This window comes from Ascaphus truei, chromosome 2, assembly GCF_040206685.1.
Source record: "Ascaphus truei isolate aAscTru1 chromosome 2, aAscTru1.hap1, whole genome shotgun sequence".
Taxonomy (NCBI): Eukaryota; Metazoa; Chordata; class Amphibia; order Anura; family Ascaphidae; genus Ascaphus; species Ascaphus truei.
In genome coordinates this window covers 372,102,871-372,247,049 of record NC_134484.1, presented here as the reverse complement: position 1 = coordinate 372,247,049, position 144,179 = coordinate 372,102,871, and the positions used below count along the sequence as shown (strand labels likewise).

The following is a 144,179-nucleotide window of genomic DNA, read 5'->3' as shown; positions in this document are numbered from 1 at the left end:
AGTTCACCACCCCCACCCACCTCGCACGCAAAGTCTTACTAACAAGACAACGGTAATGCAACCGCTTATCAACACCCCCTTTGAGCACAGCCCGGCTCTCTGTGGGTGGGATGTCTGTGCATCTTAACCCTGGCTGTGCTCAAAGCTGTGACCATGCAGCAAGCTAAAGCCTATAGGGAACCATGTTGAATGGCTTTGAAGCAAAAGGTGGTACTGTGTGCTCATTTGCATGTCATTTCCCAGAATCCCTTGCTGCAGTGGAAGCGCTGTGTGCTGGGTGATAATGGTGGAAGGCGGGGTTGCAGACCTGTCTAAGACATGCAAATGAGCATACAGTAATATTTCCATTTGCTATATGCTTTGCTGTGGAGGGTTTTTGTCACACTGTTTTACCCACCATAACTTAAAGCTGCAGTTCAGTCAATATCCTGCATGTGTGTTTTTTTTAATAAATCAGTTCTGTAGTAAGAAAAAATACTTTTAGCATTTTCTGTTTATAAAAAAACAACTTTGAAAGACCAATTTTCTTGTATTCTATTTTAACAGCCATTTGCTAAGGCACTGCCCCTTCATGTCCTGTCACAAGCCCTGGCACACCCCTTTGTCAGCCCTGCCCTCCCTCTAGCACGTCAGTGCAGGAGTGCTCATGAATATTCATGAGCTTCCACTGAGTGACAGAGGCAGAATATAAACATATGCCAGCTCTAATTATGTCACCAAATTTCGCCTATCAATACATGGAGAACGAATTGACCTGCAGCCATACAGTTCTATAGGTAATTAGAGATTGCACACATGAAACTATTGAAGTAAAAAAAAAAAAAAAAAAGACTGAACTGCAGCTTTAACTAAGTGTGTGTGTGTAAATATATATATATATATATATATATATATATATATATATATATATATATATATATATATATATATATATATATATATATATGTAGCCCCGAGGTGAATTTTCACTTTCTGGCCCCCCTCCGTGAAGGCCGTGTGGTAGCGGGTGCCGCCGGAGGCTGCGACGGACCCGCCGGCACTTCGCGAGGGTGGGGGCCAGAGCAGGGAGCAGCGCGAGTTGTTGCGGCGCAGGCCGGTTGCCGGGGACGCGATCGGGCCGTCGCTAAGGCCGCGATCGCGTTGCCACCGGCTGGGCGGCTTAAGCAGAGGGCGCTGCCATTGCGCGTTAGCTCGCGCATGCGCAGTAGGCGCAAAGTGCAGGGAAGGCCCAGAGAGATCGCGCGAGGGCAGGACAGGGAAGAGAGAGCTTGCGGCGGCCATTGAGAGTTCGCGCATGCGTGGGAGAAGCGCGCACGCGGCCCCAATGCTTAGACAGCCCCCTGGGAACTACAATTCCCAGGAGGCTTAGGGAGACAGGCATCAGGTGCCTGAGTGTGGCCAATAGGGCTGGAGGAAGCTCAGCCCGGGAATATAGATACATTTCCCGGGCTTTGCATGCGTCAGTCAGGCAGAGGAGAAGGAAGGAGTAGGAAGGGTGCAGGGAGCGCATGGCTCCTGCATCAGGTAAGGGTTCTCCCTAGATCCCCAGGCAGGCCCCAATTCCCGGGAAGGGCAGGGGGTAACTGAAGAGGGACAGCCATAGCTAGGGAGGTGACCCTTAGGTGCGGAAGGTGCAGGTTTGGCAGTGCCACAGCGGATAGGGCTGTGGGCACTGGCAAAGAGGCACAGTGTGCAAGCAGTGGATTTGCTGCGGGATCCAGCTGTCTGTGTGTGTTGTCGCTGCATGTGCTGGGCGCAGTGCGTGCAGTGTGTGTGAAGCGTGTGTGGATCCCTGCAGGCTGACAGTGTGAGCAGTGTGTCAGCTGCAGGTGCTTTAGGAGTAGCTAGTTAATAGCTAGTTGTTAGTTACAGATAGGACTGGGTAGCTAGGGGAAGGGGGGCAGGTTATGTTCCACAGGCCCTAGGAGTTTTCCCCAAGCCATCCCAGGTTGCGGTTCATCAGGGACAGGCCCTAGGTTAGGGTTGCTGTCACTCTAGGAGTAGTTAGTGATAGGAAGGGATAGCGGCGGTTGCTGTTCCCATGCGGTTGGTGTTGCCGTGATCGGTTGCAGTTCCCGTGGAGCGGTGGGACCCTCGTTGGGGTCCACCGGCAGGAGTACCTGGAAAGGATCAGACGGACGTCTGACCCTTTGAGAAGTGTGTTGCGGTCCCGAGCATCGGAGTGCTCGGAAGGTACCTCTGGAGTATTCTAAGTGCACCAACTGGGCCCTAGCTTAATATAGTGACTGCACAGTCACCCACGACCTTTCGTAGGAGTACGAGACATTGGGTGTGGGGGATCACAGGACACTGGGTGGGGAACACCAGACATTGGGCTGAGGTGATGCGGGTAGAGCATCAGGTGATGTCATGCTATGTTATGTTATGTAATGAGGTTATGTGTGTGTGTTAAGTAAAGTGTTAGTTTGGTTTATCATCTACGTGTGTTATTGTTTTTCTTACCCAGGGCTATCTTTCCTAACGGGGGATCCTGGGTAAGTGGAGGCGCTGCACCAGGTATGGTAAGGGTTTCCCCAGGCTCCCAGCTAGCGGAGGTTCAGATCTCCTGGAGCCACAGGTGTTATGCAGTTACCAGTAATCCCTTAGAGCAGGTGTGTTGCAGGGAAAGGGACCGGTTAGACCACGAGGGGCCAATGTGAGATTGGGTGGGTCGGCCGGTTCACAAAAAGGGCTACATTTGGAGGCGCTGCTGAGATATATCAGACCTGGGTTGCCCTGTACATGTTTTTCTAAATTGTCATATTTTTGTTTCGCCATGGGGAAGCCCTCAAGGCGGAGGAAGCCACGTGCTAAGTTCCCGGCCGCGCGGGAAAATGTTGCCAACAGTTCTCCAGGACTGGCGGGAAAACCCGAGCCCCGCCCCCACACTGTGAGTGACTCAGTACCGAGTTTGCAACATTCCTCAAAAGACTGTGCTGCCCCTCCTCTAGAGTCCACCAGGGGGAGGGAGTGTCTTGAGCAGAAATCAGAAATTTCTGTTCCCCCTCTGGAAAGCAAGGGATGCCAAGAAAAACACCCTTGGCTGTATAGGATCATACGGGCCCCCCATTTAGACTTGTCCATGGTGGTGTGCCCGTGTGCATTAAGAGACTGGAAAGCGACTGGTGGCTGGGCGGACGGGTCCACTGAGTTAGCCGTCGCCCTCACGATGACCGTAGTAGACGGGGGAGAATGCTTGCACGGCCGTCTGCATGACTGTGAGTGTGCCGTTGGTGAGCTGACCCAAGGGCCTAAGTGTCCTGACTGTGCGGCGCAGTTCCTGCAACCCAAACCGCCAGCGGCAAAGGACTCTGTTGTAGAAATGGAGTGTTCCCTCCCCGAGGATGAGAGAGACTGCCAGGGGTTACACCCTGATGTGTATGAGCCCTGGAATTTGCCAGGAATGGAGGTCACGATGCTAATGTGCCCCTGCCTGAGCGGAGCCCTTAAGGATGAAGTCGAACCATCTCAGTTACAACTAGGTTTCAGGTCAACTGAGGTGGACGGAGAAACGTTTACCCAGTGTTGGAACCTCAAATGTGGCTGTTCCTGGAGGGAGGCACTGGCGTGGGAGCCCCAATGTGAGTGTTGCGGGGCCTGGTTCCTAAAGCCTATCCTGCCCCAGGCGGCGGAACCAGCCGAGAAAGAAGAGGAGGAGTCGGACCCCCCCCTACAGTAAATGATGCTTGTCCTCAGTTTGTTTTAATTCCAGAGGCCTCCGGGGACCCGTGTGTCCAGACCACTGTTGCAGACCCTCTCAAAGGGGACGTGCAAATGGAGGAGCAGGAACCTCTGATGGCGGAACCTGCGGAGAAAGAGGCGCCTGATGGTGCTACCGAGGTGGGTGAAGCCGCTACTAATGCTTCTACTTCAGCCATGGAGGTGGTGGAGGGCCCGTGTGCCCACATGAACTTACCAGACGCTGAGGCGGAGCCGCTGAAGGCGGAGCTCCAGATGGCGGAACCCCCGATGTCGGTTCCAGATCCGGTTCCCGAGCAAGAACCACCGAGACCAGAACCACAGATCCTGGAAGGCCAGGGTAAGGTGTTTATACCCCCGCCCTTGTGTGATGAGTCCAGCGACCAACCGAGCGTGGTGATGCGCCTGCCGGCGGACCACTCCAGTGAGGTCACCGAGGCAACCACCTCAACTGATGCAGACCATGATGTGGGCCCGTGGGCCCAGCAATGGCCAGTCCGGCCTACCACCGAGGTACCAGCGGTCCCAGGCTTGGGATCAGTACCTGCCAACACCAACAGGGGTAAGTTGACTGCCCCAGGGGTGTCGGGTGTGAGCTCCCTGGTGATCGTGGAGCCTGGTGACTCCAGAGGTAGGGTCACCCGGGTGATGGGCTCACCCTGTCATCGCGTCCTGGTGGAGGTGTCTCCCCCAGAAGATTTCTGCGGATCATGGAACGAATCCGACCTCATCCAGGTATCCAGTGTAGCGGACCGGAGTCTCCAAGCTTGGCCTTCTCAAGACCCAGGCCTACCCGGAGAAGTGGTGCCGTCCGCGGAAGAAGTCACCGTTAAAGGGATTGCTGACAAAGACAAAGACAAGGACAAAGACTCTGTTGAGACCGCTCTGGTAGTTGTGGCCTCCCCCAGGTGCGCGATGGAGCGCTATGTTCGCCATGTGGTGGTTCGAGGCAAGAGGCTGAACCTTCCTGTCTCCCGTGAGACGAGACCGGAGGATCCGGCAAGGGTTAACACCCAGGACCCCTTACTATTTTTTCTGCGAGGGGGAGAAGGTGGGTTGGTGCAAGGGACCAGTTTTGAACTCCAAAAGACTCACAGGAGTCAAGGTGGGATACCCTCACCCAGTCTGTTAGGGGCACTCCAATCTGAAACTCAGCTGGCCTCGGGTATCCATGCGGGGATGTTGGGTACCAATGGGAAATTGCTTGTGTATGATGTACTGTTTACAATGCATTTTCCATTATATAAACCACTGCATGGCTGCTACCCAAGCGAGGGCGTTGGGATTCTGCGAGGGGGAGAATGTAGCCCCGAGGTGAATTTTCACTTTCTGGCCCCCCTCCGTGAAGGCCGTGTGGTAGCGGGTGCCGCCGGAGGCTGCGACGGACCCGCCGGCACTTCGCGAGGGTGGGGGCCAGAGCAGGGAGCAGCGCGAGTTGTTGCGGTGCAGGCCGGTTGCCGGGGACGCGATCGGGCCGTCGCTAAGGCCGCGATCGCGTTGCCACCGGCTGGGCGGCTTAAGCAGAGGGCGCCGCCATTGCGCGTTAGCTCGCGCATGCGCAGTAGGCGCAAAGTGCAGGGAAGGCCCCAGAGAGATCGCGCGAGGGCAGGACAGGGAAGAGAGAGCTTGCGGCGGCCATTGAGAGTTCGCGCATGCGTGGGAGAAGCGCGCACGCGGCCCCAATGCTTAGACAGCCCCCTGGGAACTACAATTCCCAGGAGGCTTAGGGAGACAGGCATCAGGTGCCTGAGTGTGGCCAATAGGGCTGGAGGAAGCTCAGCCCGGGAATATAGATACATTTCCCGGGCTTTGCATGCGTCAGTCAGGCAGAGGAGAAGGAAGGAGTAGGAAGGGTGCAGGGAGCGCGTGGCTCCTGCATCAGGTAAGGGTTCTCCCTAGATCCCCAGGCAGGCCCCAATTCCCGGGAAGGGCAGGGGGTAACTGAAGAGGGACGGCCATAGCTAGGGAGGTGACCCTTAGGTGCGGAAGGTGCAGGTTTGGCAGTGCCACAGCGGATAGGGCTGTGGGCACTGGCAAAGAGGCACAGTGTGCAAGCAGTGGATTTGCTGCGGGATCCAGCTGTCTGTGTGTGTTGTCGCTGCATGTGCTGGGCGCAGTGCGTGCAGTGTGTGTGAAGCGTGTGTGGATCCCTGCAGGCTGACAGTGTGAGCGGTGTGTCAGCTGCAGGTGCTTTAGGAGTAGCTAGTTAATAGCTAGTTGTTAGTTACAGATAGGACTGGGTAGCTAGGGGAAGGGGGGCAGGTTATGTTCCACAGGCCCTAGGAGTTTTCCCCAAGCCATCCCAGGTTGCGGTTCATCAGGGACAGGCCCTAGGTTAGGGTTGCTGTCACTCTAGGAGTAGTTAGTGATAGGAAGGGATAGCGGCGGTTGCTGTTCCCATGCGGTTGGTGTTGCCGTGATCGGTTGCAGTTCCCGTGGAGCGGTGGGACCCTCGTTGGGGTCCACCGGCAGGAGTACCTGGAAAGGATCAGACGGACGTCTGACCCTTTGAGAAGTGTGTTGCGGTCCCGAGCATCGGAGTGCTCGGAAGGTACCTCTGGAGTATTCTAAGTGCACCAACTGGGCCCTAGCTTAATATAGTGACTGCGCAGTCACCCACGACCTTTCGTAGGAGTACGAGACATTGGGTGTGGGGGATCACAGGACACTGGGTGGGGAACACCAGACATTGGGCTGAGGTGATGCGGGTAGAGCATCAGGTGATGTCATGCTATGTTATGTTATGTAATGAGGTTATGTGTGTGTGTTAAGTAAAGTGTTAGTTTGGTTTATCATCTACGTGTGTTATTGTATTTCTTACCCAGGGCTATCTTTCCTAACGGGGGATCCTGGGTAAGTGGAGGCGCTGCACCAGGTATGGTAAGGGTTTCCCCAGGCTCCCAGCTAGCGGAGGTTCAGATCTCCTGGAGCCACAGGTGTTATGCAGTTACCAGTAATCCCTTAGAGCAGGTGTGTTGCAGGGAAAGGGACCGGTTAGACCACGAGGGGCCAATGTGAGATTGGGTGGGTCGGCCGGTTCACAAAAAGGGCTACATATATATATATAGTGAATAAATGAGAACAAGGCACTCCGTCAGGTAGATATAGGTGGGTGCTAATCCTATATAAATCAAATAGGCTATACGATACCGTGTAAGCAGATATCAGAGGCAGCACTCCAGTAGATAGTCAAAAAAAGGTATTTAATGTGACATATAAACCAACGTTTCGGTCCTCCACACGGGACCTTTCTCAAGGTGATGAACAAACAGAGTGAGTCATAACACATATATATACCCTAAACCCCCAAAGCAAACAGGTGCAACACATGATGTAAAGTAATAATTGCTTACATGCTGTATGTAGGAGCTGCACAGTAGCACCAGACTGTCAGATGACAGTGAAAACGCTTTAACACTCCTGCCACGTCTGCAGTGTTAACTGCGCATGTGTGTATGGGAAGTTGAAGTGTCAGAGTGCTTAGACTCCTGTCACATGATAACGGGCCAGTGGAGGGCGCATCTAGGCAATGTGAATGGTTACTGCGCATGTGTGAGCTTTAATGCTGTAGCAGGGAAAGATAGGATCTTAAAGACCTGTAGAATCGCTATTGCGCATGCGCGAACCGCCGATAAATAAATAAATAATGCGGAACTGTGCGCGATCGCCAGCTGATGTGTTTGGGCTTAGCTGCCACGAAAATGTGTTGTGGGAGAACCTAGTACACATCTGTACTGTGTAGAGCCAATCTATGCCCCAAAATGAGTGCTGATACTCATGTGTATGGCCCCAAAGCGAATTCAATGGGAACAGTAGGGAGCTAATGCGCATGTGCAAACTGACAAGCATAATTCAATAAAATATAATGACTGGATAAACTCAATGTTTGCTCTCTGCTAATATAAAGAATGACTGTGGGACCAGGCAAAGCACACCCATACTGATGTCCCATAGTGGATATATCTGCTGTGTGGCAGCAGGACTGTGTACCCGAAGGTAGAGTCTGATGCTCTGCATCATGTAATGTTGACTATCTACTGGAGTGCTGCCTCTGATATCTGCTTACACGGTATCGTATAGCCTATATATATATATATATATATATATATATATACTAGAGATGACCTAGGCGCAGAGATAAGGGAAAAAAATAGGAGAGGGGGGGAAGAAACAATAACATAGAGCGGTACGTCTTAAATTGGGTCTTAAACACAAGATGAGAGTTACACTTACAAGAGGTAGAATGATTCAAGCGTTTCTTCACTATATAGTGGAACTGGATCTGTAATCTGTAATCTCCTATAGCCCTGATTGCTTTGTGCTGCAGGATCAGCAGGGTAAAGATGTGAAGCGTGACAAGAAGCGGAAGTGGTGAGAGAGGGGGGAGAAAACGGTTGTTTACCGAGAAGCAGGATAACACGCTACTCAACCCCACCACCAGCGACACACCAGATTGGAGAAGAAAGACAAGCCAGTACAGTACTGTGGATATATATCACAATTGAGGCAAAGTATTCCCGTTTGTTATATTCCGGAGACACAGTTACTAGGCAGAGAGCTATAAACTCGATAAGAGACTGTGATACAGCTATATAGCTATACAGGACTATTGCTGATTTGATTTCATAGATCCAGGAGTTAAGTGTGAGAGACTTGACTCACACAATTCTTCTATTTTTTATGCTATTTTTTACGCTTTTTATGTGTTATACAGTACCTTATGGTTAAGGTTTCTATATTTTTTAATAAATAGCATTATTTACACTCCTTTGAATACCTCACCTATTTGACTACACCCCTTAGTTGATGGTCTAATTGATCCCATATGTATCCTGTTCTACTACAGGCAGTCCTCGTTTTACAACGCTTTGTTTTACAACGAATGGCTTATCCAACGCTATGCAATGCATACCTATGTTCATTTTTACAACGCCAAAACGGCTTATCCAACGCTCTTACGACGCTTTGAAAAGTTGTTTGTGTATATAATATATATATTATACTATATAATATATTATATTTTTATATTATATATTATGTTATATTATATATATATATAATAAAGTATATACACTATATAATATATGTGTGTGCTGCATATCTTATTGCCTGCATGAAATATTTTGTGTATTTTAGCATGAAAAATGCCTTCAGGAACGGAACCTTTCATTTAAACAGTGTTCCTATGGGAAAACGTGTTTCACTTTACAACGTTTCGCTATCCAACGCCATTTTGAGTAACGCATTGTGTATGATAACCGAGGACTGTCTGTACTACCATTCCTGTTAAGGACACCTGGGGTTTAATTACCCTATTTGAAAGATCCAGTTCCAGCGTTATTGGGGTTACCTGGAAGTCTTTACCCTGCTTATCCTGCAGCACGATGCAATCAAAGCTATAGGAGATTCCAGATCCAGTTCCACTACATAGTGGAGAAACGCTTGAATCATTCTACGCGTTGTAAGTGCATCTCTCACCTTGTGTTTAAGACGCAATTTAAGACGTACTACTCTATGTTCTTTTTTCTCCTCCCCTATTTTTCTTCCCTTGTCTCTGCGCCTAGGTCATATCCAGCATCCATGGGGTCGAGGACCTAACTGGCAGCACTGAAATAGGGTTAGTATTCACTCTGGTAGCACCTCCTCCAGGTTGTTTATTTTTGTTATTGATTATTATCGAAGTGTATAATTTAATTGTGGTATTTTTTAGTATTGATATTAGTTATTTGTAGTGCTTATTGTCTTTACACACACACACACACACACACACACACACACACCAGAAAATAGCCGTGTTAGTCCAGTTGCGATAGTGCAGAATAAATAAGTTCTTCAGTATTCGGTGATACCTTTTTTATTGGACTAACAATTTATGTCATAGGACAAGCTTTCGAGAGTTCTCCTCTCTTCTTAATGTCAAGTAATACTGATATACACAGGAATCTATGGCTAAAACAGTGTAGAAAAACAAACAAACCGATATGTACTGTAGATAAGGTAGGGTGTTAAAAGTGTTTGAAGCCAGGGGAGGGTGACAAGGAAAGGTATGGAGGGGGAGGGATGCTGGGGGGGATGGGGGAGAGAAAGTGTGGATAAGAGCACCACCATAATGACAGAGAACAACGCAACGCAAGTGCGGGACGTGTTCAGCGTGCAAATATATGTATCAAACAGCATCATTTGCCAATACTGCCAAATCACGCATATAAAATACACTCCTTCCTTAACTGCAAGAGTAAGGGAGTAGTTTACCATTTGTCTTGCCCTTGTGGTTCTTGTCTATGTGGGCATGACCACAATGGAAGTACGTTTCCGTGTGCTTGAACACACACGCAATATTAAGAATGCACAACGTGATTTAGATTCATTCAAAAAAATCACTTCAGTAGCCCGTCCTTTTCTGCGCTATCATGGATCCGACTGTGCGGTCCTTACTGCGTTTGCCTTTGACAGAGACTCCCTTGGTGCCCGTGGTGGTGACCTTGAGAGGGCTCTGTTGAGGAGGGAATGCAGGTGGATCGTGCAGTTGGGTACCATGATCCCGCAGGGGCTCAAGGATTACCTGGGCTTTGCCATGTTTTTATAGCATGATTCCCCTGTCATACTTTGTACTCCTCTGCCCGTATTTGAGATGCTCTAATATATGTCTCTCTTTGTTTTTTTTCCTATGTCATATATTATGGACCAGTACCCTATTCTGGAACAGATTTGAGATTATGGATACAGTGATGGAAGCTCTACATGTCTGTTACAACACGGAGTTTTCTTAAAACAACTTGTCATAAGAAGGATGATGTGATACCATGTCCTGCGCTCCTGTTTATCCTGTATCCCTATGACACCTTGATGTGCGACCTACACAAGACTGCAACAAGGATCAAGATTTGTGACAATTGATTTTGCGAAGTTATTTTCCTATGCTCCCAACTATATGGTGTATCTCCAGGACACTATTCATCAAGGGAGATAAAACTTCGGACATCTGGAATTTATCATTTAATCCGCATTGTATGGATTATGTTACCCTCAATATATTATTCATCAGCATGATATTGCTTTACCATATAATTTGGTGACATTATCTGGGACTATATAGCTTCCATATACCACCTTAGAAATAAGAAGACACTTCGAACTCAGATACTGTTCTTTTATGACAGTTCTTTGCAACATTATAATTATTCAGATTTGGACATTTAGTACTCCTATTAATGTTTGTGTTCTTTTGTTATCCTTTTTGTGTTTTTTGCATATGAATTATCACATTTATCCATAGTCTCAACGATCAAACATGCCATGGCTGCCTTTCCTTGACTTGTTTCAGGTCTATGTCTGTTCCATTTAACAGTTTGCTGCTACTATGACAGTAACACATTATTGTGTCCTGTGTGAAGATCGCGATTTCTCTACTCTATGCATCAATGTATATCTTTGAATGATCCTTTTAGTTCTTGCACTTATGATGGTGTTTACAGTCTTACCACTGTTTAGCAGCCTTTATGGTGGCCCCCTGTGATTCTCCCCGTATCTGCAGCCGTCTTTGCAATGCTCTTGCGGTTGCTATGACTACCGCATGTTATTACTCGTAATTGCGTGATGACGTCACACGCGTCATCCCCCGATTTATACACGGGATGAGGCAGCTTGTGCTATTCGCCTGCAGCCTCTCTGTATTCCCTCTTCATGCGTAGCCGCTTTGAGGAGGTTTATTGAGTTACCAGGACAACAGCACGCAATGACTAGCATTGCGCAATGACAGAGCATACGTTAACCCTAGATTTGCATATCGGATCACACAGTATATACCATCTGACAGTGCTAGACCAATTAGAAGCCTATAATGTTATTTCAGACTCCATGATGCCAGTATGCGTCCTGCACTGCTTTTTCTGTTACAGCTGTATTTAATTTAAATGTGTTTGGCGCGAATTCAGCTGTTATACTCTGCCTATATATACTAGCTCATTCCTCCCCTCACCACTCCCAGAAGAAGACTGTTTTAGTCGAAACGCGTTGGAATGGGAGTCTGTGGAGTGGGACCCCTACCTTTTTCCCTGATTAGAGGCTTTGGTCATTATTTGCTTGACCTTAGACACCTATGCTTCAAATGGTGATGTATTTACATTTTTGACACTTGTGCAAATATTGCCCTCACCCTATTGCAGCTGTTATTATACCACAAACAGATATCTCCGTTTGGTATGCGCACAAATCTGCAGTTTGTGCCTATGATATATATGCATGCCTGATCTAGAGCTGTTCCTGTTTGTTGTATATTTTTGGTGTTTATTTGCCTCAATTTTGTACCTTTGCCTCTAGGGATATATGTTTGGTAGATGTGAGTCCCCCTCCTCTTTTAATCTTCTCACCTTCTTTTTAACCCACAATAATAAATCCTTGTTATCCTTCCCTTGGTATGCCCGTGTGCTTTCTCATAAGGTTGCTTTTCTTGTTGTTTCATATTTAATTATCCTTTAGCACCACTGTCTAATGTTATTATACTATAAATTAAGACAGTTTGGGGGCACCAGTAATACACTGTGTTGATGCAGTATACTTTTGTGTTTTCCATATATAAATGTACAGTATATAGTATGTATCACAGGGCCCACTACGATTAAAATAGTAGTAAACACTGTATTACAAGTCACTCACTGTGCATTGCATTTACAATGCTTTGCGGTTACCACATTTTTATTTTAGTGAAACTCCCTTAGTATAATTTTTTTAATGTACAGTACTGTATACAGTACTGTTTGTCTCTATGTACCATGAAAAAGTGAAGAAACCGGGCGCTCTTGAAATATATCAAAGATGCACAGTGATAGGGTGAAAAATCAGTGATATATACATATAAAGTGAATACAAGTATATCAAAACCATAAATACGCTGCTCAAAACCCCCCAAAAAGAATGTCCTCGTGGTCCTTGCAAAGTTTGTCTTCTCGGAGATGGGGAGAGCAGAATCAATGGATAGGTGAAAAAATAATGAGAACATACATAGTGCAATACTGTGGATAAAGCATATTTTATTTAGATTTTCTGGAAATGCTATGATACTAAAACTCACATGGTGTAACAGTTAAACAATATATTCAAGTATAATGCTGCACACCATGAAGTAAATATATATACTTGCTGTTACCGGTGCTCCTGGCTAATAGTGTATATGAGATAATAAATGTATTTTCTGAGCAAATCCGTAGTGCCCTGGTACTTCCTATTTTTGTAACAGTTAAACAGGCATTGGTGTAATAAACTTGGGATCTCAGATCAGAAAGGAGACCTCAGTCTCTCTCAATAGGCAAGATAAGGCACAGGAACAATAGTTAAAAAAACTATTTTATATAAGCAAAAAAAATGCAATATCAACACTTACAATTAGAACATCTCTTATGTACCCACTATGATTAAAATATAAAAATAAGTAGAAAATATTACACCAAGTCACTTTGCCTATATTTTCAGAAATAAAGTCTACATGGGGTGTGCGTATTCTTTGTCTATGTGCATGCACGTCTATGGAACACATAGGATATGAGTGTAATTAAATTTGAATTTCAGAGGAGGCAAAGGGGAGTGAGTTTCTTTACAAATGAGGGAAAGGCAGATAAGTGAGAAGGGACCTTGGCCCCTGGTATTTTTCCTGGGTGGCTGGGGGGGTGAAGGGATTGTCGTTGCTATAATCTAAGCGGTGGCGGGGAGACTGCTTTGTCTATGCATCCACCTAGTCGATAGTGTGGCCAAATCCTACATCCCTAATGTTAATACATGTAAATATTACAGAAGAAATTAGTCACTTTGCATTTACAATCTTTTGCAGTTACAATGTTTTTATTTCAGTGAGACTCCCATACCGTAGTATAAAACTAAAGCAATGTACAATATACAGTATGTCTCACAGTGATGCAAATAAGTTTTTAAGAAAATTAACTATTCAGAGACATTTGTTAAATGAAGAATTAGAGAGAAGAAATTTAGCAGATATGGATGCCAAATTACTGTTGAATAGAAATAGTGCAGAATTTGTTCATACTAAACTGAAGCCTAGAGCCACATTCTATCCAAGCCATGATAAAGGCAATTTTTAGAAGTTTTTTTTTTATCAAATGGTTAATAATTATCTTAATAACAAAAGTAAACACAAATATAAGCACAACCTCTCAAAAAAAAGAGAAGCTCTAGATAGCCTCACTGAAAATGAAGACATTATCATAAAGCAAGCTGATAAAGGCAGGGGGTGGTAATAATGGACAAAAGTTATTATGTGGGGGAAGCCCTTAGAATTTTGGGAGATGCCACCACTTATTCTATATTAGATAGAAACCCCCTAAAAGATTTCTACCAGGATTTAAAAAATATATTACTTAAGGGCAAATCATTAGGGATTTTAAATGAGGATGAATTCAAATACCTATACAGAGAAAAAGCAAAACTACCGCTTTTTCATTTCCTCTCAAAGATCCGTAAAAGTTTAAAAAATCCGCCAGGAAGACAGATAATATCGGGCATAGAGTCGCTTACTACCAAATTTATCCGAATACATAGACCGTTTCTTTCAAAAATGTCACTTCATTAAAATCATACATTAAAGATACAATTTACATCATAAACTCTAGAATCAATTATATGGCAGGAAAACAATATATTAGTTACTGCAGATGTCACATCATTGTATACGTCAATTGCACACAAAGATGGTATTGAGGCCATAGAACACAAACTGAGAGGAGATCAAGAACTAAAGGAAGGCCAGATAAGAGTCCATAATGTTTATCCTCGAAAATAACTATTTCTGGTTTGATGACAAATTCTATGTGCAGGAGTGCGGCATGGCCATGGGGACCAGTTTCACACCGATTTATGCCCATTTATTTATGGGCACTTGGGAGGAGGATTCCATCTGGTCCAACCAAGTACTCGGTGCGAGCCTGGTTTTATGGCTTAGGTTTATAGATGATGTAGTATTCATATGGCAGAGTAACACTGAGACTTTAGATGTTTTCCTAGAATATTTAAACAGTAACAATTTAAATTTGACATTTACGTCCAATAGAAGTAGGACAGAACTGGAATTTTTAGATCTCGTTTTATATGTTGAACAGAATCAAATTAAAACCAAAACCTTTTTCAAGAAAGTTGACTGCAATAATTTTATTATTGAATCCAGCTGCCATAATCTGGATTGATTAAAAATATACCATATGGTCAGCTGAGAAGAATAAAAAGAAACTGTACAGAAGATTTGGTATATACTCAACAGTCAGAAGTTCTCATTAGTAAATTTAGAGAGAGAAAATAGAGTAAATCTACCATCGATGTAGCAATTGACAAAATCGGAAACATCCAGAGAAGTGAACTCATTAAAGCAAAGGATAAAACAGCAAATAGTCAAAATGTTGATATGTCTTCTATTACACAATATAAGAGAGGCTCCAAACATTAAGAAGATTATTGGAAAGCATTGGAACATCCTGAAGAATGATCCTCTTTTGAAGGATCATCTACATGACAAACACAATGTTATTTTCAGCAGAGCCCCACATTTAAAAAGCAGATTGGCTCCCACTGCATTCAAAAAGAAGAAAGAGGAAAATAAAATATGGCTTAAAAAAACAAAAGGTTTCTAAGGATCCATAATAGGCAAGGCGTGTGTACAGTACATAGAGACAAGGAAAAATTACAAATTTCCTCAAAGGTTACCTGAAAGACATTTAATATGGAGAGTTATATTAATTGTAAATCTGAATTTGTGGTTTACTTGCTGGAGTGCCCTTGCGGCTTCCAATTTGTGGGTCGCACATCAAGACCCTTAAGACTGCGCATTTTGAAACATTTGGGCCATATTAAGAAAGGTATCTTGACCCATAATGTTTCCAAACATTTCAGCATTTATCATCAGTCAGAACCAACATTTTTAACATATAAAGGGATAGAACATGTGTCCTCAAATTGGAACGGGGGGAACCGTTTGAATCATTTAGCTAAAAGAGAAATCTTTTGGATTCACCAATTAAACACAGTACCCAAAGGTCACAATGTGGACATAGACATTGGGGCTTTCTTGAGATAGTTCTGCCAACCGCTTCTAATGAGGTCATTGTGCATACTATGGACACAAGATACCTTTGTATGTATATGTTGGAAATTTTGCTAATTATATGCATAGTATTAAGGAATTATTTATGGCATGAATTAATATTCTTCACTTTCATTTTAGTGCAGCATCATTTTATTATGTTTTAGTGATTTTATATTAGGGAAGACGTCGACATTTAGTCTGTCTTAATAAATGTATTGATATGTCTCTTTCTGTTGTATACATTGAGAATCTTTATTTACTCTCATTTGTGAATGTATAATTGATGTGTCATTCCATCGACCTTACACACTTTCTATGTACTATGTTAGTCAATTTTTCAATTAGGGATCTCTTGGTAATATGGTATAATACGAGTGTGGGTAAGGAGGCTATATTCCTGACGAAGCCTCGGCGAAACGCGTTGAATCAAGCACCTATTCCGTGGAGGACTGAAGTTGGAGCCTTGGTAGCTAAGCGCTCCTATTCCTGCATCTTCCGCCCATAGCTGTGATGTTACAGGAAGTGACTAATACGAAAGAGAGCGGGCAGAGACAGGCAAAGAGATTTTTTTAATACAACTGTTGCAGACATACTGTACCATTGGATTTTCGTCTCTCTTCTTTCATCACATACACTGGGAAGTGGACACATCCTATTAGGGAAATCACCAACCTTGCTCCCCTCAGAGAGAGAATGTATCTCTGATATGCCTGATTACTGAACAAAATTTGTGAGTGGGACTACACATACCTCCTTTATTTCAAAACTTTGTCACAATATACTACACTATCATTGTTTTATTGTATTTCCACATATAAATGCTGTGACAAGCTGCACGGTTACTACTGGACTGAACTGTAGAATTCAGAGTATCATAGTTGAAGATATTCAGTGCGACACCTGGCGGGCGTATCCTGAACTGCAATAACATAAATAACGGCACAAATAATAATTCCAGCTGACCACCGACGAGGTCCGCGAGGCTCAGCTCGGCTGTGCACGAAGTGCTCATGCCACACCTCGGCGCCCCCGGCAAAAGTAAACAACACTATATCTGTACAGTATGTGGTTTTTTTTCTATCGTGCTGCAATTTTGGGGGTTATTTTTTGTTTTGCTTCCATTTTTCATCTTGAGTGTGGTGTGTGTGTGTTTGTGTATGTATATATATATATATATATATATATATATATATATATATATATATATATATATTACTATATATATATAACTATATATATATATTACTATATACAGTGGTTGACAAATCACCAAAAAATCTACTCGCCACACAAAAAAATCTACTCGCCACCTAGTACCAAACGTGTGCTGCTTGGGCCAATATTTACTCGCCCGGGGGTTAAATCCACTCGCCCGGGGCGAGCAAATGTATAGGTTTGTCGAACACTGACTATATATATATATATATATATTACTATATATTTATATATATAACTATAAGTGAGTGGGAATATTTGTATGTAGAGTCACCGAGAATCCCCATTTTCTATTATTTACCGAAGCTTCATAAGGATCCCACCCGTCCACCTGGCCACACAATTGTATCCGGGATTAAGGCCCTTACCTCCAATCTCTCAGGGTATATAGATCAGTTATTAAAAGAACCTATTGGGAAACTAAGATCTTATTTAAAGGACACCATACAAGTGCTGAATATCTTACGAGACATTGAATGGAAGGAGACCTATATACTAGTAACATGTGATGTGTGTTCGCTTTATACAGTGATTGATCACACACAGGGCTGTAATGCTGTGAAAGACAATTTGATTAAGAACGGCATTTTAGAATTAGCCCAAATAGATTTCATAGTAGACTGCATCAAACATATTCTGGGCCACAATTACTTTTGGTATAACGAGCAATACTTTCTCCAGATTAGGGGTACCGCTATGGGTACCAGGTTTGCGCCAAATTATGCAAATATCTTTATGGGTATGTGGGAGGACCAGTTTATCTGGTCCGATCACCAGTTTGGCGCAAACCTGTTATCATGGTATCGCTATATAGATGACGTCTTCCTGATTTGGGAGGGTAGTGTGGATCTTTTAGAGTCATTTTTGGTGGGATTAAATAACAATCCCTACAATTTACAGTTCACTACAAAATATAGCAAAGAACAGATTGAGTTTCTTGATCTACTCATATATATTGAGGAAGGTCAAATTGAGACAAAGACATTTATTAAAAGTGTGGATACAAATAATTTTTGCTGGGAGATAGTGGACACAATAAGAACAGTGGATTAATACCATTCCACTGGGTCAAATGCAGAGACTAAAACGAAATTGTACTAAGAAACGTGTCTTTGATAAATAGGCCCAGGATCTAATGGGGAAATTCCAAGAAAGACACTATAAACAAGAAGTAATAGAGAATGCATATCGAAAGGTTTCACTTATGGACAGGGCAGATTTAATTCAATATAAAGTAAAAGAGAATCATAGGGCAGAAGAGGGTAAAGTATCAGTACCATTTATAACTAGGTACAGTAACTCAGCAGGAGATATTAGGAAAATCATCTATAAGCATTGGGGCATTCTGCATAAGGACCCAATGCTTCAGCAGATACTTCCCTCTAAACCAGAAATCATTTTCAGGAGGGCTGCAAACCAAAAACAAAGGCTAGCACAAAGTTGTTTAAAACAAGATAATAAAAAAACGGTTATAATAACAAAAGGTTTTTTTAAATGTCAGACATGCAAAGGCTGTAAATTCCATCCGAATTCCCAAAAAAGTTTTACAAATATACAATCAGAAGTGTCACAAGTTAGCTATGAAATGCAAGATATGATAGACTGTAATTCAAGCTATGTTGTCTATTTGTTGCAATGTCCTTGCAACAAACAATACATTGGAAGAACCACTAGGAAACTCAAAGTACGGATTGCAGAACATATAAGGAACATAGAAAAGGGTTTATTACAACATAGTGTTTCAAAACATTTCAAAGAATTTCATTGCCAAGACCCTAGAGGTCTCAAATTTATTGGCATTGATAAGATTAGACCCAGTTGGAGAGGAAGGAATCCAGTAACTAAAATATCTAGACAAGAAACATATTGGATCTATGACCTAAAAACATTAGCACCACTGGGTCTAAATATTGATATAGATTTGGGATCCTTTCTTAGGGATTAAACCAAATCTATAAAAACTATGAATCAACCTGTGTTCTGTGCATTATTTCATTTGTAATATGATGATAATGTTGATATCCTTATATTGTAGGATTGTTTCTTTTCTGTGAATTGTTGATATAATATATAAGGATACTTCAGTTGTAATAACTTTATTGATAGGAAATGATTTGATAGATTTCTGGGTGATACATACTTTGTGATGTTATAATTAAAATATAAGTGTTTAGGTGTGTATCTGCATGTCCTCTTTCTCTCTATATAAGTGTCCAAGTATATTCATTAGATCAATGGATTATATAAATGTGCATGTTAATTTCATGGGATTTATGGAATCATATGAACTAGAACTAAATTTGGTTTCTATCTAAGTGTCAGGAATATTTTTGGTAAAATCCACTTTAGGTTGGCATTAAAATATATGTATGTCTTCAACATAAGAAGTATAATCAAAATGTAGGTGAAGTATGTTTGGAGGTAGCTTAATTATGTAATTGGTTCTTTATAAATATTTGCTGGAATTATTAATTTTCAAATGATTAAAAGTCATGATGTATGAAATAATTATTATGTATATAATTGGATTTATCCATCCTAATATGAATTGCGTGGTTCAATATTTTGATTGTGTTGGTTATATGAATCCCCTAATGGGTGAATAGTTATAATGTGACTAAATGTGACATCACAGCAATTTACTCATAACTAGAGTTCAATGTAATTAAAACCCTAACTCTGAGATTATAATTATATTGTCCATTGTCATTCAACAAATAGGAGCTGTTAAATTTAATTACCCTTTCTTGATAGAGTATTATACATGTATGTATAGCATATTGTGTACAAAATTAATTTATCAATTATCTAATGGTGGTATAGGAACTCTGTGTAGATGTGGATGGTTAATATACTATCTGATTTGAAATGTTCCATATAATAGGGTCAAAATAATAACCAATATAAATAAACATTCAGACATATTGTATAATTATTAGTATATCAATTAGACAATCTAATATGCAAATTTTTGAATTTACTGAATAACCAATCATGTAAGGGAGGAGGGTATTTAACCTGAGATGAGGGACAGAGAGGGAGATCAGCCCCTGATGAAGCCGTAAAGGATAAACGCGTAGGGCGTGGATTATCTTTTGTCTAGACTACACAGGAATACCAGGTAGCTGTTAAGCTACATGTTTTAATGTGGAGGACTCAATATTTCGGCAAACAGTGCAGCGATCAGAAGAACGGGACTCTCGCGAGATTACGTGACTAAGTGACGTCATCACGTCATCACGTCATCACGCACGGCGGAGGTGACGGACGAACGCAGAGGACGGGAGATACCAGCGTTGGAGAGGAGTTTAATCGGAAGCCTCTGAAACCTTGATTATCCGAAGCCGAATACACCATAAGATCCTTTGGGACCCCGAAAAGTACCGTGAGTACTAGGAGCATGTTAGGTGCAGTGAGAGACTCAATCAGGGCTCACTTAAACGGGAAGTAATCCGGTCCTAGGAGACTGTGGGCACTATTTAAAGTGCTGGTGTAAAGTGTGACGTCACTGGAACTCAAGGTTACTTGAACTATGTGTATATATCACCATATACCTAAATAACATCAGAGGTGTATTTGGATCGTTAGAGACTGTCAGAAGACCAGCTGAATACTATGAGTGTGAGATACTCTGAATTCTCAACTGTTTTATGAAAACTCACAAAGTGTGAGTTTTTTTACTTATTGTTATCATATTATCTTTTTATTAAAACTGTGTTACACTATTTGTACGTTTTTTACCTTCCTTTCTATATGCAACGCTACGTATGAGATAATACCTGGCTGTGGAATACGTGCTGTTGGACGCTCCAGACTGTCTATACTGTTCCAGATCCCAGAGTGGATACAAGGCTTGAATTAATTACAACACTGTGAGTGCATATCGTACCAATCAGGGGCTAAATTGTTAGAACATACTACCCTATGTTTTCTTTTCTTGTCTCCACTTGCGCCTAGGTCAATCTTTTGGAATCTCTTCGTTACCAGCCTGTGGAGCGGTAGACCTACTGGCAGCAGACTGAGTCAGGGAAAGTTAGATTGTTAGGGTTTATACCCTCCGATATATGTGGTAATTGAATAATTTAATAATCTCTGTGTAATTGCACTGTGTGTATTTGTTTTTTGTATATATATATTACTATACTATACTAACCGTCTCTCTTTCAGTGTGTGTATATATATATATATATATATACACACACCGAAAGAGTATTTAACATTACACAAATTACATTTGAGCCCCTGAAATAAGGGGACTGTGTATGAAAATGGTTGCAATTCCTAAAAGTTTCATACGATATTTTTGTTTAACCCCTTTAATTAAAGCTTAAAGTCTGCACTTCTATTGCATCTCGGTTGTTTCATTTCAAATCCATTGTGGTGGCGTACAGAGCCAAAATTGTGAAAATTGTGTCGGTGTCCAATTATTTCCGGGTGGCTGTTATTGGTTACTTGCTCTGACGGTACATGTTTTGATATGCTAATACATCCTCCCTTCCTTTTCCCCCTATTGGCTCCTGACCGGAGTGGTAACCAATAACAGCCATCCTTACTGAGATGACATCAGTGAAGAATCGTGGTTCCTATCCCCATACAAATGTGTTTATAGCTGCTACCCGAACTCTCGTGGGATTTTGAAGCTCCGCAATTTCAATTGGTCAGACGGTGTTCAGGGAACCATTCCGACGCCTTGTTACGCAATTACGGTCATCAGACGTCATGATACCCACCCACTGCACCACGATGTAGCGTTCATTGGATACAAACTATCAGCTGCTTTGCTGCTCGCAGCTCTATTGGATTATACTTACTTTAGGTGTCCTTTTTAAGCCTGACTGGACGCCATTAATTTAAGCCCCCGGCAGAGGTAGCGAAACGTACGTCGGGGCTGTTGTTTGTACTCCCCTGGAACCCCTCAACCAGACTCAGGACTTTCAGTGGACACTGACCTCTACAGATTCCATTTAACACTCCATCCTCTTCACAGGATTTCTACACTTACCATTCAGTGGTGACTATTGTATCTATACAGAATGATTCCTGTATTGTGTTTATTTTATACACAATTTTATCTTGGTTGTTGAGTGGTACTATTTATATATAGATTCAGGGTCCAATTTTTACTAACCCTCCTTTTTTGACCGTCCGATCTTGGGTTATATGAGCAGGTTATTCTAATTTTCTGGTATCAATCTAGTATGCACTCAAATGCAGGGTGCATTTACCAGGAAATCATATTTTCTTTTTCTGGGTTCTGAGGGGACTGTTTTAATTTTCTATTGTGTAATTCATGTATTTTTCTATTGAATAAATTCCATTATCATTAATTGTTGCTAGAGTGCTTTTCATGGGATTCTTTTTCTTTCTTTTTTTCAGATATATATATATATATATATATATATATATATATATAGTTCTTAGGGATTTACAGGGATCCCATTTGTTCCACTAGCACCATTATATATGATATTATATTGATTTGCAGGGATCCCATTTGTTCCACGAGCACCATTATATGTCATATTATATTGATTAGCTTGGATTCATCAGTGGTGCCGTCTGTTACTTTGTATATCCAGTGCATTAAACATTGCACTAACATATTCAAATTAATTCAATTAAAAACAATACCTCAATAAACACACTGCTGAATAGTGATAATGATCTCATTAAAAGATCAGGGAACGGCGTTTCCAGCACCGAAAAATGTTAAACACTGCAACTGAAAAACGTCTTTCCATGTGGTTAAGCGATAGTTTCCATTACAGTCATTCCGATACCTCGAGTATATTGTAAGGGGAGAATGTTAATCTTGCTGACATTTCACACGTACATACTATTTTTTTCTTTATTGCACCCGGCACGATTTCTCTTTCAGATTTTTCCATTTACTGTACCATGTCAATTGTTAATGAGAAAGCGAGATTACAAAATACAGCTGCATGCTTCATCTGCGTTACCATGGAGACTGGCAATCCCAATGTACAATACCGCTAAAAAGGAAATTGGCATTTTAGACTGTTCAGTGGCACACCATCTTCCTTAAAACTAATTGCAAATAAAATAAGATAGGAAGAGTACAATCTTTGGATATTATTATACTGTGTGATATACAGTATATCTTCATACAAATGATGTAGATTTTAAAAGACTGGGCACCTCATTCTACTATTTATAACCCTACACATCAATCACTAGACAGCTTGATAATGTTAATAGTTTAGATTGATGCAGGCCCGTCAAATAATAGGCATTCAGACAAAACTTGTTTTTTTTCTTCTTCTTGTTATTGTCCGGTTGAAAAAGAAATCGCACGGTGTGGGCAAAAAGAAAAAATATAAACAGGCAGATGTAGCAGGCGTTACTGCTCCCAGTAACGCCATCTGGCACGTTATTCAACAGTGGCGCTATTGAAAACAATGGTTATTGCACTTTATTAAAATGGAATAATATCATCTGATATATCGGTAGGTTTAATTGGCTGCCTTAGATTCAATAATCTCCCCCTGGGTGAGTTAGATGCCTCAGCCTGGAAGAAGGATTACCCTGATATTACAGATGCTAAGGAGATTGTTAAAGGTTTTAGTTTGATTAGAAATGTCAATCTCTTCCTTTCAAGGAATGCAATTCCCAATATGTCATATAGCCAATTAATTTCCATCAGCAGAGTCCATTTTGAAATAACTTTAATGACTCCTGCCCTAAATACAAGACACAGGATATCAATTTGTTTCACTCTTTTTGGCCATCGCATACAATGAGGAAATTCAAGTATAAGACTTTACAGATTGTACACGCTAGCATTAGGATCAGACTCCTCATAAAAGGCAAAGCTTTCTTTTCTGGAGATACAGTACCAAGTTGGGGACAGAGGATTCCCTACATTTATCCGCAATAGTATATCTAATAGTATTGGCAGCATGAAAAGCGGTCATGACGAGCTGGATTAATCCTTCCCACGGTTTCTCAGGTGTACAGGTTGGAACATGTAAGACTATGGAACAGTCAAGGAGAGACTGACTAAACTCCGATCCAGAATATTGCACAATGATCCCGTGTTAAATGCCATTTAAAGCTGCAGTTCAGTCAATATCCTGCATGTGTGGGTTTTTTTTAATAAATCAGTTCTGTAGTAAGAAAAAATAATTTTAGCATTTTCTGTTTTAAAAAAAACAACTTTGAAAGACCAATTTTCTTGTATTCTATTTTAACAAGCATGCTGTACCTATAGCAACGATTTACATTCACCATATTTAAAGATGTCGCCAAACTTTGCCGATCAATAGACGGAGAACAAATTGACCGGCAGCTATGCAGTTCTTTAGGTAATTAGAGATTGCCCACATGAAACTATTGAATTAAATAAATAAATAAATAAATAAATAAAGACTGAACTGCAGCTTTAAATCAATAGCAGCTAATGCGGGATCGCAGTCCAATAACCCACATAGAAACTTGTTCTAATTCACCATTAGACTTTTGTGTTTGGATTTAGAAAAAGGACAAACTTTTTTTTGGTTTGTAGGCCTATATATTTAAATACTGGACCCTTGGTCCAGGTTGAAATCATTGAGCCTTTCTGCCGCTCTACATGGTTTTCAGAATTACAATAAATGTTGTCTACTCTTTTTGTTTCTTAACCTTATTCAAAATTGTGGTATAATTCTTTCCTTTTACTTCCATCTCTCTTAACACACCGTGATGGAAAATACACAACCTAGCGCTAAGTCCGACAGGAAAAAATGTGATGGCAAACAAATGTCCAAATTCAAATACAGACACCTTAAGTGACGGAAGTCCTGCAGCCGGGATGACTCGCGGATTGTCCAAAATCCTTCTTAGAATTGTGCTAAAGAAAGTGTCCTCCTTGGCGCTTGCCCTCATTGTTTTATGTATTATGCAGTGATGTGGAAAACAACCCAAAAATACATCAGTGTAAATCTATTTTTTCTACTGTGACAAAATCACCACTTGTGCATGGATAATGATATCATATATTTAAGGCACTAGTATTGACTGTGATAACAAACAATCCCTTTAAATCCCCTCCAGGACTAGTGATGGGAATGATGTTGAATTCTACACACACTGGTGTGGATAGTTAAATGCAGCATTCATATAGGTACATGACATTCCAAACAAAAGTGATGAAAAAAGACCAGAAGGAAATAGGTGATGAATTATTAATACTTGGCTCAAAGGTGAATATGGAGATAGTCTAATCTCTTCCACAGCCTTTGTTATTGGTTGCTATTATGTCCATTACCAGTCATATGTGCATAGCACACAGGAGAGGAACCTGCCACGGGGCAGTATGAATGTGTTGCTTGCATCACACAGGATGTTGCAAACATATTACACTATTAGTGTTTTGTTTTGTTTTTATTTCTCTTATCTCTTCTCTGTTATGGTGAGCTGACTCAAGAAGCAGTGGGCATTGTATCATTATTTTTTTATATATTTTTTCTTTATTAAGATTGGGCACTATATGGATCATACACCTTTTTTAATGTTTCTTTCATTATCTTCCCTTTTATTGTAGAAAGCTCACCAATTGGTTTTACATCTTTTCACTGTAAGATTATATTTATAACCACTATTTTTAATTCAAATTTTATGAATAGATATATAAAAAATATATATTATATATATTTTTAAGATGAATTTATTGATCTCTTCTTTCATCTTTCCTTAATTGCGCTGTATTATATATATTTCCGTTTTTTACTAAAACTATTCTGTTGATGATTTATTTATTCCCCCCTTTCCTCTCTGGCCATTACATCACCTCATTTGCCCTCTCTCTCACTCTCATTTTCCTCTCTCCTATTTGCCCCTCTATTGCTCTTCTACTGACTCTGACATCCTTGTAAAAAACTGCAGCTCTGCCCTAACCTCCTTTCTTGATGTTCATGCCGGTCTTCTACTCTGGCACTCTCGCCCCCGAGACCCTGGCTAAACTATCATACACGCATGCGTCGCTCCTGTACTTGCTCCTCTGAACACCTCTGGAGGAAATCTAATAGTTTCGCTGACTTTATATATTACAAATTCCTCCTATCTTGTTTCAACTGTGCTCTTTCGTGCTAAACAAAGCTACTTTTTCTCACTCAAGACTTATAAATCTAGCCAATGCTTCCTCTTCTCTGTCTTCGACTCATTCATTAGACCTCCATCTGCGAGCTACCTTTTCTCTTACACTACCCCTCAAGACTTTGACTTTTTCAAGGGTAAGATGGTTTCCATTCACCAAGGCTTCCTCCTCAATCTACACTTCATCTTTCGAACTCTCCTCCTGCCTTCCCTAACTTTTTATTCTGCCACAGAGGAGGAAGCATCCCTGTTACTCTCCTCCTTGACACTTTCAACACATACATTAATTCCAGTAATAACAAAGTTTAATACAGAAGTAGGTGGAGAGCCTGTGGTCAACTTTTTAGATGTGATCCTCTTTTGGGATAATCCCCCAATGTATTCACCCTTGCATATGCACTTACTATAACCCCTTGCATACACACCTTCTTGCTGTCACTGTAAATTCTCCCAACATACCACTTAGATGGCAAGCTTTTGGGGACAGGGACTCATTTTCCTAATACTTCTGTGTTTGAAACGCTTATTCCCATTAACCTACCAGTTTTTGATTTCTCTTTATGCTCCTCCCTCTCCTCTCTCAGTTCTGCTTCAGACCCTGACAACCTGGTCAGGAACTACAACTCTGCCTTATCCTCCTCTCTTGATCTACATACCCAGCTTTCTCTCTGCCATCCTCGCCCTTCTAACCCCAGACCCTGGCTAAATTCCCACATGTGCATGCTGCGTTCCTCCACTCGTTCCTCTGAACGCCTCTGGAGGAAATGTCATACACTTGCAGACTTCCTTCACTACAAATGTATGCTGTCCTGTTTCAACTCTGCCCACTCCCAGGCTAAACAAACCTACTTTTCATCACTAATCAACACGCACAAGTCTAACCCATGTCGACTCTTCTCTGTCTTTGACTCTCTACCCAGGCCACCCTCGGCTGCCTCCTCTTCTTCCTCCATGTCACCTCAGGACTTTGCTGACTTTTTAAAGGAAAAGGTGGAATCCATATGTCAGAACATCCCCTTGTTGCCTCCTCCCATCCCACACGGCTTCCTAACTCTCCTCCTGCCTTCCTTGACTCTTTTTCTGCTGTCTCGGAGGAGGATGTGTCACTGCTGATCTCCTCTTCTCCCTGTACCACCTGCCCTCTTGATCCCATTCCCTTCCACCTCCTAAAACCTCTTGCTCCTTCTATAATCCCTACGCTCACACACATTTTTAACTCTTCCCTCTACTCTGGTATCTTTCCATCCTCCTTCAAGCATGCAATCGTTATACCATTACTCAAAAACAGCAAGCTTGACCCTACCTGTCCTAACTATCCTCCTGCCATTTGCCTCCAAACTCCTTGAACGTCTTGTATTCTCTCGATTTGCTACATTTTCTCAACACTTATTCTCTCCTAGACACTCTACAATCTGGCTTCCACACTGCTCACACCACTGAAACAGCCCTCACTAAAATAACTAATGACCTCCAGGCTGCCAAAGACAGAGGTCATTACACTCTGCTCATATTACTCGACCTCTCTGCAGCACTTGACTCCGTGGACCACCCTCTTCTCCTTCACATTCTCCATACTCTTGGTATTCGGAACAAAGCTCTATCCTGGATCTCCTCTTACCTCTCCCATCATACTTTCAGTGTCTCTTTTGCTAGCACCTCCTCTATCGATCTCTCCGTACGGGTTCCCCAGGGCTCTGTCCTGGGACCTCTTCTCTTTTCTCTGTACACACTTTCTCTAGGTGACCTAATCAAATCTCTTGGGTTTAAATATCACCTTTATGCTGATGACACACAAATTTGCCTTTCAACCCCTGACCTTACACCTGCTGTACAGACCAAAGTTTCTGTATGTCTCTCTGGAATATCATCCTGGATGGCCACCCGCCGACTGAAACTTAACATGGCAAAAACAGAGCTCCTTATACTTCCTCCCAGACCTGGCCCTACTACCTCCTTCCACATTACTGTTGGAAGTACTATCATTCACCCAGTATCCCAAGCACGCTGCCTAGGGGTCACACTTGACTCCTCTCACATTCGCAACGTATCTAAAACTTGTCGCTTTTTCCTCTGCAATATAACAAAGATATGCCCTTTCCTCTGTTGCTCGACTGCTAAAACTCCGACCCAGGCCCTCATTCTCTCTCGTCTCGATTACTGTAACCTCCTGCTGTCCGGCCTTCCTGCCTCTCACCTATCTCTACAATCTATCCTAAACGTTACTGCCAGAATCACTCAACTCTTTCTGAAATCTGTCTCAGCGTCTCACCTGCTGAAATCCCTCTTCTGGGTTCCTATCAAATCTTGCATCTCGCACTCAATTCTCCTCCTCACTGTTAAAGCTTTACACTCTTCTGCTCCTACTTACATCTCAGCCCTAATTTCTAGCTATGCACCATCCCGAGTCTTGCATTCTGCTCAAGGATGTCTTCTCTCTACCCCCTTTGTATCTAAAGCCCTCTCCCGCCTTAAACCTTTCTCAATGACTGCCCCCACCTCTGGAATGCCCTTCCCCTCAATACCAGACTAGCACCCTCTCTATCCACCTTTAAGACCCACCTTTAGAACCACCTGCATAATGAAGCATATGAGTAGCACTGCGGCTAATACTATACACGTTACATAAAGCTTGGCCCCCTGCAGACGCACTTACCTGAATGCCCTCATATTGTCTCTGAATGTTCTCCCTACCAATAAGATTGTAAGCTCCTCGGAGCAGGGACTCCTCTTCCGAAATGTTACTTTTATGTCTGAAGCGCTTATTCGCATGATCTGTTATTTGTATTATTTGTTATTTATATGATTGTCACTGTGAAGTGCTATGTACACTAATGGCGCTATATAAATAAAGACATACATACATACATACCAGAAGAATGATCCAGGCGCATGGGGAGACAAGAAAGAGAAACAACATACAGTAGGGTAGTATGTCTGGAAATGTAACCCCTTAATTGGTAAGATATGCACTCACAGCGTTTCTTGTAATTCAGGCCTTTTATCCACCCTGGGATCTGGAACTGTGTAGATACTCTGGGAACGTTTCCTGGATTTGTATCTTCGGATATTCTGCAACAATTCTTCACTGCCAAGCTTCCATCTCATAGGTTGGGGTATATATATATATATATATATAAGGGGAGGTAAAGAACACACAGAATAGTGTAACACTGTTTATTAATAAAAACTTAATAGATCATAGTAGGTAAAAAACTCACACTTTGTGAGCTCTTTAAAAACAATTGAGAATGTCAGAGTATCTCACATACATACATACATTATGTATTACATCCCATGTGTAACCCCTCAACCTATAACCCAACATACTTGTAACGGCTGGACCCCCCTTGTCTGACCCACCCAATCTCACATTGGCCCGTGTGGTCTAACCGGTCCCCATTACAAGGTCGTGTGTGGTGGTGCACCTGCAAGTAACAGGACTCCTGAGTCTCCCGCTTGGTGTTATAAGAGGATATCATCAGGACAGGTATCTGAGGTAGTGGTTACGAGTCCAACTTACTTCATGTGCAGCGCCTCCACCTCATCAGGATCTATGCTTCTGCAGGGAGATTGTCCTGGTGAGGAACTCCTTCTCGGTGGTGACTGCCACTGCAGAGTAATCTCACACTCACACAGCGGGAATATCTTTGAACACGACATCTTTATTGTAGGTTGGGATGTAGCAGACTGCCCCATGCAGCTGCCGGCTCTAGCCGCACATCTCTCCGTGCTGTCCCTTTGCCAGGTACGCCCTCCCGTATTGAAGTGGGATTTCCTTTCTCCTAGGGAGATCACCACTGCGCCAGGTCCCTGGACACAGTGTGGCTTAGACAGACTTGATTGGTCACTCTGCTACAGCTAGTTACAGCACTAGGGTCACAAAAGTATTCCTCCAATCCCTTATGCAGGAGCATACATTTTACCAGCTGCTTCACACAACTGCTGGTTAACACAAACTAACTGACAGTGTTGTGCCCTTTATACCTCAGGGGGCAGGCGCATCCCTGATGTCACTATCCAGGGACTCAGAGCATACAGCCACTCCCTTCCTTACACAGGGCACCACACCAGGGTGTGAGGGAAAACCTCCATAACTACTGTTGGCAGGCCTGTACTTACCAGGACTTACTGCCAACAGGGAAGATGTATGCAGTCATTATTATGCATGGCTACATACTCCCCCTGGTTAATACCCACCGTCCCGGCTGGGACCTAAATTTGGTGTACCTTGCGCCAGGAAACACTGCAAAAGAACACACAAATAACATGGCAAACATCATCACATTGACATAATAATGCAAGCCCATCTCACTCACTGACCAGCAGGGAGCGCTAAAGAAAAAGCAGACCACTCTAATTTGGCACTCAATAATAATGTCGAGGATCTGGCTTCTTCACCTCCCGCCCCGCGGCATCATGCACAGTCACGCTGTATTCCCGTGGTACCCCTCGCTCATTGCAATACACCACTTTGTGCATGTACACACTGCGTCCTATCTTCCAGACCCGCATAAGTTGGGACACCCTCTGCTCGGCCTGAATTCCTTTAATGGCTCCCCCTTTATCTACGATATAGTGCTGGATATCGTTTTTAAGCCATCTCTCCCTATTGTCCTCTATCTCTCTCATTAGAGGTTCTGGGACATACGGGTAATCAAGCCCATGTGACTTTCTGTATTTTGCCGCAACAGCCCGTTCAGCTCGGCAAGCCCTAGTCAACTTACTGTCGCCAGCCACCCCGGGCAGCACCCATGACAGGGGCTCATCAGTCTCTACCGGGTCATCCAACCCTGCGGACCCCTTTGGGATAATAAGGCCTGCCTGGATGCGATCCCACCTTACCCTTAGGGCCCTAAGGTATGCCTCGTCATCAAAGTCACCGGCAGCCCACCAGTGATCAACCACCCCCTCCCTTTCTAGGATAAATCTGGTGCGGTTGAACCAAGCAACATACCCCTCGTACAACGGGGCCCACCACCTAGTCTCCTTCCGTTCTTCGGAGCTAGGTTCTATAGACTCCTCTATTGACTCCTCATCAGGCCCACCCGAAGATATCCTGGACGTACCCTCAGATCACCCCACTTGGCTCTTACTCTGTGACCAGTGTCCGCCCTCAATACCCAGCGCGCTATAACTCTCGCTGGCCATCGACCCATGTCGAGTAATCCTCCCTCCACCCTCCGATCCACTATCGGACGTTCCCCAGTCCAGGCTTCCAGTCCGTTCCTGGATAGGACCCCGGGAATCCCTTGACACCCCCAAACTAGAAGTGGACCCACCTGACGAAGTGACAGGGACAGGAGCTTTAACTAGGGCCTTGGGACTAACTTTGGGAGTGGCCGGGGTTGGGGGACGGGACCGGACAGTAGGCATTGACAGGGTTACGACCTGCTCTCCAGCAATACCTGCCTTAACTTCGCCACAAAGTCCTTTCTTGACTCCAGCAGCTGGGCTTCTTGTTCTGCAACTGGAACGCCCGCTCCCCCTGGTAGTAGGGGATCGGCTTCCGCTGCTCGACCGCAGAGGCGCTGTCATCTCCCACTCGATGCCGCTCTGCTCGTCCGGACTCTCCTCCGCACACGCACGTGCTGCGACGCCATCTTGGGTTGGATCCCCAATCGGGATCTCTTCCTCCACGAGGACATCTGGCAACGCCCGTCTGCTGCGCGATCCAGTCTGGCTCTGGACTCGCTCTTCCTTCTCCTCCACCCCCTGGGTCTGCGACAGGCACGGTGTCATCTTAGTACCTCGCAGGGTCGGGGTGGATTGACCTCCTTCCGATCCACTAGTCACCATGGCAGTGGGACTCCGGCGATCGGGTGGTCGCGGTACTGGAGACACTCGACTCTGTGTCTCCACACCACGGGGAATGGCATCTCTCCAGGGCGTACCAATAGTATGGCAGTCCCTCTTTATGACCATCTTACTCGACAGCCTAGCACACTCCTCGTCCGAGGATTCCACTTGGCAATTCGGCCGAGGCATCCCAGTAGAAGACCGGCGATGGGCTCCTCGGTGATCACCTCTCCGATGGCTGGGTTTCTCCGTCGGGAGCACCGAACCTGACTCCGACTCCGCGGGACCTGCACTCTCATTCCATAGTGCTCCCGGCTGCTCATCGATCGGCATCGGGAAATTTCCTGCTACTCCCATCGCTTGTACCGGTACAAAAATGGTCATGGGCCACATGTACTGCAGTCCACAGTGGGGGCATCGGGCCTCGCTGCCCACGGCTCCGCCCGGCAGTCTGCACTGCAGGCAAAGACATGCCACAGTCTCCACACCCTCTACCCGGATGATCAGGAAGCCTCCTGGAGCCGAGTAGGGATGAGTAGAGATCAACGGACTCTGGTCCACTTTACTAGCAAATTCAGCCATATTCACCAGCGGAGGCACTCGTTTCAGAGGTCTGTACTGGTCAAGGGCTCTTCACAACTGAAGGGCATGGGCTGATTTAGCAACCCCTCCTCCTACTTTCTCTGTCGACATCCGGTGGAACTGCAAACCACTCCCCCTGGTTGAAACTAGGGGGATGTCTCGTAGACTTGTAGGCTGACCCAGCACTGGGGCAGAGTGAGTCATAGTCCATGAGGGCGCGGCTCCAGCTTTCGCGCCAAACTCCCCATCAGGGTGGAGTTTTCTCGTTGGCGCCAATCCTGGCCAACAATTAGCAAACTGCAAAGTTGCAAGACTTTCTGCAGCATGCCCACGCGGTGTCCCGGGAACGCGGGAACCGCCATCTTGGTAAGTATTGTCCTTTTTCCCATTGAAGGTAGCGTCTGGCTGTTTGTTAATTGGGGTATAACAAAGTCCATTTCGTTCCTCCCATCGGATAACACTGTCATGCTCATTATTCTCAGGGGTATCATCCCGAGAACAAAAACATGATAAACACGGCGCAGCCACGGCTTTCACGCCATTCCACAACAAGCTCACAAAAGTCTCTTCTGTAGCTTGTTCTTCGTCCACGCACAGTTCATATGCGTGTTCTTCTTCTGACCGCAATCCTGGACCTTCTGCTCTGTGCAGATCCTCCATTCTTGCGGTTCTCTCTCCCCGCCATCCTGGACCTTCTACTCTGTGCAGATCCTCCATTCTGACGGGTCTCTCTCCCTGCCATTCTGGACCTTCTGCTCTGTGCAGATCCTCCATTTTGACAGGTCTCTCTTGATCGTTGAACACTGATTTCCTGTACGTGGAGCTCCGCTCTGCGGGGCAGCTACCACATCCGTACAATAAACATGCCTTGTGCACCACCTTGTGTACCTAACGTAGATCTGACTCGTGTTGGCACTACCTCAGGCTAGGCTCACTCTTTCTGTGTCTACTGTAACACGTTCCTCCAGTCTGTGCTCCTTGGTAAGTGGTCTGGAATGGAGACTAGAGTACTCTGGCTCTTCCATGCAGTACTTTGGGCGTCGACCTACTTTTGGCTAGCCTAGTGCGGAGCCTTCCAGAATTCCTGCCCTAAGTTACCAGTTTACCCCTTCAGGCGTCCCCCGCTAGCGCTACCTCAAGGCGACTAGAACAGCAATAGCCCCCTGCTCCAGACTCACTAACCCCTAACGGATCCCAAGGCGTCTGTGCGGCCTGCAGCTCCAGCAGCTCCCCGACTACCCCTGGTTCCGTCCCACGCAGCACAAAGTGGCAGCAGACACTTTCCCTGTTTCCTAGCGTGTGCCTAGCAAAAGCCTATCCTGTTAACAGGTATCTCAGCAGCGCCTCCAAATGTAACGGCTGGACCCCCCTTGTCTGACCCACCCAATCTCACATTGGCCCGTGTGGTCTAACCGGTCCCCATTACAAGGTCATGTGTGGTGGTGCACCTGCAAGTAACAGGACTCCTGAGTCTCCCGCTTGGTGTTATAAGAGGATATCATCAGGACAGGTATCTGAGGTAGTGGTTACGAGTCCAACTTACTTCATGTGCAGCGCCTCCACCTCATCAGGATCTATGCTTCCGCAGGGAGATTGTCCTGGTGAGGAACTCCTTCTCGGTGGTGACTGCCACTGCAGAGTAATCTCACACTCACACAGCGGGAATATCTTTGAACACGACATCTTTATTGTAGGTTGGGATGTAGCAGACTGCCCCATGCAGCTGCCGGCTCTAGCCGCACATCTCTCCGTGCTGTCCCTTTGCCAGGTACGCCCTCCCGTATTGAAGTGGGATTTCCTTTCTCCTAGGGAGATCACCACTGCGCCAGGTCCCTGGACACAGTGTGGCTTAGACAGACTTGATTGGTCACTCTGCTACCGCTAGTTACAGCACTAGGGTCACAAAAGTATTCCTCCAATCCCTTATGCAGGAGCATACATTTTACCAGCTGCTTCACACAACTGCTGGTTAACACAAACTAACTGACAGTGTTGTGCCCTTTATACCTCTGGGGGCAGGCGCATCCCTGATGTCACTATCCAGGGACTCAGAGCATACAGCCACTCCCTTCCTTACACAGGGCACCACACCAGGGTGTGAGGGAAAACCTCCATAACTACTGTTGGCAGGCATGTACTTACCAGGACTTACTGCCAACAGGGAAGATGTATGCAGTCATTATTATGCATGGCTACATACTTATTTCTGATGCTGAGGTGGAAGCTTGAGTCCCTTCACAGCTACTTAAGGTGACACACTCGGACTACGGTCAAATGGCAGGAAATAAAGACACAGGGTATGTGTAATATAATAGGTTTTTTTTATCCACCCTGTCTACTCTCAATAACCTTGGGATCCTCAGCAAAGGATCACCAAACACCTTATACAACAGACATGTAATATCACAATTAACACGAACGCTGAGCGTGTAAATATCAGTGTCAGAGGATATTGAGCTACCCTATCCTGGGTATATTGGCTTAGTGTTAGTTCCGGCACACCGGGGGAGCTCTTTGTGTATGAACTGTAGCAGGCCTGTACTTCGAAAAGGGTGCTTCGGTACCGCTGTGCCTTATAGCCATTGAGGGACCCTCCGACGATGACCGGGTGATTGCATGCCTCTCAAGGTCTTTTTTACTGATCCATAATAACGTGCCATTAGTTTGTAATGAGATTTCTGCAGATTCGATCTCTACCTATTTTATTACATTCGGGGGTCTTTGCAAAGGCAGGAAGGTGACTCAAGTGAGCTGTGGCATCATATTTCCTTAGAGACAGCAAAGTCAAACCTCCATCTGTCTTCAATGCAGTGAGCACACTCTTCTTAACCCTGTTTTTTTTTCCTGCTCCCAAATAAAGGTTGAGATTTTATTTCCATATCATTTCGGGCCTTAGATGGAATATGAACTGGTAGTGTGTGGAACGTATAAAGTAGCTTGGAAGAGCGTTCATCTTCACAGATGTTATCCTGCCAACCTATGAAATGCAATATCTGTTCCACTCCTCCAAGTCTTTTTTTAATTAAAGCGAATATATCTGGATAATTTGCTTTATAGAATTCAGAATATCTGGGTGTCAGGTGCACCCCTAAATACTTAATACGGTCCTTCTTCCATATAAAGTTAAAGTTTAGTTTGAGTAGTTTCAGCATTGCTGTATCCACGCCTAATGCCAAGGCCTCAGAATTTGAATTGTTTAACTTATCATTTGACAAATTATTAAAAGTGGAAATTTCTTCAAATTAATTAGGGAAAGATGTGAGACAGAATAAAATGTCATCCGCATATAATCATATACAGCTGCAGCGGCCGTTGTTCTAAAACTTCACCCGGTGTACCGCTCAGAATACCCATGTCATGACGCATGATGTTTTTCAACCTTACCGCCTTAAGACGCGAGTGCAGAAAATGGCATTTTAGAGTTCTGGTTTTTAAACACCTTAAATTGACACAGTAGCACAGTACTGTACACATTGCAATTCATTCATTTCATTGCACCCAAAGAAACAGAATCCATGAAATTCAACAAAGCAACCGCGATAAGAGGGGGTTCCTGGGGCGATTGGCCGCGTTCATGCTGCGTGGAGTACAGCAGAGCACACGAAATTGGCTCTGTCAAGTTTTACAATAACGGCCGCTGCAGCTGTAGCAAATTTTGTTAGCCAGCGGTTCCAAGCTGAGAGCAAACAAAAGAGGTGATAGCGGGCTGAGGCTGATTAGACTATAGCCTAGAGCAGCAATTTCTGCGTGGATGTTGAGAGGGCGATTTACTTTCTCTGGAGCAGCCCCCCTTCTCCAGGGTCGCATTGTCAAGGCGACCCGGCATTATGACACCGCCACACTGCAGCAGCAGGGCCGACCCCGCTGCCAGCGTGAGTCTCTGGGCGGCAAATAGTGAAATCCGCCACGATAACGGGCATCCGTGTCTAGTGGCAATATTGATGTTAATTACATTAGGAGTACTTCCTGCTATTTTCAGTGTGGCGCAATGCTGGTTATGTAATTCCCATTAGAATAGGATCCCAAATACCAAACCTTTTTAAAGTAGTGAACATGTACCCCCATTCTACCTGGTCAAAGATCTTTTCAGCATCTAACGAAAGGTGTTTTTTTTTTTTTTTTAAAAAGAAACATTTGCCAGATGTCTGAGTTGATGAGGGAGGCGGGACGGCAATTGCTGCAATAGTTATGATCCCTGTCTGGCTTTGGGATTACTGATATTTGGGCCCACAGCACTGAGGGTTGGATCTCTTTCCCTTTCGTGAAGGAATTGAAGAGCCTAGTGAGAAATTGAATTAGTTTTAAATGTCTACAATAAGCATCCATCAGAGGCATGTGTGAGCTTTTAAGTTCTTTCATTACCGAGGCTATTTTCTCCTGTGATATTTCTTTATTTAGAAGTACCCTGTCCTCAGAACTGAAAGCCGGTAAATGGTATGAATTTAAATATACTTCAAGTGTCCTGATTGTGTTTGTGTTTGCTCTGGAGATTATACAGGGAGGAATAGAAGTGTACAACATTTTCCTCAATCATTTTTGCATCAAATGAGATCTCACCATTCCTTAATCTAATAGACTTAATAGTGGCTGAAGATTAGATTTTTCTCAGTTCATAACATAGCAATATATCAGCCTTGTTGCTTTTTTGATAGAACATTTTTTTGGTCCATTTTAATGCGTTCTCAGCTTTAACTATTTGGAGTATTCTCAAGTCCCCTCTAAATTTAAGCTACTTTTGGTAATTTGTGTAATGGTAAACACAACCTTAGCGCTCAAAAGTAAATTCCTTGCAGTATATCACAATATTGGATACAATACCAACTATATATATTGTCCAGAGTCCTTTGGTAATTTGTGTTTGTGGGGCGTTTTTTGTGTGAAGACTCGGCTTCTGTAAGTTTGGATAAACACCTTGAGATTTGATGTTCTTTTTGGATCTTTTTCAAAGAGTGAATAGCAATAATCTTACCTCGAGTGCGTGCGTAGTGGGCCTCCCATACTGTTGCCATTAAAAACAAAAATCTCGAGGCACATGCGCGACGGCAAGGAGTATGGTCGCCTAATCCAAATGCTCCCTGCCCCGCTCTAAATAAAACTAAATAAAAACCACAAAAATAGCAGCCAAAGTATACCCAAACACCACCAGCATATCCAACTAGATCCAGGATGTCAAAGAAAGGCTCGAAATCGACCAAAAAGAAGTGTTTACCGGAGTACTTCGGTAGAGCTCGGCCGAGCGGTGCAGGCTCAGAAATGGCGCCCGCTTCAAATGCTGGATCGGAAACAGAGCCCGACGGTGATGAAGAGGATCTGGACAGCCAAGCGCTAATGCCGGTCAGGCAGTGCGACTTCACGAGGCTATATACTGACCTCAAGTCACTGCTGCAAGCGGAGATCAGAGAATTAAAGAAAGAGGTGACCGGACTGGGTGAAAGAACATGCGTCCTGGAAACTACAGTGGATCAATCTATCAGGGCAATTAGGAGGCAGGACAAAAAATCTGCAGACCTACAGGATCAAATCAACGATATTAGGGAGCATCAGGAGGATTCCGAGAATAGGGATAGACGGAATAACCTTAGGATCAGAGGGATCCCGGAGAGTGTGCTGGACTGCGATGATTACATCTCAAGATGGCTGGAAACACTGCTCCCTGACACCCCAAAGGAATGCCTAGCTATGGATAGATGTCACAGGGCCCTGCGGGCTAAACCGCTCCAAAATGAGCAACTTAGGGACATTGTGCTTCGTATGCACTATTACCGGACGAAAGAAGCAGTCCTGCACAAAACAAGACCCCTAACGGTAGTGGAGTTTGAGGGATCAAAGCTGACAATCTTTCAGGATCTGTCCCCAGTAACGCTTGCCTGCAGGAGAAACCTGATGCCAATCACCAAGGTCCTGAGGGAGAAGGGGGTCAGGTATAGGTGGACCTTCCCCTTCGGCCTTTTGGTCGCCCGCAGAGGCAAGGCTCTCACCGTGAGAGAAATAGAGGAAGGACCCTCCTTCCTACACAAGCTAGGCCTGGGAGAAGCCCCTGCTGAGGCAGAGCCTGCGCACTCACCCCCATCTGGTCACAAAGCTCTAAATCCCCCAGAGCACAAAGAGAGAGGGTCTAAGAGACGCATCCCCAGTTTCAAGTTACGCAGAAGTTCGGTTAGGCTGCTATCAATGTTCAACCTAATCCCAAAGTTTGCATACAGAAGGGGACCCACGTGGCTACATCCTCACGACCCGATGGACACTGTAATAATTGAATAAAATGCAGATGCTTACCTGTTGTGGAAAAAGGGAAGAAAACACTGGACACGGCTGGAGATCGAAGTTCTCTCTTCGTCCTGTGCCCAAGGGTTGGACTCCATTGCTCAAGATGGCGCTGTCGATACACGAGGTGGCTGGAGCCCAAGCTGAAACGCAGGAGCCGGAAGGTAGGAGATGGCGGGAAGCGGGAGAGCGCGCACATACCTCCGCTCAGGCGAGACACAGAATCCAAAATGGCGGTGGCCCGGAAGGACATCATCAAGCGGAAGCGAACTCGACAGCACGGGCGCCATCTTGGAGGGGGAAAGTAGTGGGAACGCAGAAGGCACACAAAGATGACATCAGCCGGCAAGATGGACACAACTGAAAGACCCAAGAGGCGGCGGCGGCGCGCCGGTTTTGCTCGCAGCTTCGGACTCTATCTGGCAAAAAATAGACAGCTTAAGGTAGCGGCGGGAGACTTGAAAAGGGCTATGGATCCTGGAGGCTAAACGACTCCCTTCTGAATCACCCTGAGATAGAGAGGGAGGTTAGAATCTCACTTAAGGACTACTTCTTCTTTAACTCAGGATCAGTCTCCTCCCCATCAATCCTATGGGAGGCCCATAAGGCAGCAATTAGGGGTAAATTCATCTCTATTGCGTCCCATAGGAAAAAAGTCAGACAGAAGCTGATCAAAGAGCTTACAGACAATATTAGTACGCTGGAACAAGCCCACAAAACTAACCCCTCAAAGAGAATTTACAAAGCTTTAACCACAGCCAGAATAAAACTTAAACAAGCCCAGTTAGAAGATGTTGAGAAGGCCCTCAAATGGACTAATCAACAGTACTATGATAAGGGTAACAAGGCCGACAGACTTTGCTAGCATTATGGAAAATAGTTGAAGCGCTCAAATGCAGGTATTTGCAGACTTTTGCAGATTAATTTGCAGATTAAAATTTACCTACCCCTAGGGAGCAATAGATGAGGCACGAGAGAAACCCATAATTGGAAACTGAGGAGGACGGAACCCCCCCCCCTCTTTCCCCCCTCTCTCTTTCTGTTTCCACCCTCACGCTAACCCTGTCGACCCAATGAGAAGGGTCGGGAGAGCGTTAAGACTTTCCCTGTTAACAACAAAAAGAAAAACCCTGTATTAGGCCAAGATATTTTTTGTAACAATGTGTTATCAATGCCTAATAAAAAAAATTGAAACAAAAAAAAAGGGCTATGGAGATGACGAGATAGGATCTGGCAGTGCAAGAAGGTTAAGCGGAATAAGCATAAGGGGGAAAGGTAGGAAATAGAAGGTAGGATAGATACTAAAAGAGGAGTCCTAAAATACGATCACAGGGAGCAGGAAAGGGCGAAAGGTAGGGGGGAGATAGGATTCTAGAAAGACGCCGTATGTTTGATTCCAGGACATGAGGATAGGGTGAGCCGTGAATAGGAATAGAAAGGAATAACAGGGGTAGGGAGCGGGGAAAATGAGTAAGGTAAGGGAGGGGGGGTATGAGTTGAAGGAGATAAGGAAGTGACAGGGGGAGATTAAGAAGGTGAGTGAGGAGGGTCAGAGACTAGGGTTGATATGGTAGAGCGAAGAGGGAAATGGAATGTAAAGGTAGAGAGGAAAGGGTAGGCGGCCATAGGGGAAAGAAGTAGCAGAAAGGTAGTAGATGGAGGCCAGGGAAGTGAAAAGGAAAGAAGGGAAAGTTACTTATAGATACGTTGTTGGTCGGGGGATGTAGTATGAGGAAGCAAGGAGAGGGGTAGGAGAGGGACCACAGGTTGAGAGCGACAGGGATGTGATGGAGAGGATATAGGGTTGTGAGATAGGAGAGCTGAAGAAATGGAAGCACTATTTTCAGAATGTGGGGAAGGTAGAAGCAAAGTGAGGTACAGAAGGTAAAGCAGGTGGAGCCATAAGCAGAGAAATACATGAAGGTGACAGAAAGAGAGCAGGAAGGAAAGAGAGGTCAGAAGGAAATAGAGGAGGGAAGGAGGATGGCAACAGATAGGAGGCAGACAGTTACGCCTACTAGCCCGGACGGAGGGGGAAGATAAACTCAGCAAAGGTTACAGTTCATACCGCGATAGCAGGAGAGGGTTAAGGGGAGTAACCGAAAGACAGCACACGGGAAAACAGTGGGAGCCACATTGTGAGGGATCCCGGAAGAAATGGGAGTTAGGTTATCTTCAATTAGGTCAGTTGGTTTTATTTTTAGTAAGGTTAGTTATGGAGCGGGACGGGAGTAGGGGAGGGAGACCTGCTCTGAAGTCGGCATGGGCCACGCGCTGGGGATGAAGAGAAGAGGTCTTCAGGGCCCTAGCGAAGCCCTTTGGGTCGGAACTCTTGGTGGGGGAGTCATACACCTAACCCAAGACTGGACATCTTGTGCAAGGAACAAGGACCCAAAGGCGGTGGTCTCGGCGAGAAGAGGGACTCGAGAGGACGTCGAGAAATGTTGAAAGATGTTAAATGTTGTGTTGTGTTTATGAATACCCCGGTTTTCCCCTTTGTGTCCCCCCCCCCCCTTGTCTCTACAGGCGGGTGCAGAGAGACCTGGGACGTAAGAGTGAGCCGTAAATCCAGCCGTAGAATTGCTCTTCAAGATTCAAACAGAGTGAGGAAGATTGTCCGATATACCGCTTCCAATGAGTAAGGAAATTCTGTTAATATCCCATAATGTTAAGGGTTTCAATAGCCCGGCAAAAAGAAGGGTCGCATTCAGAGACTACAAACGCAAAGGGGCAGAGATTTTATTTCTACAAGAGACACACTTTTCTAAAACTAATTGTCCCAAATACTTTGACAAAAACTTCAGGGTGCACTTTCTATCCTCTGCACGGGTTAAAAAAAGAGGGGTAGCCATCTTATTACATAACCGTATACCGTTCATTAAGGATAAAACATATAGTGATAAGGAAGGTAGATACCTCATAGTGACAGGATCCATACGCGAGAACCCTATAACCCTTGCAGCAATATATGCCCCTAATGATAATGCGACAGACTTCTTCCAAAAATTCTTTGACAAGCTCCGTATAGTGGCGAAAGGAAACACCATAGCGGCCGGAGACCTGAACAGGGCCCTAAATACAGACCTAGACAGATGCACGACTATTAACAAAACCCATAGACAGGACGTACTAACAATAACAAAGGGATTAAAAGACTGTCAGCTTCTCGACATATGGCGAGAACAACACCAGGGAGTAAGAGAATACACGTTCTTCTCCCATCCCCATAACAGCTACAGCAGGATAGATTACTTCCTTGTGTCCAATAGATTGGTCCCCGGGGTCTCTCGTTCAGAGATCCATGATATTTCATGGTCCGACCATGCATCTATAGAGCTGCGGTGCACACTCATTCCGCTAGACAGACCTAGAGCGAACTGGAGGCTAAATGAGATCCTCCTGAAAATACCAGACCCGGAGAAGGAGGTAGAGGGTAAAATCAAGGAATATTTCGAGGAGAATGAGGGGAGTGGGCGTCGCACTCCACGCCGTGGGAGGCCCATAAGGCAACCCTCAGAGGAGTATTAATGAATTTGGCCGCCAAGCGTAAAATGGAACGTGAAAAAAAGATTAAGGATCTAGAATCACAACTAGTGGAGCTCTCTTCTCTGCATAAAACAAACAAACAGGACCACACGCTGAAACAGCTATTAGACACCAAAACAAAACTCAATCTCCTCCTCTTCTCCCAGGCCGAGAAGGAAATGGCATTGTCTAGGCGGAAATTTTATGAAAAGGCTAACAAACCTGATACCCTACTTGCCAATAAGCTAAAAAATAAGCTTCCAAATTACCACATTCACGCTATTCGGAATCAACAGGGCGACCTCACTTCCATACCTGGGAAAATCGTAGAGGAATTTAAAATTTACTACGAAAAACTCTACAATGGAGATAAGGTCATAATACTAAAATGGGGGATTTATTGAACTCCTTCCTGAAAGAGGCAAAATTACCTACCTTGGGAAGGGCCGAGAGAGAGGCGCTCCAGGCTGACTTCACACTTGAGGAGCTATCGGAAGTCATCAAAGCATTAAAACCGGCCAAAGCGCCGGGGCCAGATGGCTTCTAAAATTTATATTATAAGAAGTATGCCAAAATGTTAGCCCCACATATGCTAAAACTATTTAATGGCATTCTAGAAGGGGCCTCCTTCCCAGCACAGATGCTCCAAGCATCAATCTCTGTGGTCCACAAACCTGGAAAGGACCCGGCAGACTGCATGAGCTACCGGCCTATTTCCCTGATTAATTCAGACATAAAAATCGACTCTAAACTTATAGCGAACAGGGTGGGTAGTGTTCTTCCCAGGTTAATCCATGCAGATCAAGTGGGGTTTATCGGAGGTAGACAAGCGGCAGATAACACCAGGAGAATCATTAATTTGATTGATCTGGCCCAAAAGAAAAACATACATTCTATGGTGCTTAGTCTGGACGCTGAGAAAGCCTTCGATAGGATTGATTGGCCCTACTTAACAGAAACATTGGGAGCGTTTGGCTTTGGGGGACGCCTCTTGAGAGCCATCCTGGCGCTGTATGAGGGTCCGACGGCGAGGGTGCGGCATCAGAGCTTCTCCTCTGATCAATTTCACATAAGAAGCGGAACGAGGCAGGGGTGCCCGCTGTCGCCGTTGTTGTTTGCCCTTTGTATAGAACCGCTAGCGGCGTACATCCAAAACAGCCCAGATATATCAGGGATCTCCATTAGAGATCAGGAGCACAAAGCAGCATTATATGCGGACGATGTCATCCTAACATTATCCAAACCTGTCACGTCCCTTCCCAACTTGTTCGGAATCCTAAGCAAATTTAACCAAATCTCGGGCTTTAAGATCAATCAGTCCAAATCTGAAGCCCTCAACATAAACCTAACCAAAGACGTAGAAAAACTGATTGACCTCAACTTTAACTTTAAATGGCAAGCCTCCGCTATCAAATATTTAGGGGTATATCTCACAAGGGACTACAAAACATTATACAAAGCAAATTTTCCCAGGTTGATTAAGACATTGGGGGAAGATCTCAGAATATGGATGAAAGGGGGCATCTCATGGATTGGTAGGATACACAGCGTGAAGATGAACCTCCTCCCAAAGATGTTATATCTTTTCCAGAGTTTGCCTATTCCTATAATATATTCAGACATCCTCTCCCTACAGTCACTAATCATGAAATTTATTTGGAATAAGAAAAACCCAAGAATCGCACAGGGTATCCTAAAGAGACCCACCGTACGAGGGGGTCAGGCAGTACTACAAAGCGGCTCAATTGGCTCAAATTCTCCAATGGCACACGGACCCAAGCTTAAGGAGATTGGTGGAGTTGGAGAAAACATGTTGTGCACCGATTGAACTCCAAAATCTGATCTGGCTACCCAAAAGAGGGGTAAGCAAGATAGGAATACCGCTCCAGACCATTGCCAGCTCACTACGAGTTTGGGAGGCCACTAAATTTAGCTGTAACTTGACTACTAAAGCATCACTCATGACACCAATCACCGGGAATCCAGATTTCGCTCCAGGGTTGAATAGTAATAACCTATTAAATTGGACACAGTCGGGGATTACCCGCCTCAAAGATCTGGAGGGTAGGAAATATATACAAACATTTGAGCAAATTAAGTCTACAAAGGCTATCCTTTGGAACTGCATTAGGCAGTGAGGCATTTAAAGTGAGCTTTTTAAGTGATAAAAACAGTTAGACTACAGTTAATATATATATAGTTAATATACTCACTTTCTTCATGCAAGACCAATAACCAATAACCTCAGCTGATATGACATGGATCTAATTGCATTCTCTTCACAGGTATGTTCCTGATGTTGAAACCCTCTGTATAAGACTGAATCTGGCCTTGTTGAATTGATATATAAGTATGTTCCTGATGTTGAAACCCTGTGTATAAGACTGAATCTGGCCTTGTTGAATTGATATATAAGTATGTTCCTGATGTTGAAACCCTCTGTATAAGACTGAATCTGGCCTTGTTGAATTGATATATAATTATGTTCCTGATGTTGAAACCCTCTGTATAAGACTGAATCTGGCCTTGTTGAATTGATATATAATTATGTTCCTGATGTTGAAACCCTCTGTATAAGACTGAATCTGGCCTTGTTGAATTGATATATAAGTATGTTCCTGATGTTGAAACTCTCTGTATAAGACTGAATCTGGCCTTGTTGAATTGATATATAAGTATGTTCCTGATGTTGAAACCCTCTGTATAAGACTGAATCTGGCCTTGTTGAATTGATATATAATTATGTTCCTGATGTTGAAACCCTCTGTATAAGACTGAATCTGGCCTTGTTGAATTGATATATAATTATGTTCCTGATGTTGAAACCCTCTGTATAAGACTGAATCTGGCCTTGTTGAATTGATATATAAGTATGTTCCTGATGTTGAAACTCTCTGTATAAGACTGAATCTGGCCTTGTTGAATTGATATATAAGTATGTTCCTGATGTGGAAACCCTCTGTATAAGACTGAATCTGGCCTTGTTGAATTGATATATAAGTATGTTCCTGATGTTGAAACCCTCTGTATAAGACTGAATCTGGCCTTGTTGAATTGATATATAATTATGTTCCTGATGTTGAAACCCTCTGTATAAGACTGAATCTGGCCTTGTTGAATTGATATATAAGTATGTTCCTGATGTTGAAACCCTGTGTATAAGACTAAATCTGGCCTTGTTGAATTGATATATAAGTATGTTCCTGATGTTGAAACCCTGTGTATAAGACTGAATCTGGCCTTGTTGAATTGATATATAAGTTAGTATGTTTGAATGTAAAAAGTTTTTTATTTTTTTTCCCTCTTAACTCTGTGCTGTTAATTGACCAAATGGAACAAGCTGACTGATTGGGGAGGGGGAGGATCATGTGACTTTTTTTGTGTATAATACTAACACCTTCGCTGCATTGGGCAGGAACTGCATTAGGCAGTGAGGCATTTAAAGTGAGCTTTTTAAGTGATAAAAACAGTTAGACTACAGTTTGACTAGAGGGGACTGGATCTACTGCACACACTTTTACTCAAGACAACAAACGGTAAGCTATTCAGATCACACTATGATCCCATGCTTGTTAGCCTGCATAGTTTAACCCCCACCCCTTTACAACTTCTTTCACTGCAGCCTCTCCCAAAACTGACTGCACAAAACGCTGAAACCCTGAATTGACCCTAGCATTGCAATGCAGCAAAACACTTGAAAAGATACAGGCCCACCCCTGCTGTTTAGTCTGCACACACTCACTCTGCTCACAACAGCTCCTTGCAGCACTGCCTACCTTTGGCATCATGAACCTGCTATGTCTTCTAACTTTTTTCTTTCTCCTGGCCTCATGGAGATGTTACTCCCTCTATCCACTACAAACTCCTCCATCCTGGCCCACACCCAACATCACCATACACCCTGGACTACTCAAAAGCCTTGCACTATCTACTGAATGTTGGTGGAGAACTCTAAAAACCAGCACACCAACCACTGCTCACTCTAATGGAAAACACCACAAATTTACAACTTGCAAACAACTACCCAAATTTCTACTCATACTATTACTCTCTCTAGCAGGTGATGTTGAAACTAACCCAGGTCCTCCCATTTCAGCTCTGTCCCATGCCCCTGAGGATTCCACCTTTAAATTCCAAAAAGGGCTATCTGTCGCCCATATAAACATCCGGAGCCTGCTGCCCAAACTGGATGAACTAAGGGCATGGTGCCTTATGCATAAACCCAAAGCCATCGTTCTTACAGAAACATGGCTATCCTCTAAAACCCCTGATGCAAATATCGCCATTCAGGGATACTCCATTTTTAGGAGAGATAGGTCAAAGAGAGGAGGAGGGGTGTTATTTTATATTGCAGACACCTTACAATTTACACTGTTACATTGCCCACCAAGTCCACCCTCTTTTGAAACTCTAGTTGGCAAAATCTGCCACCCCTTTTCTAAGCCCATCTTGCTTGCTGGCATCTACCGCCCCCTAAAGCCCCTCTACAATCCTTGACTGATATCACCCAATTTCTTGGCTCCATTTCCTCTCTGAATGAGAAGAGTGAGCTGCTAGTTCTAGGGGATTTCAACTTCAATTGGCTTGACCCTAAAAACCACAAAATCCAGACACAACTCAAGTCACTTAACCTATCGCAACTCATTTCCCAACCCACACGGATAAACCTGAAATCGCATAACCATTCCTTGCTAGACTGGATTCTCTCCTCAAACCCCAGCAGAATCCAATCCTCTGGCATCCTTCCTGATATTTTCAGTGACCATGCAATAGTGTACTGTGTAAGGAAAATTAAACCGCCCCATTCAAGCCCTAAAGTTCTCCTCACTAGAACATTTAAAAACTTTAACCCACAACAGTTTCTGGATGACCTTACCAACTGCCCATGGCACAGAATCGATTTAATTCCCGACCCTGATTCTGCGCTCGACTATTTCCAATCCGAGTTCTTAAAACTCTGCGATACCCATGCTCCACTACGCAAAATAAGGGTACGGGGGGCCCACCTTCCATGGGTTACACCTGACCTTATAGCACTCTACCAGTTCAGGGATGCCTTGTGGAAAAGCTACAAAGTAACTGGCACTACCAAGGATCTCAATCACTACAGATGCCTGCGGAACGTGTGCACAAGGCAAACAAGGTATGCAAAAGCACAATATTACTCTGACAATCTCCACCAAAATACATCAAACCCAGCTAACTTCTGGAAGGTTATCAACAATATATTCCAGCCTCCTAACCATCAACAACCAAGTAATATCACTAAGGGGGATATTACTCTGACAAACCCCACTGACATTGCAAATGCATTCAATGATTACTTTGTGGGGTGTGCCACTAACTTATTAGCGAAACGCAGCACAAACCCCAAACCTGAATCTCATCCTGGGAGTACCCCTATAGTCCCACCCCCTCCCAACACTGCCCACAATTTTCAATTTAGCCCAGTATCTGAAGAGGAGATTACTCAAGCGCTCCTCAAACTAAAACTAAGCAGCCAATGTGGACCCGACTTACTACAATCTAGGTTCCTACGACTTGGTGCCCCAGCCATTGCCAAACCAATTGCGTCCATAGTCAACTCTATCCTGTCTGCAGGCCATATCCCTAAGACCTGGAAAACTGCCAGAGTTGTCCCTATCTTCAAAAGTGGGGACAAAAACACTGTCTCAAACTACAGACCAATCTCACTTCTCCCAATTCTATTCAAAGTCATGGAAAAATGTGTCCACTCCCAATTAAGCGATTTCTATACCAAGACAAATTTCCATAGCCAATTCCAATCTGGGTTTCGTCCCAAACACTCCACCGTAACTACCCTGCTAAAAGTTTGCAATGAAATCCAGTGTGGAATGGAACGGGGACAACTCACTGGTGCAGTATTCCTGGATTTTGCAAAGGCTTTTGATACAGTTGATCATGCTATCCTGCTTAACAAACTCCAGAGCTCTGGAATAGGGAAACATGCTTTAAACTGGTTTCAGTCCTACCTATCAGGAAGATCCCAACATGTGTCCATCTCAGGCTCTAACTCCAACCCCCTGGATATCACCTGTGGTGTCCCGCAAGGCTCTGTTCTGGGGCCCCTACTCTTCTCAGTGTTCATTAATGATCTTCCCACAGCTTGTAAGGAAGCCTCAATACACATGTATGCAGATGACACAATCCTGTATGCACACAGCCATAGCCTCTCTGACCTTCAACACATACTTCAGTCTGACTTTTTGAGACTCAAAAACTGGATTTCCCAAAACAAACTGTTTTTAAACACTGACAAGACGGTAACAATGGTATTTGGGACCAAGACTAAATTTGTAAATCTTCCAGTGACTGAGCTCCTGATTAGAACCAACGCTAAAACCACCCTAACACCTGTCACTAGTTTTAAATACCTGGGCTTATGGTTTGACTCCCACTTAACATTCGGGATGCACATTGATACCCTGACAACCAAGACCTATGCCAAACTAGGGGTACTTTACAGGAACAAATCCTCCCTAAGTCTCCTGGTCAGAAAGCGTATTGCACAGCAGATGCTAATGCCAATTATTGACTATGGAGACATAGTATATGGCTTGGCTCCTCAAACCCACCTTAGCAAACTTGACACCCTCTACAATTCAATTTGTCGTTTTGTTCTCCAATGCAACTACAACACACATCACTGCGAAATGCTCAAAGAACTAGATTGGTCATCACTAGAGTCTAGGCGCAAAGTTCACTTTTCCTGTCTCACCCTCAAATACTTTCTGGGCAAGCTACCCAGCTACCTGAACAAGCTCCTCACACCACCACATGCAGTACCTATCACCTGAGATCAGACTCCAAAAGACTATTCATGGTCCCAAGACTCAACAAAGTATCCGGACGTTCCTCCTTCTCCTTCCGTGCACCCCAAAACTGGAACAACCTACCAGAGACTCTCATATCCACCACCAGCTTAAGTTCTTTCAAATCTAAGGCTGTCTCACACTTTAATCTGGTCTGTAACTGTTTCATACGCTCATAATATATATTTTCTTTAACTGTGCATGCAATGTCTTGTATATAATGTATACCTTGTTCATTTATGTAACTGTATTTGTAACCATGTATTATTTTGTTTTACTCTGTGCCCAGGACATACTTGAAAACGAGAGGTAACTCTCAATGTATTACTTCCTGGTAAAATATTTTTATAAATAAAAAAAATAAAAAATCCCAAATAAAGAATTCTTTAGATACCTCCAGATCAGAGACTTCTACAACAAAACCCCAATCAGGCCAGCGAGAACAAATTTCGAGCAGCTGTGTTCCAGAGGTACGGACACGAGGGGACTTACATCTAGAATGTACAGGGAAGTGATCTGTCCAGAGACGCCTAATGAGAACAGACTGAGTTACTGTACATCAGACAGTGGGAGACAGACCTAGGGGAAACGTTAGAAGACAAAGACTGGGACAGGATTATCCAAGCAGTAGCAAAAAGTTCAATCTGCACCACACTAAAGGAGAGCGCATATAAGGTCCTTATTCGGTGGTACTACACTCTAGCTCGTTTGGCTAAATTTGTTAGGGGCTACTCTCCGCTTTGCCCAAAGCAGTGCGGGGAGGTGGCAGACTTGCGACACATGCTGTGGTCTTGCTCAAAGGTGGTCCCGATTTGGGAACAGATTAGAGACTGGTTACAGCGGATTCTCGGTTGGGAGATCCCCCTGGACCCGTGGGTGTTCCTTTTGGGCAGACGGATCCAGGGTCTGTCAAATGCGACGCATAAATTGATCGCGCATTTTGCAACCGCTACAAGATGCGAGATCGCAGCATTATGGAAGCAACCAGAAGTTCCAATTATCCCCAAGATCAGAAACAGAATTTGGCACGTATGTCGGATGGAACAGTTAACAAGTCTAGTTAATGACACCGGCACAAATTTCCTAAAAGTCTGGGCGCCTTGGTTGGCACAGACAGATATCCCAGGGGTAGATGCAACGGCAATTTTTCTTTAATAGCTATAGATGCGTTCTCCTTTGGGGGTCAGAGATCTGACAAAAATTAGAGACGCACAGGTAGACGACAGCCCCAACTAAAGACAGCCCCCCAACCACTAGGAAAGTATCGAGCGATCCGAGGAGGAAGCAAGGAATGTACGGTTACAGGACGGTCGGAGGTTTCTAAAGCACAAGCGATCACGGCGATCTGGAGCCGTTCAGTCCTCCCCACCTCCCCCCTGTCAGGAATCGACGTTCTCCTCGCTTCCCACACAGAGCACTCCCTCCCCGCAAGGAGTCCCTGGACACACTAAACAATCCTGCCTTACCGGTCTCCACGGCTCCTCGCCCCTGCCGCCGTCGCGGGATCACTCCCCTCGGCGATTCCTCTGCTCAGCGCCGGTCGCGTTCACGCCCTCCTACACGCACGCCTACACGTACGCCAGCCCCAGACGTTATGTGCATGCATTCTCAGTTTACAGAGCACACGCCTAACAGAGCACTTTTAACCACTGCTGCTACAGTGAGGCATCGCCCCCAAGCATCACACAGTTCAAGGCAAATCAATGATTACACTCAGCTGGGCTGTAACACCTCCCTCCTATCAGGGAGGACTCCTTGCAGTCCTCCAGGCCTGCCCCCTTTTCCCATTGGCCTGCCCAGCTTTATTATGCCTGTGCTTCCCATCACTCGTCGCTCGACATAGTTCTGTATGGAAGCATTTGACTTTTCTATCAGTGACTCCTCAGGTATTGACGCGGATTGGACGACTACCCCCTCTGGCTCTCGACTTTGGCTCTACTTGGAATTCGTGACTTCTGGCATCCCTGATCTTGGCAACGGCAATAACTACTCTTTCTCTACTACCGGTACCGGCAAGTATTGTCTTCACTACTATACCTGGCCTGGCAACAATAACACCACACTCCGGACACGCTCCCTTTGCTGCGGGTGCGTGTATCCCTACGTCCCACCTCAGCACAGGGAACGGGACTGGTCTGCGGGCAGCACCGGCGTAACATTATGTCGAGCCCACAAGACGCAGACCAGACTGAACTACAGCAGTTTCTCTCTAATCTGCTTCAGGTAAACCAGGCCATGGCGGATCAAATTGTGACACTTACACGCCAGGTCGCAGTACTCTCAGACAGGGTACCGACCGCGACCCCGCCAGATGTAAGCCCCCACTCCGCAAGCACAGTTAGCAGCTCAGATGTAAGGATTCCTCCTCCCAAGCCTTATGCAGGTGAACCGCAAGATTGCAGGGGTTTCCTAAACCAGTGTGAGGTGCAGTTTGAAATGGCTCCCCATCTCTACAATACTGATCGCAAGAAAGTAGCCTACATTTATATCCTCCTCACTGGCAGCGCCCTGGCTTGGGCTTCCCCGGTTTGGGAACGACGTTCTGACCTTACCCAAGATTACCCAGCATTTAAAGCCGAGTTTCAACGGGTATTCGATTCCCCCGCACGTCGGGAGAGGGCATCTGTTTCTCTCCTCCAGATCACGCAGGGACGGCGAACGGTGACGCAGTATGCTGTGGAATTCCAGACTCTTGCAGCCGAGACTAACTGGGGACAAGAGGCTCTTGTCTCCGTATTCTGGCAAGGCCTGGCAGATCCCATCAAGGATGAACTCTCTCGCCAATCCAGGCCGGATCAACTGGAGGTCCTGATTGATTTGGCCATCCGACTGGATCAACGTATCCAGGTACGCCGCTCAGAGCGTCAGCGCGCTCGCTTCCATAACTTTCAAGTTCCGTTCTCCAGTACTCTCAGCAGCACTCCTGCTCCCTCAAGTGCTACCACACCTCTTCGTCCTGCACTGAAGTTGCCAGAGCCAATGCAATTGGGGGTACAACGCATCTGCACACCGATACGGCAGTTCTGCCACGCCGGGGGATTGTGTTTCTACTGCGGATCCATGGAACATCGGGTTCGGGAGTGTCCATTGTGTCCGGGAAAACGGGAACACCCAGTGAGTACAGAGGAGGGGCTCTCTCTGGGTGTAATGTCTCCACGTCCCCTTCTTAAAGTTGAACTCCCTAAGAAACTTACATTTCCAGTCTTCCTTTCAGGCGATAAGTTCAAGACTTCTACCGCCGCTTTCATTGACTCAGGAGCTGGAGGAAACTTCGTGGATCTAGAATTCGCCAGGGTTAACCGCATACCACTAGTGAGAAAGAAGGTTCCCATCGCACTTGTCGGTATCGATGGACGTCCTCTTACCCCGGCCCACATCTCCTTAGAGACGGCTCCCTTGCTTCTGTCTTCACATCTACACAAGGAGACCTTAGTTCTCGATGCCATTCACGCTCCTGGGATACCCATCACCCTAGGTCTTCCTTGGCTACAGCTTAACAATCCTCTTATTGACTGGACTTCCTCCGCTCCCATTTCCTGGAGGCCGAGGTCAGACGAGACTCATCAACTGCTGGCCAATACCTCTGTTCCCGAAGTTATTCTACCTTCCGTTTACCATCAATTCCGGGACGTTTTCAATAAGGTACAGTCAGACCCCTTGCTGCCACACAGGACTTACGATTGTCCAATCGATTTAGTTCCTGGTTACTCCCTACCCAAGACCAAGACCTTCCCCTTGTCGTTACCAGAATCTCACGCTATGGATGAATATATCCAGGAGAATCTCAAGAAAGGCTTTATTCGTCACTCCAATTCCCCAGCAGGGGCTGGGTTTTTCTTCGTCAAGAAAAAGGATGGGTCGTTGAGGCCTTGCATCGACTACAGGGGTTTAAACCACATCACTATTAAAAATCGTTACCCCCTTCCCCTTATTACCAAACTGTTCGATAAATTACAGGGGGCCAAGATTTTTTCCAAGTTGGATCTACGTGGTGCCTATAACCTGGTGCGCATCAGGAAGGGGGATGAATGGAAGACGGCCTTCAACACGCGTAGTGGACACTACGAATATCTGGTAATGCCTTTCGGCTTATGTAATGCTCCCGCTGTCTTCCAGGATTTCATCAACGACGTCTTTCGTAAGGTACTCAATATTTTTGTTATTGTATACTTGGATGATATCCTGATTTTTTCCAAAGATCTCCAGGACCATATACGCCACACCTCCTACGTCCTTTCCCGTCTCCGTGAACATCATTTATACGCTAAACTGGAGAAGTGTACCTTTCATACGACCTCTACTCCGTTCCTGGGGTATATCATTTCCGATGAGGGGTTTATGATGGACTCCGGTAAACTTCAAGCAGTCACTGAATGGCCAAGACCCAATTCTCTCAAGGCCATACAACGTTTTTTAGGCTTCGCTAATTATTATCGTAAGTTTATACGGAGTTTTTCCACCATTGTGGCACCCCTTACTGCGCTCACCAAAAAAGGAGCTGATCCTTCTGCTTGGTCATCCGAGGCCATCTCCGCCTTCGAGACACTCAAGGAAGCCTTTACATCCGCACCTATTCTCCGTCATCCCGACATTGAACTTCCCTTTGTACTGGAGGTCGACGCTTCTGATTGCGGCGCTGGTGCCGTTCTCTCTCAGAGACCCACGCCCCAAGATAAGTTACATCCCTGTGCATATTTTTCCAAGAAATTCTCGTCTGCCGAGAGGAACTATGACGTGGGTAACAGGGAACTTCTGGCCGTGAAGATGGCTCTTCAAGAGTGGAGACACCTGCTGGAGGGGTCGAAAGAGCCGTTTACTATTCTCACGGACCACAAGAACCTCCTTTACATAGAGAATGCTCAACGCCTTGGTCCACGACAGGCTCGTTGGGCTCTTTTTTTTCCTCGATTCGATTTTCACCTATCCTATATCCCCGGGACCAAGAACGTAAAGGCAGACGCACTCTCCCGAATACATTCTTCTGAGGAGAGGCCAGAGGAATCGTTGGAGACTATCCTTCCACATGAGAGGATTCTCGCCACGTCTACTTTCAAGAATCTTGACAAGAGTTTGCACTCCCAGAGACGCATTCCCAAGGACTTGGTCGTTCCCGACAACAAACTCTTTGTACCATCCAAATTTGTTCCAGAGGTCCTGTCTTGGGGTCACTCCTCTAAATCTGCAGGTCATCCAGGTTTTAAGAAGACTACTGATCTCATTCGTCGGAATTTCTGGTGGCCAAGGATGTCTCAAGATATTCTGGAATTTACCCGCGCATGCCCCACGTGCGCTCAAAGCAAGACTCTCCATCTCTCTCTCCAGGGTTTTCTGTTACCCCTTCCAGTTCCCGACCGCCCCTGGTCCCACATTTCTATGGACTTCATCGTGGAGTTGCCCAGGTCCAGAGGAATGAACACTATCTTGGTGGTCGTGGACAGGTTCTCGAAGATGTCCCATTTCATTCCACTTAAAGGACTACCCACCTCCCCCGCCCTTGCTGATATCTTTACGGAGCAGATTTTCCGGATTCATGGGATCCCTTCGTCCATTGTTTCTGACAGAGGTTCTCAGTTCGTATCCAAATTTTGGAGAGCTTTCACGAACAGATTGGGCATCTCTTCTTCCTTCTCCTCCGCCTATCATCCTCAGTCCAATGGACAAACGGAGAGAATCAATCAATCCCTGGAGAAGTACCTGAGATGTTTTATATCCGATTTCCAGGATGATTGGGCTCAACTCCTCTCTTGGGCAGAGTATGCCGTCAATTCTGCAAAAAACGAGTCCACCCGGGAGTCTCCCTTCTTTATAAATTATGGGTTCCACCCTCCCTGTCTTCCCATCCCCAACATTCCTTCTGGAGTACCAGCCGTAGATGAACGCATTTCTTCCCTCCAAACCGCATGGTCCAGGATTCAGTCTACCCTTCTCAACTCCTCCCGCAGATCGAAACTACAGGCCGATCGTCGTCGTCGTTCGGCGCCCAGTTACAAACCAGGGGATTTGGTATGGCTCTCCTCTAGGAATATCCACCTCAAGGTACCATCTCCTAAACTGGCACCTAAGTTCCTGGGTCCCTTCCCTATTTGTGAACAAATCAATCCTGTGGCATTCCGGCTCCAACTACCACCCAGTATGAAGATTCCCAATGTCTTCCATGTGTCCCTCTTAAAACCATTTATCTCCAATCACTTCTTTCCGGATCAGACTCGTAAACCGGATCCCATTACTGTACAAAATAACGAGGAATACGAAGTTCACTCTCTTTTGGATTCTCGCCTATCCAGGGGTCAGCTTCAGTTCTTGGTGCAGTGGAAGAGCTTTGGCCCTGAAGAGAGATCCTGGGTACCTTCAAAGGACATTCATGCCCCGGCCCTTCTTAAGTCCTTCAGGAAAAAGTTTCCAGAGAAACTGTTCTTGGACCGTCCTGAGGCCGTTCCTGAAGAGGGGGGTACTACTGTCAGGAATCGGCGTTCTCCTCGCTTCTCACACAAAGCACTCCCTCCCCGCAAGGAGTACCTGGACACACTAAACAATCCTGCCTTACCGGTCTCCACGGCTCCTCGCCCCTGCCGCCGTCGCGGGATCACTCCCCTCAGTGATTCCTCTGCTCAGTGCCGGTCGCGTTCACGCCCTCCTACACGCACACCAGCCCCAAACGTTATGTGCATGCATTCTCAGTTTACAGAGCACTTTTAACCACTGCTGCTACAGTGAGGCGTCGCCCCCAAGCATCACACAGTTCAAGGCAAATCAATGATTACACTCAGCTGGGCTGTAACACCTCTCTCCTATCAGGGAGGACTCCTTGCAGTCCTCCAGGCCTGCCCCCTTTTCCCATTGGCCTGCGAAGCTTTATTATGCCTGTGCTTCCCATCACTCGTCGCTCGACATAGTTCTGTATGGAAGCATTTGACTTTTCTATCAGTGACTCCTCAGGTATTGACGCGGATTGGACGACTACCCCCTCTGGCTCTCGACTTTGGCTCTACTTGGACTTCGTGACTTCTGGCATCCCTGATCTTGGCAACGGCAATAACTACTCTTTCTCTACTACCGGTACCGGCAAGTATTGTCTTCACTACTATACCTGGCCTGGCAACAATAACACCACACTCCGGACACGCTCCCTTTGCTGCGGGTGCGCGTATCCCTACGTCCCACCTCAGCACAGGGGACGGGTCTGGTCTGCGGGCAGCACCGGCGTAACACCCCCCCCTCTCCGTGCCTACCCCCCCCCCCCTGTCCGCCATCTTGTCTGTATTGTCATTGTATGTGGTAGCAACTAGTATTGGTGTAGTTGAATTGTTGCATATGTCTGTCAGAGCAAAAAAGATTGGAGGTTGAATACAATGGGCTGTGATATATTGTACGAATCTGTAACCCCAATAAAAATTTGAAGTTGAAAAAAAAAAAAACTCTTTAACTCATCAATTATTGAGGACATATCCCCCACAAAGTTTTCACCAGAGTGGGGAATGTGTGTCTAAGGGAGCATGTTAATAATGCGTGGTCGAACCAGGTAATCGCGTTTATCATTGTGTTGACCACTGCCGGTACTAAAGAGTGGTCAACACAATGATAATCGCTTCTGGAGTAAGCCAGGTGTGGTGCTGAATAAAATGTGTAGTTCCTTGCATTTGGGTGCTTCAATTTTCAAATGTAGCACAACGATAAATCCTATATGCACTTGGACAGGTGAGTAGGAGTGTGTGAGTGTTGCATCTGATGGGTCCCTCGTAAAGAGCTTGATCGGTCTAGGTTTGTGTCACACAATGCAATAAAAATTTCCCACCAGAAACATTTTCCCCTCAGCAAATTCTGCTAGTAGTGGGAAAATCCAAAGAATAGAACAGGAGTTCTATATCTGGGCTTCAGGGATCATACAGTAAACATTTCAATTTTTTTCTTCAGGTAAATATGAAGTTATTTTGGTGTTTTTAATATTTTCTTTGGGGTGGGTATAATAGATATGCAGTCCCTGGATTCAATGTTGCCTGATCAATGCCAGATGCCTCCCAAATTTAGGAGTCTATGAATACGTATGTCGGGGGGCGGGGGGAGAGGTCACCCTGGTCAGCGGACATCTGTCAGCCCTGGTAGATGCCCCTTATAATGCAGAACACCTGGGAGTATTATAATAGTTCCCCATCACTGTTCATGACAAACCCACCCCGTTATGGTGAAAAAATTTCAATTTGCAGTACTCGCAACTCCGCTGAATTAGACTCCGTTTGTGTGCTCCTGCCGATATCAGTACAACGAAAAGGAGGAATCCCACGATGAATTGAGAAAAAGATGGCTTTATTAAGCGCCGAATGGTGTGAAAGTTTTTTTTATGCCATATTCTCTATGTTTACTTTTATGCTGTTATGAGCGAAATAAATGTTTTTTATTTTTAAATTGCATGCTCTAGCCCTCATTCTATTGCAGCAGTGCACCGCCATCTTTTTCTCATTTCACCGTGGGATTCCTCCTTTCCGTAGTAGTGGAAAAAACCTCTGGAAGAACTGGTTTTGCCTCTGATTGGGTGCGTAAATGTTAGCTACTGTAATTGGTGTGGATTCAATTTTACCTTTGAGAAGCAAAAAGGGCCCTCTTTATCCGACTCACTCATTTCTACGAAGAAAAATAGTTCTCTTTTCTTGTATAGCGCTCTCAGTATACGCAGCGCGGAACATACAGTATAATATTTGCAGGCACGAGTCCCTGCCCAGTAGAGCATGGAGATAAAGTCACTTGCCCAAAGTCACAAAGAGCAGACACTGGGATTGGAACCAGGCTGATAAGTGTCATTGTTCTCAGAGTCAGTGTCTTTACTCAATGAGCCACACCCTTGTTGTGAAGTGGCCCCCATGGGAAAGGTAGAGGTATTTATTCTTGGGAACCCCCTTGGCATTGAGGTTCCATTATTGAGTGTAAGTAGTCTCTTCTGAATGGGTCCGGCAGGAATTGACGGTGGTCTCCATCCTAGCTAGTGTAATTGTGGAATAAAAATAATCTTTGCTCAGCTCTGTTTAAATACTAAGTCATGGTGGTGTTTGCACATAGGCCAGCCAGTTACAGACCGTCTTTTAGGTATGTGCATCTACTTTTGGGGAAGGGCTATTTACTGCAGCTATTGCGCCGGTATTTTAGGGATTTGCACGTAAGTGATTAGGTTGCGCTACAAAAATGGGGTTTGACTGGTAGCCTGATCTGCCCGGTTATGAGATTAGAGGAGTACCGGAGGCTGAACATCCTATTCCAGCCTTGTGTTGGTACATGGTGGAGATTTATTTAACATCACGATTTAGGAGGGGCTAGAAAGATGGTCTTCAGTTGGCCGAGTGCAGAGTGGACTTATAGGTGAGAGGGGCTTGCATTTGTGTGGACTGGGAGGGTCCACCATGGTTGGGTTGGCATAAATTACTGTGGTGGGGTATTCTGTCTGGAGGCGCACTCAGCTGTATGATCTCTGGGTTCAGTTGGGTCACGTGGTCCTTGCTGTGATTGGGTTTGATCGCAGGTGCTCTGTGCACACCTTCAGAATCTCTATAGGACTCGATGCTGTAAAGCAAGTGTTGGCAGAGTTTACTCCTGGAGCCGCCTGTTGCTCTAAACATAACCTTCTTCAGTTTTTAATGTGATCCAGATTGGTAGAAATTGTGTTAAACTAGAGTAGCCCTCTTTCCTGCTGACATAGAAAGGCAACTAATGCTGTATATACCTGCTGGCTCAGCGAGACCTGGACCTCCGCTAACTGGGAGCCTGAGGCAACAGCGCCTCCACTTGCCCAGATCCCCAATAAGCAAGATTCCCCTGGACAAGAATAACAATAATAATCCACAACGTTGTAATCTTTTACTATTACGTGAAAGCAGAACATGAACATACACATATCACACATATAACCACAGTGCATACATATATGGCAGACCAATAATCAGATATCTGTGGCCTTGCCACACTCCATCCTGGAGTAATGTCCCTTTCCCACCACCGCGTGCGCCCCACACCGTGTCCAATGTACTGGACCAGTCCCTTGGTCACTCAACCCCAGTGTCCCCAAAGAACCCTCCCCCGAGGCGGGATCAGCGCCTGCAGGTACCGGTGTTGGTGCACTTATAATAATACCTTCCGGCCGCTCCAACAACCGGTAACTGTACTTCGCAAAGGATCCGCCGATCCAGCATAGTCTCTCACGAGTCTGTACTTGCGTCCAGCAGCTTGATCCCAAACCACTGATCGCCAAGCAGCGGAGGAAGATGCTGTGTCCATGTCTGCTAACATCAGTAAAGGGTAGGATGTCCCTATCTATGGCTGTTCCCTGCAGTACCACAATCTGGTGGTGACTCAGGGCCTGCACTTGGGCCTGGGGGAAATTCCTGGCCTATGCAGTGGGTCACTGACCCCCTGCAATACACACCTCCTATCCCCTTGCTCTCCCAGGACACACTGGCTAGCGCAGTCTCTGCTGCACACTTCCCTTGCAGCAATCCTCCTCTCCTATTCGCTCCCTGGCATCATGTGTCCCTGCTGAGGCTCATGGGAACTGTAGTCCCAACCCAGAGCCTCTCTCTATTGGTCAGCCTTCGCACGCTATTCACTGCACATGCGCAAACTTCCTCAGTACCTCCCGTCGCGCATTGGCAATGCGCATGTGCCAGGCACAACATGGCAGTGCCCTGTGCTTGCCGGGCCGCCACGGAGCCTCCGAAGCACCGGAGCGCTCCCTGCTCGGCCCCCACCTTCTAGACTTGCCCACGGGTCTGCTGCTTGGCTCCGGCGACACCCGCGATACCCCTGGCAGCGCAGGTAACAAGGGGGGCCAGGGGAACCCCATTACACTAGTAAATGCGTAATTCAATGGGCAGAGGCTCTAGGGGATCCATGTGGAAGGATAAGAATCTAAAGGTGACACAACAGGGCTTTTTTGAAGATCACTACCCAGAATCCTTGTCTGCAGCATAACCACTGCTTAATGTCACAGCAGGGCTTTAAAAGGCTGAGAAAAGACTCAATACAGTATAACAGTTTTCTTGGACGTAACTCTGCCGCATGGAAGATGGTGTAATGTCAAAGCAGGTGAATTAACGTCTTTGGGTAGACCAGACAACAAAAGTATTCTGTAAGCAGTTCCCTGCGCACCATGTGAATGGGAGGCATGGTATGATGTCAGGTGCAGCTGGGCACTAGCAGTGCACAGGGCTCTCAGAAGCGACACTCAATCTAAGACCTTCAGGAAAACACGTGGCAGAGAGCCGGCGCGGCATAAACGCAGATGCGTTAGACCCCCTAAGATCAGAGTCTTATGGCAGAGCCTGCAGTGCTGGCTGGTCGAAGTGGGGGCGGAGGAGGCTGGCGGCCGACAAGCTAAGGGTAAGAGGAAGCCCCTGGGAACAAGGCCCACTGACTCACACCTTACATCCCCTCCCCCCTCCTCGTTAGCAAGTGGCTCCCAAGGGGAAGATAGAGGGAGTTATCGTCTTGAAGGCAGCTGATATAGCTCAGTTCGGAGAACGTTAGATGGGAGATTGAACTGGCCCATGGTAATCCTGGGTTGCGAAAAAAATTGGGAGCTCTCCGGATATGAGGTGTCATTGTTCATTGGGTTAACTCAGGTGGGGAGGGGGAGCAATTGGCTTTGGCAGGTAGAAAATTGGGCAAATGGCTGTCCCCAAAGTATTTTGACTGTAGGATGGGATGTTGAGGGGCTAGTATTGTGGGCCCGGGGTGAGCCCAATGGGAGTGGGTTCCTTCTTGGGCCTGGAGTGGGTTTTTTTACAGCTTTGCTGAGGGGCGCGTTAGCTCTAGAAAGCCACGTGAGGGGTCATATGGGTGTTAAAGGGGAATGCACTGTCACCAATACCCACGCCTCAGATGGTTGCGGCCTCCGGTGTGGCAGCAGTGACCGATAGAGCCGGCCTTTGCTGGCAGAGGTCAGTTCTTGCCCAAGAATATGCCTGACGAAGCACGTAGCGAAACACATTGAGTCATCAATCACCACTTGGACAAGAGATGTCATCATGCCAGCAGACGCGATATCGGATGAGACGCCGGGTTTAGGATTAGCCAAGGGCGCATGAACACATTGGCGGCGGTGGTGGTGAGAATCGGTTCCCAAACAGGGAGTACCAGCCTCCGTTTTACTTATTCACCAAATCACCTAGTCAATGCTTAAAAGAGCAGTGTTATTGTAAGTGTGCATTTGCGAGATGCTTTTTATAAAGTAACACACTTTTTACGACGATCTGCACCATTTGTCGCCCTCTCTTTTCACTCTGGCGGAACGTTTACCACATCTCCAAATACCCAATTCCTAGAGGAATTCCAAGCCCAGTAAAGGAGATTTCATCAAGTGTTTCATATCTTCTATGCCTTTTTAGCCTTGGGGGTCCTGTGAGTGAGCATTTTAAACACTCCAAATACCTATGTCCATATTTTTAAACATTATCACACTATATTCTATTCCTTTTATTTTCCTGGTTTTGCGTTCCCCTCATCTTCAAGACAAACTCTTTGATACAATGCACACATTTGTACCACCACCACCGGAAAGGCAACAATGTAGTCTATTTACCCACATGCCCCCGTGAGCTAGCTTAAGTGAGAAAAACTAAAAGACCTTTTAAAAAAGTGAATTATCGAACACTGTAGCAGTGTCAAACGCATTTTTGTATTGGCTGATAACTCATATGTAAGTGACTACTATGTCTTCTTTTGTGATAAGTTACTTTTATACTGACCCACAGTGCACACTTGTACGTGTTTTTCTTTTTGCAGATAACCATGAGCTGAAAGAGGCAGAGATTCCACTTCCATCACATGTCTTTACATTTCACACAGACAATATGTAGCCTTAAGTGGGGGTATGGTTATTGAGCAAGTAGCGCCAGAGAATGCTGTTACAGCGGGAAGCCTTTTGAATTTTTAGATTGGATACCAGGGCCCACGAGGCATGAGCAATAGCCAGAATTTATCATGCTCTCTATAATGGAGTCACCCTGAATCCTAATTCAATACACATGCAGGGGTACAAATGCAGCCTTTCCTCAACTATGATTTTATTCTCCACTTTTTGAGTCAGTACCTGTTTTTTCCTGATCGTGTATCTTTATACAGCCGATCGGCTCCCACTGGGGGGTACTCTTGTCTTATGACTGCTGTGTCATCTTGTATCATTCATACTTACTGGCATTTCTTGCTGGGGGTAGCCAGCCTCTTTGGTCCATCTCTGACTGCAGCGCCAATTTTATCACTGCCATTTATGTATTCTGACATGACCAAGACACATGTACTGGCTATTGTTGAGGGGGAGCCTTAGATGTACAGTAACATTACTATTTTGTAGTACTGAATGTATTTTTTGACACAAGCAGAAGTAGCAATTTCTATGAGAATTCTGGTGACATTCAGATGAAGAACACTATTGCATTTAAAGAACTTAGGGGGAAATTGCAATGTATACCCACTGTGGCCCTGAAACCGAAAGTGGAAAATGTTGTCAATTTAGTGAAAAAGGAACTTTGGATATGTGATTTCAGATATTGTGGGGTGAGGAATTTAACTTAGGAGGAACATAAGGCTTACAAAGCCCTAAGGAGGTGATAATAAAACCCTGATAAAGGATCAAATGTTGTCTTGAGTGATGGTGACTAAAAAGGAGATATTGAGACAGCTGCATGATACACAGAACTAGAGGAAATTGATCAAATACCCTACTGAGAGAATTAGGAACAACCTCCATAAAATCATGGATGAATCTTAATGAAGGCCTGAGTAATGCTTCAGAATTAAGATTTATGTAGATGTCATTCTTTGGATACCCTACAGCAGAGGTCCCCAACTCCAGTCCTCAAGGACTGCTAACAGTGCAGGATTTAAGGATAGCCCCTCATTAGCACAGGTGGCCCAATCATTTTGACTGAACCACCTGTGCTCTAGCAGGGGTATCCGTAAAACCTGCACTGTTAGTGGTCCTTCAGGGCTGGAGTTGGGGACCTCTGCCCTACTTTTCGGTATAGCAAACATAATGCATTTATTTTAAAACTATTTAAGGTTTGCTTTAACAACTATTTTGTGTTTGATAATCCATTTTTTTCCACAAGTATGGGTGACGACCATTGCTGCCACTTGTACCTCCAACTATGCTTGCCTCCACTTCGGCTGGTGGGAGCAGCATGTGATATTTGCAAACGCAATGGATGGGTTTGGGGCATACTGCCCGTGCCACTATAGCTAAAAATACATTACCAATATGTTGCTTTCCTGGGAGGGTACACTAGAGAGACTTGTTGATATTGAGATATTTTATTGCTGGGTGCAGTTCACAAATCTGTCATTGGCACCACACGCCCCTAATTTAAAAGACCAAAGATAATTGACCTGTAAAATTATAATACCTGTAAGGCCGCGTCCATAATTAGCGTGACATGAATAAAAGGCTGTGCCTCTGAGGCAGACCACAGTGCGCGCCACCAAGCGCGTGATTGCCGAGCAGACAAAATAATTTGATTTTGTCGCACGACGGCCGGGTCACGTGTGTAGCTCAGCCAATGAGGGCGAACTGCTCACATGACGTCACGGTTACGCCTCCCCGTCGCATCTCTTCCTCCAGATCCCCTAGGCCACGGATCGCCTCTGCAGCGCTCCGTCGTACGCCTACTACAGTATATCCGCGTCCTAAGGTACCGAAACTAAATGGTTGTTCCTAATGTGGTGGCTGTCAAGTCTAAAAAAAATAGAATGAACTAAGACTCACCCTGTCTAACACAATTCAGCTGGAGGTGCTATGATCCTGCATCCAAACCGCCAGATGCATGCAACTATTCAAAAACTGGATCAGCACTCAAAAATAATAATAAAGGACTTACATTCCTTAAGATTTCTCAATTATTACATGGTGTGGCGAATTTCACTTCTTAGGCCCCGGGCATGGTCAGCGCTTAGGCGCTGAGGCGCGCTTACGCTTACCAGTGAGCCCCTGCAGCCGCAATGAGAGCGGCTTTAGCAGGGGCTCGCGCACGCTTCCGCAAGCGTGCGGAAGCGTAGGTCTTAGAAAAAATTTCGTTTCAAGCGCTCACGGGAGCGCAGGGCCGGTCACGTGAACGGTTCGCCCAATGAGGACGAACCAGCTACGTGACGTCACTGGCCCGCCCCCCCCCCCGGATGGCGCGCTAACCAAGGCCAGGGAAAGCACCCGCTTGCACCACCCCGATTCTTGCGTTCTGCTCAAGGATGTCTTCTCTCTACCCCCTTTGTATCTAAAGCCCTCTCCCGCCTTAAACCTTTCTCACCGATTGCCCCACACCTTCGGAATGCCCTTCCCCTCGATACCCAACTAGCACCCACTCTATCCACCTTTAAGACCCACCTTAAGACACACTTGCTTAAAGAAGCATATGAGTAGCACCGTAGATATTACTAGACACAATACATAAAGCTTGGCCCTCTGCAGAAGCACTTACCAAAATGCCCTCCTACTGTTTCTATACGTTCCTCCTACATACCAATTAGATTGTAAGCTCCTCGTACTCTTCCTAAATGTTACGTTTGTCTGAAGCACTTATTCCCATGACCTGTTATTTATATTATTTGTTATTTATATGATTACCACGTGTATTACTACTGTGAAGCGCTATGTACATTAATGGCGCTATACAAATAAAAACATACAAGTAAAATAATAAAATGCACAAAAAAATGGTAATCAGTTGACTGTTGCTTTAAATCAATGTATTATGTTGTTGTATGAACATTTTGGTATCCGCATAAAGTCCTTATATTTCTATTTCAGAGATAATAGATGTCCCTTCTAGATTAAGAGACAAATCACAGACAGCTGGAATTGCACATGTTGGTATTTAATATCTGCATGTATACAGTATCAGGACATATACAGTACCAAGGCAAAATAATTGTTCTAGATATATTGCAGGGGGAAAAATCCTATTGCTTTCACTGTCATATTTTTTTAGTCTTGCCCCAGAAGTTGCATTATTTTCTTTCCCACAATATACCAGGAGACCGTGCTCTGCCATACCTGCCATTAAAGTCAATGGCAGACGTCTCAGATTTGGCCCAGATAGCGCGGATCACGCTCTGATGCCTCTTGGCCACAGACCCAATAAAGTCTGATTTTCATCACGTTTTCTCATATAAAGTCTGATTTTCATCACATTTTCTCATATAAAGTCTGATTTTCATCACATTTTCTCATATCAAGTCTGATTCTTTTAAATCAGTCATTTTTTAAAAGTGGGTTTTCTTTTTAGCGTACACCCTCCCTCTCGCCCTTATCTTTGGGGGTGCCTGAGGTGGCACACGTGCCTCTCTATACTGGGTGCATGTCCCCTACCAGCTGCTGCTGCAGCAGCGAGGCGCTGCCTGAGCGAGGGGAACCCTTGGGGGTCCTCACGGTGACGTCACCACTCTAGCTCCACACAGTCCCGCGTCGGGTCGTGCGGGCTCCGCGTCACTTCCGGGCGCAGTGCACACGTGGGAGTTGCTGTGTCTGACTTCGAGCTGGTCGCGCGGGGTGCGAAGTCAAAGTAGCGAGGAGCGGGAGGGAGGTGTAGGGAGGAGTGCGTGTGTCACATAGTCTGTGTGTCTGCCGGGGGGGGGGGGGGGTGTGTAATTGAACTAATCTTAGGGGTGTTTCAAGAAGGTGGGTGTGTGTTGCAAAAGTAAAGTGTCAGTGGTTGGTATAGGTTGTGTTTGAGTTGAAGTATGGGGGGGGGGGAGGGGGGGTAGTTATCAAGGTTCATGATGGTTCTTACTGGGGAGGGAAGTTTGTGTTAGAGGTTCATATGGTTAGGGTGGAAGGATCGGGTCCTGGTGTCTGCAAGGTGAACCCATACTTTATTTCCCTTTAGAATCCTAGGCATACAATCCTCCCTGCTGCCTATACATACTGTAACCCGTTCATAACGCCTTTTGGCTGAATTAAAGGGTCGTGCAGACTCTAATTTCAGTCCGTTAAAGAGAGTGGTGGAGGGGGGGGGAGATTAACTGAGTAATTAAATCCTGAAGGTACCCAGATATTTTCACTTTATCAGCATAATTTATGCACTGTGTTCCATTTAACAGGCCAATTGGTAACATTTGAATATTAATGTTCCATATTGAGCTATAGATTTACAATTGCTGAGCCCTGTCCATTTTTTTTTCTACTGAAATAAGCCTTAATTATTCCAGAGAGCATAATTTGCTAGTTCAAAACAGGCAAGAGTTGGCCTGACTATTTTTGTTCTGTTAGTCTGCTAGTAATCTATTTATTGTATCTATAATATTTAGACAGGGAGCTTTAAAATGTGAAAAATAAGCTAAGATGACCCTGTCATGTTATTTTGCTAGATTCATTTTGCTCAGGTAATTGTCTTTGCAAATGACAATGCTGTCATTTTAGATAAGAGGTTTATATAAATAAGTGGGGTTAAGCAATAATAATTTATTCTTAAATCTGTTTTAGTTAGATATAGATGTTTCTCAAATGATTCACTTGCGTACTAGAAAAGTATTCAAAGCCAGTACACCCACAGAAAGTGGACCTGATACAGGTCACAAAGGGTCTCAAGAGACTTTACAGAGGAACAAAGCTCAGGAAATAAGAAAGGAACAGACCAAACCGCGTCCATCTTCACAGTCAACTGTGCCACCCCAGCCAATCAGTAAAAGTTTAAATGAGGAAAGTGTGGTTGTTGGAAAAGAGAGGGGAGGGAGGAAGGCGACTGTGCAAGATGTTGTGATTGAGGCGGGGAAAGACCAGAAATGTAGAAAATTAATGGTGCTTGAGAAAGCAAAGTGCACTGAGGAGACAGTTATGGAAAGGAGTAGACTGGCACTTTCAGAGCCGTCTTTTCCCCTAAGTAAGTCGGGAGGACCAAGCGATGGCATTACTAAGAGTGGCTCATGTGAGCAAACCAAGACGGAACCTAATGTTAAAAGAGTAAAGAGGGCAGTTCTTACAAATAACGCGGCTGAGGGTGCAAAGAAACCAGGGAGGAAAAGGGGTAGGAAGCCGCTGTCCGAGCATGGAAAGAAAGTGACTAAGTTGGAAAGTACAAATTCTGAGAAACAGAAGAGTGATGGTGACGTGGATTCTGTAGAATTAAACCAAGTACGTACCATCCATGTCAGGGTGCGACGGATAAAGCACAATTGCCCAAAAAGCACAGAGATTCCCTCAGCGCATCTGAAAGGCGATGATGAGAAAATGGTTCCAGAGCGTAATTGTAGAGAGGAGGAGGGTGAGACAGAAGAAAGGAATGAAGCTGCAGACATGGCCTGCTTAAAAATGAAGCTCAGAAGTTCTAGTAAGGCACTTTATTTGTTCAGCCAGCTTTGATTGAATGTCATAAATTGAGTTTGCATAGAAATGTTCATTATCTGTCATTGCCTGTATGCTTGCAGCCACCTCTGGTGTGGAACTTGGGCAGCACATTGCTGGTGCTCTGGTCATGATGGCCATTAAGAGGGGAGCAATAAATAGTCTCAACAGTGTTACGGGAGACGCATAATGGGGTTTCCCAGAGATCACATTGTTTCGTGCTGAGGCAGGAATTGAACGCCATGCCTTTATGTCATGTCAACAGTTTAACCTATTCAGCGCCTAAGATGTACAATTTATCAGCTAAACACTGGTGATCCCAACTTCTAGTGGACACTGCAGAGCTGTCATTTCTCATGTTCTGTGAATGTCGCTGGTCTTCAACATCAGTGGTCTCAGACTTCAAGGAAGTGTCGCTGACCGTTATTTCTCAATGATTTGTTTGGTCCAGAGCCCCATATCTGACAGAACTTACATGCTTGGAGGTTGGTGTCTGTCACTCACTAAGTGGCAGTAGCAGCCACAACATTGGGATGCCATTCTAGGGAATTGACTTTAACCCATAGGTCACTATCTTCTCACGTAAGGTTGCCACTGACTCCATTTCTACAATGCTCAACTGATGCAGGTATATGTGTACCACAACTATGTCAAAGTGTAGGATGATGCTATAAAAAGGTAAAATGATTTAACCTTTTTGTTTGGGGGCCTGTGCGTTGCAAGCCTGGCAGTGAACTGGTTAAAAGAAACGGCTTTCTAAACTGCTTATGGTTACTCTTGACTTGCACTTTTTTGTACAGACGTGTGTAAATGAATAATGGCGTTGGCACAGCAGGATTTTGGTAGCTTTACCCCAGAGTAATGTGACTACCAAAATGATGTAATTTTGTGCGTGGCTGAGAGATTGACATTACCAATAGGGATCTGTGACTGAAATGTTTCTCCCATACCTCACACGTACAGTAGTACATTTTACATGAGCTTGTTGGGGTTAGGCAGCCTATGCTTTGTCTAAGAAAATACATTTCTGTATATGTTCTCTCCTGCATTAAATGCAAAGCATGAGTCCCATTGGCTACGTTCAATCTCCACTGTGTAAGATCCTCCTATGTTGTCGGTCACAACAGCCCAGGTTTATGTAAAACATGACACACTGCTGTATACAGGCATACCCCGGTTTAAGGACACCCACTTTAAGTACACTCGCGAGTAAGGACATGTCCCCAATAGGCAAACTGCAGCTCATGCATGCGCCTGTCAGCACGTCCTGAACAGCAATACCGGCTCCCTACCTGTACCGAAGCTGTGCGCAAGCGGGGAGACTATAGAGCCTGTTACACATGCGTTATTTACATCAGTTATGCACGTATATGACGATTGCAGTACAGTACATGCATCGATAAGTGGAAAAAAGGTAGTGCTTCATTTTAAGTGCATTTCCGCTTTACATACATGCTCCGGTCCCATTGCGTACGTTAATGCGGGGTATGCCTGTATAGCATTACACTTCCACCTTTCAGACCGCACAAAACATTGCAGTCCACAAATCCTTACCACTCTAAATGTATCTATCCTTTCTCCTCCCCAATAAAAACCTGTTCAGAGCGCACTCAACAAAATGAAGATGGTAAACTGTGTAATAAATCTTAAAAGCTACAAAGGAAATGTAACTTCAAATAGTAGGCACTGTTTTGGACCTTATTTAAATGAGGCTATTAAAGGGGCCGCCCTACATAGGACAAAAGTGAATGTAATGGCTGTGGCTTGTTTTATGGGCTGATTCTAGTAGCCAAATGTTTATATATATATATATATATATATTTTTTACATTTAAATACTATCTTTACCTCATCCCTTTCTTGATCACAATTTTTTTTAAACTCTTGTGTATTCATGAATTCAGTCAAAATGGTAATCTTAACAAGCCGTTCAAATAAAAACATATATACATTTTTCACAGGAAGCAAAAAACAGATTTAATAAAAAAAATGTGTTGTTGAGACCGCTCCTTTAAAAAGTTGCCGGACAATTAGTAATGTTATACATTGTAGTATATTCAGTTGTCTAACATAAGATTTTCCACTGACACTCTCAAATTGTGTGTGCAGAGCAGGCGCATTTTAAGTGAAACTGCTTTGACGTTTGTCAGTGAAATTGTGGTTTGGTAGTGATTTTTGTGATACAGTGAGAGACTTTTGAGTATCATGTATTAACTTTATTTTGGAATGCAAGTTTCCATTGTATCTGTTGTAGTACATGATGGAATGGACTTATGATAACTAAAGTATGATACATATATTTTGATTGTAAAGTATCTAAATGGCGTTGAAAGACTGCATCAGTGGTTACATAGTTACATAGTAGACGAGGTTGAAAAAAGACGTACGTCCATCAAGTTCAACCTATGCTAAATTTAGACAACAGATACTTTATTCTATATCTATACTTACTTATTGATCCAGAGGAAGGCAAACAAAAAACCCCATGAAGGGGAAAAAATAATTCCTTCCTGACTCCAAGAATTGGCAGTCGGATTAATCCCTGGATCAACATCCTTCCCCATGTATACTTATTTGGTATATCCCTGTATACCTTTCCCATCTAAAAAGATGTCCAACCTTTTTTTGAACAAATCTATTGTATCTGCCATCACAGTCTCCATGGGATGAATTCCACATTTTAACTGCCCTTACTGTAAAGAACCCTTTCCTTTGTTGCTGGTGAATTCGCCTTTCCTCCAACCTTAAGGGATGACCCTGTATCCTTACTGCCCTTGGGATGAATATTCCTTGTACTGTCCCTGAATATATTTGTATATAGTTATCATATCCCCTCTTCATCGCCTCTTTTCTAATGTAAATAAATCTAATTTAGCTAGCCTCTCCTCATAAATTAGATTGTCCATCCCCTTTATTAATTTGGTGGATCTTCTCTGCACTCTCTCCAGTTCCATGTCTTTTCTAATGAGTGGTGCCCAAAATTATACTCCATATTTAAGGTGTGGTCTTACTCAAAAACTTAGCTTCATGACCCAATGGGAATCGGATCTTGAGGAGACATTAGAGGATGATGACTGGACGGAGATCTTAACGCGGCGGGCAGAAGCTCAGTCTATACCACATTAAAGGAGAATTCATATAAGATGTTAATGAGATGGTACCTCACCCTCTGCGTTTCTACAGCCAAATAATATATATCTAGTGCTATAGACATTAACTTTTTCCACTGCAGCATTCAGGATGAATTGGTTGTAGGTGTTGACCATATGATTGCGCAAATAGATGCGTATTCCGTTGGGACACAGATGGTCAGCTTCATCTTTGATGAAAAAACATGATTCAATTAGTTGCTGCTCGCATTAATCCAATTTTATGCCGTTACCAATTGTATTTGGCACTCGTTAACGTTATGTTTGATGGACGCATAACTTCCTGGAGCTAGTATTTAAGTCCACGCCTCAATGTCGGTTCCGCCATACACTGTTTTGATCTGCTTAAATATGGGTGTTGCACGAACCGGCAATTGATGCAAGTCACCGATTAGAAAGATGCTTTGTCCACCAAAGTGGTTATCAACATTTTCAGTTATAAGTCTGGCGTGTATTTGAGACAATAATTCGGCAACCTATCATAAGGACTTAATCAATGATAAGAACTTGCACATATTTGAAAGACGTATTACAAAAGTTTTACAACAGCCGGCAGGGCCACTGATAAATATCTGAAGTGTTTTGCCATATGGAGGTGATAGGCTGCAAATGACATGCATCAACGTGCCTTTTTATTTTTCATTTGCCGTTTGCAGAATTGTTCCTTAGACATTAAATTGTCACGTTTCTTTGCAGTAGCACCAAGTTTGTTGAGTGTGGCGAGCCCAAGAGCTGCATTCATTACTCTGTCTGGATGATCATAAAACTGTTGGAGTGCACCCGGTTCTTGTTGCAATCTAGTCACTAACTTGTGCAAGTCACTCCTGCATGCCTCCTCGGCATCTGCATGCCTCCTTGTGACACATTTGTTTGCAGATTTCCATAGTTTTGCCAATGCCCAAGTCGGAATCGTAGAGTTTATGGCGCTCTAAAATTAGCTCCTCATTTGTATCGTAGATGGTTAAAAATGTAATCTCAGAATTTCCTCCTCCTTTCCAAATGACATGTGTAGTGACCATTTCACTCGTATATTCGTTGACATCTTGAGCCATGTCATAATCACGATAGCGTATTATGCGTGGTTACTGGCGTCTCTTGTACACCTTCGATCCTACATTTGTAACTGGCGACAAAATATGCCATTGTTATATCGTCCAAGTTTTGCGGTCTTTTCTTATACTTGTCAAAACGTCTATCTTTCCATATGTCGCTGGAATCATCTGTGAGGTTATTGTCCTTCATCTCCTTGTTGGATTTCCTTAGTCGCTGTTGCTTCAATAGGCCAGACGGTGGGAATGTAAACTACGACCACCGACCTGTGAGACATGGGTTGGCGTAGTAAATACCAGGTGGCTCCTTGACTTTGATTTCAATGGTGTTCAGCATTTCGATGCTTAGTTTTCTTGTTATTTCAATGATATTGAACTCTGGATGCTCGTTCATAATGGTAATTATGTGTCGTAAGTTCCTGATACCTCAGTTTGTCTTGTTAACGTACAGTATTCAACAACATAAGCAGCACAAGAGTATTCCTCAGTATAAATTGTATGTCAGTGTTTGATTTAAAAATGTTACAGATGAAGCCTATTTATGAAAACTTTGGGACGTTTAATGGCAGCTCTGAGTACATCTAAGTAATACTCGTATGAATTTATATCATTAGCCTTAAAGAAGGTATCTATGTCGGCATAATCGCTATTCTCTAGATGGTGTCTTGTAATGAGCTGCATATTTTTTTTTGCCGCCCGTCTGTCTTGGGCAAAAGTTTGCCCTTTCTCAAACTTGCTCGAAACGTGTGGGAGGAGGTCTCCTAGTCATGTCTTGTTAGAATCTGTTTTATGTAGTTCAATAAATTGATTTTACCATCCTACCTGGTGAGTCTGACATCTATAGGAGCCGTGCTGGCATCGATCTTCCATCTCCTTGTTATATAGTAGGCACTGGTGCGCGGACGTGCGTCCAGCGTTGTGCGTGAACATGCTGTGTGCGTTTAGTTGATAGGGTGCTAGCGGTGGCGCGCGCCGTTAGGGGGCGTGACTGACGTCATAGCGTTAGGCCGTGCTGTGATTGGTTCGTGGCGTGGCAGCAGCGCGAAAATACAATCAAATTGTATTTTCCCTGATCTGCCGCGCCACCGCTTACGGCCCGTGCGCGCGTGTCCCTAGTATAGAAACGTCTGTCTAACATAGCCAATTATAATTGACGCACGGTAGCGCACGCACTATATTACACGCCTTACACACACTCAGCTCACAGCTACAGTAATAAAGAGATCTTATCTCTTCTGGTTAGGAGTTTGCAATATGACCCCAGCCCCTGATTGGTGGGGGGGAAGGGCAACACAAACACAGTTACATGCAGAGCCTTACTTGGGAAAATCACAGCCCACTTGCAACAGTCCATATGAAAACAAAAATCAACCCCTGGTCCCTGAAGTGCTGAAACCGGGCAACATGAAGGGCTTGACCTTTATTAAAAGCAGTCACATTTACCCCTACCTTCACACTGTAGCCAAACTTTAAGTACTCGTTTTTGCACCAAACCCATCAAGTAGCTGGCAAACGATTTACCATGGTATTGACTGCCACAGGAACATTTATTATTTGGCCTAGAATTGCATATTGACCGTATGCGTGTCTCAAGCGTCTGATCTGCATAAATGGTAGACGTGGTGAAATGAGCCTCTGTTACAAAGTCCAATTTTGGTAAATGTGCTGGCACCTCAGGCTAAACAAAGCCATTTGACTTTGATAATGCAGGAATGCTGTTTCTGTTGAGAGATGCTCTACAGCTGTTACACACTTTAATGTCCTTAACGTTAGTGTCTGGAAATGCACTGTCTACGAGTGTAGTACGTTTCTCAGCAGGTGTTTTGACATCGTTTTAAAACCATAAATGATTGCAAATGTCAGACATATCCAAAGTTGTTGTATAAGAATGTTCTCTGAAAATGACGATGCAAATTTACATGTAAATTGTAATCATCGTAAGGCAATATAGCCAGTGCTGTAGTTTTATTACTAATGGGTGGATTAGTGGTGCTACTGGTGGAAGGAGTTGTGCTACTTGAAGGTATAGATAAACGTAAGGGTTCATCTTGTTGGAATTGGAGCTGTAGCTACTTTTTCAGCTTCTCCACTCTGCAGACTCCGCTGTAGTCTAGTTTTACCTGTATTTGTGGTTGTAGTAGTTTTAATTCGAGCTCGATACTCAAACCCTTTCCGTGACTTCCCCCAGCAGGTTTGCCCTCATTGGCTGAACCACCGCGCTAGTCGCCAGTATTGAGCTCAATTTTCCTGTCTTCAGGAAAAACTGGCCGTGCGGCGGCCGCCCCTTGTACTGGGCCCGGCCCCATTGAGGGGCAGCTGTTGTCCCTGCAGTGGGCGTGGCAGCGGGGACCTGGTCTAAGGCTGATTAATGTTTGAATGAACATTATTGTTTGCAGAAAATGTATCGTACATTTTGTAAAGGAATAGGACTGCGACCGTGACAGTGATTTTATAAATGTACAGATCGTGTGGCAGGTTTGCCTACGCAATAGATTTTCCACTGTTATTTGTGTTTATAAAAGTAGTGGTCGGGTGACAGGTTTCTATATAAAAGTATTGCTAGGGTGTGAGTTTTGCATAGAAATTTTTTTTTTTGTTTTTTAATTGTGCTACTGGATCTGCAGAATAGTTCTTTCACATAAAAACAACTACTCACAGGATTGTTAATGTGTAAGGGTTTGAATACTAGGCCCACGGTAATGCTTGAGGCCAAAGTTAAGATAATATACTATAGAAAGTGCAGACTTAGATGTCCACTGTTACAGTCACATTATTTGTTGGGAACTAACATGCTACAAATGAGTGCTGAGCTCGTCCTGCTTCTTGCCACTGTTTAGTGTTCCCTGAGGGACTCTTGTATTGATTTTAAAGATGTTGATGGCCGTTGGCGCGCATGCGCAGAGAAGATAGCTGATACCTTTATTTGTGGCTGCTTATGCGCTTCTGGGAGGTGCCGGCCGCCTCAGCGTGGGTGGCGCCGGCCGCTTCTGCGCATGCGCGGGCAACACAGTCCAATGACTTCACGTTACACACTTCCGTCCCCATGAAGGAGATTTGTGCCATGAAATCTTACTAGGTGCCAGCAAAGAAGTTTCACTTCAAAATCAATGCCTTTTTACAGCTGCATTGCAAGTTTATACTTTTGGAGATCAAACTGTTTACTCTTGATTGTCCTATCTATATCTATCTATCGCGCTGTTTACAACAAACAATATATTTAGCTTTGAAATTAATTATTAAATACCACACATCGGAATTTTTATTTTTTTTAACAACTTATCAATGTATACAATAAGAAGATTAAGCATACATTCAGCACTATACCTAATAAAAGGTGGTTAGTAAACTGCGAAATAGTGATAGTAAAATGCAATCGCAATGCTACATCAAAAAATTAGTGATGGTGATATCCCAGGCATAGTGGAAAATCTCGAAGAGGGAAATGGCAGCCCAGAGAGCTTTGCAAATTCTTCACAACTTGAATGACATGATAAAAAGAAAAATTAGTTGTTCTTGGCGCAAAGGCCAGGGAATGGAGTTGCAGATTAATATCTAAAACACAGTCCCAAATGTATTTAAATGATGCTCTTTTGGCTCTGATCTCTTTAGAAGTGTTGTGGTACTGCAGAGTGAACAGAAGAGAAAGCCATAGCGCAATATATTGCCCACATGATCACACAGATGCCTACTTACACTCGTGCAAGGTAGTAATTGGAACCGGGAAGATCTTTAGCCGGCAGGAAAGGTTTCTTCTCTCTGTGACTTTAACTTGCTCACTCGCAGAAATCGGGTAAAGAGCTCCCATAAAACATGAGAATTGCATACAGGGTAATACAATTAACATTTAATATACACTCGACCTAGAATATCTCTCACAGGATTCAGTCTTCAGTGCTTCAAAAAGTTGCTGTCCACAACATGAGATGTTGAGTCTTGGGGTCCCACAGCTGGGGTTGGCATCTCTCTCCCCACGGCCATGTCTCACGCCCCTCTCCCCCGATGATGTCACAGTGACTCCGCCTCTCGTATCTCCATAAAGTTGCGTCTTTAGGCTCCAACCAACGCGTTTCTTAACCGAACCTGGTCACTTCCTCAGGGGTACTGGCATCTCTTCCTTGACCAGGCCTTAAATACTTAAAATACATTAACACTTTCATGTCCAGACTAAATGATGTATCTATTAGACATCTGTATGTGGTGTATATAGGGTAACTGGGTAAAATGCCCTCGCTTAAAAATACATTAAAACAACAATAATAGTAAATGTAATGTACTAAACAAACAAATGGAATGGCACACTGCAACAACTTGGAAATCTGGAAACGTATATGAAAGATGCCAATAGTAGAATTAACCAAGTCAGATCATGTGTCTCACTATCAAACAGTGGATGTATGGTATTTCCGTATAGTTAAACAAAACTCTTATTTGTCACCCAAGAAAGAAGCCAGATCAAACTATATTTAAATCAGCAGGAGCCAGTGTTTTGAGAATATAGATCCAGTAACTTTCTCTCCTGGATAGCCAATTTTAACCTGTTCCCTCCTCCCCAGTTGGGTTTAGAACAATTTATTCCCTTACAGAGTAGTCCTTTGGGATTCTTTCCATGTTTAATTTTGAAGTGATTAGAGACACTGAGTGGTCAAGCCTCTTAATATTATAGACATGTTCCGCTAGTCTCTTTTTTAAGGGTCCACCCGTCCTCCCCACATATTGTAAGCCACATAGCATTCCAATAGATTTTATGTAGCATCTTTTACAACTCATAAGTGTCCAATATATATTCTTTGTTAGTTACATTCGATCTAAAGATGTTGCATTTCTGGCTATAGCTGCATCCAATGCCTTTCTAGCAGGTGAATTTTTTTAAGATTAAGTCATAGAATATCTTTATCCTTCATTGTACTGATAAGACAACTAGGTGCCAAAGCCTGTTTCAGGCCCTTTTGAGGACTATTTGTGTTTTTTTTGGCAAATGTTTTTGCAACAGTTCCTCTGTAGAATACCCCACTTTTTACTAATGATGTTTTTGACCTTTAGGGCCATGTTGATATTGTGTTACAATGGTATAAATTCAGAAGCTCCTACTGTTTAGGTAATAGCCATAGATGTGTGGTGCTTGAGACCATATACAGAGCAGACGCTATATGAAGATAAATGGGTACTTGTTCAATCCAGGCTTTGCTACATATCTTGAAATAAGGACAGGTACTGGGTGTGGTATCCTGGTTGGTAAAACGTCAATTGATAGAATAAAGATACGGTACACAATCTATCCAGAAACCAATGCAATGTAATCACCCTAAAAAGTACCTAATATCCTTACAATCCCAGTGGGAAAACATGTAGCGAGCAAAAACTCACAAGTCTGCTGCAGCGTCCATGGCAATCTTGGTGTGCCTCCGTCAGTATGATACAGGATATGAAAAAATAACAGAGCACTACCAGAGGTATCCAAAAAAGAAGATAATTAGAAGGAAAGTGCGTTTTCCATAAAATTATTATTTATTGGTCATAATAGAAAAAAATAGCAAGGCATTGCCGTACTAACACGTTTCGGGCTACACAGATCGCTTTCTCAAGGTATTTAGGTACCCTCCTTTTTTAAATATATACACAATACCATTTTTTCGCGAAATCAGGGACAACACTCGGGTAAGTCAGGTGAAAGAGTTTTGTATTGAAAGAAAATTACACTGGAAATCGACGTTTCGGTCCCACAAATGTAACTATGTCCTCTCTAAGGGGTTATCTTTTACCCCTACCTGTGGCCCTAACAACATGTTGTTTTTTTAATTTATTTGAACATTTTTATTGATTTTTCAAAGGCAATTGTACAAACAATATCACATTTATAGGAGTGAGGGGGGAAGGGTACAGAAATAAAAAGGGTTGAGGAAGGATACAGCAATCCAGATGCACAAATCTTAGGCATATACTTTATTATTTAAATGGTTTATACATAAAAAGACACCCAGAGCCCCGGGACTAACACCCATCTGAGTACGACTTATAACTTATAACTCAACCCCTGACCTGAAATGCATAAAACATGACCGGATGGATTTAATCACAGGCCTGCATCCACATGTGGGCTACCTGTGTGGGAGATCCAGGGGAGCCAGGCTTTCTGGAACGTATGGCTAGTGTTGTTCAGGAAGTTGACCAATTTTCCCATCTGACAAATGGACCATAGTTTGTTCCTGATATTGTGAATTGTTGGTATTTTGTTTCCATAGACTTGCTATTAAACATCTGGCTTCTGTGGCTATATGTGACATTAATTTATTTTCAGTACTTGAAAGGCCCTGGAGTGGCCTGCTTAAAAGGAATGCCATGGGGATAACCGTATTTAAAATCTGCTGGAGCCAAGCTGTCTCCACAATTTGTGTATCTGTAGGCAAGACCACCACATGTGGAGGAGGGAAGCCACCTCACAACATTCATAGTGGGGAGTAGCTCGGCGCATATTTAGCAATATTTTTGGGTGTGTTATACCACTGTCATAACCTTGTAGGTGTGCTCTCTGATCGTTGAGCAAATTGAACTCCTGGCTACTGAGTCAAATATTTCATCCCAATCCTCATGCTCCAGCTCCTCACCCATGTCTAACTATCACTTGCTCACAAATCTAAGCTTTTCCTACACTTCAGAGTCAGAGAGAGAATTGCCCATATATTTCAGAAATTAGCTTTTTATGTGAGTCCACCCTTGTACATAGTTTTTCAAACACGGTTACTGGATTTGTGGGCATAACCTTAGCAAAGAAAGCTCTGATCTGGAGGTATCAGAATATTTCCTTAGAAGGGATGCTCATCTCCCTCACCAGTCTGTCGAACTGGACCACTTTGAGTTTGTGATTTACATCAAATAATCTGTACATTTTGTCTTCAAGCCACTTTGTAAAGACTTGTTTGGATAGTCCTAGTGGTTATCAAATATGGGGGTCATCAAGGAGTTCGGTTTGGTTAGCTTATACTTAAATTTCTCTGTTCAGAGTCTGAAGGAATGAGAGATTGTAGGTAGAGTTGGCTGTTTTAATAAATTGGCCCAAAATGGGTATCAAAAGAATATTATTTAGGGATCCTGGAAGCAACAGATAAGCCTCCAGGTCGACCCATCTTCTGAGAGAGGAATTTGCATGCCAAGCGCCACAATAGCTTGCTTGGGCAGCTCTATAATACGAGGGGAGGCAGGAAAGGGCCAGGCCTCCAGCTCTTGTGGGTCTTGTCAGCAATCTTCTTTTCAGTCTAGGACTTTGGTTATTCCAGATACATTTTGAAATCATGGATTGTAGCTTAATGATATCGGGGACTACTATTGGGATAGGGAGCATCTGGAAAAGGTATAGTAACCTAGGCAACAGATTTATTTTAACTGATTGTACTCTTAATCCTTCGTCGGGAATATTCCAAGATATTTTAGAGATGATTGCTGCCATTTAAAATCAAAGTTGATTTCGATTAATTTGGTAGTTTTCTTTTCGCAAATTAATATTCAAAGCCTCAGACTTGCTATTATTGATCTTAAAAACCCAACAGCTTGTTAAATAAGCGATAGGTCGCTGAACACATTGGGGAGGGAGGTCAACGGGTTTGAAATTGTCAAAATAACATCATCGGCAAACAGTGCTAATTTGTAAGACTGGGCTCCCACTACTATCACCGTTACATAACATTCTGCCGGATGTGAGCTGCTAAGGGTTCCATAGAAAGGGTCAATATAAGTGGGGAGAGGGGGCACCCCTGCCTTGTCCCACTTTGAATTTGGAATTGGGCCGATGGGAAGCATTGGCTTTCTACTCTCGCTGTAGAATTTGAGTATAGAGCTAGGATAGCTTTGAGAAAAATACCTGAAAAACCAAAGGCCTTTAACGTTTCCCTCATAAACACCCAATCAATCCGGTCAAAAGCCTAAGTGACATGGAGGGGTCATTGTTCTGCTTAGCCACGGCTAAGAATTGTTATTAATCTGTTAGCAAGTATTTTGAAAATATTTTAATGTCAGTATTAAGGATATTGGGTGATAACTCCCACAACTTGTAGGGTCTTTCCCTTCCTTGTGGATGAGAGAAATAGAGACCTGTAACATGCTGACTAGGAAAAATTAGTTTGATGAAACTGAATTAAACAAAATTAACAAATGAGGGGAGAAAGAGTAACTTTTTTTTTTTTGGTAATATAGATAAGAAACCCCGTCTGGACTTGGGGCCTTGGAGGATTTTTAATTTTAATTACCAAATTTCTTAAATTAATTTCTGGTTCAGATCTAATTGCTGGGATAGTGATAATGTGGGTAAAGCTGCTGCCTTAGGTTGCTCTTATAGTGGCTGGCGACGCGACGTTGCTTGAAACTAAATCAATTGACTCCGTTGCCAGCGCTTATAGTAAACGCGACAGTGACGGAGCGACGTGGCGCCTGAAAATTTGGAAGCTGGGTCTATTTGATTTTTTTTTTTTTTATATAGAGACAGTCGCCACATGTGACTGTCTCTAAACCAATCGGAGACGGTGGCCCGTCCCCATTGCCGTCGCTGGCGACAGTCGCTTCAAATAAAATTACAACTTTCGCTGGTGGCGATGGTTGACGTCATCGGTCGCGTCGCCGTAGCCAGCACGGCCTTAAGATAGTTAGTGATTCGAGATTTTGATTGCGCATCGTGAACTAATTTCTTCCCATTATACTACTTAGTGTAATATTTCTGGAATTCGCCTACAATTGATTCAGGATTCGAGGACAAGGTGTCCGTATGCAGTCTGATTGGATATTATAGATCAGGTGTCTATTTCTCAATTTGGCTGCCAAGAGAGAATCTGATTTGTTGGCCTTCTCATAAAATGTCCTCTTCTTCCAGCTCAGACTGCTCCGCTCTTGATGTGAGGAACATGTTAAGTTCTGCTCTGGCCTCCTTCAAAGCCTCCAACAGTGGCGGTCAATGTTTGTTTCTTGGAAAGGGAGCCTATTTTAGCTTGGAGGGTGTTTATCTTCGCCATTCTGCTTTTCTTCCTTCCAGGAGCCAAAGAAATGAGAGCCCCATATTGTAGCACTGTGTGCTTCCCAGAGTACTGCCAGGGAAGACACGCTCCCTGCATTGGTCTGGAAGAAAGCCTTGTTCTCCTGCTCTATTTCTATTGTCGCATCTGGGAGTTTAAGAAGGGACTCGTTAAGTCTCCATGTAGATTTTGGTGATCTAATATTTAGATTAATAATTGTTCATTCTACTGGCACGTGGTCAGATCAGGTGATACTGTGGATGGTTGAGTTTGGGATGTGGGGGATCAATCCAGCGCTCACAAAAATGTAGACAATTCATGAATACGATTTGGTGTGGGGAGGGATAGAATCTATAATCTTTAGTAAAGGGATTTAAGTTCTCACCAAGTATCCACTAGATTAAGGGCTTAGTCTCCTTTTTAGGGCCTTGACATCTTTTGATCTAGGCTTGGATGTGCGGGCTGATATGGTTGATCTATCCAACTCGGGGACCACAGCGAGATTAAAGTCCCCACCTAGTATAAATTGGACTTTAGCTATGCTACCTAGGGATGCGAAGAAGTTAAAAAATGTGGCACTATTTTCATTAAGAGCATACACTGTAGCTATTGTTGTATCTTTCCCAAATGGCACTCTTACTAGTGTTACATATCTACCATCTTGTTTGTTTTTTAAATCTTATTGGTGAATGAGACCCAGTTGTGAATCAGTATTGCCACCCCTCTTCTTTTAAGCTTAGCAGAGGAGAAGGAAACATCTCGGTAGGACCTGTCCAAGTACCCTGGGCTACCTGTGTTCCTAAAGTACAGTTGGTCTCCTGGATGAGCATTTTTTTTTAACCTTCCGTCATTGCCATCGTTCTTCTTTTTTTGGGACAGTTGAATCCCTTAACATTTAGTGTTAAGACTCGAAGTGACAGGAAGTATATGAAGCCACGCAAAGAACACCAACTCCAAACATTGCATGACCTCGGAGGTGCGAGAGTTACCACCTGATTGATGGTAAGGGTTAAGGTAGGGGGGGATGAACATGGGATGAGCCCCAGGGAAAAAATCCTAGTGCTCAACTGTCCTTGGGGGGAGGAAAGGTTGAGGGGGATACCAAAAAAAGTCAAGGGCATCCATGACTATGGAGACACGGGTAAAATTGAGGGTGATGCTCCGTGCGAGAGCAACTCGACTACTCTAACTCTGGCCCCGGGACTTACCCAAAGGGTAACTAGGCCCGGAGGAGAGAACCTTTATTACTCCTACTAGGGATATAAACAGCAGTAAATATCTAGATCTATATATTTGTTTTTCTTTTTAAATAAAACATCATGTTAAAGCATGAGAACAGAAAAACATTAACATTCAATAACTGTATAACCAAGAAACCTTTGAATATGCGTTGTGGCAGACCCTTGAAGAAGGGAGGGGAACTACTCCTATCTCTCTTTCAACCCTACAAGACTCTCCGGTCTGACCCGGGTGTCCGCAGTCGGGAACTGGGTCACTCCCAAGTGTTTGTCTGGTGGGCCCATGACCCCGGGTTTTATGTGGGGCTTGACTGGGAGAGAGGCGGCCCCTGATTCAAGGGTCTCTCAGGCTAGGCCCATCTCTCCCCTGCTCCACTCCGGCTTCAGGTCGAGCTCAGTTAGCCCCAACGGGGAGTTGCATGGATTCCGAGAGCAAACCCTGGGGGTGAGGGGGAAAGTTTGGTAACCAAACTCAGCGGACCTGGGACGTCCACTCAACTCCGGCCAAGGGGCACTTCTCGAGGCCTAGGAACCGCCGGCTCAGATTTTATCTCCGTTATGATTCGTTCTGGATGCACTGTGGAAGGGGCCTCAATCTCTAATTTGGAGTCCAAATCCGATTGGTCCTGGGAGTGGGTATCGGCAGCTTGCGGGAGAGACACGAGCTCATGTTTCTTAAAATACTCCCCCAGTTCACTTTGGAAGGAGTACTGTAGTTTGCAGCGGTATGCAGAAGTGACGGACCGGAGAGTCTCGGAAGGCGTCACCGGTGACGTCGGTAGGTCTGTGGCCGACGTACGTTTCGCTGGAAAAGCTTTGTTCTATGTTCACACACACTCATTCCTACATCATGCCCAATCAGGCGCTTTGGCGCCAATATGCATCCATTTAACATCCACCAATCAGGTAGCTGCATACTACCTTAAATAGCAGGTAGTTGGAGGGTTTCCCTTCAGCCTCGACAAAGCTTACCGCTGCAAACTACAGTACTCCTTCCCTTGTGGAGTGTTCGTCCGGTACACAGACATTGTGTCTGTGTCTCTAGGAGGGGGGAACTAAGCGATACACTTGCCATAGGGGCAATTGATACACTTTGTATCTAGTGTCAGCACAGTGTAAGACGAAGCAGTCTGAGACACTGTTACAGACACAACTGGTCTGCTACATTGTCCAGCTACGCAGTGTTTGTGTGCTGTCTGCCATTTATGCCTTCACTATCTCATCTGTACAGTGTATATACCGGCTCATATCTTTTGCAAAGAGGTATATTTGATCTTATTATTCCATACCAATAGCACCAGAAAGGGCTCCGGGCACAAGACGTTGTCATTAGACACCTTGGCAGACACTTATTGCCTGCAAACCTGTCTGACTCGCAGCTCTGGATTTAGAGAATTTATTTAGCTCTAGGTTCTTTTACTATTAGTTATCATATTATGTGCAACATTGGTTCCAATTATCCTGTTTGACTTTTGAGTCACTTATACTTGCTGTGTGTTTTAATCAGACTTTATCTTTGGTCTAAAATCGAAGTGTTTAGGTACTAAATCCGTACTATTACAGCACTATCACTCACACACCATATATCCCACTTACCATTGGGATTACCAGCAGACTCTATCACTGTACATATGTACACTTACCTTAGATAGTGAAGCCATTTAGGGAGCAACTATTATACCAATAGGACTACATAACCCTACCCCTTATCTCCATTTTCAACTTTCGCCATTTGTTTAGGATTACCTCACACAGAGGGTTATCCACATAACTTTATTTTATTTGAGGATTTCTCCAATTAAAATTGTTTTTAAGTTACCCACCATTACACGTTACAATTGTCTCTATCAGGCTCGTTAGTTATCAGTATCACCAGCCGCTGAGTGCTCTCATCATTGGGGTCCTTTTCTCCTTAGTTGTTGTTCAGTCATTTCCCCTGATTGTAGCACCTGTGTCCAAGGCAGTAGCGAGGGTTCCCTCTTCCCGTTTCCTTTCCCTCCCCCCCCTTACCCTGGTTTATTATATATATAATACTACAGAACTGATTTATTAAAAAAAAAAACACAAATGTAGGCTATTCCATGGGCTGCTCCTTGAAAGGAAGTGTTAGTAGCAATAACAATATGGAGTTATTGCCATGTGCCATATTGGAAAAGATGTATGTATGCACAAATCTCTGAGTGATATATGATTTCTAACATTCAGGGTTAAGGAGGTCACTTTAAAAAGCTGACCACCGTGAATATCGTATTTAATGTATTTAAATGTAACAAGCATTTTTGTTTCTATTGAAACCATTTAGAAAGTCACATCCCCTTCCTCTTCTGAAACAGGCTGTACCACACCCCCTTTTTGAGCCCTATCCTTTCTAGCAGTGCACCAATTGTATCTAGTGGCTGCCAGGTCACATGATCTTCCCCACAGTACTCTTCTGTTGCACTGACAGAAATTTAGTGAACCCCCGAGCCGAATCTTTGATGATCGATCACAGGAGAACAGATCAACCGGCAACTTAGCTAATTACTTGGCATTTTATTGATGCACATATTCAAGGGGGGGGGGGGAGCGGCAGCTTGAACTGCTTCTTTACTAGGTCCATAGTCTGATACTTAGATAATGGAAAAAAAAAAAAGTAGTGTAGCTATTTTAACATCAACTTTTCATTGTTGAACCTGTACATGACACATACATTTACTTTTCTACCCCTGACCTTACACCTGCTGTACAGACTAAAGTTTCTGAATGTCTCTCTCTGCTATATCATCCTGTATGGCCCTCTGCCGACAAACTAAACATGGCAAAAACAGAACTCCTCGTACTTCCTCCCAAACCTGGCCCTATTTCCTCCTTCCACATTACTGTTGGTAGTACTATCATTCACCCAGTAGACCAAGCATGCTGCCTAAGGGTCACACTCGACTCCTCTCACATTCTTTTTTCACATTCAAAAGGTAGCTAAAACTTCTCGTTTTTCCCTCTGCAATATTAGAAAGATACGCCTTTTCCTCTGTTGCTCGACTGCAAAAACTGACACAGATCCTCATTCTCTCCTGTCTCGACTACTGTAACCTCCTGCTATCTAGCCTTTCTGCCTCTCACCTGTCTCCCTACAGTCTATCCTAAACACTACTGCCAGAATCACTCTACACTTTTCTAAATCTGTCTCAGCGTCTCCCCTGCTGAAATCCCTCTCCTGGCTTCCTATCCAATCCCATATCACACACTCCATTCTCCTCCTCTCTTTTAAAGCTGTACAATCTTCTGCTCCTCCTTACATCACAGCCCTAATTTCTTGCTATACACCATCCCGACTCTTGCGTTCTGCTTGAGGATGTCTTCTCTCTACCCCTTTTGTAACTAAAGCCCTCTCCTGCCTTAAACATTTCTCACTGACTGCCCCACACCTCTGGAATGCCCTTCCCCTCAACACCCAACTAGCACCCTCTCTCTCCACATTTAAGACCCACCTCAAAACACACTTGCTTAAGGAAGCATGAGTAGGTTCATGGCTGATAAACACCACCTACATAAACCCTGGCCCCTGCAGACGCACATACCAGAACGCCCTCCTACTGTCTCTACAATCGAATTGGTTGGTAGGGAGATCGTAAGCTCTTCGGAGCAGGGACTCCTTTTCCTAAATCGTACTTTTGTCTGAAGCACTTCTCCCCTTTATATATTTATATGATTGTCACGTGTATTACTGCTGTGAAACGCTATGTACATTAATGGTGCTATATAAATAAAGACATACATACATGTTGGGAAAAGCCATAACTTCAATTTAATGGTGGGTTAAATTTAACTATTAAAGCCAACACTGTAAATAGGGGGAAAAAAAGAAATACAAATATTAAAAAGGATATCTTTGGAGACTTCCTGTGACGTCATCGGGAATGGATACCTAAAGAGGGAACTCCTGAGACCCTTGCATATATAATATAAACTAAGCAAGTTTGCAACTCCACAATAAAAAACAGAAAATGTCCTAAAGCTACAATAACATAATAGGATGTCAGCAAAGTCCAAACTACCCACAGCGCAGGAGTTTAACTGTTTTTTTTGTGGTGGGTCCCAACATGCGGCGATGCAGAGTGATCAGGCCCAGGCTGATAAGGAGACGTGCTCCGGAGGCCCGAGAGTGTGGTGAGGGGGTAGGAGGCAAAATAACGAGGCCGTACCTGGAGGAGTTAATCTCCAGAATGTGTGACAGAATGAGGCAAACCTTCCAGGCCGACCTCCGATCGGCAATAACAGAATTAAAGGAGGAAATGTCGACCATAGGCCAAAGGACCACAGAACTGGAATCTAAAATGGAGGATTCCCTCCAAATTCATGCGGCCACGGATGATGAGATTTTGAAACTGAACTTTGAAATTAAACTCCTTATAGAGACTCAAGAAGATCACGAGAACAGGGAAAGAAGGCAAAACATAAGAATACGAAATATACCATAACAAATGAGGAATTAAAACCTTACCTGAACAGGCTGTAATCCTTAATCAACCCTGAACTATAGGAAAGAGAATTAGAGATGGATCGGGCTCACAGGGCCTTGGGGCCGAGGGTAGAAGATCCAAAACGATGCAGACGTGAACATCAGACTGCACCATTTTACCACAAAGGAAAAGCTAATCAATGGCTGTAGAGAAATGGGGGACATATCATTTGAAAACAGCACTCTACAAATTTTCAACGACCTATCCAAGATCACTGTCTCAAGAAGAAGAAGAGAACTAAAGCCGATCACATCTAAAGAGAAAGAGGAATTACATATAGATAGGGGTTCCCATTCAAACTTATGGTGTACAAAAACGGGAAACAAACTACACTACGATACCCCCACATAGACTGCCCAGTTAACACCGCGACGAGGAGTGAAGTCGAGCCTCGGGCGGAGACGAGATCCCCCGGCCTTGCTATGGAGTGTCCGGGATCTCCTGTGGTTGGGGTTTTTTTGTGGGTGGATATTTGGGGTAGAGGGTGTAACGGATTGTTGCTCCTACTGCCGGGGAGCCCGGGACCGACTCGACCAGTTCAAAAACAATAAAATCAGGCTAGGGGATTTCTTCCACAGGGGATAACTTCTGGGCCTACAATAGCTCATGCAGAATTATCAAGTCTCAAATTTACCTCTTATTCAATATTTGCAAACAGCACACTTCATCCTATCAACCCTAAAGAAATCAGAATTTCCGGAACTCACTAAATTTGAAGTTCTCTGCAAAGACGCAGAGTATAAGAAGGGATTGATAACAAGAATCTACACAGGGATCGAAGTGGCTGGGAACACCCGGTCCATAGATAAAGGGTTAGATGGGCCAACGACTTGGGAATTGAAATTGACTGGGATGACATATGGGATAACGCGGCCAAAACATCCATATGCAAAATCACAAATGAAAACATCTCTTAAATAATTTATCAGTGGTATTTAATCCAATGCTGGAGGGCGTGTGGGCAAGTTGGCAATATTGTCCACATTTGGTGGGATTGCCCAGCAACAAAGATATACTGGGGAATGATAAAGGGAATTATCAAAGACACCACGGGCCTGATTATCCCACTTGATCCCCTGGTGTATGTGTTGGCCAAGCTGATCGAGGAGACCAACTCCCCGACCAAACGCCTAATCTCACATATACTGACGGGTGCCAGATGCGCAATAGCGACAGCCTAGACAAGCCCATCACACCCTTCCAAACAAATGGTCATAAACGGAATAGGGGAAGTAATGCTGATGGAAACACTCTCTGCCTTCCTCAGACATACAACTGAAAAGTTTCATAATCCCATGGATAGAAACTCAAACCTAGAACACAGGCTAATTTAGAGAGGAACTAGCTATAGATAAAGGTGAGACAGAACACAGGACCCCCCCCCCCCCCCCCGCCTCTTCCTTCCTCCCCCCTCCCCCCCCCAACTGTTTATTTTACCTTTTGTTTAATTTGTTTGAAATAATTGGGAATGCACACAAAGGGCTGACGGAGCCCAAAATCACTGTTTTTAATATATTGTTTGATTACTGTTATGTAATAATTTTTCATTGAAAAACTCAAAAATATTTTGGACGAAAAAAAAAAAAGATATCATTACAAAGTCCTCTCGCCTAATCCTGGGGTGTGCAAAGTGGGGGGCACAAGATTTTCTGTGGGGGTGGGGGGGGGGGGGGGTCGAGGGGCGGCTGTTACAAGGGCCCCGCGCTTCCCCTAAGGCATTTTAAATAAATGCCGGGGTTTGCGCGAGGCCTCTCTAACTTTTCACTTACCTGGAGTTCCAGCGACGCGTCTCCATGGCAACCTGCGTCAAACGATGTCACATTGCCGTGGCAACGTGACATTACATGACCCTGCGACATCATTTGACGCCGGAGTCATGCAGGAAGTGGGGGGGTGGGGGGGGCTGCGCGAGCCAGAGGAGATATGGGGGCGCATGAGAAACTTTGCGCACCCCTAACTTAACCTACCTTAACCTATACTTGTTGGCATTTGTTCAGTTTTGTCATATGCGATACTGCACCTTTTTAAGCCCAGTGCAATATCCGTTTTGATTTATTTTTCAATACTGTTCACATCGTCTCCCGTTATATACATAGGCAAACTATCAATCTCGTCTGTCTGAGGTGGGTGATAACAATTTGCAGGCTGTAGCCGCCGTTCGCATCTCACACTTTATTGCATACTTAATGCAGAGAGCTTGTCTCGTTTACATAACAGATCTGCGTTCTGCAGAGAATTGAAAGGCCACAATGAAGTTGCTACCTACCAAACCCTGTTTGACGTGAGACGTGTTTAATGAATACATTGAGATCTACATTGCTTTTTACTACTTGAAAAGTCCTTTCTCACATTGTAATGAATAGGCCCCATAAGGTGGATCGTTTTCTGTGCATTATTGGCAAACAGTACCTACCAGGAATATAACTTTCGAGCACTTTCTGTAGTTTACTACCAATTCTTTGTTATTTTATATATTTGTAGTCTGAGTAGGTTTATTCTAATTGTGTACTAAGCCAAACTTCTGCGTGTACTTAAGTTATGCATTTATATATAGGGATTCTATGTTGGCTTGCAGATCTAAGTGGCAATTAAGGACGTGAATAAGATGTGTATTACAATTTTAGAGAGATATACATCAGACAAAGTGATGCTCAACACCAGTCCTCAAGCCCCCCACCTCGCCCCCCTCCCCTCCCAAACCGCTCAGATTTTCAGGATTTCCCTGCTTCACCACAGGTGGCTCAATCAGAGGCCCAGTTGAAGACTGAGCTGAAGCAGGGACTCATTGAGCCACCCATGCTGTAGCAGGGATATCCTGGAAATCTGACCTGTTGGTGGGGCTTGAGGTTGAGCACACCTGAGACAAGGTACACTCTATTTGTGCTGTTGCTTACCTCCAAAGCTGTTTTTTCCCTCTAAAGAAAAATGAATATTCTAAAATGAATCTGTTATTGAAGACCTGAAAATATTTTTTAAACATACGCTTCCATTTCTTTAAGGTACTAATTCTGCATAAACCACATTTTATTTATCTTTATATATATATATTTTTTTTATTAGCGAAAGTAACGTGCAGACCTGAATGCTTAACTGCAGAGGTAGGAATGCAAGACCATGCAGAGCTCAATGCAGTCTACAAATCCAACTTGAAATCATTGTGCAATCCTTTTGCACACCTTGAGGATAAAGATGAGCAAAAAACAATTAAAGTTAGAAGCCAGTGCATCCAAAGCCCATTGCTTGAAGAAGCAGGAAATGCCATTAAATATTCAGCAACATACAGTTGTCCTCATTCTGCAAACCGCCGGAATCCAGTAGTGAAGTTGCACAACTGCAGTAATCTACAGAAACTACTAAATTGTTCCGGTCTGAAAAGAAGCAGTTTCAAACTGGGGAAAATGTTTGCGCATGAAATGAAAGAACCGGATTTACAGGAACATGTTCATCATAGTGACACTGGAGCATCCGTTAGTAACAGTCATTCTGCTATTGGAAAAGAGCTGGTAAACACTGAAGGATTGGTACCTGTTGAAGGGAAGGCTACAATTCTTCAGCCAAATCCACCGAGGAAAAGGCTAAAGAGGGTTCATTGGGACCTTGGCAGGAAAGTAAGGAAAACCACATGTTCTGATGAAACACTTAAATCTGAAACAAAGTCTGTTGATGTTGCAGAAGAACAACACAGGGACATGAAGGATGAACATGCTGTCAACACAGAAACTGCAAGCTCATGCACTGGTCTAATGGAGGATTTGATAAGAGAGTCGAACAATAATCGAAGCGAGTATAGAAATGTGATTTTAGAGGATGTGGTATGTGATCAAAACACATCAAATAAAACAGAGGAACATTTCTTCTGCCCCCCTGTGGAATTCTGTGGTACACAGACCCCTCTTGAATCAAAAGATGAAAGGCACAATATTGATTTCCTTGAATCGGAGTGGTCAGCAGTCATTACAATGTCTCTGGAGAGTTCCAATGTAACAAACGACCCCGGAAATTCCCCTACACAATCTGCAGAGGGCCACAGCCTTTTAAAGGAATCCGTGGAGGAGTACGAGGCTTTTTCCTGCCAGAGGACAATACCATTTAGTGGGAAGAGCATATGGACATGTTCTTGTGCAAGGACTCGTGCTTGGACTTTTCCCCGTAGAAGTGCATCAGTAATTCAGACTACAGACGTATTAGGGCTAGACTCATTGCTATCACGTGAAGGTTATGCAAATGACACAACAGCTCTTGAAAGCAATGTCGTAGAATCCTTACAGGAAATGCTAGAGGAAGCTGACCGTGAAACTGTATGTAAAAACAAGAGGTTGCCCATAAATTTAGAAAACGTATCTCTTAATCTGACGGCTGCAATAGCCAGTTGTAGTGATGGACAGTTGGGTACTCTTATAGATAAGGAATTAACAAGTGTTTTAATTTCTGGTAATGTGTCTGCAGCAGATGAAGCAAAACGCAAAGATGAAACGCTACAGCATTCCCACCGTCATTCTACTAGCATTGAAAATGTCGAAAACATTCAGAACTGTACGGCTAAAAAATATGTTAAAAGCAAACACCTCATTACATCAGTTATAGTTCCAGAATCATACAAAATTATAGAAACTGTTAAGCCACCAGATTTCAAAATTCCTTTACGAAAGTCTAAAATTGATCGGGTACCTAAGCTTGATAGGGTGTGTGTGTTAGATGCTGAACAATCCTATGCTGTGGAACCTGAGAAAAATGTCCCCATCTCAATGATTGTACAGGAAAATAGACCCAATGACATTTCTGCAGCCTCAGCCACAGTTTCACAGATGCCAAAGCCTGAAATTGTAAATGAATATTTACCACAACAGCCATGGGATGCGAGTTTAGGAAGAAATGTCCACGCCTGTGACAATCAAACAAGCCGTGATAATAAGTCGTCTTGTCCTGGCTATGAAGTTGGAACGTCAAAAGACCACACTCTAGGTGTTGAACATTCCAGGACAAAGCTGTGTGATGCAAAAGATTCTTCAACGGACACATTCCTGAATGTTTTCTCACCGATGCCAGTAGCATCTCCAAAGGATAAAAAATACCTGGGCTACAGCGATACTCAAGATGTTCTGAATGCCTATGAAGATGACATACTTGTCCTAGATGTCATACAGGATGACCCAGATCTTTTTGGCTATGCAGACAGAGAGGAGAGTTGCATTGTAAAGCCTGTTGGTGTAATTCGTACAACTATTGCAAAATCAAAGTTGCTGCCTTCACCCTGTAAACTTTCAAAACAAGAGGAGCTGCAGAGCGATGACAGGTATTCTTTAATCTTTAAGAAACTATGTAGAAGATATAGTTTCCTATATGGAATAATTCTTGGTCTGATTGTGGGCGGTGCTCTTGGGTAGCTATGAGTAATGATAACTTAGGGAACAGTACCCCAAGTTTAGCACTCAAGCTCACACTCTGATTTGTAATTGCAATAATTAAAAATTATAATGATAAATTATTCCAATTACCAATCAGAGTGTGAGCTTGAGTGCTAAATTTGGGGTACTGTTCTCTGTTATCATGAAATAATTATTATTCCGATTTTAGTGTACCTACTATAGTTGAGGTATTTTTCAATGTCAATTACAAAAGACCTTTTGACATTTGCATCCCTATTTGACTTTACTCTTCATACAAATTGCTAGTTTTCTGTAAGCGTAATTGTCTCCCCTCCCCCGCCCCCCCCCTCCCTTAATCATAATTTCATATTTGTGAATGTTAAAGAAAAATATGAATATAGAAATATATTATTTGAAAGCTACTTGTGTGCTTGCTGCCCATATGGCATTATCCTAGAGCCCACAAAATGATTACTCAACCAACATTTAATTTTTTTCCCCTTTTTTATTGCATTTTTGCCTCCATCTTAATCCAACGCTTTTTAATAGGTAAGATGAATGGTGGGTAATGGTTAAAAGCAATCGGGTATCCACTTTAAAACCAAAGTGTGTGTACTACAGTGCTTTTCAACCTGTGTTCACCGATGCATTTTTGGTAACGGCAGAGATGTTACTCTTTAAGACCCAATACATTTACATTTGCCACATTTTATTAATTGAATAAAAGGGGTTATTCAGAGTTGTACTGTAATACTATAAATCTATATATAAAATATAAAAACCTGTTTATTAAATGTATTTGTTTACTTAAATAGGATAAATAGTCTGGGGATCTACTGAGTGACAATACATTTTTTTTTAAAGGGCTCCATAGTTTAAAAAAAATAAAAAAATGTAATTGCTGTATATCCTTAGTTCAATAAAACATTGTTCTTACTGTTCAGTACCATTTATTTTCCTTTTTTTAGTAGTTTTAATAGGTAAAGATCCCTCTTGGCTGGAATGCATAGGTTGACCTTATAATAGTGGTTTAAGAGAGGATGTGACTTTTGTGGGTGTTGCGGTTTCTGTGACCGCACATATGAGTGGCGTTTTGCTCCAGTGCATGGCCTCAGTCTGGGGATGCAGAAGATGAGCTGTTAACAGCTGAGTGGGTCCAAAACAGAGTGGAACCCTGCTTTCTTATCCTGTATCAAGTTTAGACTTGCTGCTTAAGGCAGCAATGCCTGTTCAGTGGACAATGTATTTTAAACGGCATCACAGCTCCCCTAGTATCTCATACTGTATATCTACTATTTAATCCCCTAGACACACAGAAGATGACTGCAGCATGGTACCAAATGTCATAGCTATTGGGCAATCAAACTACAATTATTTTCTTTCCCCGGAGTAAAATTGCTAATATTTCTTGAACTGGTGTCTTCCCGGGGTTGAGAGAAGCACGATTTGGCTCCGGAGTATTCTCTGGTTCAGATTCTTTTTTTAGTTGGTAAAGGGGGAATGATCCTTTCAATCACAAACATCTGGCTTCTCAAGCACATTAGTCATATTGTTATATACAAGAATGGAAAATATTTTCAAAGGCAGACCGGATGTTATAAAATGTAAAATCAAGTATGGTTTTTCAATGCAGCATGCTTCGATTTGTTCTTTTTCTTAAGTATTCAGAACTGTGACAATGCTTTGTGCTTGTTCTGTGATCTAACTTAACAGTGAGGGCACATCATTTTTTGTCATATTGCAGTAAGGATGTGACCAAGAGTGAGGAAAATTCAGCTGAAAGTTGCATGGATTACGGTAATGCGATGCTCACTGGTAAGAACAGCGTGCATTCAATATGTGCGCTCTTTACATTGTCTGTTATGTGAATGGTTTTAAAGCACAACGTGTATATATGTGTGTTGACAGGTGTTGTATGATTTGTTGCAGATGTCAAAGTGGATTTATTGAGCAGATGCAGCTCTTTGGCAGAAGGAACTGTGGAGTCATTTGAAGAGGGTCAGCTGACGGAGTCAGATGAGCATAGAGATTGTCTTGAGCTGGTAGAAGAGGAGGTAATGGTTTAATACTGGCAACTGATATTTAGCATCAACATACATACTGTATGCAGCAAACACCTTGTACACAACCTTTACCTTTTTTACAACGTAATAAAATCAAAGCTGAAAATATAGGATATTGAGACCAGAAATAAGTGAGCAGTGAAGGTCACATTTCGAAAATGTCCTCGTGCTAAATGCCTTTTTGTCGTACAACGTGATGACTTTATTTTACTCATTTTGGCTACAGCTGACTCGTCTTGCAGGTTTCCGTGAGCTTACAGAATTCTAGTCTAAGGCGATTTCTTTCTCTCAGTTTTATTTATACTCATTTTTGAGGGGGGGGATAAAAATACACAGTCGGCCTTATTTCTTTAGTTATTTTTTATAGAGAAGTATATGTGACATTGCTTTAACTAATGAGTTGAAAGAATTTTCCGATGGTGACTTCTAGTGTAATGCATATAATAAAAAAGGGAATCCTTGGCGAAGAAGGGCCTAAAGATTTGACAGGGAGTTAAATACTACCTATACAGATTCAGTTCGGCAATACTGTGGGCAATGGGTCATATTTAAAGGCGGTTCACTTCCTGGGGTTTGGATCTTGGAACGATTTACGGATTATTGATCTGCACTTACCTACAGATGTAACCAACGCAGTGGCACCTAAAGAGACAAACCCAAGCCAACCTTTTTTTGTTTGTTTATGTTTCGACATAAGATTGAAGCAGGGGATCTTTAAAGCTGAGCCATATTCATTTCAGCTCTTGGGACCCAGTGCTTTCGGAGATCTTTACCTCTGTAAGGGGTGCCGTTAGCCGCTCTGCTCGGCTAGCAGGGATCACGTAATGGCCGCTTTTCAAAGATGCCGTGAAGGGTGACGCGGGAACTTTAAAAAGCAGCAATACCGTCGGCCCCTCTTGTATCTCTGGACCCAGGGGGTCTCCGCAGTTGTAATGAATGGGGTTCTGCTCAGTAGACCCCCTGCTTCAACGTAATAATAATTTTTCTTTTAAAGCATACATTTCTCCTTGAATGCGTCAATGTAGTAAAAAACATGTTAAGATGACCGGCGGCACGTCAACATTTCTCAGTGGACAATGTGAAACTTTAAGGGCCGGCTTTGACGCAGTGTGTCGAATTAATGGGTGCAATAACGTTGGCTACATCTGTATGTGTGTCGAAAAGCTAGACTAGTGTAGCAAACGTTTTTGGCAGTGGAAACCTATAATTCGGCGTTACTAAAGATTGCCTTATCCTGTTATAAACTAATGTAAAAAGAAACAGTGCATGTTATTGTCTTACAGTGCAAAATACCGGTAAAAGATGAGAGAGAAAATTCCCATGGAACGGGGAGCAGGTTGGTGAACATGTTTGCAATATTAGATGTGGTTCTGGGCTGAATCAATACACCAGAAGTTGTCAAATACATTTTGTAAAAGTCTGAAAGAGCACGGTGTACTGAGACGAATTACAGCTTTGAATTGGTTTTAAGTAGATGGTATTAAGTTGTACCTCATTTATTCACAATTTGCTTGTATGACTCCACCTCCTCAAATTGCACAGATTGGTTAACTGCAGAGCACCTCAGACTTAACTTTGTAGTAACGTGACAAATATGTTTAATTCACTGACATTTCCCTCTCTGGCACTTTGTCCGCCAGTATATTCTCTGCTTTTCCCCCTGCTGCTTCTGTACAGTTTGCTATAATGTTTCCCCTTCTTCCTGTTTGCTTTCTTTTTTAAATGATGAACTTACAATATTGTATTTAGATTTGTATAAAATGCAGGGCTAGTTTGTTTTTGCCGGTTTCTCTGTTCTAAGTGAACAGGGAGCAATGTTTCTAGCCGTCTTTCTGCTTGTCTCACAAATGCCTTTAAAGAAAATATATTTACTTGTTCCAGAGACAACAGAAGAACTTGTTTTAAAAGGGGTGTCGCATGAAAAATGTGTTTTTTGTAAATTCATTCTAAGAAAAATCTTAAACCCGCAATACTAACAAAACACAAAATGCAAACCTTACAAAACCTTCTAGCACAAGTTTTCGATTAAATACTGTTTACTTCCACTGGAAACCATATCCTGTCGCTTCTGGTGAAATGATTGCTTTATTGGAATGTTTGCACCGGAAGTGAAATGTTGGTTTCCATTCTGTTATAGAATCAGATTATTAATTTTATATGAAGTAATGCAAAAGTATTATTAAAAAAATAATTGTGTGTCCCCTATGTTGGAAATATGCATCAAGTCTGTCAAGCTTTTTTTATTTAGAATTTCTCCTATTTCCCCCCCCCCCCCCCCCTACGAGATTATTTTGTTTTCTGAATATCATACTTGGGGTGGGGGTGTGGGTGTTATGTGTATTATAGAGTACTATTGAATTCGTAATTTCTTATATTTGCTAATTCTACAGTTTGTCTATTAGGAAAGTCTGAAATATTCTTTGCAATTATGACATCTATATTGCTAATAGTCAGGTAACACTATTTGAAAGTCCCTTTATGATATAGGATCTGGTCATTTTATACTCGTCTTTGTTTTATTCAAAAGGTACAAAAATAAGTGTGCAAAAACATTACATGTACTTATGACTGCTGCCGTGAGTAGTTTTTAATTACTTGCGAAAGATCCTTAAGAGAACTTGTCCTGTTTTTTGGTGTTTCAGCAGCAGTCTCAGATTTGAAGATTTCTCACCCAGTGAATCCCTGCCACAGACGTCTCACTCACTTCTCCATCCCATGAAATTGGATTCTCCACCAAACAGTAATAAGCCTCTGTCGTGGCTAAATGGTAATATTTCATTGTATGGTGCCAACATATTCCGCAACGCAGTACAATGTGGGAGAGAGGATGATAACCATGTATGACAAGTGTGCGTGGTGTGGGGGGGTGTATATGTGTGTGTAAAAAAATAAAAGGAAGGAGGGGAGGTGGAGTACAGAAAAGAAGGGGTAGGGTTGTGTCACATTGTGAAACAAAATAAAGCTTGGGGAAGATATCCATTTGCATTTCAATAATAAAACCATCTGAAGAACAAACCCGTTTTAAAGTATTGGAAATGGGGGTAGAGTAAATTGGGGAGACAAGGATGGATATATAGATATATCTATATATCTAATTTGCGCGGCTGTCCAGTGAAAATACATATATATCTCTCTCTCCATTTTTTATTTTTTTTAATTTAAAGTTCTCTGGATAGATTGCTGTCCATGTTATTTTGTTTGCTAAATTATGAATACGCAGGGACCAGTTTATAAGCATGTATGCCTATGGATGTGTGGGAATATAGTTACAGAAATGAATTCATATGTTGTCAAATCTGTGGTGCCTAGCAACTAGTTGTAAGAATAATTACTATTTGTTGCTTTATCAGGTGTACTTTTTTGTATGTATACTATATACAGTATAGATCTTGGGGTCTTGTTTACAGGAGCGAAATATTGATTTTTCAATAAACACCTTTTGACCAGTCCTGTGAGTGCTGATCCAGAACACTTTCTTCCATTAGTAGTGAATGTACATTTATTGCGTTGAGAACCATGTTACAATTCCAAATAGGACCTTTATCATGCATATATCTGATCAACGTTCTCTGCCTTATAAAACTGCTAATCCAAAAATGGGCCATAATGTGTCATTTGAATAATTAAATGTAATTATGCATTATTATTATTATTATATGGCTGTTACCACTTAATGTAGCAGAGTCCTTAGAGGACTAAATGTTTAGAACTTTTTCTTTTCTCCAGAAGAGGCGAAAAAGAATAGTTGCTTGCTTGCTTACTGCAAATAGACTGGTCCATTTTACCCTTTCCCACCCTCCGTCTCAGATTTTAGGTTTCCTGGAAAAAACATATCACCTTTAGACATGAATTTGACGCAATACAGTGAGCCATGGAGATCTGAAAACGTGAGTATGAGTGTTACTTTACTTAGCAGGAAGACAGGTGTTTTGTATATTGTGCTACCTGTGTCACTGGAAGAGGCCAGCATTGATATTGTAAATCTGAGCTGTTGTCTTTTTCCTACTGTCTTGTAGGGATACAAAAGGAGAAAATGGGGGAGCACAGGTTGAGGGGTAAATAGAAATAACAAATTGAAATCAGGTGTATTAGTCCCTGGAACAATAGACGTGGGGATGTTAGAGTGTATAGTACTATCAACACTTACACGGCCTTGTGCAAATGCTGTCGCATCAAGGTTCCTTTTGGTCTTCTCCTCCTCTATTGTGTTGTCTTTCTTCTTTTTCCGTCTATGCACTTCTACTCCTTGTTCTTTAATGCGGTATAACCCTCGGGATAAATGGATGAATAGATGAATAAAGGAAGGTAAAAGATAATAATATCAGAACTCTGACTCTAAATATATATAGAGAAGCAGAAAAGACTGCAGTCACTCACACGGACACATGTGAGTGCAGTCTTGGGGGAGGTTTCTTTATCTTCTGCAAGCACAGAAGTCCCTCAAGTGCAGACACTCTTGTTAAACTAAATAAACAGTGGGAATTGAAAGTTAAAAAATGATAACAGAATACTATTACTCACACGGCCAAGTGTGAGCACACACTTGGATTGGTTTCTTGGTACTCCTCCTGCGAGCTCCAAACAGTAGTCCTGGGGTAAAAAATTCCTGCCACAGGATGGTAGGGACGAAAATAAGTCTCTTACATTGGGTAAAAGGCCAAGGTCATTATTTAAAACTATTAAAACAATGAAGCAGTAAAACAAAAAAGTGCTAAGAACTAAAAGAGTTAGAAGCACTGTAAAACAAATAAACAGCCAGTCCTTAAGGAAGATAGTACAGGGCGCGTGGTGCGCAGCTATCGTGTCCGTGTCCGGATACAGTGCTGTGCCTCCGTTGTCCCACTCCGGACGGTGGCCGTGAAGGTTCAAAAAGCTAGGGGGTTTCGAGCTACGCGTTTCGCCCTTTCTTGGGCTTCCTCAGACTCCGTAGAACACTGTTTATTTAGTTTAATAAGAGTGTCTGCACTTGAGGGACTTCTGTGCTTGCAGAAGATAAAGAAACCTCCCCCAAGACTGCACTCACATGTGTCCGTGTGAGTGACTGCAGTCTTTTCTGCTTCTCTATATATATTTAGAGTCAGAGTTCTGATATTATTATTATCTTTTACCTTCCTTTATTCATCTATTCATTCATTTATCCTGAGGGTTATTATACCGCATTAAAAAACGAGGAGTAGAAGTGCATAGACGCAAAAAGAAGAAAGACAACACAAGAAAGGAGGAGAAGACCAAAAGAAACCTTGATGCGACAGCATTTGCACAAGGCCGTGTAAGTGTTTATAGTACTATACTCTCTAACATCCCCACGTCTATTGTTCCAGGGACTAATACACATGATTTCAATTTGTTATTTCTATTTACCCCTCAATCTTTGCTCCCCCATTTTCTCCTTTTGTATCCCTACACTACCAAGGGTCCTGGATAGATCCTTTTGGGGTTTTTTGAGTCACAGGAAGAGACCAAGAAGCAGAGGGAAACCTTATGAACTTCCAAGGTTGTAATTCCATATTTTTATTTCCCCACCCTTATCTCATTTAGAGGTAGCGCCCGGGTTTCTCTTTCTACCATTGTCCTACTGTCTTGTGCCTGCTTTGTGTACCTCAAGTAGAATACAAAGTTTGAGAGTCGGAAAATGGAAGTCGATTTTTCCATGGATTAGCACTTGGTGTGAAATCTTGTTACTTCCATCATGTACATGATTTTCAAGGTAGATCTGCAAAAACAAATGGTTACTGTATGTAAAACACCAGAGTGGACGCAATACATTATCGCTTCATTCTGATTCTGTAGGAAATGGGACTGAAGTAACAAGCATGCATACCAAGTAAATTTGGAGGTCATGTACTTACTTTTCAGTCGCCATGCACGATACTCCATCCATTTGTAGGTTTGGTCAGTAATTTATATGATTTTTTTGAACTGTCTAGAAAAGCTGGATTGCAGTTCATTTTGTAACTTTCTTAAAGCTTTTTCTTCTGAGGTAGGAGGTCGTTACATAGTAGACGAGGTTGAAAAAAGATATGTGTCCATCGAGTTCAACCTATGCTAAATTTAAACAGATACTTTATTCTATATCTATACTTATTGATCCAGAGGCAAACAAACAAAGATGACCCTTAAACCAGCGGTTCTCTTCTTGGAGTACCTTGACTTCCAGTGGCCCATAAAGACTTTAATGGGACTCCCTTAAACATGCTAAAGAATTATTTTTAAATATAGGTCCAGTATTTAAAAGAGGGAATAAATCATACGTATATATATATGCGCACGCGCACACACAGAAGTGGTCCGTAACATGGAAATGTTTCAAAACCAATATTGACTTTCTCCTCTATAGCTTGTCCCCCACTGCCCTTAACCCTTTCAGTCCCTGTGGGGCCGCAGCAACAGTGCCACGCTTCCTACAGCAAGTTGCAATCGTGATTAACCATCCGCGACCACATGATTGTGACTTCACCCGAGTGATGTGTTCAATTGAAGAGATGGGCCCTCCCCTGGAAAATGAACACGAAAGGAATGATGTTCCTGATGCATTATAGGGACCCAGGCGTGATATTGTTCAGGCCGTACAGCACAGAGAGGGGAAGCACACTCTAGTTGTTGGTTTTACGTTTAAAGTAGATGAGGGCAAGAGCCCACAAAGGGAACATGGCAGATCTGGCAAGTTTCTATATAGAGGCAATCCAATATTTTCTGCAGGCAGAGAGCAGGTATTCTGGAGGCAGGAATACTTGATGTCAATCCATTGAGAATATCTAGTTAAAGGTATCATTATATTTTTTTGGAGGGAGAAGAAAGGAACAGTTTCCTCTCCCCACCTATTATCAAGTTTTTAAATTATATATAGATATGTATATATATCTATATCAGCATTGTCTTATGTATACATTTTTTCTATATAACTATCCACAGTATTATCAACCCATACAGAGGACCTTTCTGCCGTTGGGATACTGCTTTACGTTTTTCAACACATTCCATGGCTGCTTGAGAATAAGATGCTGTTTCCATCATATCCCCAAAGAGGATGATGAAATGGTAAAAGCTTGATTCAAATATATATTCTTAATCCTCTGTGCTGCAGGGACCTGCCGCTATTGACTCTTATATTGTTCAGCACCAATGGCGTAAATATTCATAGCTTAACGTATATTTTTCTCACTGCTCATTTTAAAATCTGTTGTAGACAAACCAAAAACAAAAAAGAGGGATTGATATAAAAGATATGTTCCCCACAACCCCCTTTTTTTGGGGGGGGGATGTCAATATGCAGAGATCATAGTGCTCAACTCTTCCTGTTGACTTTTCTTGCCATATTTAGCGTGATCAGTGGATCCAGTAAATGACTCACAATATCCACTGAAGATATATTCCTTCTTCCCCTGTCCTCATTTGGCTCTGCTTTCTAGGCTTGCAATATTTCCCTTGAGAATGGATATATACGGATAACCTACTTTCTTCTATTGCATTGGTGTCCTTAGCATTGCTAAATGTAGCTGAAGATGTAGCTATTAAATGAATGGTTACACCTTAAAAATAAGATATAGCCTTAATATTCGAAATGAACCTTTTTTAAACATTTGAAAAACATTAAAGGCGCAATCCCGCCATCATTTAAAAAATATTATTTTACTTCATTTGAACTGGGGATTCTCTGGAACGGAGATGCTTTATTTATAGTTGATCCCTCATGGAGAATTCAATATGGCTGCAAATGTCGTCGATTAGAAAGCTACAAAGTGCAATAAAACAGGGAAAACATCTTGGATGGAAATGACCGTCTGTGCAGCCAACACACTAATTTAGCAAAAGTGATAACATTACTCCAAACCGGTAGTACAAAAGCTACTTACAATATCTCGATGAAAAGACTTTAGATGATCTATTGCTGAAGGTGGCAGAAACATCAGGTGAAAGGTCCAGTTTGGAACTGAAACGTTGCCCGTTTCTGCCACCTTCAGCAGCAAATTGTCTGAGACCTGAATGTGCTCACAATAATATTTTTATTTATTAGAACTAGATATTGATATATTTTTTTTGGGGGGGGGGTATTTAATTTCCTCCGTTTTTCTCAAGACATTGACATTGGTGAAAAGATTTCTGAATTAACTTTTTTTGTGTTTCTGGCCTTTCCTTACACGTTAGGTATGCATGAAGATAGTGCAGAAGCTTGTGAATGAAAATCACACAATGTTGTTGAAACGGGCAGGTATGTATAACCGACTCGTCGAGTCTTATTTATCGAGTGGTAGTAAGCCGTAGGATGTCTTAAGCTCTGTTTAGTAAATGGCCCTTGATTCTTTACAACTACCTGGAAACATTAATTTTCCCTGGCCATAGATGTCTAATTGCCAGAGAACAGATTGAACTGAATACAGTATATATGAAAAAAAATCAGAAGCGCATGCCCCATAGTGTATTACCGTTTAATACATTAACTAGGTTGGAGTAACAAATGCACACTCACAAACATTCGTGATAAAATCGCAGCTTGGAAAAACCTGACAACAGGTGGGTCTAGCTGCCGGCTGTCATGCAGGAGATCAGATTAAACACCTCGCCGCCTGGACCCCAGGCAAGTTTGACCTCCGTCCAGTCAGGATGTAGATTGAATAATCCAGTGACGCTGCAGGGAACTCCGCACCCGGCGTCGGATGTAAATTCACAATGCCGGCAAGCCGCTTAAAGCAAAAGTCCTGTGTATAGTCCGCAATTGGGGGCGGGGCTAAGCGCAGTACATCAGTCACATGGCTGCTAGAGCGTTCAATGAGGCCCTACTCGTTTCGTCTCATTGTAAGCGACTTCCTCAGGACCATATGCCATATGATCTCCTGTGGTCATATGTCCTAGTCGGCCAGATCGGTGAATCAAGATTGTTTAGCATAAGCGGGCGCAATGTTAGACCCCATGGCTGTGACTGACATCTGTAGGTAGAATGATCTCGAATTTAAAATAGCTTTTGTGTAAAATAAAGTGAATTCATAATAACAAAGTCAACAGGCTGATCAGAATGCACGTGTAGAGGGTTACCAGTAACTATTTTACAGACCTTTTTCATGGACTGCCTCCATGCCATCTTTGTTTGGAATGCACGTGTAGAGTCTAGCAATGTTCTTTGACTAAAAAAAAGCACTGAGCGGAATGGGGCCACAAAAATCCAGGTGATTGAGAAATTACATGGTATCCCTAAAATAACTGGGAAGAGATGTAATGTAAGGTTGCATAAAGAAATCTATGGACTGTGAAATTGGATGACTAAGGGACCCTCTAGCTGAAATCGGTCTCCCATGTGGTTGTGTAAGGGATTTGTGGATCTTTGATAAAGTATAAATAATGGGTCTAACCGGAAATTCTTGAGTGAGAAATGTGTAAGTAGTCATCAGTACAGCCATTTGTTAAGTCAAGGTTCAAGATGTTATCAATTTCGGTTTTGAATTAAATGTAGGGGTCTCTAGCTGGTGGCTGATCGCTCCAAGTTGGCACATTACTTCATTTCGTAATTCCAGTATAGTTCTATATGACTATTGCTCCACCCTTATCAGCAAACCTAATAATCTGTTTGTTAGAGGCAATACTTTTAATTGCCTGTCTTTCTGCTGTGGTAATATATGAATGTGACTGCAAATCCCTGACACTTTTACTGGACAACCATTGAAAAGTGGAGATAGATGTTGGTATTGATGGGGTCAAAATCACTTTTTAGCCTTAACGGGTTCTGTGTTACTGCGCTATTTTTAAATTTCAAGAAATCTTTCATCTTAAAATTGTGGTGCATTTTAAATTATTAGATGTCTGTCATATATGTAGAAGGTGAAAAAGTGGGAATAAACAAAAGGCTTTTTTTTGTAGACGCAAAACTAATGAGGTTGTGTAGTCTGGCAAATAAAAACTACTGTCTCCTCTATCGTGGAGGGGGTGATGTGATCTGGTGTTGGCTGCAACGCTTGCCCTGGTGCGGTTTTCCCTTGGTTTAGGCTCCATGACCTGATTTGGACCTTTAAAAAAAAAGTTTAGTGACTCCCTGGAAATGGAATCCGTGTAATCGGAATCATTGCCTGTTATAGTTGGGCTAAAGGCAGTGTGGTTTCTGGGACGTCTGTATTGTTGTCGTGGATCCTGAATTCCTTAGACTCTGCAATATACGGAATGCTTCTTGTAATCTTTAGTGACTTTGGAAAGTTTGCCCTTTTGAACACTAAGTTCTCCCTATATTTATTAATCTAATCAATTGGTCTGTGAAGCCTATCTTGTGTGTCTGGGAAAGGGAGTCTAGATGTTGGACCTTAAAAGTGGAGAGTGTTTAAACGTCAGCAAGTTCCTTTCTCACTTCCTCGACAACTAAAATAATCCATCTAGCATTTTTTGAGGACCCCACACCAGTGATGGAAGAACTCAGGATTCTAGCGTCCAGTGGCCGAGTTGTTGTTTATTCTGAAGCCCCTCGGGATCCTACATTCCTTGTTATATTCTGACAGGGTGACGCCATGTAGATTGAGGTTCACCTCATGTTTCTGTAGATGCAGGAGTCCGTCGGATTTAGCAGAACCGAAGGTTTCTTAAAAAGAATCTTTAAAAATCATTGTGTTGGCGTCGCAATCAGAGTGTGTGACAATCTCTGCATGGTTGAGATGTAATCCAGCTCTATAAGCAAAACCTTACATGCTAAGTGTAGGTGGTAAGAAGAAATATTTGGTTCATTAGTCAAACGTATATAAGGGGAAAAAATTGCTGGTCCCAGCGGGAGCAGACAAAGTCCAGGTGCGCCTAACACATTAAACCCAAGCAAAGAGAGTGTATCGATCAATAAAGCACAGAAGTCAGGCACACAATGAATAAAGTAATCCAGAGGTCTGGATAGGGTGCTGCTGCTATAGTACTTAAGAGAGCACAAACTTGCAATAAATGTTACTTAAATCCTCAACGTTTCAGCTACCCAGCAGAGCCTTTTTCAAGATAAATTTAGAAGGCACACAGTGAAGACTTCTACACCACTACAAATAAGTGAAAAAACGTATAACTGAAGATGATGGAGAATTTAACTGATATGGTGATGACCACCATTAAAGATAAAAGCTTAAAGAAGACAAAGAAGCGAATTATGGTTGGGAAGATGCAAATCATTCCACTCAAACAAGATGATTGATCAACAATATAACACTGCACTTATCATAGAGAGTTGAGGACAAGCAAGAAGAAGCCACCAATGATGTACCATTCGTCCTTCCAGATGAAATGGCAAAATCAATCAAATCCATGAATAATGTAGCCAAACCTGACCACCATTTTGCAAAGGAATGGATACTCTCTTACCAGATTATATGTAACTCCAGCACTAGATCAGACACAAGCAATAGAGTGGCTCTAGGGTCCTACCACACATGAATGAAACTGTTACTCAACAGCAGTGGTACTGCGCCCCCAACAACTCATTACATAATGAGGTCTAAAGCAAAGTCAAAAGCACACAAGAATTGTCCCCTAATATGTAATCTACTCCATATTCTCTCGTGATTACCTCCAGGGATAGGGACATTTTACTTGTATAGCTTATTCCCAGTACAAAACAGAATGAAGACTGCAGCACATACTGGTCTTTCTACTAGCTTTTATTAACATCACACTCTACTATCGTAGCTAACCTTGCTACAACCCCTACGACAAACTGTGACTAAACCCAAAGGTGTTATACTGAGATCTTCTAGCTACACAGCAGATACCAACACCCACCGAAGTTCAGTGTCATACTCTTTAGCTCCCTGGACTATTTTAAATGTGTCTTGTTCCCTTTTTTTTTGTACCCACATTTTTTAGTTATTTATCAATTAAAATGTAAGTTTTAAAACATTTCACAATCCATGTCACGAGTGCAAACCTGCAGCGCTTGCCCTCCTGTGCCACCACTAAACTGAACCTTACTGCATGCACCTTGACATCTAATGATAACATATCTATCAAGCTGAGCAGGAGACTTGCTCCGAATATTGCATGAGGTCTAGAAAGACAATAGATTGAGTCTATATTATAGGTAAACACAAGCCTTAAGTTATTATTATTGAAGTGCGAAAATAAATTGACAAGATCCTCACTGTCCAAGCCAAATAATCAGTCTATTAAACGGCCATAGTACACCAAACCTGCCCCCATGGATTGCTGGACCAAACTTGTTGGTCCTCCCAGTAGCCCATGAATACGTTGGCATAGCTGGGGTCGAATCTGTTCCCAGTGGCTGTTTCACATAAAACAGTTCCTGAAATGAAAAATAATTTGATGCTGTCTTAATAGAAACTGCCTCTAAAGAGGGGGCAATGTGTCACCCTTATCCGTTAAGTACCCAATGAGTTCAATCCCCTTAACATGGTCTATGCAAGTATATAAGGCCTGCACATCGTGTGTAGCCCAATGGTGTGATGGTTTCCACCTAATCCCAGAAATCGAGTCGAGGAAATGTAACGTGTCCCCAATATGGGATCTCAACGAGAGCGCCAGAGGTTGTATGTCATGGTCAAGATACTGGAACAAGCCAAACCTCATCGACCCGATCCCCGATACGATGAGTCTCCTTGGTGGATTAAGGAGACTTTTGTGCACTTTAGGGAGGGGGTAACAGATTGGCACCTTTTTGTATATGAAATGGACAGGAATTTATACTCCTGCTCAGATGTTCCATCACCTGTAGATCTAGATGTGTATTATACATTTTCTGATATTTTTCAGTAGGATCCAGAACCTGAGTTTCTATATTCGGGAGTTCTTGATGTATTGTTTTTAATGCTCAAAAGAACTTCTTGTACGCTTTTGAATTTGAAGGGCTTTTATTGTTTGATAGCTTTTGATACTGCTGATAATGTCTACACTATTTGTTGTTTCTTTCCTGAGACCACCAAACTTAAAAGACCACTTGAGACATCATATACTGTACCACTTTGCTACTGATTGATTTCCTGATTTTACCACTCCATTGTGAGTAGAACTATGGGAGGTTACTCATTTTTGAACAACCAGTTGCTTTTTTTCTACTCGCAGTTAACATTTAACCTTCTTCATAGAACAGTGTTCAGTTTAACCACTACAGCTTTATACCTTTGAATAAAAATAGTTAGTTTGAAAAAAATGTGCATACATTTTGTAATTCAACAACATGTGACATTATTGTTAGGGGATGAATACTTCTGCAAACCTGGTGTGTGTGTGTGTGTGTGTGTGTGTGTGTGTGTGTGTGTGTGTGTGTATACACACATACACATATACACATATACACACACATACATACGCAATATCCCAAAGGTAGTCTTCCTATTGAACTATTGAACAATGGATCATATGGGATATTGTTTGGACATGTATATGTGTATACATACATGTGTATATGTGTATCTGTCAAAATGCATATTTTGTACTGACAATCATTACAGTTTAGTTTTATTGAGTTGTCTGTGTTCACTTGCCTTTTAGTAATGTCATCGCCCAGATGGACTGGTTTATGAATACAATATCTTGCTCTGATCAGACTGTCCTTATTTTAGTACACCCTGTTGTTCAGTATAGGTAGTCCTCGTTTTCCGATGTTTCGCTTTCCGTCGGGTGCGTTTTCATACGGCCCACAATGTAGTAAAAAAACTCATTATCCGCCGTAGTTTTCGCGCATCCAACAGAAACTGCCGCCGGGTTAACATAGGTCCCGCTTTCCGACTTTCCCGTATCCGAAGCGGGTTTGCGAGACGCATTATGCCAGAAAAGCGATGACTCCCTGTAATGCACAGGGACACACACACAGTTAGTAGTTGTGTTGTTGCAATAACCTTCTATCCAAAAGGGAGACTTATTTTTTTAGATCTTTTTCAAACATTTGTTTCAATGATTTTGTGATTTTGGGAATAATTTCCTTAATGAATGTGATTCCTGTGAGCCAATTTTTTCTGTTCCCCATGACAGTGGGCACTGTAGGTTTATGTCCATCCTTAGCTTGAATAGGACAGGAAATTGAATCCTGGAGGTAGTACCATACAAGGTCCCTCCTACCTGCAGGATGGTCTTTTTCCTGTCCTACAGCGAGTAGTGTTTTTTATTTTGTTAAAGGACACACCAGACTGCAGCACGTGCAGTTAATCCAGGGAGTTGTCAGCCTCTATACTCCTGCAGCTCCGACGTATAAGCACTGTGGGGAGCTGCTGTTCTGAGGCCCATGCAACTCAGCAGATTGCGAATGCGTCTCAGTACGCAACGGGGACATGGATGTCATGGCGTCCCCCGTGGTTTTGTAGTACGCGCTGTCTTCTTGCGCGTGCTCCCACATGCAGACACAAGCACGGTGGAGCAGAGTTGCCTTCAGGGCTTTGGGCTAATTGACCATGTCAGAGAGGCGATGGAGAGATGGCCTCAGAAAATTTGCAAGAAGTTGAAAAGACTGCAGAAATCGGCATCCAGCAGATGGTCGCTGCCTAACAGGGCGAGTCCTTCATTTAGCGGAAACAACTAAAGAGGGTTAATTATGCAGGACTAAATGCATGTTTTTTTGTCACCATACATCCTCTGTGATTTTCTAAAAAAGCTACATTGTGTCCAGCATGTGATAAACCTGCATTAGTAGCTGAGAAACTATGTGGGCATTGTCTTAAAGCAGCAGCAGCAGTAGCAGCAGCAGCAGGAGATCCAAATGACCAGGTGAATACTTTTGTCATGGATGAAAGATACAGTAACTCAGTGAGTGAGCAGTACAACTAGACCAACACAAAAGCGATCAAGATCTCAAACCAGTTTGGATAAAGTGATGGAGTCCTCATCTGACGAATCAGATATACAATATCAGCATTTCTCTGAAGCAGAATACGGCGATTCCTCAGACCAAGAGATTCAAACAGACGAATCAGAATTCAATCTACAAATGGTGGAAACTCTAATAAAAGCAATGAGGGAAACATTGGAGTTGGAGGATATAGAAGATAAGTCAGAGAGCAGATACATTATTTGGGGGAAACCAAAGAAAGACCAGGTGTTTTGCATTCCATCAAGTGATTTAAGGATACAGTATAAGCTTGTGATTCCCAAGAAGTTCAACAAAATGTATCCTTTTGGATAAAAGGGCATGAAATTCAGGGTAGTAACTCGGAAAATTGATGCAGCAATATCTCGAGTTACAAGGAAGACCACCCTGCCAGTTGATGCAGCATCATTCAGGTATGTGATGGATAGCGTTCTGAGGAAATCCTATCTGCGGCAGGAACAGCGTGAAAACCTGCGATATCCACAATGTTTGCATCAAGTGCTATACGCCAATGGATCTCTAATTTTGAGGAAGCATTAGAGAAAGGAGTCTAGTGAGCTTCAATTCTAAAAGCTTTATCAGAGATCAAGTGGGCCGCTGACTACATTGCTGAAGCTTAACTAGATGCAGCCAGATCAATGGCATATTCTGTAACCGCAAGATGAGCTTTGTGGCTCATGCAGTGGATGGCGAATTTGGCATCTAAGAACAGTTTGTGTAATTTACCTTTTGAGGGAGAATTCCTTTTTGTGGATTCAAATTATATCCAAAGCATCAAGAGGTAAAAGTACTTTTTTGCATCAAGAAAGAACAGAGTGTTTTTTTTATTCCTCATCTCGTCAATCAAAGAGCACACAATATAGAGAAGCAAGGTCACACTGTCTGGGAAGACCATTTTCGAGAGACACTTCTTGGCAAGACAGACAAGACAATCTTTTATTTTTTTGTGGCTTGAGAGGGAGAGCTGCATTTGCCAGAGGGAAGTTTGCATGAAGGTCAACGAGCCCATCGGTCTCCAGTTGGGGGAAGATTGAGTTCACGCAGCCCTGAATTGGATTAATCAATGGAAGACAGGTGGGTACTTCAGATCCTTTTGTACGACTACCACCTTTAGTACAAGAAAATTCCAAGGAAAAATATATTCTTAACATCAAGATGTCCCCTGACATAAGAGATCAAGGGAATGAGTATCATTCTTAAAGACTTGTTGCAAGAAAAGGTAATAAGAAAGGTGCCTTAAGATCAGAGGAAAAAAGTAGTTTATTCCAGAATCTTTTGGTAAAAAGTAAGACCTTACGATTGGATGATATCAATAGATCTCACAGGCGCCTACTTGCACATTCCTGTAGCAAAGAAACATTAGAGCAGGGGTGGGCAAGCTATTTTTCAATGTAGCCACAGGTGTGGCGAATTAGAAGTGAAAATAGCCACACCATGTAAAAATTGAGGTATTATGTTGCGCATGCGAAAATGTGTTATTTCTCCTCTGCTTGTCCCCTCAGCACTAGCGCCGCTGCTGACGGCGTACTCGCGCTTGCCAGGGGGATGGGAGGGGACTCGCGCTTTCTGCCACGCTTCCTATTACAATGGGAAACAACAAGTCGTTACTCAATTCGCCACACTTTGACTGCCAATTAACTAGTTAAATTTATTAGGGGCCTCTGAATAGGAAAGTGCTTGTCAACCAAGTGTTTTCTTTACCCTGTGCATATTTTGTCCTCATCAGAGAGATGATAAGGGGAGAGGGGGCTGTGTGTGACTTTGCAAGTACTTGCTGTGCACACAGTAACAACAGACAAATGGGAAACGAAATCAACCCCAAGTATTAGCTCATAATGTTTTTAAATTAATCCTTATTGGTGTCAGATTTGGGTAAAAAAAAAACATCAATCACCTAGGTTTAACCCTTAAAACATGTAACTGGAAAGTTGCAGATGGCATGTCTTCAGGGTGGTGTCTTAACACTGATGTTCTCTGCCTGGTAATTCTTCATCCACAGTCATCCTCCTAATTTAAATTGTTGGTTTTACCTACTGTGGATTGACTGTTGCCACATTTAAGGCTCTCTAAGACCTGTATTGTCTGCTATGGTTCTTCCCCTGGCTATCAAGTAATCTGTATTTAGGTTTCAGTTTACCATGTGGTAATGTCTTCCCTGTGACTGCAATACCTGCATCAAACATACTGCAGTTCACTCTTTACATATCAGTTTGTCTTGTGCTTTAAACCTGCTTTTGTCACTGGGCTACGTTCTCAGACTGCTGGTACTATCTCTCCTGGTTGATTTACTTTATGACTTGCTGGAAAAAGATATGCTTACTGCAGAAGGTGCAGCAACGTGCCTGGTATTTACACAGCTAGCAGCTGTCTCATTCACAGAATCACGCTTGCTGGGAGGGAGAGGAGACATCTTGTATAATGTTACTGCCGCTTTAAATACTAATGCAGGAGGCTATAGTAACAACACATGGTTCGTGTTGTTGACTGCCGGTGTGTCAGCAGGAACCCGTAGGTGCCAAATGACTATCTCTTGTCTGAAGGTACAGAATACAGAGAAATGAATCTCCCGATGGGTGCTACAAAAATCCTGAGTAGATGGGTGCAATATAGCATCTGGGTGGGACATAAATTATATGCAAACCCCCAATGACTGTGTATTTGAGGAAAACATGGCTCACTATATAACCTAATTAAAATAGACCTGTATTGGATGAAGGGGTATCTAGCTAAGAAATATGGAAGTGAGCCTACATATGGTAGACCAACCCCATAGATCAGGCTAAAGGAACCCCCAGGTCTGTAAGTATAGAGCCCTATGGAAACCTCAAAATAAACACAGTAACATAATATATAGGGCAAGGAGAAGGAGTAAACTCACATGAAATCTCCTTAGAGGTCCTCAGTACCCAGGAATGGCGTGCGTCGATCCAGCAAACAATACAGCAACAAAAAAGAGAAAAAAGATGGCGCACTGCAAAATAATGAGGGACTGGAGGCAAAAAATATAAAAATATAAAAATGCTTTAATTAAGATGCATAATAGCCTAAGCTAAGGTGAACAAAAAAAGAAAAAGGTATCCCTAACGCGTTTCACGCCATAGGGGTGCTTTATCAAAGGGTATTATCCATTAGCAAGTGCTTACCTTATGTAGTCACTCGAACACGGAAGTAAATTCGTGCCAAAACCATCATGACGTCAGATGGTAAGAGACTGTGGTGGAGGAGCTATGGAAGCTCTGAAGGGTAAAAATACTTCCATGTTCGAATGCAAAACAAGGAAGTCATGAGCATACACAGAATACAGTTGACTATAAGATGATCTAAAGGGACAGAACATCATATATTAAAACAAGAAAAAGAAAGAATCTTTACAGCAATAGTACCGTGGTAAAGTATATAGCCAAACAAGGAGGAGAAAAGTGAGGATTAATTTCAGTAGTCTTCCCATCATGGGCAGAAGGCTGTCACAAATATGACAGCCATACATATACCAGGATCACAAAACACGACGGCAGATTATCTCAGCCGCAACAAAGTTCACCCTGGAGAATTGGGCCTTAGACAGCCACTGTCTCGTAAAATATTTGAAGCGTTGGGGTCAACCCAAAGTAGACCTGATGGCCACAGACCACAACAAAAAGGTTGACTGTTAATGCATGAGTTGATTTAATTCCTGTGCAATGCAGGCAGATGCTCTCCACTTCAAATGGCAGTTCAAACTGGCATATCTCTCTCCTCCAATCTCATTGCGAAAGTATTGAGGAAAATAAATATCGACCAAGCAGAGGTGACACACCAAGACACGATGCAATTAATTTAATGCAAAAAAGTAAATTAATGACTGAGCACCGTCAAAAACATCCCGCCCATCTAATAAACACCGCAATAGACGCTCCGTGGCATTTACAGTGTCCGGTTGCTACATCAAGGCCCAGTGAAACATCCAAATAGCAGACCATTAGCTCTGGTGGCTTGGAGATTGAGTTAAAAGTTCTAAGAGACAGAGGATGTTCAGATAGGACAATGCAGACTCTTTTGGACGCACGGATAAAGACGATATCGACTGTACTACAGAATTTGGCTTTGTTTCAGGGACTGGTGTGTAAAACAGAAACACAAGTTCTTCTCGCCAATCTCCATGACATTGGTAGAGTTTCTGCAAGAAAGATTTGACAGAGGACTCAGTCAGAGTTCATTAAAAGTGCAAGTATCAGCATTATCCACACTAGTAGAGAGTACTTTTAACAGCTGAAAGACTCCTCATTCGTTTCTTTCAAGTAGTCAAAAGATTAAGACCACAAATCAGGAGTAGAGTTTTGTCATGGGACCTCTCGCTGGTTTTGGATGCTCTGACTACTATGCATCCTTTTGAACCTGTACATCAAATATCTTTGAAGCTATTGTCAGGAAAGATGGTGTTCCTCATAGCCATAACGTCCGCAAGGAGAGTGGGAGAGTAACAAGCTCTATCTTGCAAAGAGCCGTTCCTTATCATTCACCAGGATAAGGCAATCATGCAACCAGTTTTGGAAAAAAATGGTATTTCAATTTCATCTTAACCAAGAAAATGTAATTACCTCATTCTGCCCAAAACTAGGGAATAAGAAAGATGTAGTATTACACAATCTCGATGTGGTGAGGTGTTTGAAAACCTATAGCAACCGGGTGCAGGTATCAGAAAGTCAGGCTGTTTATTGTCCCAGGTGGACACAGGACTGGGCAAGCCGCGTTCAAGGTAGCAATATCCAGATGGACTGTGTCATGCATAAGGAAAGCATATGTATTGTATTGTATGTCTTTATTTATATAGCGCCATTAAAGTACATAGCGCTTCACAGTAGTAATACACGTGGTAATCAAATAAATAACAAATCATAGGAATAAGTGCTTTAGACATAAAAGTAACATTAAGGAAGAGGAATCCCTACCCCGAGGAGCTTACAGTCTAATTGGTAGGTAGGGAGAACGTACAGAGACAGTAGGAGGGAATTCTGGTAAGTGCGTCTGCAGGGGTCCAAGCTTTATGTATCATGTGTTCAGAATGTTCACAGTGCTATTCATATGCTTCTTTAAGCAAGTGTGTCTTAAGGTGGGTCTTAAAGGTGGATAGAGAGGGTGCTAGTCGGGTACTGAGGGGAAGGGCATTCCAGAGGTGTGGGGCATATGAACACAAAGGAGAAAATCCACCTTTATGTCTAACTTCAACAAGGCAAGTAATGTGAATGCTGCACACCTTAGAAAAAAGAATATAAGTGATACAATTACCGGTGCTCCTATGTTTGAACGAAAGCCTGTTTCCAGTCCTGGATCAGTGAGAGAGGGAACACAGGGCACAACGGATTTGAACTCCAAACTCATTTATTGAGCCAAACACACAAGGTTTCGACCGTCAAGGTCTTTATCAAGTGACATAGTGGCATAACATGCATTCCCAACAACAACATTTAATAGCACCACAATCCCCATAATGCAATATGTCCAATTAGCAAATGATAGAAAACATGTGATACATATCTCCATTCCTCCAATGTCCTTCCTTCTGAAGTAATCATTAACTTCCTTCAGCTGCCTCATGAGTCATTGATCACAATGCTGCGTCCACCTCCGATGATGTCATCCTCCTGGGTCCTGTGTGTTGAAGCATCTTCATCCAGCATCGTGTCTCCATGAATTGCGCATGCGCGGTCCTTCCGGCGTCCATATTTAGTGATGTCATCATTCTTGGCCTTTAGCATTGGAACGCATGCCGCACGGTGCTTTTCACCATCGCGCATGCGCAGTCCGTCCAAATATGCCGATTTCAGCCAGTTGAATTCTCCACTTAATACATAACGATTCCAGCTGCATCGCACCCACTGTGCACGCGTTGTGTGGATCTCCAGGACAATCACATCATCCTCATTGTGGTCATCATCTTCTTTTGTGTCCCTTGTAGTGTCAAAATCTTCTGTCTTCATAGTTCCTGCAGCATTATTGCTATCTTTGTCATGAGGCATATAATGGGGAAGAAAAGAAGGGTATGTAAGCACAACTAATGATGGGCATACTGCAGAATATAAACCCTACCGTTTCAAGTGCAATACTAATAAAGATTTATAAAATTTAAAAATGGTATGTCTCATTTGTCTAGGAGGTTTATAGAAATATTTTCATAATCCCAGAGATATACTGAACTTCTGGGATTATGAAGCCAGCACCCTGAACGAGGCCTAAGGCCAGGGAAAGCACCGCTTTCCCTGAGCCTCGGCACGCCTCCGCACTCTTTTTAATCACTATGTCCCAGGCCTTACACTTGACTGTTAATAGGATTTCAATGTTCCCATTTTTATTAAAAAGTTTAGAAAATAATAGTATTTTTTTTATCACCCACATTTACCATGTATAGTTACCAAGCCTGGAACTGTTTAAATCGTTTAAATGGGCACTTTATTGGGTAATTAGACTGAGTGCCGATCGAGGCACTGTCACAGGGAAACCCCTATCTACCTCAATGTGATAATGCCCTGATTGGCACTTATCACAGTTTAACATAATAAAGAGGTTGTTCGTTACTTTTGCAGCTTTTTCCTTCTATGCTTTAAACCTTTAAGCTGCAGCATCTACCCGGGACATTTTTTGCACAGACTTTTCCCCTGTCATTGTTAATGTACAGTCAATAATTTAAAACATTTTGATGGCATTTCCGATTTTTTTCCCCCCCACACAATTTGAAAATGTTTACAGAAAAAGATAACCGTGGACAAAGTAGAGACTGACCTTTGCAGTAACTTTCAATGTCACTTTGTCCCTTCCAGTTTGGATATTTGCAAATTACTACAGATCCTATTCGCCTGGAGTGCATTATGATGCAGAAGTACAGACTAACCTCCTCAATTCGATGCTTAATCGGGGTCTCTGGCAAGAAATATTTAACTTTTTGCACACTGGTGTTGTTCTTAAAGTGTTGGTAAGTTTCCTTCAACAGCAACTATCATAATTTGCCCACGTCAGCTGCCTTAGGTGACCATTCACCCCTCCTTCCCTACATTTTTCCTTACACACCTTACACAGCGTGAGATTGTTAGACAAAGTCACTTCTCTTGACCTGGTGTTACCAACTCAGGAGCAGCATAACTGTTACAAAATCTAATACGTACATTTGGGAGCATAAGGTTAAAGCTCTAGACTTGGGTCACGTTTCATATCAGCAAATCATACACCTGTTCCTAAACCTTAATGCAGTATGTCGACATGGGTGATAGGCAGACATGCTATTTACCCCCAAGTGACGCAGCTTTGGTGCATTCTTGCCTGTTTTTAAACTCTAGTACATTGCAATAACGTATCATTTAATTTGACTTTACTGGTCCAGCCCATTGTCCTACCTGCAAAGGCTAGCAAGCACAGACGGTGAATTTTATGTCTAGGTTGGTGCCCTGTTTCCTTACACAAAGCGCAAGAGGACAGCGAAATGTTTTGTAGAGAAATAAATGTACTCTTTATGATGAAATATCAACCTTAAATATTTGAGCCTTACTCTATTTTCAGCCATCGGCGGAGGTGGTCATCAAATTGTTTGAACACATTGCATCTGCAGGCTTAAGAATGTCAGTGCCCAGTTTAGTGACCATATTCTGCAAGGTATGACCATCACATTTACTGACCCTTTGTATAACCCTTCTACTGCCAGATGTGTCTACAGCAGTTCACTCGCAACGCTTTGTCTGTGACCGTGCCATCAATATATATTAACTTCCACAGTGCTGGAGGTCTTCTGCTGCGTGGCTGGTACTTGCAGTCATGTAAACTCTCCTGGAACAATCGCATGTCCAAGCGCTGGATGGCAGAAATGCCTGATGCGCCCCAAGAAAACTATCAAGTGCCTATTACATACCTGTTATGTCATAAAGGTCTCTGGCGTGCCAGGGCCCATGCCATACACAGTACAACATAAGGGCGTCGCTTAATTCACTTTCCCACTTGAAAATTGCATTTCTCTTGATCATTGTAATCTCTTCAAAGGAAGTGTGTTACGTGCAGCCCATCAATACATAAAATATATTACAGTAATAGAGATATCCACTTACATTTACAATAAAATCTTTTAAGCCTATACAGTACGGCTTATTCCACAAGGATGCCAGTGTTGTCCTGTAGGTTTAAATGTTTTATTTTAATTGTCGGTGCATATTTTTATTGTGATCAATTTGACATATTACATTTCTTTTTCGCAGTTATTCTATAGCATATCTGTTGAATTTTTGTTTTTGAACAGTTTGTAGAAGCTGGAATGAAACTGAAGCCGGGACAAAGTAACTGTATAATATCGGCGATGAACACGCTCCAGCCGTCACAAAAAGATATCAATATGATTTTAGCCATGAAATCAAGGTGAGTGTAATAGATCGATAGCTGTAGATATGTATACATATAATTTATTTATTTATGTACACATTGTTTTTGCTCAAACATTCTAACAAAAGTAAAAAAGAACAGGGATAGACAGCACTCAAAACTTAGATCTGAAAGATAATATGCAGGGTGCACACGGGAACAAGGAGGGCCCTATTTCCTCCAAACTATAAATGAAGAAAGAGGGGGGAGTTCCCAGCACTCACTGACGAGTAGAGTTAAAGGAGATCAAATGGAGGATATGCCAAAAAGTATTTCATGAATGGATAAATCAAATGAAGCAAAAAGTACACAACTTGGATCACGCCACACACACAAACAAAATCTCAATAAGGCAAAAAGGCAACTCACGGTGAATGGGGAAAGGGAGATAATACAGGGATGGAGAAGGGAAACCATAAAGGGGCAGCGGAAAAGGTATGGTGGTAAAGGAAAAAACAGGGATAATAGGGGGGCAACATTTCAGGGCGATGGCCCGTTCTCAGAGGTCCAAATGACCAGTGGTACTTCCCTTCAACCCTGTGTAAAGATGCACAACTCCCTAAAAAAGTTAAAGTATCAATACCATAGGAAGCCCTATAGTGAATGAGTGACCAAATCACCAAAGCTCCTAATGAGAAGTCTGATCAGAGCAATCAATATGCCAATAAATGTGCCCAAGGCAATTGTCCAAAGCGTTCAGCAATAGGGGAGGAAACATAGGTTATGCTGTATACTGCACTTAGTTCAGATGCACTTAGTTCAGCCAGTGAGTCTACACATCCCTTCCCCTCTGTGAATGGTATGGAGAGTAGTGTGCACATGAGGCAGGAGAGAGTACAAAGAAAGAGGAGACAGATGAGATGAGTAGGAGAGGTGGGCGTGTATTGTGTACAGAAAGGAACACACAGGAAGGCAGGGAGTGCAGTGAGAGGGTAGGAGAAATTGCAAAGAGGAGTAGGTCTTGATGGATGAGAGAGTACGGTGGGGAAGAGGGGACAAGAGACAGCAAAGCATTACAGACAGCGAGGAGTGGAGACAGAGGGATGAAAGGAGGAGGGAATGGAGAGCAGTGTGTGCACTTGGGGCAGGAGGGAGTGCAAAGAGGGGAGGAGAGACAGCAAGGTGAGTAAGAGGAGGAAACAGACAGCAAGGAGAGGAGGAGACAGATGAGATAAGTAGGCGAAGAGGGAGTGACTCCTAAGGCGAGGAGGAGAGAGGCTGTGGAAGAGGGGACGAGACAAAGCAAGGCATTACAGGGAGGGGTGAAAACAAAGAGTAATGTTTAATTAATAACCTTTAAGATATTTAAGTATGTTACGCCGGGTACAGCAAGTAATTGATATTTCTTCTGTCGTCTATGGCAGTTGTGAATGCGTTAATCCCTGCATCCTGCTGAAGTAGGACAAGAATTTCTTAGCCGCTATAAAAGGAGGCTTTAAGTGGACGTATACACGTTTCTCCTGATGATTTTTCTTTTTGTTTTGCGATATATTTTCTCGGGGCCACTCATGCCTCCCTGGTTTGTGTGGGGATCCTCCCTCCCTCTCCCCCACCCCCCAATCATCTTACCAATAGATTTTCTGCTTTCTAGCCGCTGCTTAAATCCAGCAAGCAGCTATACGCAGTCCTGTCAGTGCTGGAAGGCGTCCTCCCCTGGGGTCCGTCATGGCAGATCCGCATGGTACAGGATCTAGTCTGGGGGCGTTGACGGAGTGCAGTAACATCACAGAAGGTGCATCGGGCGCTATTACAGAGCTCTCCTAAAGGGCACAAAAAAGTGACTTTCGTTTCTCTGGTGCATTTTTGGGGTTGTCCCCACCAAGGAGGAAGATGGATCTGGACCCCGGGTATTTAAAGAGGGTGTTTTTACCTATTTTTTCCTCTTGTTTCCCGGTGGCTACTGGGTTAGTAGTACGTGCGCCCCTTCTGCTGTTTGAAAGAGCCAGAAAGCTGAGCAACCTCTGCAGGAAGCGCAAGTTGTGAAGCCTAGAAATGCAATCTCCAAATACTGTGCAGACTGCGATGCCAAGCTACCAGCTACTTGCCCAAAAAGGTCTACAGGCTGATAGCTTGGTTGATTTATTCACAACGGTATTCAAAACAAAGTGTTTTGGAGTGTGGAGAATGTTCTTCGTCAGAGGGTACCCAAGTGGACGTGGGGCCCTTCAAGATAGACTATAGACAAGCGCATTAAGAATGAGGACAACATTGAATATTGAGATGAACTAGGGGTCCTGGATAAGGCCTTTTTGGGCCTGAAAAAGTAAAGTACAACTTTCCCAGTCCACAGTTCTAACAAGGATATTGTGAGGACGGAGTGGGCATCGCTGGATAAAAGAACAGCGATGACCAAGAAATTTGTGAGAATGTTCCCTTCATTGAGAAAGATTGCAGTTGCTGGGGAATACTGCCAAAAGTGGACGCAGCGATCGCCAAGATTGCGAGGAACACAACGAATCACTTAGAGTAGTGTTTTTCAATCAGGGGAAGGGGAAAAAAGTGTACTAATGTACACGCACCTATGTGCATTGGGGATGCGCTAGGTGGACGTTAGATGATGGTCTGTGATGGTCCTAAAAATGATTAATATGGTAAATTAATGTCAATAGATGTATTTAAATTGGTTGTACGAATGACACCGCTAAAAGGTCAAACAATTAACCATAATGCCAGATACAATAAGTAGATAATGAATATTTAAAAAAGATGAAAAGCTGTGCAAAAAAAATGTGTAACCACTGATAGTTGTGTCCCTGTAGATACCGACTCAAAGCTTGAATGGTAAGGGAATACACTCTGTGGTTAAACAGAGTCCTCTTGAGTGTTTAATAAAGTCCTCGGGAGAAGTTAACCGATGCTGCCCCAGATGATAGGATATCACTCCTCTTCAGTAAAGAAACCTCAAAAAAAGATAAAATAGTGGGTGCAAACCATTTAAAATACTTTTATAAAATGTAATGAAAATAATAATATACAATTCATAACTGTGCACTCAAACAACAAAAGGTATATTCGCGTGTTAGAAACTCTCTAGTCTCTCCTCCTGCATTCACCGTGAGCTGGATTCCAAATGCCTTGAGGACTGTCTTTCCCGGATAACCACTGGACTTTGTGTTCTACGAGTTGAGACACTGCACCGATTGTAGGCTGCAGACCCCTGCTTGCTAGCATTGGTCGCAGCTCTGCTCCGCGACTGCCCCTCTCTGCCAACCGGCATCTTCAGTGTTGCAGTATCCTCCCGGATCTGGCGTCACTTGATCCGGAAGTGATATATCCTCTGCAATGCTCCAGCTTCCCAGATTCGGAGACCATTTAAATGATTTCATCTCTAAAATGACGGGACTTTTTTTTAATTTTTTATTATTATTATTATATCTCTTTATTTGCATTTTCATATGGCTTTCCATTTTAACAGAATGCATTTTCAGCTTTGAATAACTTTTAACACAGACTAATAGTATTGAGAATCCATATTACGAAAGGTGGAAACACCATGAATTAAAAAATTGAACAAGGAAGGGGGAAGGGGTGTCACCGCATTTGCAAAAACAACACTTTCAATATCACACTTCAGAGTATATAGTCTTACAAAATATATCCATGCGTGGTGCTACAGACCTGTTAACAGAACAATTGATATAGATATAAAAGGTTATTCCTTTGTGATGCCAGGATTATAGATCTTGAAATGAGGTAAGGTACTGGGTGTGGTATCCTGGTTGGTAAACCAGCAAAAGCGGCACTCAATATATCCAGAAACCAATATGCTGTATAGTCTTCCACCATCTCACTTATTCATACCACCTCTAACATTCCATCAAAATGTAAACTATATAGCTCAACCATATTTCTCGGTTCTTATCTTTATTTATTGAAATAGATATGTGACCTCATGATATAAGGGGATCCCAGACTTTCCAGAATCTAGTCGGTGTCTTCTAGATCAGGGTTGTGCAAACTATTGGCGCTGCACCCCCACCCCTGCCTGCTCCCCCCGGTGCCCGTGCCCCCGTACCTTGTTTTCCTGTGTCATTGCGATGGGTTATGTGATGTCACGTCCCGTCACATGGTCTCACTTCGTCATTTGACGCCGTGTTGCCATGGCAAGGCGTTACCACGCTTCTGAATCCCGGTGAGTTGCAGGGGCCTCACGCGATCCCCCAGCATTAAATGAAATGCCTTGGGGAAGAGCGCAGGGCCTCTGTAACCGTTTGCGCACCCCTGTTCTAGGTAACTCAGATTTTCCATGAGCATGACATGAGATAATTGTTCCCTGGCCTTTCTAAATGTGGGGGCATTGGTCTGCCTCAAGCATCTAGCGACCAGACATCTGGTAGCATTGAGTATATGTACCATTAATTTTAAATCCATTTTGTTCACACCTTCTAGTGGTTTGTTTAGGAGTAGAAACCATGGATCTTTTGGTACTTTGACTCCAGTAGTATCCAGAATATACTTAAATATATTCTCCCATAGGGGCTGCATTCCAGAATGTTATCTCGGCTAAACTTTTCCTCAACAAAATGCCTAGCTTGTAGATAACGGTAAAAATCTGAGTTCGGTAGATCAAATTGTCCTTGAAACGATTGTAATTTGGACTGTGTAAATAAATCTACAACCTTTAAGATACCTCTACCTCCAAGAATCTAGAGAGGGTTCATGGCATCCTGTAGGAAAATTATGATTGTTTGCTAATGGGGTCATCAGAGAACCTTTTTGTGTAAGTTTCAATTTTGTCTTAGATGTGTCCCATATAGCACAAGAATGTTTTAGAATTGGATTGTCTGAAGCTATCTTTGGCCTGTCTAGACCCTATAATCGGATTTAGGATTCTAATCAACAGCAGCCCTGGGGTCAGTAAATTTTAAACAACCTACCAGTCAGGTAAATATCAAGAAGCATAGTCCCTGAAGAGCATTTGACCCCGGTCCAGAATACTATGCCAGTTGGCAGATTGGCTGAATTTCTGGATAGCTGGGTCCAAACAACAGCATACTCATGGGTTAGACAGATTATAGCCGTGGGGTATTCCTTAAAATGCCTAGGGATACCAGGTCATCGTTTCTCAATCAAGAAAATAATCTAGTCTTAAAACAGACCAGATCTGCTGGCCAATGCCGCAATTCAGCTGGTTCCAACTTCTCATAGAGGCAGAGTATTTTATTCAGTCCTGTTTTTAGTGCTGAAAACATCCAGAGGATTCAGAGCAATTCTAAAACTTAAGGGAGTCGATATGTTTCTCACCATCCGTCACTTCAAGATGGAGTCTTTTAAAGGCAAGCAAAGCCTGGATTGAAAAAGGAGCATTTTTGGCCCCTCCATATTCCAATGAAGAAAATCACACTGCAAGTTCCTGAGATTTCATCTGGGCTGCTGGCACTACCCGTTTATGGCACTTCCTTTTGGACTGGTCACAGCAACCACAACTTCATAATGGTCATGCCAGTCGTGGCAGCTTTATAAAGTCAGAAGGGTTTTTTCGTAGTTCCATACTTGGATGACTGGCTGATCAAGGCTGTGCCGGAACAAGTTGCCAGAGACCACTTGTGTATAGTCCACAAGGTATTGGAAGACAACTGGTGCATCATCAACTTAAAAAAATAGCAATCAAAAAGAGCACTCACGTGTCGGCTCAAGTCGTTCAATTATTGGGAGTCGTGTTCGACACATGAGAAGGCCTGGTGTTGCTTCCAATTTCCAAGGTCCACAGAATTTTGAAGGTGGTATGGCTTTTCCGAAAGTCCTTATGACCATCAAAGGCAGAGTTTATGCCCATGATAGGATTCCTCAATTCAGTTACAGATGTGGTTCCTTGGGATACCTTTCATCTTAGACCACTGCAGAGACATTTTGTCAGTTTCAGTGGACACCAAAATCCCAGTCCAAACCAAGAAAGAAGCCTTTCGATCAATGAATTGGAGATTTCAATCCATATTCTACACTGCTCATAGCCTTTAGACCACACTGAGACATTCCCCCTTTAAGTGTTCTGTCCAACAATGTCATGGCAGTAGCATATGTGTGCGCATATACGCATGCCTAGACACACGTATACATGTGTATAATATATATCGGCAAGGAGAAACAAAGTCAGAAGATTCTCAAAGAAGCCTCCACAATCCTGAACTGGGTGGAGGAAGCAGTTCCATATCTACGTAGCTTATATTTCAGAATACAAAAATTACAAGGTCAACTTTCTCTGCAGGTGTTCCATACACCTATATAACAAGAAACCTAGTGCAACCACAGAGAAAAAGAGAACATATAGTGTAGTACAGGTGCGCCCACGAGTATTCTAAAACGTGCCTTAAACTTGCCTTGGAAAGTCTGGGACTATCACCAACAAGATCCAGGTACATGCTGCAAACATTTCAGTGACATTTCTGCAGAGACTAATGGCCCATCGGATTAACATAGCAGAGGTCCCTGGCAGTCCCATTCAGTTTGAATGGGACTGCCAGGGACCCCCGCTGTTAATCCGATGGGCCATTAGTCTGTCTGCAGAAATGTTGCAGCATGTACCCAGCATGTACCTGGGTCTTGTTGGTGTTTGCCCCAGATTTGTTTTAGAATACTCGTCGGCACTACAGTATGTTACAAAAGGAATAGACCGGAATGAATGTCAGACGCTGACATTCTTGGTGACATACAGTACTTATACATGAGAAGGGAGATCTTCCATGCAATGGCTGGTTTGCAACAACATTGTATTTTTATATTGTGAAATATTTGGGATCTTTCCTAATTACTTTTAAAATATTTAGTACATGTTGCGCTAGGAGTGTCCATTGTCACCCTTTCTATGTGAGACCTACATAAGGACACACCATTTGATCAAGGCACTCTATATGAGTGCATCTCTAACCATTTTTCAATCTTCACCATTTGTTTTGTAACATACTACACTATTTTTTATTTTTCCTTTTTAATTTTTTCCCCCGAGTTTGCACTGGTTTTCTTATGTACTTTACTGGACTGTGGAATGGTCAATTTCCAACAGCATTAATTTTTTTAGGAAAAGCACAGGGTCCCTTAGAATTTGTACCCTGGCACAACACTTTTATTTAGATGTGTTTTCGTGCATTTTTTTTTATTCCATACATCCAGGAGAATGTGAGGTAAACCAGGAAGTTTTCATTCAATTAATATAGAAATTGGGTCAACCGGATGTCGGTCTCATGGCATCGGCAGTCAACAGAACAATGCAGATGTGTTAAGATGACACAAACATCGACCCTGAAACTATAGCCTGGGCGCTTTCTCGATTTTCACAAGATCGAGAGACAAGGCTCGAGTTCTGTTGATGATCCCGGACTGGCCTGGTTTGCGGATTAAAAGCGTTTCAGTGGAGGAGCCATGCATTTCCCGCATTATTGATTGAAGGTCCAGTTCATTTCCCCAATCCATTTATAAGGTTAACGGAGGCAAACTTGATAGGACTCCGTTAAAGGCACAAGAATTCTCTGGTGATGTTATATTCACACTTATAAGTTCCAGGGTGAAGAGTTAAAGAGCTCCATGCTTTATCTTGTTGTGGACCTAGACAAAATAGTGATAAAGACTGTTCCACATTCTCAAACCTAAAAGGTGCTTGATTTCTACTGTATATCAGGAGATTGTGGTGTCATCCTTTTGTCCGAATTCAACTTTTAATGAAGGCAGTGGCACAATTGAGACATACTGTATGTACTGAGGGCTAACAGTGTTGGGAAGACTGCAAGATTTGATTATGCTTTTCAACGGACCTAGGAAGGGTCAGGCAGTATTGGTCGCCTCAATATCCAGATGTTTCAAGGCAGGTATCTGCGAAGCATACAGAACAGCAGGAAAGAAACCACCTATAGGGTTTAAATCCCACTCTACCAAGGCCATGGCAGCCTCATAGGCAGAAAAGGTTCATGCCTCTCTGCAGGAAATATGTAAAGCAGCAAACTGGTCATATTTACAGACATTTGCTAAGTATTACCAGCTGGATGTTCAACCATCGACAGATGTGAGATTATAAAGGAAAGTGATTCAAGCAAATAGAAGTTCTCCCTCCCTACAGTTTTTAACGTTGCTGTGGCACATCCCATTCGTAACTGCCATAGAGGATGTAGAAGACAATAGGACATTTACCTACTGATTATTTCAGTTCAAGTCCACCATGGCAGGATACTTCCCTCCCTTATGTTTTCTTCTTAATATTGTTTGTTTTCTTTAAAAAAAAAAAAAAAAAAAAAAAAAAAAAAAAAAAAGCTTGACAGCGGATAACTCTCTAAGGATGGGTAACACCCCACTTTTATCTAAGAAGTTATTGTCCTACCTTAACAGTATGCCGGGATTAACCCATTCGTAACTGCCATAGAGGACTTGAAGTTACTGAAATATCGGTAGGTACATTTCCTAATATCTCATTGAATCAATATGTCCAATACAATCCACTACAACATATACCTAAAGGCTGAAATAATGAGCTACCTCAATATACAGGGTGTCACAAAATTACCCACCCAATAATGTGTAATAAATATTTACTCTTGGATGAACAACATTGGGACACCCTGCACATGTAAAGTAGAACTCGGACAATATAATACACTATAAAAATAGACATAATTAATCAATATAATACATTTGACTAAATCAATATTTTGATATAGCAAGTTGTAATAAACGAAAAAATATATAGTACATTGTGAAAATGAATATATCATAATAATGGATTATGAACAAATCAAAAGATTTGTCTTGGTTAAAAATAATATAATATATAAATGTGCATTGCATCGAATAGTTGATTTTAGCACTAAACAAAGCGAACGTAATTTATGCCCAGTAGAAAATATATAAGTATGAATATCTCTAAACTTTATTTAAAAATCTGAATAAGTGGAATATGAACATTTTCATTACCAAATCATGTGAGGATTGATCTACAAACAAAAATCTATTTAAAAATAAATAAATAATGATAATGAAATGGGGCCTCCGTAACATAAATGTCAATTGGCAGATGAACCGTGTATCGCAGAGCGCCACCTAAAGGCAAGATGACCTTTAAAGTGACATCTTTACAATAAGAACAACATGAATAACAAAAGTAATTCAATGAGATGAAAACTTAATTACAAGCTAACAAAATATATAAAGATTTATGTAGTTTCTGGTTTAATACCAAATTGTCTATCTCACACTTATAGAGCTTCCCAGATGGAAACAAAAAGGAGATAACTTTGCTCCCAAATGTGGATAAGAAAATCTGGGTAAATTTTGGTCACCCATCAGGAATTTAAATATAAAAAAGCAGCAATATCAATCTCCATAGTTAATCTAAATGGACATAGTGTTTAATTTGTCATTTCAAAATGTTTCCTTTTTGGATATTTCTTTTAATCTATCCCATTTTTTTTTCTCCAGGTTGTTTTAAGGTATGGTAACCATTTTTTCCCCAGTGAAAAAACGGGAAAACTGTCCCGCATGCGTGAACGACTCTTGGCAGCAGTGCATTCGGCTCTTGGCGGCAGTGCATTCGTGATCGGCGTGGGCCATTCACGCATGCGCGGCCGGCAAGAGACAATCGCACATGCACAGGATTGGCGCTTGCCGACCACAAATAAGCAATGGGCGCAGATAGGAAAAAAATGAACTTATAGGCACTTCTTAAAAAGTTACCGGGACAATCTAAGAAAAACTGTGACGTCTGGTCACTCTAGTTTAGGGAGATCTATACCTTTTTTATATGCTGGCCCTATCGGATTTTGGTTATGTGCTTGTTTGAACTGATGGGCCACACCGGGACTACTTTTCCAACCTATATACTGTTTACCTCAGGGACACTAAGGAAGATAAACCACATTAATGGTTTGATAATGGATTTTAAAAAAAATACACAGTTTCTCCTGTACAATTTGATTTGAATTATTGTTTGTCTGCTGATCCAAGGGAAGTAAACATAATCATACCCCTTTATAAAGCATTAGTAAGACCACACCTTAAATATGGAGTATAATTTTGGGCACCACTCATTAGAAAAGACATGGAACTGGACAGAGTGCAGAGAAGATCCACCAAATTAATAAAGGGGATGGACAATCTAACTTATGAGGAGAGGCTAGCTAAATTAGATTTATTTACATTAGAAAAGAGGCAATGAAGAGGGGATATGATAACTATATACAAATATATTCAGGGACAGTACAAGGAATATTCATCCCAAGGGCAGTAAGGACTCGGGGTCATCCCTTAAGGTTGGAGGAAAGGTGATTTCACCAGCAACAAAGGAAAGGGTTCTTTACAGTAAGGGCAGTTAAAATGTGGAATTCATTACCCATGGAGACTGATGGCAGATACAATAGATTTTTTTTTTTTTAAAGTACATATTTTTAGAAAGGAAAGGTATACAGGGATATACCAAATAAGTAAACATGGGATGGATATTGATCCAAGGAGTAATCTGATTGCCAATTCTTGGAGTCAGGAAGGAGTTATTTTTTCCCATTATGTGAGATCATTGGATGATATTTCACTTGGGTTTTTGTTTGCCTTCCTCTGGAACATCTACTGTAAGTACGTATATATGATAAAGAATCTGTCTAAATTTAGCATAGGTTGAACTTCATGGACTCATGTCTTTTTTCAACCTCATCTACTATGTAACTATGTATATTCGGTATCTCTGACAAGATTGCACCATTGGATCAGACTTTAATATGTTCAAATGTCTGCCCAAAATCTTTTTGATTCCTGTTCTATTTCAATTCTATTGGGTGATAAAAGTAATCCAACTTTATTAGACCAATTTTGAGGCCCAGAAGGATTCTCACCACAACATTTCAGGTCAGCTCTGGACCTTTCATCTGGTGAGAGGTCCAGAACGGACCTCAAACGTTATGTTCTCCAATGTTGCCACAATAAAACTGCATTGATAAAACCTTATTATTTTTTTTACTACCTATTTTTGATATTTTCTTTGTTGGCCACACATGAAGTTATTTTTTTTTTACCCCACCATTGTTTTTTGCATGCTTGAAATATTTCTGCATTCATTGTTCATTAATACCCAGAATTTCGATCAATTGGAAAGTTGGGTTTCTGAATGTTCTAAAGCTTTAGTTTTGTGCTTCGTCACTGTTCAAGAGGTACTACTCTTATGATATAGGTCAGGTAACTTCACAAAGCACAGAGCTTCTGGAGTACACAGGTCGGCAACATTTAATTCACCTATGAGTATCCTAACTTAGAAGTGGGAAAGTTTGGCAGAGTTGCAAGTATGGTTTTCTAACAGTGTACTGCATTGGCTTTCATGCATCTCTCTATTATCCATTGTGCCCAACTCTGTCCCTTAGTCATCATAATTTTTTTCTCTTTTTTTTTTTTTTTTTTTTTTTTCCCCTCTGTTTTTCTCATGTTTTTAATAACTTGGATGAAGATTTGAGGTGCAGTACTCAGAAAAGAATTTTCTGTATGACTTGGATTTAGCAATTGCTGAAATTGAGGTATGTGGGATAGATTATTAAAATTAGGATCCAAAATCAGTTAATGTCTTGTGGTAATGTCAAGCTAAAACAATAATAGGTGTTAAAACATAAACCGTTGTCTGTGCTCGGTCACTGCAAATAGTATTGGCCAACCCCAAATTAGAAGCATGGTCATTGATCTTTGTCCACCATTCTTCTATGCAGTTAAGTCCTAGATCACACTAAGCAAGATGTGAAATTAATAAAGCAGCAATCTCTACCTCCTCTCTCCCCCCCCCCCCCCCCCTTCCCAAGTCAAGTGATCGTGAGTGCAGCGGCCCCTCCGGAACTTAAAGGGTTAAGGGTGGTCCTTTGGTAAAAAGTGAACCAATGACAGAGACATTTATAGAGTTTAGTCTGGGTTATTGACGCTTCTTTTACAGAAATCCGTTTCCAAACATTGCGTTTGCACAATAAAGCCCCCTTTCTCATCTTTATTGGCGTGCTAGACTACACTATCCCTGTATGTGCGCTTCTATGCACATTATTGGCAAGCACCACCGTTTCAGAGGCCCAGTTAAAATAATCTTTTCAGAAGAAACCAAAACAGACAAATGTTTGCTTTTGGCTAAGGAAGATCATTACAGTACTATGTTGTTTACAAAATGTTTGCTTTTAACCTAGGAGGGACAGATCAGCGGCCATTCTGTACATCATTTTTTTCCAAAATAAATGTATAGGTATCCTCTTTTCACACAGATTTATTAATCCATAGTGAGCGTTATAGATTTTATAATGTTGGTAAGAAATCATTTCTAGGCACGAATGGTGACTTTAAAGTAAAAAATAGAATAGCACACCGCCCTAGTAAATGTTTGTCCTAGCCATAATAATTACCAAATATAATCCTGAAATAATGCTCGCAATAAATGGCCATATACAGCGACAAGTTGCAGTCCATAAATGTTCTGTCACTGGTGATGGTACAGTTTTATTATAATTTAAATTTACAAATTTATTGGGACTTGCATTCATGGTTCGACTTTGTATTGGTTGTAGTAAGTTTTAAGTATTACATTTTTTACAGCATTGTAAAGAAAAAGGCGACTGGATGAAACTAGGTACTTTGTATCTTAATGTCCGTACAGGATGTGAAGATTTAGCTGATCTTAATACATTTTCAAACTGCATTGCTGAAGCACTCATGAAGGACTCTAAGGAAGAGAGACAACAGCTTCCTTTTTGTGTATTTGCAGACACAGGTAAATATGTATATTCTAAAAGAGATGCTTTATTTTCAGAGGGGCCCAACCCATTTTGTAATGAATTGCCCCCTTCGCCCTTCTCTCTTCCCCTCCCCCCTCTTCCCTCCCCCCTCTTCCCTTCCCCTCCCCCCTCTTCCCCTCCCCCCTCTTCCCCTCCCCCCTCTTCCCCTCCCCCCTCTCCCCCCCTCTTTCCCCTCCCCCCTCTCCCCCCCTCTTTCCCCTCCCCCCCTCTTCCCTTTCCCTCCCCCCTCTTCCCTTTCCCTCCCCCGTCTTCCCTTTCCCTCCCCCGTCTTCCCTTTCCCTCCCCCCTCTTCCCTTTCCCTCCCCCCCTCTTCCCTTTCCCTCCCCCTCTCTTCCCTTTCCCTCCCCCCTTCTCTTCCCTTCCACTCCCCCCCTCTCTTCCCTTCCACTCCCCCCCTCTCTTCCCTTCCACTCCCCCCCTCTCTTTACCCTTCCCCCCTCACTTTCCGCTTCCCCCCTTTTCCCTTTCCCCCTCCCTCTTCATCCCCTCCCCCCTCCCTCTTGTACCCTCCCTCTTCATCCCCTCCCCCACTTACCCCGCCTTAGCCCCTCCCCCTCTATCCCCCTCCCCTTCTCTCTTCCACCCTCCCCCTTCTCTCTTCCACAGAATCTCCATGTGCACAAGCTGTGGTTGCAATTTTCAGTACGTTATGCTAAGCCAGCTTGGGTACCTACAGTGTATTGCTATGCAGGGCCGCTTTTAATCTCCTATTGTGAATTATCATGAATCGTATGGAAAAAAGTAACTTACTGTATTTTTATTAAAATATGACAATTACAAAATTAATGTATTTTACATTGTGGAATTGTTTGTTTTTGCAGTGTACAAAGACTCTCAACTTAATGAAGTAGACAAAAATATACTGGGTAGGATTGGAATCTCCATGATGTATCATTACCACAGAAATGAGCTGTGGAAAAAGGTATTTTGTTCTCTGTTAGGATAGGGCCTTATTCTATATTGTATGAAATGGGTGTTTAAAAAAAAAATATCCCCACTTCAGTCAATGGTGATTTTTCACCCGAAATATCTTGAACATATAATTACCACCTTAGTACATTGTAGCATAGGCCAGCTTTTGTAATGTGTACATACGTATTTTCTAAAGATAAAACGCATGTTTTATTGCAACTATGAACATCGACAGTTCTCTAATATTGTGTATTTAATAGTGTGTTGGTGATGTCTATTGGTGCTAATAGTGTCCACATTATAAGCTTGTCTGTTCATTACATTTTTGATGGTGCCAGGGACAGTTTTTTTATATATTTTTTCTTCCATAAAATACTGTATTTAAAATACTAAGCATGTTTATTTACTTTCCATCAAGGGGAAACGGGTGCTACAGAAGCTTCGCGTGATGCAGATTCAGTTCACAGTCCTGAAAGGGCTCACAGGCAAAGAAAGTGTAGCACCGCGGTGTCAAGTGGTTAACATCGCAGCAGAAATCTTTCTAAAAACTGGAAGCCTTGATAGTGCAATGTGGGTACTGAAAGGTAAATTACCTCCACAATGCTGGGAGTTGTTTTATGCGACAGTTGTATGTTCACAAAACCATGACAGCAAATGGTGCCATTCGGTTAAAAGCAGTTGACACACTATCATAGCTACTGCATTTTTCTTCATCAGACTTGCAGTTACAGCTCAACCCCGTTATAGCGCGATCCGCTTATAACGTGGTGTGAGCGTGGCTCCCGTCTTTTTGTGGCAAACTTTAATAACACACACAACCTCTGTCGGGGGGGGGGGGGTTAAAGAGAGGGGTGCTAGCTCTGGGCGGGGGACTGAGACAGGGACAAGACATTCAGTCTTCTCCATACTGCGTGAGCCCCCCCACCCCATCTCTTTCGCAGACTCACCACTTGCTCATACTATTAATGCACCAAACTCTCAGCAAGGTAATCCATTTATCCAGTGTATATGTTGATAATTAAATGTGTAAGTGAAATTAAGATTGAGTGTATCAATGAAACAACAGTGTGGATACACCACCATCCCAAATAAAAAGATCTATAAAACGCCTATAGAATAAAATGTGCTCTCTAAATTTGTTATCTCCAAACACGTGGAACGACTCCCACCACCCCATGAAGAGGTTGGCGTAGGAGGGAGCAAAACTGGTTCCCATCACTGTTCCATGTGTCTGGAGATTATGAACCCCATCAAATTAAAATAAGTTGTGAGTGAGGAGAAAGAGAATAGACTGTAAAATAAAAGTGATGTGTGCTGGTGCCAAGTCTGATTGTGACAGAAAAAGACGAGCAGCCACCCCACCCTGTTGGTAAGAGATCACTGTGTATAAAGAGGTTACATCAAGCGTAACCCAGATCAGGTTACGCTTCCAGGTAATTTCCTAAAATTTGTTTATGTAAGTCTCCACTGTCAAGAATATAAGAGGGGAATAGCCACACCAAGGGTTGGAGAAAACATCCACGTATCGTGAGACACCATCTCCCAAAGACCCAATGCTGGATATGATGGTCTCCCAGGAGGAGAGACCAGCATCTTGTGAATATTTGGGAGATGGTGAAACACGGCCGTGGTAGGACTGGCATTGTACAAATAATTAATATCGTTTTCATTAACTCCAAGCATGGAGCTCTCGTCAAGGAGTTTCCCAAGTTCTCTCTGGAACCTCAAAGTGGGATCCGCCCACAGCATAGGAACAAGTATCACCCAGTTGGCGCAAGGCTTCCTTGTGATAGTCATCCCTATGCTGCACTACGATCGCACCCCCCTTATCTGCATTTTTAATTACAAGGGATTTATTCAATTGGAGATCCCGTGGGGCCAGAATTTTACCCTGTGTGAGGTTCCCCTCCCGAGGTTTATTTTGAGGTGAATCAAAACGAAACCCTTTATGTAACATGAGGTCTCTTTCAAATAGGCTTTCAAATGTGGACAGAAATTTTCCCTTCATGAACATTGGAAAGAAATGTGATTTTCTTTTTTTAAACCCGGGTACTTCCTGCCTAGGAATCTGTCTGAATCAATGTCCTGGGTCTGAATCTCGCCTAGTTCAACACAAAAGTCTCTGAAAGATAATTGATTAAGTGGGTTAGTTTGGAGATCTCCATCATCAGAATCTGTATAAAACCAGTATTGGGTAACCTTTCATCTTTATTATAGAATTTCTTAATAATGTCCTGGCCGAGATCTATTATCCTGATCCCTGTGTCCTCTTCCCCCAATAGGTTCGCTGACCTTTAGATGTATTTTGTTGAGAGTGGGGATTAGTATCCTCACGAGCATTAAGAAATTAAACTGAATGGCTAAGTGTTTCAGTGTCTGATACGTCAGATTCTGCACTCTGTGGGTCATTTGGTGGTGTTTTCTTTAAGATAGATTTTGGAGACCATGAGTTATTGCTAAGTTTACCCCCTTCTGAGTTTAGTGATCTTCTCCCAAGCATTAACTTGATTGCGATCATAATCGAGCCTATCTCTTTCAAATTGTGCCTGTTTTTTTCCCATAGTTTCTTTTTCCAGATGTTTTATGGATTTAGCTAAAGTACAATCATATTCCTGAAAGCCCACCATTTTGTTTTATATTGAGATAGTTTCAACTGTAGAGCTTTAGCCTCTTTCTCCACAATGAATTTATCCTTTGTTTTAGAGTCAACAATCAAATCAATTAATTTAAAGGACCAATCACCGAGAATCTTTTTCCAATTTGAATCAGTAAATCCAAATGTAGGTGATTTTTTTTCACTCGGTCCTCTAGGGATATGTTTTGACTTGGTATAATTGTCAAGTGTTACTATGTCCCACCAGAGTCTTGTATCAACAATAAGTCATTTCTCCAATCGTAAGAAATAATCATGAAGGTCAGACACATCTTTACAGTCCACATCCAATTGATTATCAAAAACGCGTTGGGCCTTTTTAGACCTTGTGCTGTGATCAAAACCGTTAAAAACATAATTTGAACGTGTAGTTTCAGTGGGGTCTTCCTGTCCAATATCTTGTGTATCCATTGTAGACAATAATTGAGGTTAATCGTTATACTATGAGTAAATAATAAATCCCCAAAGATGTAAATCCCAACAGCAGTTGAGAAATAGAGCTAATATAAAAAAATATATAAATAAAAAAAAGAACCATTGGAGTTGCCCTTAGGAAATGTCCATAACGAGCAACACAGATGAGCCACCATAAAGATACAAATGGTAAACATAGGTGATAAATGGTACTCACAATTTACATGTATGCTCTGTGTAAATAGTTGATTTAACAAAGTCCAGGGGCAGCATGTAGGGAGAGAAAACAACAAACAGACAATCTAAGTGTAGAAGTAGTGTATTAATAGACTATTCTCAGCTACGATCTTGGCTCTATAGGTGTCCTACTCACAAGATGAACGATATTCAAAAGCAGTAATAGCTAAAGTTGTGGCAGCAATTCCGGGGTAGGTATAATGTGGGATTGTTGCAATAAAGTTAATTTTAACTCCGTTTTGGAGTGTTTTCTCAGTGCAGCATTAAGAGATTCTTTCTTTCCTACGTTTGTTCATTTGATTCGTCTAACCTCAACAGTTACAAATATCGATTTGGTATTCTTGAGAATAAGTGTTTGCCCCGTGATATCTTCATATTCAAAAAATTTACTTTTTTCGGAATACCGTCTTAGCCATGCCCCCTGATATTTTCCAGAATCCCTCTGACCCCCCCCCCCATATCCTAAAAAAATAATCCTTTTTAATCTGGTGTCAGGGAAGCCATATTGCAATTCCCCCACTGGCCAAAAAAAAGATGTCTGTATCTGTAGATTACATAAATCCTATAAAACACAGAACTGGTGTGGTTTGACAGGCCATAAAAGCAATTTTTATATTTTTAAGACTATTTGTAACCAACATTAACCTCATGTGCCAGATTAATTAAGATGCTTAATATTTTCTGCCATATTCATTGCAGTATGGTATTCCACTAACCAGTTGGAAATATACCTAAAACTAGATTTGAAAGATGAGATCTATAGAAACAGTAAATGCACATTCATGTTCTGCACACAGAGATTATCGTCCATCCCTCAATATATTTCACTGCTTTTATGTTTACTCCAGAGTCTGAATGGATAATAAACACCACAATGTGGCCCTGTGACAGAATGGATGTGCTCAACCGCCATAACCTGCTGTACACGATTGCACACGAAACACTAGCCGAGAGCAACTACACCGCATGCTTCAATGTGCTTCAGAATTTGCCCGGCTTCCAGAACTCTAAATGTAAGCCTGAAAAGACAGCTGTGCTAGTGATATGTTTTCAAAGCGAACAATGGCATTTGCTCAAAACGTCTGGCAAAATCCACTTTTATTGCAGAAGAAGCCACATCTTACAAATCCAGGATTATTGTCACACACGAGGTCACAGTCTATATAGAGATTTTTTATTTATTTTTTGAGTCTGTATTGTGTACCACACCAGCTTTATGACTACATCAGGGGTGGCCAACTCCAGTCCTCAAGGGCCACCAAGTCAGGTTTTCAGGATAACCCTGCTTCAGCACTGGTGGCTCAATGAGCTCAACTGTGCCACTTATTAAGCCATGTAGGATGTAGCAGGGACATCCTAAAAACCTGACCTGTTGGTGGCCCCTTCTCTACATAGACTGTGGCTCCTTTTATGTGAAAATGTCTTGTTTAATTGGGGGATGCAAGATATGGAGCAGGTGCATTACAGCTTTCATTCACCTAACTGGCTACAGTTATTGTTACTAGAGCAGATATAAAGAGAACTGTATCTCTATTTCACATTATTCAAGCAATGTCCGTATTAGTCCTCTATATACAGAACGGGGAACCCTTTGAATACATCTTCTGACCTTGCTGGTCACTAATCTCATGCACTCAAAATTTATTTCTATATATTTTAATATACATATCATACATAGCTTATACATCGTTACAATACAGGCATACTCCGCTATACGGACCTTCACTTTACGGGCACTCGCGAGTACAGACATATTTACAATAGCACCATTACCCTGTGTCCGTACGCTCGCTTCGCAAGTACGGACACTTATTCAGCCCTACAGACCCCCGTAGTTGTGTGACGCGCTGATTCCCCCTCGCCCAATTGGAAAATGGCAGTGCGCGCATGCGCCTGTGAGTAGGACACAGGCACGTCCTGAACCGCAATACCGGCTCCCTACCTCTACCGAAGTGAAAAAAGGTAGTGCTTCACTTTAAGTACATTTTCGCTTTACATTCATGCTCTGGACCCATTGCATACGTTAATGCGGGGTATGTCTGTATACCATTTGTATAACTTTTTTGAGATAATATAGCTTCTGTATAAGGCTGTGCTTATAGTACCTTGTGATGGTGACGCGACGTTGCTCCGAAACAAATACATGCACTCCGTCGCAAGCGCTTATAGTAAGCGACGGAGCGACCAAAAATATTGAAGCTGGGTAAATTTGATTTTTTTTTTAGAGGCAGTCGCTACATGTGACTGTCTCTAAACCAATCAAATTGTGCGGCCCGCCCCTTTTAGTGACGTCACTGGCCTTGTCGCTAAAAATCAAATTACAACTTTCGCCAGTGGCGCCGGGTGATGTCATCGGTCACGTCGCCAGCACTATAAGCGCGGCCTAATGCTGTGAAAAGTACATGGGAGCACAGAGGATAGACTGTAAAACGTTGTTGGAAGTCATGCAGGCATGAGGAATACGAGACAGTGGTCATGTTTAATGCACATGTTAGTTTCTGCATTTCTTCTCTGTGACCTGTGTTTTTTTTTTCAGCTGACGTGAATGTCTCTCAGTACAGCATACTTTTCAATAAGCTCCTGGGTTCCTGCGTTGAAAATAAGAGCCTTGGCATTTCTTCCACCGTGGCAGACTTCATGGTCACAAAGAACATACAGATTGACTTCTTCACTCTCCGAGAACTAATCACGGCCTTAGGAAAAAGCTGTCTGTGGTCCAGAGCAAGAGCACATTATAAATGTGAGTGTTTCCGTGAGGTAATATATATGCTAGTAATACAGTTTTTTTTTTTTTTTAAAGAGACACTTCTGATAACACCTTAAACAAAACAAAAAAAAAAATATATAGGTTTGAAGCAGGGGGTTTCCGGAGCTGAAATGCATAAATTTCAGCTCTGGGATCCCCCTGCTTCCCGAGATACTTACCTCGGAAGGGGGTGCCAGTAGCAGCCCAGACGGGGCTAGTCGGGGGGGGTTGTATCGGAACAGCGGCTTTAAATGTCCCGCGGGCCAATAGGAAGCCATGACATCATCCCTTGCAGCTTCCTATTGGCCCACGTGACGCAGGACATTTAAACTGCGCAGAACTGCCAGCGCCCCCTTCCAAGGTAAGTATCTCGGGAAGCGGGGTTCCCCGGTGCCGACATTAACGCAGTTCAACCCATTAATATAAAAGTATCTCCCGGAGTGCTCCTTTAAGGATGGCTTACGGAGTTCAAACATTGTACTGTAGTTTATTGACAAAATGTCTTAGTGTGTTGGCCCTTTGTATTCACCCACAGGCTCTGGGAAGGGAACCAAAACAAAATATTGCATTTGAGACTGAAATTGATACATATGCAAATAAACAGTTATACAGTATAGTACTACAAAGTGTACCTTTTATTTTTTTATTGTGCCGGTCTCGTTAGTCTTTGAAATGAATTTCCTGGGATAACCTGAAAGGGAATGGTATACACTTTAAATGAACTACAACTTTGTCTCAAACGGTGCCCTGGCTCACATTGATGAAAAGCCTCCTCAGCAGTGCCCCATCTTTCCCCTTTCTCATCAACAGCTCGGCAGTGCCCCATCTTTCCCCTTCCTCATCAACAGCTCGGCTGTGCCCCATCTTTCCCCTTCCTCATCAACAGCTCGGCTGTGCCCCATCTTTCCCCTTCCTCATCATCAGCTCGGCTGTGCCCCATCTTTCCCCTTCCTCAGCAGCTCGGCAGTGCCCCATCTTTCCCCTTCCTCATCAGCTCGGCTGTGCCCCATCTTTCCCCTTCCTCATCATCAGCTCGGCTGTGCCCCATCTTTCCCCTTCCTCATCATCAGCTCGGCTGTGCCCCATCTTTCCCCTTCCTCAGCAGCTCGGCTGTGCCCCATCTTTCCCCTTCCTCAGCAGCTCGGCAGTGCCCCATCTTTCCCCTTCCTCAGCAGCTCGGCAGTGCCCCATCTTTCCCCTTCCTCAGCAGCTTGGCTGTGCCCCATCTTTCCCCTTCCTCAGCAGCTCCGCTGTGCCCCATCTTTCCCCTTCCTCAGCAGCTCCGCTGTGCCCCATCCCTTTTGTTTCTTATTTGTGTATGTTTAGCATGTGACAATGTATCTTTCTACATTCTTACCTAAGCTGGCAATCGTCCGGTGCTCCTGTTATAAATCTGCAACAGTCCTGATTGTGTGCCTAACGAAATGGCTGCCTTTCAGTTCCAATCAATCTTTCAGTCAGTGTAACTCAGCAGCTACAATGTATCCAGATAGTACTACGGTAACATGATCTATTGTCACAGTTTGGAGCTCAGAAGGAATCGATTGTCAGCTTAGGTATTTAATTTTCAATAAAGGTAATCAAAGGCTGCATATATTACAACCCACGTATTTTTTTTTTGCGCCTGTTGGTCGCTTGAATAAACCCATGGGGATTTGCAAGCTCTGTGCAGTCTAATCTCACCTAAACGGTATTGCAGGCTAAAACAAATCTCTTCTCCAAGACCAATACTAGAACTTTGAACTACTTAGGTTGCTATAACCATGTTGGGCTCCTTTAAAAACAATGAGCAATTTAATTGTAATTTACATGGGAAAGAGACCTTGCTAGAAAATTTTCAAAAGAAGAATCGTGCATTCTACATAAACTCATATATTCCAATTTAAAATACCTTAAATGTCAAAGCTATTTCCTATAAAATAATGATTAGAGCAGGGGGAGAGCTATCTTTTTCCCCTCTCCCCCCTGCCGGCTGTCACCCTCTCCACGTGCCCCCTCTCCATGCGCCTCTCCCCCTTCCTCCTTACCTTGACTCAGACGTTCTGGCGTCATGATGTCACGTTACCATGGCGACGCTTCATCAGAAGACGCCTGAACCAAAAGTAAGAGAGGGTTACAAAGGCCTTCACTGCTTCTCCCGCATTTAATTTAACCCCCGTGCCCCCCGCAGATAATCTCGCGCACTGCTGGGTTAGAGGATACTGGACTAACACTTAATTATTTAAAGCTGGGTTGGAAAATTAATACTCATCCAATCTCACAGCAAAGATTAATCTTGATCTTGCCGGCCCTAATACCAAAATCAAAACTGTTCCAGCACACCTGGATGCATGCAAGTCAAATTGTGTATTTACAGATGCAGTCAGGGTTACTGTTGTCAGCACTGGGGCAGCTTTTTCAGCCACGGCTCCGGAGACACTAAGTCTCGCTAAATCTGTATTGTCCTGAATCAACTTGAGCTGTTTTGCTTCTACAACCTGCTGAAGCTGAATTTAGTATACACAATACGTACAAATGTAGCCAACGTTGGTTCTCCTACAGGTGAAAGGTACAGTAGTGCCATCCCCTCCTCGCACGTTGCTGATCCAAAACAATTGTGCTTCTCCCGTGTATGTCGCATTGCAACGCACCAGCGGTAATAACGTTGCCTATATCTGTAAGTTCTAGCACATTAAGGGGGGTGTCATTCTGCAACTAGCATAACCTAGACATTGGTTTCTCTAGAGCGTTACTTTCAAAATCGTTTTTGATCGCCTCGTAGCAGATTTGTTTTTTTCTGGAAAGACTTTGTACACAGATTATCATGCATACGACAATATGCAAGTTTAATGTCGCTTTGGGCGACGTAAGACCGATTCACACCACAACACTGTGCCATGTGATTATCCTAGGATCTTATTTTTATTCACTCTTGGGATGCCTGCATGTATAGATTTGTTATTTTAATATACCTCTTTTGGACCTGCAAGGCCCCCTTATTATGCATACAGGTGTGGCATTGCGGTGGTAAATAGCCTTAGTCGCTGACCTGAAGACATCAGTTGTGCAACATTAGTACATGATCAAAATGGCAGGAAAAAGTTGCCAGGCTGGTGGTTTTGCAATATGGTTTTAAGTGTGAGTGGGTTGTTATGCTCTCTTATTGCATCGTGCAACTGAGGAAGGGTCTGAAGCATGTTTGTTTGGATTCCCACCAAGAGGTACTTCTGATCTTCTAAGTCTACACATAGGGGCTTCCTCAAACAAAACTACCATGCGCTAATGACACCCTGATACTCCTTTACATGCTAAAACATACTGACCGGTAGCTGTTGTTCTTCTGCCATCTGTTGATCTTGATTCAAAGTGACAAATCTACGTTTTTAATTGCAATCATCTGTGTACTGGAACATTATTGATTTTGGTATTATGTTTATGGCGGGGAGGTGGATCCTCCTTGATCTTGGCACCGACGCTGTAAGTTGTTTTTTTTGTTTGTTTTTTCCCTCTTTCTTTTTGGTGTCCAGCACTTGTTTATTTTACTAATCTGCTAGCTTTGAAAATGCAATATTCAAATGAAAGAATAAAAAAATGTTTGACACCTGGAGTCATTTTTTTCAATTCTCAATAACACTAATTCTTTCCTAATCTTTCCTAATCCCCCATTGTTCTGTTTTTCATTTTACCATAGTCTATATTTATTTTACTATAAATTACTTTATTGGTTAACTTTTATGACCCTAACTGATCCAAATCCAGCTTTTAAATAATAAGACATGATGTTTTCCATGTTGTATTTGGAAATGTTTTGTTTCATATAATCCATTATAATATATTTCACAAAAATGTTTAAAAAAAAAAAAAACTCCACAGCATTTGCCATTTATGGAGACTTTCGAATACTTGTCACACACATGTATGTATGCATGTTCTATTAAACATGCCACTGCTATTTGTTTAATGTTGTCCTTGGAGGGACTGCCCCCTTACAAGCAGTTTTTTGCCTCTTTTTTTTTTGTTTGAATTCATTAAGTACAGAACTTATTTTTCAGGTGCTGTAAAATTGGGGTGCTACCCTCTATTGGAAGGAGACTTGTACCATAAACTGCTTCGGATCCCTTCTTCCCTGTCAGAGATAGAGATGCTGTTAGCTATTGAAAGTTTCGTGGTGTCTAATGCTAGCAGTATTCAGTCACCAGAGGGCCCCAACCATACTCTACAAATAGTCCTGAAAAGGTTGGTAAGAAAAGACACAGCCTCTTGTTGGGTATGCATGCGCTGTGATGGGAAATAATGCAGTCGCGTTGGGTGCAGATTTACAACAAACTGTTCTGAAAAGATTGTAAGAAGTCTAACATCTTGTAGTCACTTTTCCATGCAGACTTGCTAATGGTAACACTTAGTTAATGTATACGGCAGCTTATCTTTTTTGATATTGTATAAAAGTTTTCTGTTTCAACGAATACAGAAATACATTTGAAGCGTGTGCTTGTTTTATAGTATACACGCGCTGAGACAATCATTCACTCTTCCACTCTCGCTCGCTCTCTATCTCTCACTCACATTGGTGTTTATGCATTAAGTAGCGAGTATTTGGGAAACTACCGCACGAAAACTCTTTGACGTCTGCATAGGATTACGATCGGTAGTGCCTGATCGCCGCGGTCACACTTTAATGATTAACCCCCATAGTGTCTGCTTGTTGCGTCACAAAAATGTTTTAACTAATTATGCCTTGTGGCCAGAAAAAAATAAAGAAATGCTGCTTTGTATTTTTACTGGTGACCTAATATTTTATTTGTTGGTGATATTAACCTTTCCGCTAAGCAGTGGTTCCCAACCCCAGTCCTCAAGGACCAGTAACAGACCAGGTTTTAAGGATACCCCGGCTTGAGCACAGGTGGTTCAGTGACAATGATTGGGTGAACCTGTGCTAATGAGAGGATTGCCTTAAAACCTGCACTGTTAGTGGTCCTTGAGGACTGGAGTTGGGAACCACTGCGCTAAGGTGTTCCTCATTCTTCTTACGAGAATGAATTAAAGTACAATGATATCCTATAATGATGGATATCTAACAGTAAAAAAAGAGAAGTGGATAAAAGCAGGATGAACAATCTAGATGTGTAAAGAAATTCGTTCTTCAAAAGACGGGGCTCGGAAGGCATCCAGGTTTTTCGCCAATCGACCCTGCAGAAAGTGTAAAGTGAGGTTAGATCATTAGTAGGGTTATATCATAGTTGGGAACCTCATATCTTCCCATCCTTGAGCCCCATACGCTAGTGAATTTACTGTGGGAATCATTAAAAATACGTATTAACTCCTCATTGATCATAATTTGGCATATTTTGTTTTCTACTGATATGCTGGGAGCTGGCTGCTTCCGCGTAACTACCACATAGGATTTAGCCACCTTGAAACCTCATGGGTGTTACATTTCGGTTCACTTCTCTGGATATTTTGGATTGGTTGTTTAGTTGTGCCATCAATGGAGCAGGCTTATGAGCGAGATTGATTGTATTCGTAATCAGTGTGAAGACTTGCTACCAGAGACTAGTTACACCAGGACAGGTCCACCATGTGTGTAGGAAGGTGCCCACTCTGCCACACCAACGGTAAGGGTTGATCTGACAAAAGGGCTGCTGCTATGAAACCTTATCTGTTCCATTTTTGTCCACCAAGTTTCATTACAAGCATATATTTTTGCAGCAATATGCCCCATGCATTCTCTTGTTCCAGCACACCCATGGTAACATGGGTGAGGGATATATGTTAAGTTTATCAGGTGTACCGTACCAATGGTATAACCGCTTGTAGCTATTTTCTTTAATAGATGTGTTGATAGGTACTTTAAGTATGGATTCCGAGCAGTCTCCCCAAGCCTGCATATCTAAAGATTTCTGAAGGTCATTCTCTCATTGTTTCAATACGTGTGTGTGTGTATACACATATATACATATACATATATATATATATATATATATATATATATATATATATATATATATATATACACAAATATATACACAAATATATATACATATATATACACACACACACTTTGAAGGTCATTCTCTCATTGTTTCATCACACTCTATACTGTACTCGTTGTCTTTCCCCATAGTGATATAGGATGGAGATTACGTTTTTACTTTGTGGGTTGGTTTGACCCATGAATTCAATGTAGATTTCTGGACCTGAGGTTATAGTGTTTATATTGATTTGATAAAGTATCTCAGTAAAGTACTCTTTTAAAAAAATGTTTTATTAATTAAGGGTGATTTTACACAAATGTATACATGTAATAGGGCAATTTTATATTGCCACTGCTATTTATTGATTTACTTAAGATTTTACTGGTGAGTAAATGTTATTGCTGCCGAAATCAATAACACATATGGCATCTTTGCATGTGTGTCCCATTCACTGCCAGAAACACCAGCGTTGCATTTCCAAGGCTCTCTGTGAAAAAGTTAATGTGATTATAGGAATTGAGACAGGATTTCTGATCATCTTCTACACCACTTTGTGCTTACAGAAGTGAGGAGGACAACACACACCGTAAAGAGAGCTATCAGACAGCAGTGAATAGGATGATACAAGCCACCCGGCTGTCCATGCCCAGACTGCTCATAAAGCACATGACTGTGAACATTGCTATGGAGCAGGTGTATATCCTGGACCACTCTGCTTCTTTCAAGTGGCTGAACGAGAACATGAAGTGGGCCAGGAAAGTTTGGCATTTTCATTAGACCTCGTTAAGAACGTTTGTTTTTTTTTTTATTTTATGTAAAAACTGTTAAATATTGTAATCATTGTTGGAATAATTTGAAGGGAATTAAAAAAAAAAAAAACACCAAAAAAAACAAACAATAAACTGTTTGCAGTGTATCTGTTTTTTTGTGTTATTGAGGTGTGATGGAAGGTTTTTTGGAGGGGTGCGGGGGGGGGGGGGGTGGAGAAGGGCGCATCTTGTCTGTTTCCTAGTTAAAGGAAGCCGCGGTCACGTGATTAGTTTGCCAGAGTGGCTGTGTCCCATCTGGCACCCAAAGGGTTTAACAACTTACCAATGTAAATCGACCTTTAAAGAGTTCACACTTGTGGATCAACAATTGTACCTGTATGTGCATGTAACGGGTTTTCTGGGCTGACCTAACCCACCCAATCTCATATTGGCCCCTGTGGTCTAACCAGTCCCCATAACAGTGTGATGTCTGGTGGTGCACCTGTTGGCAACAGGACTCCTGAGTCTCCCGCATGATGGTGTGTGGGGATTTGCCAACCCAGACAGGCAGCTGAGGTAGTGTGCTGAGTCCTACCTATATCCAGTGCAGCGCCTCCACCTCATCAGGATCCCAGCGTCCGCTTGTGGATGGTCCTGGTGAGGAACTCCTCTGTGGTGCCCCTCTCTGTGTAATTACTCCACACTTACACACGAGAGTATATTTCAACAGGGTCATCTTTATTGATGGATGTGGGCTAGCTGCCCCTTGCAGTGGGTGTTCTTTAGCCACACATAATTGTTCAGCAGCTTCCCTCTGAAAGGTATAGTCCTCCTAATGTAGGGATTCCCTATCCCCGCAGGGATATCTGCCCTGTGCCAGGTCCTGGTCACAGTCTCATAATCAGC

At 42.9% G+C, this 144,179-nt stretch overlaps 1 protein-coding gene across 2 annotated transcripts; it reads left to right on the top strand.

The window, feature by feature from the left end:
* Nucleotides 1-65,839: 65,839 nt before the first annotated feature.
* Nucleotides 65,840-143,377, top strand: TOPAZ1 (testis and ovary specific TOPAZ 1). Of its 2 annotated transcripts, none has more exons than XM_075587044.1 (20): nucleotides 65,840-67,382; nucleotides 89,384-91,616; nucleotides 93,434-93,504; nucleotides 93,619-93,743; nucleotides 95,036-95,088; nucleotides 96,398-96,519; nucleotides 97,560-97,639; nucleotides 100,665-100,790; nucleotides 101,898-101,961; nucleotides 115,308-115,459; nucleotides 116,041-116,133; nucleotides 116,768-116,883; nucleotides 128,297-128,363; nucleotides 129,412-129,586; nucleotides 130,433-130,533; nucleotides 130,942-131,107; nucleotides 134,676-134,840; nucleotides 136,364-136,567; nucleotides 140,605-140,788; nucleotides 143,088-143,377. In XM_075587044.1, exons 1-20 carry the CDS (start codon nucleotides 66,560-66,562, stop codon nucleotides 143,299-143,301), a joined length of 5,334 nt encoding a protein of 1,777 aa, XP_075443159.1. In that variant the 5' UTR covers nucleotides 65,840-66,559; the 3' UTR covers nucleotides 143,302-143,377. The 2 variants fall into 2 exon arrangements, with proteins under 2 accessions (XP_075443159.1, XP_075443158.1); XM_075587043.1 differs by having other exon boundaries at nucleotides 96,395-96,519.
* The last annotated feature ends 802 nt before the right edge of the window (nucleotides 143,378-144,179 follow it).

Excerpts from the sequence above, each read along its gene's own strand:
- TOPAZ1 (XM_075587043.1), top strand. The coding sequence starts at position 66,560 with ATGATTCACTTGCGTACTAGAAAAGTATTCAAAGCCAGTACACCCACA. Across the intron at positions 67,383-89,383 it reads AATGAAGCTCAGAAGTTCTA|CGAAAGTAACGTGCAGACCT; the intron begins GTAAGGCACTTT and ends TTTTTTTATTAG. Across the intron at positions 134,841-136,363 it reads CGGCTTCCAGAACTCTAAAT|CTGACGTGAATGTCTCTCAG; the intron begins GTAAGCCTGAAA and ends TTTTTTTTTCAG.